This window comes from Bos indicus, chromosome 11 (assembly GCF_029378745.1).
Source record: "Bos indicus isolate NIAB-ARS_2022 breed Sahiwal x Tharparkar chromosome 11, NIAB-ARS_B.indTharparkar_mat_pri_1.0, whole genome shotgun sequence".
Taxonomy (NCBI): Eukaryota; Metazoa; Chordata; class Mammalia; order Artiodactyla; family Bovidae; genus Bos; species Bos indicus.
Window position 1 is genome coordinate 48034403 of NC_091770.1, and position 121896 is coordinate 48156298.

The following is a 121896-nucleotide window of genomic DNA, read 5'->3' on the forward strand; positions in this document are numbered from 1 at the left end:
CTTAAAATATTGGGTATGTGTAGTATAACTAACTTTCTCCCCTACATCAGCTTGCCAGATAAGGTGATGACTTGAAAGTCAGGTGTGACCAGTGCACGGCGCTACCTCACCAGCCTGAGTCCTTGCATGACCTCACAGAGCAGAGCTCCCTGACTATGGAGACTAGACCATTCCACAAACAAGTACACTTAATATTTAGATCATTGCATTTTCAGGTCTCTCTGTTATAGTAGACTAGCCTTTAACTATTACAACATCTCAGTCATCTCATGTCATATCAATTACAGCATCTCAATCATATCGTATCAAAAATTTACTAATCTTCCTTCCACCTAAATATTCTGTGTCTTCGGTTCCAATACAAGTAAAGGCTCTTGCAGTTACGTTATCATTTTCCTCTCTCCATCCCTTCATTGAGTTTTCCTAAGTGCAATTCATATTATTTCTTAATAATGACACAGGACTTCTAGCCATGATGGAGGAATTGGTAATAGACTGGTCTTGCTGTAACTGTAAAGCCAGACCAAACTATATGAGCAATTGCTTTCAGGCAGTGGACAAACAGGCAGCACAAGACTGAAGATCCCTAAGAGAAGGGCAACTAACGGTAAGCTCCACAATTACCTAGCTCACTGCACAGAACAATTTCCTGATTGTATACAGAGAGCTTGATCTCAGCAGAACACAGTTGTCGCACCAAGATTCAACCATGATGTTCCATGTGTCTGTAGTTCATTTTTTGTATTGCTGATTAGTATGCTATTGTATAAATATACCACAATTTACATATTTATTTGCTGATGGATATCTGTTCCGTTTTTGCTATTATGAATAAATCTGCTTTGAATATCGCTATACAGTCATTTGATGGACATAAACATGTATGTTGAGTATATAACAAGGGATGGAGTTGCTCTAACATAAAGTTTTTACATCTTTAGCTTTAGTTGATACTGCTAAAGAATTTTCCAAACTAGTTGTACCAATGTACACTCTAGTCAGCAGTAGATATGAATTCTCATTTCGGGACTTCCCTGGCGATCCAGTGGTTAAGACACCACACTTCCACTGTGGGGGCATGGGTTTGATCCCTGGTTAGGGGACTACGATCCCGCATGCTGTGCTGCGCAGCCAAAAATGAGAAAAATTCTTGATTACTCCATATTGTTTTCCTGCACTTGATACTGTCAGTGTTTTAATATTAATCATTCTTTTTCTCCCACTTTAATTGAGATATGTGATGTATGACACTGTTTTAAGGTATACAGCATAATGATTTGACATTTATACATCATTAAATGATTAACACAATAAATTTAGTGAACATCCCTCATTGCATAGATACAAAATTAAAGAAATAAAAATGTCTTCTCTTGTGATAAGAATTCTTAACATGTACTCTCAACTTTCATATATAACACGTAGCAGTGTCAGTTATATTTATCGTGTTGTATATTACATCCCTTTGGAGAAGGCAATGGCACCCCACTCATGGGTGGAGGAGCCTGGTAGGCTGCAGTCCATGGGGTCACTGAGTCGTACACGACTGAGCGACTTCACTTTCACTTTTCACTTTCACTTTTCACTTTCATGCATTGGAGAAGGAAATGGCAACCCACTCCAGTGTTCTTGCCTGGAGAATCCCAGGGACGGGGGAGCCTGGTGGGCTGCCATCTATGGGGTCGCACAGAGTCGGACACGACTGAAGTGACTTAGCAGCAGCAGTTAGCGGTATTATTTTTGACTGGAAGTTGGTACCTTTTGAGTACTTGCATACAGTTCCTCCTTCCTCCATATCCTACCTCTGGAAACCACAAATATGATTTCTTTTTCTATGAGTTTGTTTGTTTGTTTTTGAAGTATAATTGATCTATAACACTATGATAATTCAGGGTGTACAACATGGTGATTCGATTTCTTTTTGCCAATTTTAAAAAGTCAAGGTGTAGTAGATACACAATATCATACAAGTTCAGTTCAGTTCAGTCGCTCAGTCGTGTCCGACTATTTGTGACCCCATGAATCGCAGCACGCCAGGCCTCCCTGTCTATCACCAACTCCAGGAGTTCACTCAGACTCATGTCCATCGAGTCAGTGATGCCATCCAGCCATCTCATCCTCTGTCATCCCCTTCTCCTCCTGCCCCCAATCCCTCCCAGCATCAGAGTCTTTTCCAATGAATCAACTCTTCGCATTAGGTGGCCAAAGTACTGGAGTTTCAGCTTTAGCATCATTCCTTCCAAAGAAATCCCAGGGCTGATCTCCTTCAAAATGGACTGGTTGGATCTCCTTGAAGTCCAAGGGACTCTCAAGAGTCTTCTCCAACACCACAGTTCAAAAGCATCAATTCTTCAGTGCTCAGCTTTCTTCACAGTCCAACTCTCACATCCATACATGACCACAGGAAAAACCATAGCCTTGACTAGACGGCCCTTTGTTGGCAAAGTAATGTCTCTGCTTTTGAATATGCTATCTAGGTTGGTCATAACTTTTCTTCCAAGGAGTAAGAGTCTTTTAATTTAATGGCTGCAGTCATCATCTGCAGTGATTTTGGAGCCCCAAAAAGTAAAGTCTGACACTGTTTCCCCATCTATTTCCCATGAAGTGATGGGACCAGATGCCATGATCTTTGTTTTCTGATTGTTCATACAAGTTACCGGTGTATGATACAGTGATTCACAATTTTATACTACATTAATATTACTATAAGGAGAAGGCACTGGCAACCCACTCTGGAAAATCCCATGGATGGAGGAGCCTGGTGGGCTGCAGTCCATGGGGTCGCTAAGAGTCAGACACAACTGAGCGACTTCACTTTCATGTTTCACTTTCATGCATTGAAGGAAATGGCAACCCATTCCAGTGTTAGTCGGACACGACTGATGTGACTTACCTGCAATATTCCTATAAAACATTGACTATATTCCCTGTGTTGTGCAATATACCATTGTACCTTATTATATATATATAACAGTTTGTATTTCTTAATCCCTGTTCTTTTAATGCCCCTTTCCCCTCCCTCTCCACTGTAATAACCACTAGTTTGTTCTCTATATCTGTGAGTCTGCCTTCTTTTTTGTTATATTCTTTTTTGTTATATTCACTAATTTGTTTGTGTTTTAGATTCCACATATAAGTGAGATCATACAATATTTGTCTTTCTCTGTCTGGCTTATTTCACTTAGCATAATACCTTTCAAGTCCATCCATGTTTTCACAAATGGCAAAATTTTATTCTTTTTATGGTTGAGTGGTAGCCCATGTGTAATCTGCTGTTTAATTCATTCACTGAGGTTTATTCAGTGACTAAGGTTTTTATTTCTGTTGTTATATTTTCTTACATCTAGAAATTCTTTGGTTCTTTTTCATTTTTATGGTCTCTTGTTTCTTTAAGTCCCTCTTTCATTTCTTTGAACATTTTAAGTATAGTATTTTTATTTTACATTTGAGAATTCTAATATCTGATGTGCTTTGGACTATAATTATGATTTCTTTTAAATTTACTCTTGGCCTCACATATTTGCATTTGGAAAATTTTGTTTATCTTAATATGTATGAGACACAGGTTTGATCCCTGGGTCAGGAAGATCCCTTGGAGTAGGAAATGGCAACCCACTCCAGTATTCCTGCCTGGAAAATTACAGGGACAGAGGAGCATGGTGGGCAACAGTCCATGGGATCACAAAGAGTTGGACATAAGACTGAATGACTAAGCATACAATCTGTAGGAATACTGCAGTGCCTGAATTTGGGGTATATTCTTTCAAAATGAGCTCAGAATGTTCTGACAGGTACTGATGATGCCGTCCACTAAAGAACAGTTTAAATTAATATCTAGGCTTGGGATTTCCAACACTGTGAGAATATAGTATGGCTTTAAATCCATATAAGGGCATATTTATAATGATGCTTTCTTAAGGAAGCCTTCTATTTTTATTTTTCCTTCAGAGCTGTGGCCTAAAACATTTCCTTCTTGGCTGCCTTTGCAAGCAGATAAGACTTTTTTCCTAGCCTATTCCTTCACTGAGGATAAGGTCATCATGGCTCCTAGCTTCGGGGTGGGGGGGTGTCTCAATTTTGCTTCACCATTTTATCCTGCCAAAGGCCTTGCCTTCTGTTCCTCTATCCAGTCATTAAAATCAAGCGTACTATTTGATTCCATTTACACAAAGTTCAAGAAGAGCTGAAACTAAATCTATAGAGATAGAAATCAGACTAATGGCTCTCTTTTGCGGATGTTGACTAGAAACAGGGATGATGGAGCCTTCTAAGATTTGGAAATGTTTTAAATATTGATCTATGGGGTCCCGCGGCGCTCGCAGAGCAGGAAAGAAGTGGTGTAGCGCTCGGCGCTCAGGGGGCCCTGTTCCCGGGGTGCCTCCGCCGAGGGGGACAAGCCCGAGGCGCGGCCAGCAGAGAGCCAGCGCACAGCAGCCGGTGCGCGGCCGCGGCGAAGGCGGGGGAAGAAAAACACCCTGTTTTCTCTCGGGCCCCCACCGCGGATCATGTACCAGGATTATCCCGGGAACTTTGACACCTCGTCCCGGGGCAGAAAAAAAAAAAAAAAAAAATTGATCTATGTAGTGATTCTGTAGGTTTACACATATGTACAAATGCACAGGACATACACTTATTTGAACACTTACTGTCTGTGTCATACTCTTTTTGCAGTACACAAACAGGGTTCTTGGTTTCTGTTATTGGCAGATATTACTGATTTCCCTTATTTTTCTGAGAGACCAACCATGCACATAAAATAGTGCAGCTGTATGTTATTAAAACTATGTGGTTTGCAGTGAGTTTTTCAGAATTTCCAGTCCCCAAAACGTTGAATGTGTGAGCTGCATGCTCACACTTTCCGATTCTGATACTGTTTCTTGGAGACTTTAGTAAAGTATTGCTTAAAAATTCAGTTTGATTTTTCTTATGGTTTAAAATAGAACTTGTCCAGTTATATTTTTGATCTGCTTTGCTTTTATTTTTAGTTTTTTATTGGAGTATAGTTGATTTATAATGCCACTTTCTGCTATACATAAAAGTGAGTCAGTTATACATATACATATCAGTTCAGTCGTGTTCAACTCTTTGCGACCCTATGGACTGCAGTACACCAGGCTTCCCTGTCCATCACCAACTCCTGGAACTTGCTCAAACTCATGTCCGTAGAGTCAGTAATGCTATCCAACCATCTCATCCTTTGTTGTCCCCTTCTTCTCCAGTCTTTAATCTTTCCCAGCATCAGGGTCTTTTCCAATGAGTCAGTTGTTTGCATCAGGTGGCCAAAGTATACATATATCTACTCTTTTAAAGATTCTTTTCCCATACAGGTTATTACAGAGTATAAGTACAGTTTCCTGTCGTTCGATTTTTTTTTAAGTTCAGGCTTTGTCCCTGCTGTGCTGTGGAGAAATAAGAAAAGGCATGTAGTCTCCCATGAGAGGAGCTTTGGTGATAGAAATGGTGCTCTAGAGGGCAATACAGGGTGGCTGCAGTGATTACTGTGATTTCCCAGGGATGGTACTCGCTTCAAGCCAGAGCCAGTCATCAGATATGTACTTACCCTTCCCAAATGGGAACTACCCCTACTTTGGGGCACGATGGAGGATAGAGGTTTGTTGTTGTTGTTTAAAGAATTCAGCTAACTGGTTTGCCTCCACCCTCTATCACTTTATTTCTTCTTTCAAGTGTAGGACCCACGTGTATATGTGAAGATTGTTGGAAGTTGAATTGTGCCCCTTCAAAAGATGACATTCTAAACCCCTAGTACCTCAGAATGTGACCTTATTTGGAAATAGGGTCATTGCAGATATAGTTAAGATGAGGTCATGCTGGATTAGGGTGAACCCTTCATACAGTAGGACTGCTGTGCTTACAAAGAGGAGAGTATCCCTGTGGACTGGATTGTGTCCTCCCCAAATCCATGATACATTGGAGCCCTAACCCGCTGTGTGATGGTATTTGGAGAAGGGTCCTTTGGGAGATGATTAGATTTAGATGAGGCCTTGAGGTGGGGACCTCATGACAGATTAGTACTCTTATAAGAGAAGGCTATGTCTCTACCATGTGAGATCCTAGCAAGAAGGCCAAGCCAGGAAGAGCGCTCTCCCCAGGCTGGCACTTATCTTGGACTTTCAGCCTCTAGAATTACTAGAAAATAAATTTCTGTTGTTTGAGCCACCCAGTCTTTGGTATTTAGTTTTGGCACCCCAAGCTGACTAACACAAACACTACATAGTAACGGAGGCAGAGATTGGAGTGATGCAGTGGCAAGCTGAGGAAAGCCAGTGCTTGATGGCCATCACCAGAACCTGGAAAAGGGCAAGGAATGATCCTCCCCAGAGTCTCAGATGGAGCATGGCCCTATTGAATGGCCCTACTGATACCTTGCTTTTGGATTTCTGGCCCCAGAACTGTGAAAGAATAAATTTATCTGGTTTAAACCACCTGATTTGTCATACTTTGTTAAAGTAGCCTCGTAGAATCTAATGAAAGTTGCTCAGTCATGTCCAGCTGTATGTGACCTTATGGACTGTAGCCTGCCAGGCTCCTCTGTCCATGGGATTCTCCAGGCGATACTAGAATGGGTTGCCATTTCCTACTTCAGGGGATCTTCTGAACCCAGGGATCGAACCCAGGTCCCCTGCATTGCAGGCAGATTCTTTACTGTCTGAGCTTGAAGGAAGCCCTAAAATAGGAGTCTTAATACTAGAGTCATTGTAAGGTTGGTGGAGGAAGGTTGGAAATGGGCAGGAGATGATTCAAAGTTTCTCTTTGCCTTATCTCAAGTCATAAACTGTGGTCAGGAGTCCCTCACACTGGAGGTTAGTCAGAAATTAAGAAATCCACTCCAAAATTATTATATAAGGTATGGGAGGGAATTCAGTTTCCCAAAGGTCAGTTTATAGCTAAAATTTTGAGAGTCCATCTGTTGTATAAAACAAGGTATATCTTGTTTTTATTAGGTCAACATTCCTCCTAGGAATTGGATTGTGACTTTCTTGCCCAAAGCATTTCATCAAACTGTCTACCTGGTGTATGAGGAACAGTTGTAAGCCAGGAAGCTCTCTAAGGTAGGAAATCTTACCGAAATAAGCAAGGACAAACTGGGGGAAGGAAGGCAACAGTACTTTCTATTTGTCATTTCAAATTTAGGGAAATTTTAAAGCACTGGGCATTGAGACACCTTTCAGAACATCTGTTTATAATATTTTTCAGGGATCAGGAGGAGAGTGCATATAAAACCTTAAAAATGTGTGTGAATAAATGTCTGTGTGAACATATGGAAGGGAGTGCAATCCTGTTAAACACTTGCGGTGCTTGGCAGGAGTAAAGAGCCAGAATGCCTGCTCACTTAGTTCTTCCCACCCCCTCAGATGTGAGTCTCAGCAGGTGGGAGGATCTGGTGCAAGCTTCCTGAGGCCTGTGTAGGAAGGATAAATTACAGCCACAGCCACAGCACTGTTTGAAGTGTTAGTCACTCAATCATGTCCAACTCTTTGCAACTCCATGGTCTGTCCATAGAATTCTCCAGGCAAGAATACTGGAGGGGATAGCCATTCCCTTCTCCTGGAAATCTTCCCGACCTAGGGATCGAACCCAGGTTTTCTGCATTGCGGGCAGATTCTTTACCATCTGAGCTAACAGGGTTGTCCAATGCCAAGGCAGTATCAGAAGACGAATAGAGAGTATATGTTGCTGTAAGAGTGGAGTCCTGAAAATGTGTGGAGGGTGCACAGTGCCCTTCCAGTCACTGAGTAGCAACTGTATTGATGTATTTTTAAGGCTCTGTCAGTAGCTATGGGTGGCGTATTTCCATAGGCTGCCACATGCCAAATCAAATGTCCTATACACTCTGACCTCTCTGTCCTTGAGGACCAACTTTATTTTTATTTACTTTTATTTCTTTGGCTCTGTTGGGTCTTGGTTGTGGCACATGGGGTCTTTAGTTGCAGCACATGAACTCCTAGATGCAGCATATAGGATCTAGTTTACTGAGCAGGGATTGAAACCAGGGCCCTTGCATTGGGAGTGAAGAGGCGATGACCAGCTTTAGACAAGTGCATTTAGTAAATGAAATGCTTGTGATCCCAAACCCCCATCCAGTAACTGGGAAGGCTCTAGGCACATGCTGTTTCTTTTGCACTGGAAACTCTTCATCTCTCCGCTTGCTCATCCGTCAGGGCTCAGCTTATACAGGCATACCTTGGAGTTACTGCGAGTTGATTCCAGACCACCTCGATAAAGCGAATAATGCAAGAAAGCTTGTCACATGAATTTTTTGGTTTCCCAGTGTATATAAAAGTTATGTTTACACTACACTGTAGTCCATTAAATATGCAATGGCATTATGTCTAAAAAATGTACATATAAAAAATACTTTATTGCTAAAAAAGGCTAACCATTATCTGAGGCTTCAATAAGTTGTATTACTTTTGCAATAGTAACATCAAAGGTCACTGATCACAGATCATAACAAATATATAGTAATAGTGAAGAAGTTTGAAATGTTGCTAGAATTACCAAAATGTGACACAGAAACAATGTGAGCAAATGTCATTGAAAAAATGGTGCCAAGAGACTTGGTGATGCAAGGTTGCCACAAACTAACTGTTAAAAAAAAAAGCAGTATCTGTGAGGCACAATAAAGCAAAATAGGCTCAGAGAAGGGTCACTATTCATCATGTGCTTCCTATAGTCAGAATTTTACACATTTGTGGTAATTCACTTGATTTTACTTATCACCATTATTTAGTACTTGTCCTTCTCATCAGATTGTATGGGGTTCTTTTTGTTCATTGTTGTTTTCTTAGAGCCTATAGAGTGCTTAATATATAGTAAGTATTTGATAAATATCATTGACTAACTGGGGTCCAGTGTCCCCCCGCCTGAAAAATTGCCGCTTTATAGTTCATGCTCAAAAAAAAAAAAAAAAAAAAAGAAGAAGAGGGGTATGGTGAAGGAGACTTCAAAACATTTCCACAGATCTCTTATCTTCAGAGAGCTCCATCATACTAAAAAAAACCAGAAACAAAAAAAAAAAAAAAAGGAAGGGAGACAATTCAATGGAAAACGGGCAAAGGATACAAAGAGGCAATTCACAAAAAAGATTCAAATAGCCAAAAAATATACAAAAAGATGCTCATCTAGACTAGTAATCAGATAAATGAAAATTTAAAACAATATGCCCTTGAATTGGCAAACATATAAGTGATTAATAATATTCATTGTCAGCAAGCATTTAGGGAAAAGAGAACTCTAGTACACTGTTGGTAGCTCAAACTGTGCAACCTATACAGAGTATATAGTTAGTACTTTAAAACTTGTGCTTTAAACTGTGTCTATTGTTAAAGGGGAAAATTGGAAACCACATTGCGTTATACGATAGGGAAATGGTTAAATAAATAATAGTACATTCCTGCTTTGGAATCCCTTAGCTCTAGATATTAACATCAAAGAAAATCTATGCAAAATTTTTTAAAAACAAGATTGCAAAACAGTATGTAGGATATGATCCCAAAGAAGTAAAACTATATTAAAAACATATTCTCCAAAGTAAAAGCCACAAAGAATTCACACCAATTATTTAAATAACCATAAATAATTTGAGAACTTTTTCCCTGAGAGAGTGTGGAAGTTTTACTTTTTACAATGAACATGTACTGCTATTTTTTAGAACATTATTGAAGTATATTGATGTAAAGTGTACAAATTCAAGTGTCTGTTTTTATTGAAGTACAGTTGATTCACAGTGTGTGAGTTTCAGGTGTACAGAAAGTGATTCAGTTATATATCTTTTTCAGATTCTTTTCCATTTTTGGTTATTACAACATATTGAATATAGTCCCGTGTGCTATACAGTAGGTCCTGTTGTTTTATATACAGCAGTGTGTATCTCTTGCCCATCCTCCTTTCCTTGTGGGAACCATGAGTTTGTTTTCTATGTCTGTGAGACTGTTTATTTTACAAACAAGTTCATTTGATTGTTTTTTAGATTCAGCACGTAAGTGATATTGTATGGTATTTGGCCTCTTCTGTCTGACTTACTTCACTTAGTACAATAATCTCTAGGTCCATCCATGTTGCTACAAATGGCATCATTTCATTCTTTTTTATGGCTCAGTAATACTCCATTGTATTATCCATATCTACAATATCTTCTTTATCCATTCATCTGTTAATGGACATTTAGGCTGGTTCCATGGTGAAGTGTCCAATTTTTAACAAAAGCATATATCTGTGATACTGTTGCCACAAGCAAGATAATGTCCATCACCTCCCCAAATATCCTTTACGTCCCTTTGCAATCTCTCCTTCTTGCCTCTTTTAAAAACAACCCCTGTCCCCTAGCAACCACTGATCTACTAGCACTAGAGTTTGCATTTTCTAGAATGTCATAGAAATGAAATCATACAGAATGTACTTTATTTCCTGGCTTCTTTCACTCAGCATAACTATTTTGAGATTCATCTATGTTGACGCAGATATTAAGTTTGTTCTATTTTTATTATCTACCACAACTGGTTTATCCATTTACTTGTTGATGGACCATTGGATTATTTCCATTTCTCAGCAAATACAAATAAGGATGCCAGTACAAGTCTTTGTAATCACATGTGCTTTTCCTCCTCTTGGATAAATAACTAGCAGTGGAAATGGCATGAGGCAGATATATGTTTATCATTTAAAGAACCTGCCAAAGTATTTTCAGAATGGTTGTACCATTTTACAGTCCCACCAGAGATGGGAGTATGGGGTTGAGGTCGTAAATAAGTGGATTCTTCACCATCATGAGACAAGGTAATGAGAAGAACCAGCAGCTCACCAGTGTAGATTCAGAGATTGCCCAGCTAAAATGCAACTACTTCTTTCTAGTCACAGAGTCCTTTGAGAATTTTATTAAGGTTATATGGTTTATGTGGGCTTCCCAGGTAGTGCTAGTGTTAAAGAATCTGCCTACCAATGCAGGAGACATAAGAGACCCGAATTTGATCCCTTAGTCAGGAAGATCCCCTGGAGGAGGGCATGGCAACCAACTCCAGTATTCTTGCCTGGAGAATCCCACGGACAGAGGAGCCTGGCAGGTTATGGTCCATGGGGTCGCAAAGGGTCAGACATTACTGAAGTGACTTAGCACCCCCACGGTCTATGCAGACTGTTGCTGCTGCTAAGTCACTTCAGTCGTGTCCGACTCTGTGCATAGACGGCAGCCCACCAGGCTCCACCGTCCCTGGGATTCTCCAGGCAAGAACACTGGAGTGGGTTGCCATTTCCTTCTCCAGTGCATGAAAGTGAAAATTGAGAGTGAAGTCGCTTAGTCATGTCCGATTCTTCGCGACCCCATGGACTGCAGCCTACCAGGCTCCGCCGTCCCTGGGATTTTCCAGGCAAGAGTACTGGAGTGGGGTGCCATTGCCTTTTCCGATGCAGACTGCAGGACCACACAAACACACGCATACACACAGGCACAAGGCATGTAGGAATTATCCCCGTTGGAAATTGCCATGGCCTGAACAAAAGCTGTGACACTGGAGATGAAAGGGGAGGGCTGGAGTTCCTTAAAAATTGAAAAGTTACAACTGTTGGGACTTGAAAGGAGAAGGGAGAAAGAATGATGCCCCGGTTTTAGTGACTAGGCCATGGTGGAGACAACAGAGGGGAGGAGCAGCTCTAGCGGGAGGAAGCGGTCGTTTCTGGCTCGCTGCATGTGAGGTGCTTACGATCTTAGGAAAGTGGTTATAAAAGTATCTTGCTTGGGCGGAGATACAGACTTCCGGACAGTAAGGAGATCAAACCAGTCAATCCTAAAGGAAATCAACCCTGAATATTCACCGGAAAGACTGAAGGTGAAGCTCCAATCCTTTCGCCACCTGATGTAAAGATCCGACTCTTTGGAAAAGACCCTGCTGCTGGGAAAGACTGCGGGCAGGAGAAACGGATGACAGTGGATGAGATGGTTGGATGGCATCACCCGACTCAACAGACGTGAGTCTGAGCAAAGTCCGGGAGATGGTGAAGGACAGGGAAACCTGGCGTGCTGCAGTCCCTGGGGTCACAAAGTCAGACACGACTGAGGGACTGAAAAAACAGACTTCCGGGACAACAAAATACAGATTTAGGTGAGCAGGTGCAGCTGTTATCACCGGGTTCAGTCAGTAAGTTCGCATCCTTCGGAGGAATCACCTCTACGCCTCAGAAAAACACACCTAGCTCCTCACCTGGGTCCACAAGTCCCCTCCCCGAAAGTGCGCGATTGCGTCAACCTTTCTGACAAAACCTCCGCCCCGAGTCTGCGCATGAGTTCGGCGCATGCGCACCAGGCTCCCCGCGGCCGCTCCCTGCTCCTGGCGCCCAGACTCCTTGCCTCTCAGCGGCCCCGCCCAGGCGGCTGCCCGTGACCTGCCACGGCGCGGGGAACGGAAAGCCGGGAGGGGCGAGACGAGGTCAGTTCGCCATGGGGCTGTTTGGAAAAACCCAGGAGAAGCCGCCCAAAGAGCTGGTAAGGGCAGCGGCGGCGGCACCGGAGTGGGTGCGTTTGCGTGGGGGTGCGGTGGAGTTGGTAAACGACTGGACACTTCCACCGCGGCTGGCTAGGTGCCGCTCGGCCCCCATTTCCGGGGCCTCCCACTCGACCGAGGGGCCGGAGGAAGTCTTTAAGGAAGCGGCTGTGGGGAAAGAGAACCCCGGAGTCCCATTTCCACAAGGGGGCCGAGGGCCGGGTGAAGGGGTTCCGTGGTATCGGCTAGGGGCGCGGAGGCAGCAGCGCCGGCCCGGCCTCTGGAACCCCTTCCCCGGCGCGCGGTGGTACGTCCCGCGCGGAACCTTTAGCTGGCGCAGGCCCCGCCCCCTCCCGGCGATCTGCGGACGGCGGGCGGACCTGCAGGGTCCCTAGCATCTTCCCTAGGAGCCCATCCCGAAGTCGAGAAGGTTCAGGCACCTGTCGTCCCTTCCCCGCAGCCGCGCCTTATTGAGAGGGAGACTCGGGGTCTCTTTCCTCTGCCCTTCAACGTTGACAACCAGACGCACAATGATAGCAGGGACCCTACTTTTGGAAGAGTGGTACCTTAGTAACTACATCTGGTGTAGAATTCTGAATCTCCCTGTCAACTTCCATCACTTCCCGATACTGTGGAGCGCTTTAAGAGTGCCCTGCCGAGTCCGGAGCCTAAGTTCGTATCCAGGTTCCGCACATAATCAGCTTTGTGATCTAGGGAAAGTTCATTTCTGCGTGCCTTAGTCTTGTGTGTTGAGTAGGAATGACAGTGTATCACTTTAGAGTCATAGAAGACGGAAGGACGTTAAGTTTTATTAGCTAGTAGTGTGCTGCTGCTGCTAAGTCGCTTCAGTCGTGTCCGAGTCTGTGCGACCCCATAGACGGCAGCCCACCAGGCATCCCACCTGGGATTTTCCAGGCAAGAATACTGGAGTGGGTTGTCATTTCCTTCTCCAATGCATGCATGCATGCTAAGTCGCTTCAGTCGTGGCCGACTCTGTGCGACCCCATTGACAGCGGCCCACCAGGCTCCTCTGTCCACGGAATTCTCTAGGCAAGAACAGTGGAGTGGGTTGCCATTTCTTTCTCCCAGCTAGTAGTGCTAGTTTCGGTAAATATGTTTGTTTTAGGCCGCCCCATGCGGCTTGCGGGATCTCAGTTCCCTGACCAGGGATCAAACCAAGTCCGTGGCAGTGAAATCCGGAACCCTAATCACCGGACCACCAGGGAACTCCCAGAGTAAATTATACATCAAGGGTCCCCAACCTCTGGAATCTAATTCTTGATCTGAGGTGGAGCTGACCCACAGTACTCGTATTGCTCTTCAGTGGTTCTGAAACCATCCTCATCCTCCTTCAGTGGAAAATTTGTCTCCCACGAAAACAGTCCCTGGTGCCAGAAAGACTGGGGACCGTTTTTGTACCTTACTTTCAAAGTGCAGACCAACAGCATCACCTGGCACCTTGTTAGAAATCTCAAGCCCCATCTGTTGAACCATAATTTGAATTCTGACAACATCCCCGGTGATAAGTATGCATATTAAAGTTTGAGAAGCATTACAACACCCAGTACATACTTATTCATAATGGGAAAAAAAAAAAAAATCTTTCATTTAATAGGTGATCTCACCTGTTCAGCTGTGTGTGTGTGTGTGTGTAAGTCGCTCAGTCGTGTCTGACTCTTTGTAACACCATGGACTGTAGCCGGCCAGACTCCTCTGTCCATGGGATTTTCCGGGCAACAATACTGGAGTGGGTTGTTTTTTCCTTCTCCAGGAGGTCTTCCCTTCCCAGAGATTGAATGTCTCCTGCGTTGCAGGCAGATTCTTTACAGTTTGTGCCACCAGGGAAGCCTGTTCAGCCCTAGCAGGCGTATTTCAAACCATTGTCATGCATCAGGAGGTTGCTGGCACATCCTGTGTGTGTTGATGTTGATTGTATTCAATAATCATAGGTACTAAAACAGTGTTGTTGTTCAGTTGCCATGTCGTGTCCCACTCTTTGCAACCCCAAGGACTACAACGCCAGGCCTCCCTGTCCCTCACCATCTCCCAAAGTTTGCCTGAGTTAATGTCCATTGCATCGGTGATGCCATCCAGCCATCTCATCCTCTGATGCCCTCTTCTTCTGCCCTCAATCTTTCCCAGCATCAGGGACTTTTCCAATGACTCGGCTGTTCACATCAGGTGAAAGACCCTGATGCTGGGAAAGATTGGAAGGACTGATGCTGAAGCTGAAACTCCAATACTTTGGCCACCTCATGTGAAGAGTTGACTCATTTGAAAAGACCCTGATGCTGGGAAGGATTGGGGGCAGGAGGAGAAGGGGACGACAGAGGATGAGATGGCTGAGGGCATCACTGACTCGATGGACGTGAGTCTGAGTGAACTCTGGGAGTTGGTGATGGACAGGGAGGCCTGGTGTGCTGGAATTCATGGGGTCACAAAGAGTCGGACACGACTGAGCGACTGAACTGAACATCAAAAATTCAGTTCTACGACAAGCATCTTAGAATACATACAAGCCACAAAATGTTCATTATATTATGCTATTCAGTTTGCAAAGTAATGTCATACTCTTACTTCATTTAAGCACCCTAGTTTCTGTTTTACCAGCGAGTAAAGCTGAGTAAGTTGCCCTAGGGAACTAATATTTACTGTTCTAGTGTCTACTCCAGTCTAGTATCTGCTCTAGTATTTTGGTCAGTTCAGTTCAGTCACTCAGTCGTTTCCGACTCTTTGCGACCCCATGGATTACAGCACGCCAGGCCTCCCTGTCCATCACCAGCTCCCAGAGTTCACCCAAACTCAAGTCCATTGAGTCGGTGATGCCATCCAGCCATCTCATCCTCCGTTGTCCCCTTCTCCTCCTGCCCCCAATCCCTCCCAGCATCAGGGTCTTTTCCAATGAGTCAACTCTTCGCATGAGGTGGCCAAAGTACTGGAGTTTCAGCTTCAGCATCAGTCCTTCCAACGAACACCCAGGACTGATCTTCTTTAGGATGGACTGGTTGGATCTCCTTGCAGTCCAAGGGACTCTCAAGAGTCTTCTCCAACACCACGGTTCAAAAGCATCAATTCTTTGGTGCTCAGTTTCTTCACAGTCCAACTCTCACATCCATACATGACCACAGGAAAAGCCATAGCCTTGACTAGACCGACCTTTGTTGACAAAGTAATGTCTCTGCTTTTCAATATGCTATCTAGGTTGGTCATAACTTTCCTTCCAAGGAGTAAGCGTCTTTTAATTTCATGGTTGCAATCACCATCTGCAGTGATTTTGTTATCTTCAATGTTTGGCCTTAGTTTTGCTGTTCATAAAATGAGAAGATTCTGAGGAAATAGTCTCATTACCATTTAAACTAGTGCAAACTGTGCAGTAAGATTGATAACTACTGATCTGAGCTGTGGCTGGATGATCTTGATTATTCCCATTTCTCTTACATAACTTTTTCTTTCACAAAATCCCTTTCCATTTTGTAAGTTAATGAAAAAATTTTGATGGGTTTAATGGACCTTTTTCTCTGACATTTAAAGACACATGTATAAAGTTTCTGTAGTTTTTTGATAAGTGTTTCTGATGACTGAATTTTTATGGCTCTTCTTCACAACACATGTTTTATGCAGTTAAATTCAACAGATATTTATCGAGCATTTCCTTTGTGTAAGACATTGCACAAGGATTTAGTGAATAAGAAAAGGTCTTTGACCTTCTGGAGTGTACAGTCTATAATGTGTATGCACATTAATATCACTGTGTTAGTTGTATATAATTATATTAGTTTAATATAATTAACATAGTGATTACAAAAGAGACTCAATGGACATGAGTTTGAGTAAACTCCAGGAGTTGGTGATGGATAGGGAGGCCTGGCGTGCTGCAGTCCATGGGGTTGCAAGAATCGGACACGACTGAGCGACTGGACTGAACTGAACTGATAGGGTTCTGTCTAGTTATACTACAGACGGGTGTAACTTACCCTAGGGGTCACAGAAGGCCTCCCAAAGTAACAATTAAGCTGAGACTTGAAGACCAAATTCAGAAAATATATTCTTTAACTACTTTTCTGACTATTGTTAACATTTGGGGAAAGCAAGATTTTCTGGTACTTGTGTGAAATTGTTGTTCCGTTAGTTGCCACCTTTTACATAGTTATTGAATTGTTCCAATTCATACTTCAATGCTTCTAATTATAGATATACTTTAAGTATAAACAAAGTAGGATTTATCATTTTTGGGTGTTAATAAAATGGACATTGTGCTTAATCAGCATTATTGGGAAGATTTGAATGTAGGGCATCCCAAAACTAGTTACTGTCCATTGTGATAAATATCTATTTGTTACATGATCAGTTGAGTATATTTGTGTGGGTCTAATTCTAGGCACTCTATTCTGTTCCATTGATCTGTGTGTCTATTCTTTAGACAACTACTCTGTCCCAAATATTGTGCCAAGTTGCTCAGTCATGTCTGACTCTTTGCACCCTAATGTACTGTAGCCCACCAGATTCCTCTGTCCATGGGATTTTTCAGGCAAGAATACTAGAGTGGGTTGCCATTTCCTTCTCCAGGGCATCTTCCTAACCCAGGGGTTGAACCTCCATCTCCTGTGTCTCCTGGATTGCAGGTAGATTCTTGACCTATTGAGCCATCAGGGAAGCTCGAATACTGTAGCTTTATATTAAGTCTTGAAATTGGGTAATAGGGCATCTTCCAGCTTTGTTTCTCTTCACTTTTATCAGGGCATTTGCCTTTCCATATAAACTTTTAAATCAGTTTGTTGATATCTACAAAATAGACTTTGGTGATTTGATTGAGATTGCATTGTATCTACAAATGAAGTTGGAAAGAACTGATATCTTAATGTTCAGTCTTCTAATACATGAACATGGAATATCTCTCCATTTATTTATATGTTTTTTTTTTCCTTTCATTAGTGTTTTGTGGTTTTCTACTGGTAGATCCTATACATATTGTTAATTTATACCCAAGTGTTTTATTGTTTTCTTTGGTGCTCTGCTAAATGTTTTTAAATTTTCTGATCACTTATTACTGTGTATTTGAAAGTGGTTAACTTTTGTGTATTAACCTTATGCCCTACGACCCTGCTGTATTTGCTTGTTAGTTCTTGGAGTCCCTGGTGATTTTTTTGGATATATGTATGTGTATGTATATATATATATATCCAACCCAAAGAATCAACAGAAAATATCACTTTAATTGTTTTGTCCCAAATTTGTATACCTTTTATTTCCTTTTCTTATTGTGCTAGCTAGGACTTCATTACACATTGAATAGGATTAGACAGAAATTATATCCTTGCCTTGTTCCTGATATTAGCAGGGAAGGCTTCTAATTTCTTGCCCTTGGTTATATTGTTACCTATAGTTTGGGGTGGAGGAAGCTGCAGTTTTTAAAAGTTAAATTGAGGGATTTTCATTTTATTCACGTTTATAATTCAGTTTAGTCACTCAGTTGTGTCAGACTCTTTGCAATCCCATGGACTGCAGTATGCCAGGCTTCCCTGTCAATCACCAACTCCTGGAGTTTACTCAAACTCCTGTCCATCGAGTTGGTGATGCCATCCAACGATCTCATCCTCTGTCATCCCCTTCTCCTCTGGCCTTCAGTCTTTTCCAGCATCAGGGTCTTTTCAAATGAGTCAGTTCTTCGCATCAGGTGGCCAAAGTATTGGAGTTTCAGCTTCAGCATCAGTCCTTCCAATGAGTATTCTGGACTGATTTCCTTTAGGATGGACTGGTTGAATCTCCTTGCTGTCCAAGGGACTCTCAAGAGTCTTCTCCAACACCACAATTCAAAAGCATCAATTCTTCGGTGCTTAGGTTTCTTTATAGCCCAACTCTTACATCCATACATGACTACTGGAAAAACCAAAACTTTGACTAGATGGACCATTGTCAGCAAAGTAATGTTTCTGCTTTTTAAGGTGCTGTCTAGGTTGGTCATAACTTTTCTTTCAAGGAGCAAGCATCTTTTAATTTCATGGCTGCAGTCACTATTGGCAGTGATTTTGGAGCCCCCCAAAATAGTCTGTCACTGTTCCCCTTGTTTCCCCATCTATTTGCCATGAAGTGATGGGACCAGATGCCATCATCTTCGTTTTCTGAATGTTGAACTTTAAGCCAGCTTTTCACTCTCTCCTTTCACTTTCATCAAGACACTCTTTAGTTCTTCTTCACTTCGTGCCATAAGGGTGGTGTCATCTGCATATCTGAGGTTATTGATATTTCTCCCAGCAGTCTTAATTCCAGCTTGTGCTTCATCCAGCCCAGCGTTTCTCATGATGTACTCTGTATATATGTTAAATAAGCAGGATGACAATATACAGCCTTGATGTACTCCTTTCCCGATTTGGAACCAGTCTATTGTTCATGTTCAGTTCTAACTGTTGCTTCTTGACCTGCATACAGATTTCTCAGGAGGCAGGTAAGGTGGTCTGGTATTCCCATCTCTTGAAGAATTTTCCAGTTTGTTGTGATCCACACAGTCAAAGGCTTTGGCATAGTCAATAAAGCAGAAATAGATGTTTTTCTGGAACTCTGTCATTTTTTCAATGATCCAGCAGATGTTGGCAATTTGATATCTGGTTCCTCTGCCTTTTCTAAATCCAGCTTGAACATCTGGAAGTTCACGGTTCACGTACTATTGAAGCCTGGGTTGGAGAATTTTGAGCAGTACTTTGCTAGCATGTGAGATGAGTGCAGTTGTGTGGTAGTTTGAGCATTCTTTGGCATTGCCTTTCTTTGGGATTGGAATGAAAACTGACCTTTTCCAGTCCTGTGGCCACTGCTGAGTTTTCCAAATTTGCTGGCATATTGAGTGCAGCACTTTCACAGCATCATCTTTTAGGATTTGAAATAGCTTAACTGGAATTCCATCACCTCCACTAGCTTTGTTTGTAGTGATTCTTCCTAAGGCCCACTTGACTTCACATTCCAGGATGTCTGGCCTTAGGTGAGTGATCACACCATCATGATTATCTGGGTCATGAAGATCTTTTTTGTACAGTTTTTCTGTGTATTCTTGCCACGTCTTCTTAATATCTTCTGCTTTGCATGAAATGTTCCCTTGGTATCACTAATTTTCTTGAAGAAATCTCTAATCTTTCCCCTTCTATTGTTTTCCTCTATTTCTTTGCATTGATCAACGAGGAAGGCTTTCTTATCTCTCCTTGCTATTCTTTGGAACTGTGCATTCAAATGGGTATATCTTTCCTTTTCTCCTTTGCCTTTCACTTCTCTTCTATTCACAGCTATTTGTAAAGCCTCCTCAGACAACCATTTTGCCTTTTTGCATTTCTTTTTATTGGGGATGGTCCTGCCTCCTGTACAGTGTCACAAACATCCGTCCATAATTCTTCAGGGACTCTATCAGATCTGATCCCTTGAATCTGTTTTTCATTTCCAATGTATAATCGTAAGGGATTTGATTTAGGTCATACCTGAATGGTCTAGTGGATTTCCCTACTTTCTTCAGTTTAAGTCTGAATTTGGCAATAAGGAGTTCATGATCTGAGCCACAGTCAATTCCCAGTCTCTTTATAGTTTTTGCTGACTGTATAGAACTTCTCCATTTTTGGCTGCAAAGAATGTAGTCAGTCTGATTTTGGTATTGACCATCTGGTGATGTCCATGTGTAGAGTCTTCTCCTGTGTTATTGGAAGAGGGTGTTTGCTATGAGTGGTGCGTTCTCTTGGCAAAACTCTATTAGTCCTTGCCCTGCTTCATTCTGTACTCCAAGGCCAAATTTGCCTGTTATTCCAGGTAGCTCTTGACTTCTTACTTTTGCATTCCAGTCCCCTATAATGAAAAGGACATCTTTTTTGGGTGTTAGTTCTAGAAGTTCTTGTAGGTCCTCATAGAACCATTGAACTTCAACTTCTTCAGCATTACTCGTCGGGGCATAGACTTGGGTTGCTGTGGTATTGAATGGTTTGCCTTGGAAACAAACAGAGATCATTCACGGAGAGTTTTTATTGTGTATATAGAATATTGTCAAATGGTTTTTTCATGTCAATGCATATGATTTTTCTTATCTATTGATGTGTAGTGGATTATGGTGGCCAATTTTTGAATGTTGAACCAGCCTTGCCTACCTAGAATAAATCACACTTGGTTATGGTTTATAATTCTTTTTATATAATTTTGCATTCAATTTGCTAACATTTTGTTGAGTATTTTTGCATTCATGATATATACTGGTCTGTAGTTTTCCCTTCTTGTAATGTCTTTATCTCGTTCTGATACTAGGATTATGCTAGCCTCGTAGAATGAGTTAAGAAGTATTCCCTCATATTTTCTTGAAGATTTTGTAGAGAACTGGTATTTCTTCCATAAGTCTGGTAGAATTCAGCAGTGAAACTGTCTGGGCCTGTTACTTTCTTTGTTGGCAAGTTATTAACTACTGATTCAATTGTTTTAATAATGATAGGCCTATTCAGATAATCTACTTCTCATGGATTTTAGTAGGCTTTCAAGTAGTTGGTCCCTTTCATCTAATTTACTAAACTTGTGAGCATAGAATTGTTCATAATATTCTTTCATTTTTTATTCTCCATGGACTTATTAGCTGATGACCCCTTTTGTACTTCTGATATTGGTAAACTTGTCTTCTCTTTTTTTTTCTTTGTTAGTTTGGCTAAAGGCTTATTTATTTTACTGATCTGTTTAAAGAGCCCAAATTTTTGGCTTCATTGATTTTGTGTTACTCTCCTCTCTTCAATTTCATTGCTTCTCTTAATTTTTTAATTTCTTTTTTTCTGCTTGCTTGATGCTTAAATTTCTATTCTTTCTTTCGTTTCCTAAGGTGGAATCTTAGGTTATTGATGGTTAGATCTCTTGTTTTCTAATACATGCATTTAATGCCATAAATTAATTTCCTAATGCTTTTGCTGCATCCTGTACATTTTCATAAGTAGTATTTATTTTCACTTTCATTTAATTCAAAATAATTTTAGATTTCTATTGAGACTTTTTCTTTGACCCATCTGTTATTTATATTTATGGTGTTTAATCTCCAAATATTTGGGGATTTTTCTGGTACTGATTTCTAGCTTCATTCCATCATGGTCTCATAACACAGTTTGTATGATTTCTGTTTTTTTAAATTGTTGGAGTATGTGCATTATGGCCCAGAAAGAGGTCTGTCTTGAGAAGTGTTTGCCTGAAAGCTTGAGAAGTGTATGCATTCTGTTGTTAGAATATTCTGTAAATGTTAACTAGATCAAGTTGATTGATAGTTCTGATTAGGTCAGCTATATCCTTACTTATTTGCTCTCTGTTCCATCTGTCAAATTATATCAAGAGAGGTTTTGGTATATTGTAAATGTTGTGTTTATATGGAAATGTTGAATTACTCTTTTAAAAGTGTATCACAGTGATTTGATACCTGTCAATGTTCATTTATTTGGAGAAGGAAATGGCAACCCACTCCAGTGTTCTTGCCTGGAGAATCCCAGGGACGGGAGTAACCCCAGTGGGCTGCCGTCCCTGGGGTCACACAGTTGGACACGACTGAAGTGACTTAGCAGGAATGTTCATTTATAATCAGACATTTTTATTTCAGACATTTTTATTTTCTTTCTCCTTGAAAGGGGAATTTCTTTTTTTTTTTTTTTACATTGTACTTTCTCCCATAGATTTCTCCTAAAGTAATACTTCTATGCTTAAAATAATTTATTATACTTAGAACAAAAGTATGTACATACTTTTTATGATAAAAATACTCAGAAAACTAGGAATAGAAGGAAACTTTCCTAACATGATAAAGGTCATTTATAAAAATTTGCAGCTAACATGATACTTAGTTATACGTTATAAATTGTGAAAGATTGAAAACTTTTCCCATAAGATCAGGAGCAAGACAGAGATACCAGCTTTGCTACTACTAATCAACATTGCATTAGAAGCCCTAGCCAGTGCAGTTGGGCAAGAGAAAAAAATAAAAGGCATCCACACTTATAAGAAGTAAACCTGTTAATTTGTTGATAACATGATTCCACAAATAGAGCACTCTAAAGATTCCTGATGCACCAGAAAATTAGTTGTAGGTGATTCAACAGAGTTGCAGGTTTCAAGGTATTTTAAAAAATCAGTTGTGTTTTTTACACTCACAGTGAAAAATCTAAAAAAGGAAATTTTGAAATTTCATTTACAGTAGTATCCAAAAGGATAAAATACGAGGAATAAATGTAACCAAAGAAGCAAAACATTTATACACTGAAAATTGCAAAAAAGTTGCAAGAAGAAATCCCAAGTTTATAGATTGCAAGACTTAATGTTGTGAAAGTGTCAGTACTTCCAAAAGTGATCTGCAGATTCAGTGCAGTGCCTATCAAAATTCCAAATGTCTTTCTTGGAGAAATGGAGAAGTTGAGCTTCAAATTCATATGGAATACAACAAATTCCAAATAGCCAAAGCCATACTGCAAAAGAAAAACAAATTTGAAGGACTCATAGTTCATAACTACAAAACTTACTATAAAGCTACTGTAATTAAAATAGTGTGCAATTAGCATAAGGTTAGATATATAGATCAATCAGTAGAATAGGATTGAGACTCCAGAAGTAAAACCATACACCTGTGGCCAGTTGATTTTCTGTAAGAGTGCCAGGATCATTCAGTGAAAGATTGTCTCTTCAATAAAAGGTCTGTGACAAGTGGGTATCCACATGTAAAGAAATGAAGCTGAGCTCTTATCTCACTCCATACACAGAGATTAACTCAAAATGGATCAAAGACCTAAATTAAAGTCTTTGACCTAAAACTATAAAACTCTTAGAAAAAAATGTAAGGGTGAGTCTTCATGACCTCATATCTGACAGTGGATTCTTTTGTTATAACACCAGAAGCACAAGCAACAGAAGAAAGACAAATTGGAATTTCTCAGAATTAGTGCCTTTGTGCACCAAAGGACATTATCAAGAAAGTGGAAAAGATGACCTGTGGAATGGGAGAAAATATTTGCAAATTATATGTCCAGTGAGGATCTACTATCAGAATATATAAAAAATTCATACACTCAACAATAAAAAGGCAACTGAACTTAAAAATGGATAGAAGACATTAACAGACATTTCTCCATGGGAGATACATTGAAACAAATGGCCAACAAGCACATGAAAAGGTATTCAGCTTCATTGGTTATTAAGGAAATGCAAGTCAAATTCACATTGAGATACTCTTTCAATAGTTTCAGCAGATTTGCTGTAATTAAACAGTTGAAAAATAACAAGTGTTGACAAGGACATGGAGAAGTAGGAACCTTTGTACATTGCTTGTGGGAATGTAAAATGGTGAAGCCCCTTTGAAAAAGAGTTTTGGAGTTTCTCAAAAATATAAAATAGAATTAACGTTTTTTGTTCAGTCACCCAGTCATGTCCGACTCTTTTGCGACCCCATGGACTGCAGCATGCCAGGCCTCCCTGTTCCTCACCATCTCCAGAAGTTTGTCCAAGTTCATGTCCATTGCATGGGTGATGCCATCCAACCATCTCGTTCTTGGATGCCCTCTTCTCCTTCTGTCCTTGGTCTTCCCCAACATCAGGGACTTTTCCAGTGAGTCGGCTGTTTGCCTCAGGTGACCAAAATTATCACGTGACCCAGCAATTCCACTCCTATGTGTATACCCAAAAGAATTGAAAATAGTTACTCAAACAAATACTTGTGTTTGTTCATAGCAGCACTATTCACCAGAAAATGAAACCAACCCAAATGTTCATCAGTAGATGAATGGCTAAATAAGTGGTGTTGTATGTACATACCATGCAATATTATTCAGCCATAAAAAGGACTGACGTATTGATACGTGCTACAACATGGAGGAACCTCAAAACCACTATACTAAATGAAAGAAGCCAGACATGAAAGACTGCATATTCTATGATTTATTTTATATTAAATATCCCAAATAAGCATATCAAAAGATTAGAATAGCAAATTAGTAGTCACCAGAGAATGGGAAGGAGGGTGGTCATAGGGGAAGATTATTTATAGGGTATAGTGTGTTCTTCTGACACACTGAAAAAGTTCTGAGACTAGAGGGAGTTGGTTTTCAAATAAAGTGAAGGCACTAAATGCCACTGAATTATACATTTTAAAATGGCTAAGTGTGTGCTATGTGATTTTCACTTTAAAAAACATATAAACCTAACATTAACTTTTTAAATTGTATAACTATGCAGTTTTAAGTTCTTTAATATTTCATTTGGGAATTAGAGTTGTTGTATAATAAATATTTTATAGATTTTGTTAAATAGTGGTTTTAAAGTCATTATAAATAAAATTTATTGACAATTCATCCTAAGGGTATGAATTTTTTAGTGCCGTTTAGTTCATGTATCCATGGATAAGTGCTAAAGGGTTCAGCATCAATTCCATTCCTGTTTTATTTTTATTTTTGACCTTAAATCCCACAACCATTGTTTATTATAAAGGTTAACCCTGATCGTCATGATTGGTAGAATTTCTGGTAGTAATCGTGGGCACCAGGGTCTCCAGACTTTTGAATTTGCAGCTATTAGCAGTGTTCAATGTCCTCATCTTGGTTGAGGATGTCTTTGATCTTTTTTTTTTGGAAACCTATCTACATATTTCTGACAGTAAGATCACCAGGGGTTTGAAGGTGAACTGGTGGATTGCAAAAATCTGGGGTATGTGACCACCACCCTTCACATGGACACTGAGGTCCATGCCAGCTAATTGCTCCTCCCCAAGAAGTAGAACCGTTGCTGGGAGCTTGTATTATAGCTGTGCATGGGTGGATCAACTCTGGGGGTAACCCATTCACCTACAGAGACTGTTGCCCTCTTTGCAGTGTGCCGTGACTATGGCCATCTTCTTGTGTCTGAAGATCTGTGCCAGGTGCCAGGGGCCCTTGGATGACATGACACTGGTGTAGACAAGAGATCTTCATTGTGAGGTGCCTCAACTAGAAGAAAGTCCTATTTTATGTTTTATTAGACTTGAATGTTGGGAAACATTGTTAATATTAATAAGTAGATGGTAGTGGAAAGGATTTTGTACATCAGCATCACATAGTTCTTTGAACTTCTGGATCATATGCCAGAAAGCACATATTGATTTAATGTAAAGTTTAGTTTTAATGATTTATCAACTGATAAATGATTTTCCTTCATTTTTGAAATTGAAGGACTAGGGAAAAATGCGTAAAAATGTGGCAATCATGAGTCATTCACTACTTTCTCAACACCTACACCAGTATTTCTAGTTGGCTCTATGTTAAGTGCTTCAGAGGTTTTTGCCTCTCAGGGAAATCTATCATAGTAAAAGACATGGAGGCTGGAGAAATATTTCTTCTGTAAAATGAAGTGGTGTAATTGTTAAAGGGAAGAAAGAAAAGGTGAACTTTTATGACACAGGTACAGCAGTTTTTAAAATAATTATGTATAGAAATAAAAAAATCTGTTGCCCATAAAACCTTTCTATCCCCATGTACCTCTTGAAAAATTGTATATACCTGCAGGGTGTTGAACTCTCTCAGAGATTTTGTACAAAGTGCTTCATACTGCCTTCAGAATAGGAATCTTTGAATAGTTTGAGAATTCTATGTACTATGAATAAAAAGACTAAAAAAAAATAGAATTTGGCCCCAAGGCAGTTTCTTTCAAAATAAGCTTATTTTGTTTCTAGATTGTGTCAGGATTAAATGTAAAATTGGCTTCTCTTATAATTCCTTTTCTAAAATTTTTCCCAGGTCAATGAATGGTCATTGAAGATAAGAAAGGAAATGAGAGTTGTTGACAGGCAAATAAGAGGTAAATTACTATTTTATGTCTCTTATCCTGTTGCTGTATTTTGCATTAGTTCATAAAAATAAGCTGAATCTACATGCAGAAAACATAGTTTATATTATTTATAGCTCTAATTATTTGCTTTCTAATTATAAGAAAAATAAGATATAATCAACTCAAAGAAACTTTACATTTTAAAAGAAGTAAATCTTTCCTGGAGCCTGAAATTCAGCTATTCAAGGGGAAGGGACCATGTTCATTCAGCTCTGATATCCTAGAGTCTAGGTTCGTGTTGGAAACAAAGCAGGTGCTCACGTTCTATGATAGAATAATGGCCTCCCAAAGATGTCCATGTCCTAATACCCAGAACCTGTGAATATGTTACCTTACATGGCAAAAAGGAACTTGCACATTTGATTAGAGATCTTGAGATGGGGAGATTATCCTGGGTTCTCTGGGTGGGCCCATTGTAATCACAAGAGTCCTTATAAAAGGGAAGCAGTATGTTGAGGAAAGGAGTTGTGACCACAGAACCAGATGGTGGAATGGTTTGCTTTGAAGATGAAGGAAGAAGACATAAGCTAAGGAATGCATTTGACCTCTAGAAACTAGAAAAGGCAAGGAAATGGATTCTTTCTTGAAGCTTCCAGAAGAAATGCAGCTTTTCCAACACCTTGATTTTATTATATATTTATTTGTGGTTGCTCTGGGTCTTTGTTGCTGGGCGTGGGCTTTCTCTAGTTGTCGTGAGCAGGCTTCTCTGCAGTGGTTTCTCTTGTGCAGCACAGGCTCTGGGCGCATGGACTTCAGTAATTGTGGCAGGCGGGCTCAGCAGTTGCCGAGTGTGGGCTCTAGATCATGCAGGCTTCATTAGCTGTGGCACACTGACTCAGTAGTTATGGCTCATGGGCCCTAGGGTGAGCTCAGTAGTTGTTGTGAACAGGCTTTAGTTGCTCTGTGGCATGTGAAATCTTCCTAGACCATGGGTCAAACCCATGTCCCCTGCACTGGCGGGTGGGTTCTTATTCACTATACCATCAGGGAAGTCCAACAATACTTTGATTTTAGACTTCTGTTCACCAGAATTAAAGAATAAATTTTTGTTGTTTTAAGCATTTAAAAAAAAACACCTAAATAAACTTCTTCCTATTATAAAGAAATGGTTTTATGGAAGTCAGATTAAATAAATTGTACACTCATGTTCATAACAGCATAATTATCAATAGCAGAAGGTATAAATAACCCAAATTTCTACTGACAGATGAATACATAAACAAAATGAAGTATATACATACAATGGGATATTTATTCAGTCTTTAAAAAGAAGGAAATTCTGATACATGCTAGCACATAAATGAGTCATGAAAGCATTATGAAGTAAAATAAGCCAGACACAATGGGACAAATACTCTGATTACACTGAGTCTAATTTATAGAGAAGAAAGCAGAATAGTGATTACCAGGGAATGTGAAGAAGGAAAAATGGAGAGTCACTGTTAATGTGAACAGAGTTTCAACATGAGATGGAGGGAAAGTTCAGGACATAGTGGTGATGGCTGTACAACAGTGTAAGTGTACTTGATATCAATGAACTGTATATTTTTAAATGGTTTGCATTCATCAGTTTATGTACATAGGATATCAGTTATATGTGGAATGTAAGCTATGATACAAATGAACATAACTATGAGACAGAAACAGACTCAGAGATAGAGAACAGACTTGTGGTTGCTGGGTGGTGAGGAAGGTTTAGGAGAGGGAAGGATTGGTCACATGGTAATTAATTCTGTATCTAAATAAATTTTGGGGGGGGTGGTGGGCATTAGGAGAGGGAAAGATTGGTCAAGTGGTAATTAATTCTGTATTTAATTTTAGATACTAATTTTAGCCATGATAGCATTTTCCACAGCACTGTACCATTTTACATCCCTGACATCAAGGACTAAGACAATCAGAAACAACCACAGGGACTTCCCTGGTGGTCCAGTGGCTTAGACACTGTACTTCCACTGCAGAGGGCCTGGGTTTGATCTCTGGTCATGGAAGTAGATCCCACATGCCACCACTAAGACTTGGTATGGCCAAATAAATAAAATATTTTAAAAATAACAAAGAGAAGCAACCACATGTACTGAGGAATATAGGTGGTCACTGTGCATGCCCAGGGAAATACACAGGTTCTGAAAAGACCTGAAAAGGCTAAGTTTACATCTCAGGATGAACTCAGTACAGAGATACCCTACAGCAATAAAACCAAACAAAAAAGCCTGTCAAACCCTGGGGAAGTAGGGAAATCTAATTTCCAGAGTTATCATCTTAAAAAGCTTAAATGTCCAGTTTTCAAAATAGCAACAAGATCACAAGGTATCAAAAAAAAAAAACAGGGAAGTATGGACCATTGAAAGGAATGAACAGAAAACTTCCCTGAAAAAGACCAGATTGACAGATTTACTAAACAAGACTTTAAAACAACCATCTTAAAGACATGCAAAGAACTAAAGTAAGGTGGAACAAAGTCAAGAAAATGATAATAAGCAAAATGGAAGTATCAGTAAAGAGACAGAAAACATGAACAAGAAGCAAAAGGAAATTATGCACTTGGAAAATATAATATTCAATGAAAAAATTTCTATAGTTATTCAGAAGCAGAGTTGAGCAGGCAGAAGAATTAATGAACTTGAAAATAGTACAATTGAAAGGGTCAAGCCTGAGGAACAGAAGGAAAAAAAAAATGAAGCAAACAGAGCCTAAGGGACCTGTTGGAAACCATCAGTTGGGGCAGCATACACATTGTGGATGTCCCAGAAGGAAAGGAAAGAGAGAAGGTGCAAAGAGATTATTTGAGGAAATAAAGATAAAAACTTAACATATTTCATGAAAAATGTGAATATAACCACCCAAGAAGCTCCACACACTCTAAGGTGGAATAAACTCAAGAGGCCCATGCCAAGGCATATTATAATCAAACTATAGAAAGACAAGGGGTGAATGTTTAAAGCAGCAAGAATGGCTTGTCACATACAAGGGATCCTGAATAAGACTTTCAACAGATTTCTCATCAGAAATATTGAGCGCCAGAAGGAAGTGAGTTTATATATTTAAAGTGCTGGAAGAAGATACCTGTATATCAAGAATCCTATATCCAGCAAAACAAAGGAGTGACCGTCCTACTTAAACGAAAGCTCATTGGGTGTGTTATCACTAGACCTGCCTGGCAAGAAATGCTAAAGCATGTCCTTCAGGTTGATAGATAGTAACAAACTGTTACTGTAGATAGTTACAATAGATAGTAACTTGAAGCTATAATGAAAAAATAAATATCTCCATTAAAGATAAATACATGGGCAATTTTGAAAGCTAATATTTTTGTAACTTTGGTTTGTAACTTCATTTTTTGTTTTCACATGATTTAGGAAACTTGTGCATTTAAAAATATGTTAGGCTTTATTTTGTAACATATAGTGCAGAAAGATGTACTTTTGTGACATTAGTAACTGAATGGGGGTGCAGACAAAACTGTAAAGAAGTAAAGATTTTGTATAATATTAAAGTTAAGCTCATATAAATTCAAATTAGTGTTATCACGTTAGTATATTAAGTGCATTTACCATGATAATCACAAAGAAAGTAGCTGTAAATTATACTCAAAAGCAAATGAAAAGGAACTTGAAATAAGACACATAAGCACAGAAGAAGATAATGTAGGAAATCAAAGTTAAAAAACTGTAAGACCTACAGACAAAAGAGGCAAAATGGAAGAATTAAGCTCCTGCTCATCAGTAATTACTTTTTTTAAATTAATTTTTGTTGGCATATAGTTGCTTTACAATGTTGTGTTAGTTTCTGCTGTACAGAAACTAACACAACATTGTATACATATATGTATACAATGTATACACATTGTATATTATGTATATTATATGTATACATATCTCCTCTTTTTTAAAGATTTCCTTCCCATATTAATTACTTTAAATGTAAATAAATTAAATTCTCCAATCAAAAATAGATCTTGGCAGAATGGGAGAAAATGACCCTAGTGTGTCCTGTATATAAGAGATTCACTTTAGATCCAAAGATACAAATAGGTTTTGAAAGTGAAAGAAAGGAAAAAAGATATGCCATGGAAATAGTAACTTAAAGGATGGAGGTTGCTGTACTAATATAAGATAAACTTTAAATCAGAAAAGATTATAAGAGTCAAAGAAGGACATTATATTTTAACACAATAAGATGTAACAGTTACGTACATCTATGCACCTAATGACACATGGTTAAAATATATGAAGCAAAGTAGATTCTACAACAGTAGTTGAAGACTTTAATATAACTCATTTTCAAAAGTGAATATATAACAATCAGACAGATTAGTAAGGATCAAAGATGACTTGAACAACACAACAATCAACTAGATCCAAGAGACATATATAGAATATTCAATGCAACAACAACAGAATATACATTCTTAAGTGCACAAGGTACATTATCCAGGATAGATTTTCAAATTGTGGATGAAGAAGTTAAATTATCTGTTTGCCAGTAATGTGATCTTACATGTATAAAACCCTAAAGATTTCACAACCCAACTATTAGAACTAGTAAATGAATTTAGCAAAGTAGCAAGATACAAAACAAAAATCAGTTGTATTATTCTGTATGCTAGTAGCTGGAAAAGAAAATTAAGAAAACAGTGCCATTTATAATAGTACCAAAAATAAAATACTTAGGAATTACCTTAACCTAGGAGGTGAAAGGCTTATGATGAAAGCTATAAGATATTGCTGAAAGAAATTAAAGGCATAAATACATGGGAAGACATCCTATATTCATGGATTAGAATAATTAACTGTTAAGATGTCGTAGCAGTCAGTGTGATCTATAGAGTCAATGCAATCCTTATCAAAATCCCAATAAAGTTTTTTGAAGAAATGGAAAAAGATCTGTCCTAAACTTCATATGGGATCTCAAGGGATTCCAGAGAGCAAAAAAAATAAACATTGAAAAAGAACAAAATTGGAAATTCACACCTCTTTATTTCAAACCCTATTGGATATTTACAGAACATTTTAAAAATGGGCAGAGAACCTGAATAGGCATTTTTCCAAAGAAGACATACAGATGGCCAACAAACAAATGAAAAGATGCTCAGCATCACTAATCATCAGGAAAATGCAAATCAAAACCAGAGTGAGACACTATCTCACACCTGTGAAAAATGGCTATTATTAAAACGACAACAAATAAAAATTGTTGGATTGGGATGGGGAGAATGGGGAACCCTTGTGCAATATTGATGGAAACGTAAATTGGTGTAGCAACTGGAAAACAGCACGGAGGTTCTTCAAAAAACTAGAACTACCATATAATGCAGCAGTTACATGTCTGGGTATTTTCCCAAAGGAAACAAAGACACTAATTTGGAATGATATATTCATCCCTATGTTTACTGCAGCATTACTCACAGTAGCCAAGATATGAAAGCAACCTCAGTACCCATGATAGATGAATAGCTAATGATGTTGTATGTGTATACATATATATGCTAGAATATTACTCAGCCATAAAAAGGAATGAAATCTTGTTGTTTGTGACAGCATGATGGACCTCAAGGGAATTATGCTAAGTGAAATGAGACAAAGAAAACACTATATGATTTCACATATATGTGGAATCTAAAAAACAACAAATGAACAAACATAGCAAAACAGAAACAGTTATTGAAGCAGAGAGCAAACGGTGGTCAGAGGGAGGGGTGCAGGGGAATGAGTGAAACAGATAAGGGAGATCACGAGGTACAAACTTCCAGTTACAAAATAAATGAATCACAGGGATGAAATGTACAGAGTGGGAAATATAATCAATAATAATAATATATCTTTTATGATGATGGGTGGTAACTAGACTTGTGGTGATCATTTTGTAATGTACAGAAACACCAAATCACTCTGCTGTGCACCAGGACCTATCATAGTGCTATAGGTCACTTATAGTTCAAAAAACCACAAACAAGCAAATTCATAGAAAAAGAGATAAGATCTGTGGTCACCAGAGGTCGAGTTTGCAGGGAGTGAGAATTGGATGAAGGTGGTCAAAAGGTACCAACTTCCAGTATAAGATAAATAAGCACTAGGGATGTCATGTATGACAGGATAAATATAATTAATACTGCTGTATGTTATATATGAAAGCTGTTAAGAGAGTAAATCCTGAGTTCTTATCACAAGGAAGAAATGTTTTTCTGTGTTTTGTATCTGTATGAGATGATGGATGTTAACTAAACTTACCATGATCATTTCATGATGTATGTCAGTAAGTCATCACGCTGTTTTGTAATACTTTTAGCATGTTCAGGCTTTCCTTAAGTTGCAGGTTCCTTAATACCAGTACCAACAGATGTTAGAATGGGCTTGCAAAAGCAGTCTTGAAATTTTGTCTGGTGTAATAGGATTTATTTTTCTGTTTAACTTATATTGCTTTAATGTGATATTGGAAATAATATTAGAAATAATTTATTATTTTTATTTGGTTTATATCCTCCTGTTTCCTACTTGACACATTTAGATCACAATGAGAACAGATTTCAGTGCTAGTAAATCTCCTTGTTCTTCAGTCACTAAGTCATGTCCAACTCCTTGCAACCCCATGGAATGCTGCACGCCAGGCTTCGCTGTCCTTCAGTATCTCCCCAAGTTTGCTCAAACTCATCCATTGAGTCAGTGATGCCATCTCCTGGTTTACCCTTAATCTTTTGGTGTTTTGTGTTCTGTTCTAAATTTAGATATCCAAAGAGAAGAAGAAAAAGTGAAACGATCTGTGAAAGATGCTGCCAAGAAGGGTCAGAAGGATGTCTGTGTGGTTCTGGCCAAGGAGATGATCAGGTCAAGGAAGGCCGTGAGCAAGCTCTATGCATCCAAAGCGCACATGAACTCCGTGCTCATGGGGATGAAGAACCAGCTGGGTAAGACAGCAGTTCTTACAACCACCTCATTAACTGAGGCTCTTGCCATATCCTAACACTAGTTTCCTTGAATAGGAAGAACAGTCTCAGTTCTGGCATTTACTCTTTATATTGTCTTAGGTGGGGAGTTACACGAATGCAAAATAATACTTACTATTTTCATTTTTTATTTTACTGTTATTGATTTTCTTTTGCCAGTGTTGTTGAAGTAATGGGAACGTCTACAGCTTAACCTGCTTCATTTAGAATTTAGACTATTTCCTCATGTGAACAGTGTTGAAAAATGACCTGAAGGTTGAGTCCTAGGAATAAGAAGTGGGCCCAGGACTTAGAGAGAGGACAAAGAAAGAGCTTCCTCTGTCCTGGACCCAGAGCTGCCTCAAGTAGGATTTTAAATAGTCTAAGCTTGGCTTTGGCTTTTACTCCCCTCCTTCTCTTCCTCATCTCTGGCTCTCAGCCTGAGGCTTTCTTACATCTTAGGAACCTGCTGGCCTTGTGTTAGGTATTCAGCGTACATATGGACTTAATTTTTTTTTTTTAACTCATAATATTTAAGAAGAAACCTACTAATCTACTTAGCTTTCAGGATCCAGTATAATATGGTTTGCCATCTTTCACAGGCATCTGTCTCCAGGTCACTGACAGCTTGAGGCATAGGTTACATTTTACATCCAGTTGGTTTCTTTTCTTACTTAATTTTGGCTAAATGAAGAAATCCTAACCCAGAACTAGAGTTCTTTGAGAATGAATGGCAGCAAATGACTGTCAGATAATTTGACAGAGTACAGACTCTGAAATTACAGGGAAATTTTTCCACTAAAGAATATCTTCAGGGAATTCCCTGGTGGTCCAATGGTTAGGACCTCATGCTTTCACTGCCAGGGCCAAGTTCAAGCCTTGGTCTCGGAAACTAAGATCTCACAAGCTGTATGGCGTGGCCAGAAAAAAAAACAAACAGCATCTTCAACTCTGTCAGTTACTATTCTGATGAGTACATCACATTCAAGAATTAGAAGACTTGAATGTTTCAGTGTAGAGGCTGGTGCCACATGAGTGCCTGATTCATTATTTGGTTGTATTTGGCTCTGAAAGTATTTCTTTATGTTCAATTTTAACATTTGGATGTGGGTTTTTATTTTTACTATGCCTAATAGTGAATATATCAGTTTCTTTCTCCAGATACTGAAGAAATAATCTATGAATTGAGAAAGAGTTTAAAAAAAATGAGCTATTTATACTGTAGCTTCTTAAGTTTTAAAAACTGTGTTATTTCAGCCCTAAAGTGATGTATTTAGGCTGTTTAAATATTGGATAAATAACCTACATATATGCCTTTTGGACAAGCCAGGTATTCAGTACCAGAGAGAAACAGTGTAATCTTACTGTTATTTTGAAAACTAAATACACTTTATAGCCATCAGTGAAATCTTCATATTCACTTCTGTTTTTTTCTGCAGCCAGCTGAAAAGGTACGTGTTCAATTGACTGTAATAAGATTATTTAAAATTTTTTCAGCATTTGCTTTAGTGGATCAACATCAGAAAATGTTTAGCTTATTTTGCGTTTTCTCTTCCTATGAATAAGGCCCTAGAAGGCAATGGCACCCCACTCCAGTACTCTTGCCTGGAAAATCCCATAGATGGAGGAGCCTGGTAGGCTGCAGTCCATGGGGTCGCTAAGAGTCAGACACAACTGAGCAGCTTCACTTTCACTTTTCACTTTCATGCGTTGGAGAAGGAAATGGCAACCCACTCCAGTGTTCTTGCCTGGAGAATCCCAGGGATGGGGGAGCCTGGTAGGCTACCGTCTATGGGGTCACACAGAGTCGGACACGACTGAAGTGACTTAGCATAGCATAGCATAGCATACATAGACTCTTCTCCTCAGTTGCAAAGATAATATATTGGATGCTTATGTACCTAACAAGGGCTTCCCTTGTAGCTCAGCTGGTGAAGAATCCACTTGCAATGCAGGAGACCCTGCTTCGATTCCTGGGTCAGGCAGATCCACTGGAGAAGGGATAGGCCACGCACTCCAGTATTCTTGGGCTTCCCTGGTGGCTCAGCTGGTAAAGAATCCACTTGCAATGTGGGAGACCTGGGTTCGATCCCTGGGTTGGGAAGATCCTGTGGAGAAGGGAACAGCTATTCACTCCAGTATTCTGGCCTGGAGAATTCCATGGACTGTATATCCATGGGGCCGCAAAGGTCGGATAGACTGAGTGACTTTCACATGTACCTAACACCCAGAACCAATAAAATTTGACATTTTATTATATTTGCTTCAGTTTTTATATTAGAAAGCAGTATTACTAAACTTGAAGCTTCTCTGATATATCTTTCCAACCCCATTCCTTTCTCTTTCAGTCTCCCCAGAGGTAACCATTATCATAACTATTAAATATATAAAAATGGTATTATATTTTGTGTTTCATTCTGCATTGTTTGCCATTTATCATTGTAAGGTTGAAATATACCCATATAATAATATATTTTGGTATGATATTTACCATACCAACTTAATGATGAGTATGTTTTGAGATGATAAATACATATTTTTAAGTCCTAGGTCGTATTGCATCCTTTGAATGTATCACATTTTATTTTTCTTTTCCCTATTGATGGACACTTAAGCTTTTCTCAGTTTTTACTATTACTAACAGTGCTGCTATGAATGTCTTCACTTTTGCACATGTGTTTCTTTAGGACAGTTATATCCTCAGAAGTGGAATTGCTGCATTAAAAATAGCTGGGTTTAAATTTTACTAGAACTGCAAAATTGCTCTCCAAAGAGGCTAATTTGTGTTCCCACCAGCAGCGGATGAGGGTTCTTTTTTTGAACCTTTTCATCAGTCCTTGTCAGACTTTTTAATTTTTTTTTTTTTTTAGACTTTTTAATTTTTGAGAAATGTTATAACATGTCTCTGGGAACTAGTGGGCTTGATCATGCTCTTCTGTTCACCTTTTCTTCCTATATACTGAATCCAAAATATCTTTTCAAGGAATTACAGCTCACAAATATTCACTAATCTATATGAAAAAAATCTCTTGTAGCATGTACTTCCAATAGTGAACATAACACACAAACAGCGTAGTTAAGAGCCTATTATTCTTTTTTTTTTTTTTTTAACTTTACAATATTGTATTGGTTTTGCCATATATCAACATGAATCCGCCACAGGTATACACGTGTTCCCCATCCTGAACCCTCCTCCCTCCTCCCTCCCCTTACCATCCCTCTGGGTCATCCCAGTGCACCAGCCCCAAGCATCCAGTATCGTGCATCAAACCTGGACTGGCAACTCGTTTCATATATGATATTATATATGTTTCAATGCCATTCTCCCAAATCATCCCACCCTCTCCCTCTTCCACAGAGTCCAAAAGACTGTTCTATACATCAGTGTCTCTTTTGCTGTCTCGTATACAGGGTTATTGTTATTCTTTAAATATACACCCATAACAACATATATTGTTGTTTCAAATATATAGTCTTTGTGGCTTTATCACACCTGCAAAGTAAAATATTTGCTATTTGATACTTATGTTAAAATACTCTTTTCTAGCTCCTCTCCTCTTTTCCATCTTTCCTTTCTCCCTGTAGGTGAGCTCATCTAACCTCGTGCCTTTAAACGCCATTGATTTCCAGATTTTTATCTTCAGGCCTGACTTGTAGGGTATAGCTGGCATCTCCACTCATTCTTAATGGGTATGTCAAAACTAATATGCCCATCCAAGCATCTTGGCTAGCCTTACTTCATCCATATCCCCGACTTCGCCCTATGTTCCCCCCTGAGAATCCAAGACTTCATGTAGTTTCTTCTGCACATGTTTCCACACGGGTTTCTAAAAGACAAAGAGTTCCATCCTTTGTGTTCCTTGGTCTTTCAAGTCTTGGGTATGTTAATGTGATCATTTCATTTCCACTGTATTTTCTGTTTCTTTCTGATAGGAAAAGATTTTAGTCAAATGCTAGATTTCCTGGGCTGATCCTTTATAATTTTTTTTTTTAATCTTTCCTGTTTTCACTTTGGAAATAATAATAGTACCTTCCTTATAGGGTAATTGTGAGGCTTAATTCAGTGCCTGGCCCTTGGTAATTGCTATATGTGTGGGCTCTAAATATAATTTTTGTTACCATCATCAATTTTGTCTTTGTGTTCTGCCTTCTGAACACACTTCCTAAATTTTCTCTATTTTTTATTTCTTTTCTTGAATTTATCTATCTTAATTTTAATTTTTGGAAAAGAGTTCTCTGATCTTTATTTGAAAAATATCATTTTATTCTTATTTCCTGAATATAATATTTCTTATTGATAGTCTTAAAATATGCATTCTTTTTTATTATGGTTTACCCAGGACATTGAATATCGCTCCCTGTGCCATAAGGTAGTAGGACCTTGTTTTCCATCTATTCTGTATGTAATAGTTTGCATCTACTAACCCTAACTCCTAGTCCATTCCTTCTCTACCTCCTTAATAGCTTAAAAAAATTTTTTTTATGTTCCTTGCATTGTTTCTCAGAGTGCCTTCTTCCCACCACCCTTTTCTTCCTTATCTCTTTCCTCTTTTTACGAGAGAGGGAGGGAAGAGAGTGGAGAGGTTGGATTAAGTATGAGTTTCATAAGAAGCTTCTGCAGTCTTCTCAGGTAGGTAGCTTAAGCTACAAAGAGAAAAATTATAATTCATGTAATAAATCCATTTCTTTTAGCCACTATTATATGCCAGATGTATTTGGGGGCACCAGACATAAAATAATGAACTGTAAAGACAGTCATTGGCCTCTAGTTTTGGAGTAAAAAGCAAAAATACATAAATTTAATAAAAAGAAGCATACCTAATAAAATAATAAACTTAATAAGTAAATGGGTATTTATAAATGCACATTGTAATGAGCACTAGGAGACTATAAAAGGGAAATGCACTCAAGGGTGGCTCCTTTCAGTCTCTGATGATATCTGAAGGATGAGTAATTAAGGGGGGACTTATTCCAACCAGAGTGTCAGTGACCTGTGTGAAGGCCTTAGGGCCAAAAGAACTATGTATTTGAACCCTGAAGGAAGTAGTTCTGGGAGATTGGGGTACCTGGGCGCAAGGGAGAAGGATGGCTGAAAAGGATGAGCAGGGAGGTGAAGAAGACAGTTGGGACAGCTGTAAGAAGAGCAGGGCTTTTCAGATTCCAGTGTGGAGGCCCTGCAGATCAGCTGCAGTGGGGGTGCAGAAGCAGAGCTCTGAGGGAGAACTAGAGGCGTCCGGGTAGATGAGTGGGGGCCCGGAGGCACAGGGGAAGTAGTTCAGACTGTGCTCAGCAAAGCCCTTGATTCAGTGTGACACGAGTGCTTGACAGGGGAGTGGGAGGTGAGGCTGGAAAGGTAATCTGCAGTCAGAGTTTGGAGCTCTCAGCTGAGGGTGGTGACTTCATCTCCTAAACAGGAGAGAGCCTCATCGAGTACTGTGAGCACAACTGCAGGTGCAGCCAGGCAGGAGGCCGGGGGACCTGAGAGGGGATGGTCAGGGCCCAGCTGGGTTAGTCTGGTAGGATGAGTGGGAGAGAGGACATTGGAGAACTGCTCTGGATGCCAAGTAAGTGAACGTGGTGAAGGTAGAAATAAGCCTAAGGTGCTCCAAACCCTGAACCCAGAAAGAGCACAGGGCATTTAAAGACTCTGGAAACCCAGAAGGAGGGAGAAGCAGGCCTAAGAGAGACAGAAGACTCTACTTGGGGATGTCAGACTGGCTCCGTGCAGGTCGCCCTGCTTCCCCAGCACCTCAGCACAGTGCCTGGCCGGAGGAATCCCCAGGGAGGGTTGTTGAGGGGGTTTATAGTTGGATGTTGTCTGTTGGCAAATTAAATACAACAGAGAAGGTAACTGATAATAGAACCCAGAATAGAGAGGGAGAGGGACGTCTACATTTTGGGAGTGAGAAAAGAGAAAACTAGAAATACTGTGACATGAGTTCCCATGTCCCCATCCCACCCTGAGCCTGTTATTGTTTGAAAAGTCACCATTTGATGAAGTCATTTCTTCTCCTTAAGATGTTTCTCTTTTCAAATGTAGATGTCCCTGGGAGGGGTGGTGTATTAAGTCCTGTCAGCTATTAATACATTGTCATGATTAGATGTTTTCCAAGTGTTACTTTCTGACAGCAGCTTCTTGCAGAACAAGACAGATGATGAGTATGTTTTGGTTGGGAGAGAAAGTTAAGAGAAGCTAAGAAGGTGGGGCGGGAAACAAAATTATCATATGGTCCAGAAATTCCACTTCTGGATAAGTAAGAATTGAAAGCAGGGACTCCAAACAGATGTTTTTACATCCATGTTTATAGCAGCATTATTCATAACAGGCAAAAGGTAAAGACAATTCAGTTGTCCACTGAAGGATGAGTGGATAAACAAAACATGGTATATATAGTTCAGTGGACTACTGTTCAGCCTTAAAAAGGAAGGAGGTTTTGGGGACTTCCCTGGGTTCGATCTCTGGGTTGGGAAGACCCCCTGGAGAAGGGAAAGGCTATCCACTCCAGTATTCTGGCCTGGAGAATTCCATGGACTATATATATGTATAGCCCATGGGGTCACAAAGAGTCAGACACAACGGAGGAACTTTCACTTTCACTGGTGGTCCAGTAGTTAATACTCTGCCTTCCGATGCAGGGGGCGATGGTTCAATTCCTGTTCAGGAAACTAATATCTCACATGCTGCAGGGTGCAGCCAAATATTTAAAATATAAAAAAGAAGGAGGAAGTTCTGACACATTACAACTTTGGGTACCTTGAAGGCTAAGGTTATGCTAAGTGCAGTATGCTTGTCACCAAAGGCCAGATGCTATGAGATTCCACTTCTGTGAGGTATGGAGAATAGTCAGAATCATAGAGAAAGTGGGATGGTGGTTGCCAAGAGGTGGAGGGAGAGGGGAATGGGGAGTTAAGAGTTTAATGGGGACGAAACTTTATAAATTCAAATTCTGTAGTGCTTCATCATTTTCATATGAAATATTTTTCCTTTGCACAAACAAAATACAATATAAACAGAAAAATTTTTAAGGGTAAAAAACATCTCCTTCGTGAATTGATTGTCTCCATTTGTTTTATAGTTGATTTTTGTCATTATTCATATGAATACTTACTTTACTCAGCTGTAGGTGTAGTGTGAGCGCCCATGGTTGGCATTAGGTGAGAGTGGCTGGAGGTAATCAGCCCTCTGGAATCTTAAGCCTTATCTATCCCTGTAGTGGGCTTCCCTGGTGACTCAGCTGGTAAAGAATCCTGCAATGTGGGAGACCTGGGTTCGATCCCTGGGTTGCAAAGATCCCCTGGAGAAGGGAAAGGCTACCTACTCTAGTATTCTGGCCTGGAGAATTCCATGGATTGTATGGTCCATGGGGTCAGAAAGAGTTGGACACTTTGTGACTTTAACTTAATTTTATGAAACTTTATTGTAAGACTCCATATTTTCTTATAACTATTCATTCTGCTTATAATGGCCATGTTTAAGATGGCTTTTGTGAATGTGTTGCTCCCCTGGGCCCTTGCTCTCAGGGAATTGCATTTCGCTATTGATGCCATTTTTAATATTTTTTTCTGATTTATTTAAATTTAGCTATAATTGCCACAAGAACCTATGATAAGTGGAAACAACTTTGTAATTTTGTTGCTTTAATTATTGAAATCAGACTCAGAATATTCCCATTGGTCTTTGTATCTATGATTATGAAGCTAAATCTGTATTTAGCTGCTTTGTTTCCATATTTGGTTATTGTTATAATTTATAGCAGAACTTGTATTTGTGTGTGTGTTTCATTTGTATCTCTAGCAGGCATGGTAACATAATGTTGCTTTGTTTTTATATACTCTTTTCTGAGGGTTTTTTAAAATTAAGCTTTTTGAGAGAATTGTAGATTCACATACATGGAGTTGTAAGAAATAATACAGAGAGATTCTGTGTATACCCCTTACCCATTTTCCCCCAGTGGTAACATTTTGCAGAGTTAAAGTAAGTATTATACCCAGGAGGTCGGCATTGATACAGTCAAGCTTTAGAATTCTTCCAGTTTCCATCTTTACAGGGATATCTCATGCTGCACATCTGTAACCACACCCACTTCCCTCCCATCCCCACCCCCTCTTTATATCTGGCAATCATTAGTCTGTTTTTTTTTTCTAACTTTTTATTTTGTATTGGCGTATAGCAGGTTAACAAAAAATAGTTTCAGGTGAACAGCTAAGGGGCTTAGCCATACATATACATATATCCATTCTCCCCCAAACTCCCCTCCCCTCCTGGCTGCCACATTAATTTTATAATTTTACTATTTCAAAAATGTTATATAAATGGAATCAGCCCATATGTAAGTAACCTCTTAGGATTGGCTTTTTTTCTTTTTTATTGAAGTGTAATCAACATACACTATTATACTAGTTTCAGATGTACAGAATAGTGATTTGACATTTATATACTTTATAACTTGATCACCTCAGTAAATCTAATAACTTATCCTACAAAGTTATTGCATTATTACTGACTATAATTCCCTGTGCTGTACATTACATTCCCATGACTTATTTTATATTAAATACTATACTTATTTTATATTAAATTACTAGAAGCTGCCTGGAAAATCCCATGGACAGAGGAGCCTGGTGGGCAGCAGTCCATGGGGTCGCTAAGAGTCAGACATGACTGAGCGACTTCACTTCACTTCATGGGCACCTTGTCTTTGACAAAGGAGGCAAGAATATACAGCAGAGAAAAGACAGCCTCTTTAGTATGTTGGTGCTGGGAAAACTGGACAGCTGCATGTAAAGGAATGAAACTAGAACATCTCCTAACACCATACACAAAAATAAACTCAAAATGCACTAAAGACTTAAATGTAAGGCCAAAAACTATAAAGCTCTTAGAGGAAATCATAGGCAGTACACTTCTTGACATAAATCACAGCAAGATCCTCTGTGACTGACCTCCTAGAGTAATAGAAATAAAAACAAAAATAAACAGGTAGGACCTAATTAAACTTAAAAGCTTTTGCACAGCAAAGGAAACTATAAACAAGGTGAAAAGACAGCCCTCAGAATAGGAGAAAGTAATAGCAAGTGAAAAGTATTAATCTCCAAAATATACAAGCAGCTCATGCAGCTCAATACCAGAAAAACAACCCAATCAAAAAGTGGGCAAAAGATCTAAACAGACATTTCTCCAAAGAAGACATACAGATGGCTGATAAACACAGGGAAAGACGCTCAGCATGGCTCATTATTAGAGAAATACAAATCAAAACTACATTGAGGTATCACCTCGCACCAGTCAGAATAGCCATCATCCAAAGCACAGAGCGCTCTAAGCATGAAGTGCTCATGTGCTTCACAAGCCCCTCTGTGTGACTGTGACCTTTCTCAGTTTAAATGTCAGCTAGCTTTTATCATGCTAGCTCTATGTTTTCTGTAGAATACTAACCTTTTTATTTTTGGAGATTCTTATTTTACTGTGAAATGTATACAGCTGAAAATTTTCTGTGCTCTGCCTTTCATCCCTCCCACCTTTAACTCCTGGCAATCACTGATCTTTTTACTGTCTCCATAATTTTCCCTTTTTTGAGAATGTCATATATATACTTGGAATCATACTGTATGTAGCCTTTTAGATTTTCTTTTTTAAAAAAATATTTATTTAATCTTCGGCTGTGCTAGGTCTCCATTGCTGCGCATGGGCTTTCTCTCATTGCCGCTAGTGGGGGTACTCTCTCACTGTAGTGCACAGACTTCTCGTTGCAGTGGCTTCTCTGGTTGTGGAGTACAGGCTCTAGGCCACATGGGTTCAGTAGTTGTAGTGCATGGGCTTATTAGTTGCTCCATGGCATATGAAATCTTCCCAGACTAGAGATTGAACCCATGTCCCCTGCATTGGCAGGTGAATTTTTAACCACTGGACCACCAGGGAATTCCTAGATTGACTTCCTTCACTTAGTAATATACATAAAAGGTTTCCTCCATGTTTTTTCAAGAAAGCTCATTTGTTTTTAATGTTGATTAATAGTCACTGTGTTGATGTCCCACACTCTGTTATCCATTATTGTTCACTTGCAAGGCACATCTTGGTTGATTCTGAGTTTTGGCAATTATGAATAAAGTTCTTGTAAACATTCACATGCAAGTTTTTGTGTGGACATAAGTTTTTAACTTCTTTGAGTAAATACCAAGGAGGGCTATTGTCGGATCATATGTTAAGAGTGTATTTAGTTTTGTAAGGAGCTGACAAACTGTCTTCTGAAGTGGCTGTACCATTTTGCATTCCCACCAGCAATGATTGAGAGTTCCTATTGCTCCACATCCTCACCAGCATTTGATATCAGTGTTTTGGGTTTTGTCCAGTCTAATAGGTGTGTACTGGTACCTCGTTGTTGTTTCAATTTGCATTTCCCTAATGACGTAGGATGTTGAACGTCTTTTTATGTGCACTTTTTTTGCCATCTGTATGTCTTCTCTGAGTTGCTTGTTTAGGTATCCTGCCTATTTTTAATTGGGTTGTTCATTTCCTTATTGATGATAAATATAGATACTTAGATAATAAATATGACATAGATGATATTTATCATTGATGGTAAATATGACACTTTAAAAGCTTTAAGAGTTCTTTCTATATGTTAGACCACAATCTTTTTCATCATAAATGGCTGATGAAAATCTTTTCTTCCAGCTTTTGGCTTGTTTTCTCATTCTGTTGTGGGGATAACTGTGTTTACTTATAAAATAATTTTTTTCTGACACGTGCTTTTCTTCCTTGTGTAACATAATTTGTTACTACCATGATTTCTTTTAAAGAATATAGGGATTTCCCTGAAGGTCCAGGGGTTAAGAATCCACCTTCCGGTGCAGGGGATGTAGTTTTGATCCCTGGTTGGGGAACTGAGATCCCACACGCCTCAGGGCAACTAAGCCTGCATGCTGCACAAAAGATCTTGTGTGCCTCAACTAAGACTCCACACAGTCAAATAAATAAATATTGAAAAGAAGAATATATAGTATGTGTATGGTCTTGGACTACAGAGAATGTTTTCTAACTGTCACCACCTTACACTGACACACATTTTCTCTTATTTTCCTGTTGACCAGTGGCAGGTCCCTCCCAGAGCAGCTGCGATCCATCAACTGGTGTGTGGGAAGCGTTGCTTGCGTTGCCTAAAGCCTCTTTTCCAGTCTGGCCCTGGCAAGGCCTAGAGACATTCTTCTGTGTGTGACTTGTCCTGATGTCACAGTTGTTCCTAGCTAGCTTCGTTCCCTCAGGGTCAGACTCTGGCCTTCAGGTGTGAGTCTTGGTGTGCCTGAAGAATTTGTACCTATTGGAGCCAGAGTAGCACCCAGTTTAGCAAAGTCTGCTTCGGTCAGCCAGCACAGTCATGCAGTCCACAAGCACATGAATAGCCCTGGGAGCCCGCCCACTCCCGCTGACCTTTATTAGAGCAGCCTGTGATTTGCCTGTCTGTCTTTATTCCATCCTGTGCTGCATTGTGTTGAGCGATCCTGTCATCTTTGCCTTTCAGCGGTTTTGCGAGTGGCTGGTTCCCTGCAGAAGAGCACAGAAGTGATGAAGGCCATGCAGAGTCTTGTGAAGATCCCGGAAATCCAGGCCACCATGCGGGAGCTGTCCAAAGAGATGATGAAGGTGACCTGGGGCTGACCCTGTGTCCTCTTCCAGAGCACTAGGAGTCAGCCAGCGGCAGAGCCTGGGCCAGTGTGCACGGGAGCAGACAGGTCATTGTGTTGTGGCCCGGCAGAAATGATTTTGAGGATAGAAGCTGTGGGTTTTGTTTTTTTTTTTAACACCAGGACAAAATACAAAACAAAACAAAAATTGTATTGGTATATATATGTATTGGCCAATTAACAATGTTGTGATAGTTTCTGGTGAAGTGAAGGGACTCAGCCATTCTTATACATATATCCATTCTATGCCACACCCGCTTCCCATCCATGCTGGCACATAACATTGAGCAGAGTTCCATGTGCTATACAATAGGTTTTTGTTTGTTATCCATTTTAAATATAGCAGTGTGTACATGACATTCCCCCCAACAACCGTGAGTTCCTTTTCTCAGTCTGTTAGTCTCTCTCTGTTTTGTGAGTAAGTTCGTTTGGGTCATTTCTTTTTAGATTCCACACATAAGGGATGTCATATGATATTTCTCCTTCTCTCTCTGACTGACTTCACTCAATATGACACTCTCTAGGTCCATCCATGTTACTGCAAATGGCCTTATTTCATTCTTTTTAATGGCTGAGTAATATTCCATTGTATTTATGTACCACATCGTCTTTATCCAGTCCTCTGGAGGACAGAGGCTGTGAACACTGAAATTGTCTGAGCCGAGCATGGCAGAGGCTGGGTCAGATTGCCATTTTGCCTTAGAAGGAGCAATGGTATGTCTAGATCTCCAGGGGAGGTGGGTGACCCAGGAAGCAACTGTCTGTAGAGTTTGGGGAGCTCAGGATTATGGGCTCTGAGGTGAACAAGGAAACAGAAGAAAACCCAGGTTCCTCTGTTTGTACCAGAGGAGTGTTAGTGAAACAGGTGGTTCAAGACCAGGGGTTGGCAAAGTTTTTTTGTAAAGGGCTGGATAGTAAATGTATTTTTTATTCCCTGGGCCATAGGTCTCTGTTGTAACTACTCAACTCTACTTTGTAGTTTAAAAGTAGCTGTAGATAATATGTAAACAAATGAGCATGACTGTGTTCTCATAAAACATTATTTCTAAAAGTCAGCAGTGGATTGGGTTTGGCCTGTAGCTGGCTGACCCCTGTCTTAGACCAGAAAGTGAAAATTTCTCAGTTGTGTTAGACTCTTTGTGACCCCATGGACTTAGCCCACCAGGCTCCCCTGTCCATGGGATTCTCCAGGCAAGAATACTGAAGTGGGTTGCCATTCCTTCTCCAGGGGATCTTCCCAACCCAGGGATCAAACCTAGGTCTCCTGCATTACAGGTGGATTCTTTACCATCTGAGCCACCAGGGAAGCCCAGATAAAGGAACTGAGAACCAAATAGAAAGCAGTAAACTGCTGCTGCCCCAGGACCAGGGCCTGGCAGGGACCTGCACCAGTGGCCTTTGGGTGGGGGACAGGGCTTAGGAGGGTGCTGTTACTGAGCCCCCAGCTGCCTGTGGTGCAGCACACACGCTCTCCTGGAGAGTTCTCCCGGTCACCTTGAGATGTTGGTATTTTTTTCCCCTATTTTACACAGGAGTAGGAAACTGAGTCTTCAAGTTGCCAGGTGACTTGCCTGAGTGGCCTTGGTAGGAGAGGACAGGTCTGGGGTTGGAGCACAAAGGCCTGAGCTGCACCAGAGGACTTGGTGCTAGGCGGGCCCCACCAGTGCTGCCTCACAGCTGTGAGCATGTGGCCTGAGAATCCTCGTGTGTGGCTGTGCAGAGAAGCTGCCTCCCTTCCTCCCAGGGGATTTGATGTATGAACTTGGGTTGTAAACAGGGCTCCTGGGCCCAGGAGAGGGGAACAGGAGAAGAAAGTTGATAGAAAAGAAAGGCAGCATCAAAAGCCCAGAACCCAGGTCTTTGGAAGGAGAAATCCCTGAGCAGTGATCAGGATGGAACCAGGTTAGTGGGATGTATCCTCTGAGAGTGATACGTGGGTGTCTCACCTCACATTGTGATGTCTGTCTATCTAGAGCTGGGTAACACAGTCATTCTTCGAGTGACTTCATGCCTGCTCACTGACCCATAAGCCACTGAGATCTGAGGGTGGGGTCTTGATTATAGAATCTGGAATCTCTTCCACAAAAGTTTCTAAGCACTGAAAATAATATAGCTTTGGAGGAAGGCATATATGTAGTAGATAATATTTCCTGAATTCATACAAGGATGCCTCTCCAGGTGCAAACGGAAGCCTCTGCTGGGGTCCCAGCACATCAAGGGCAAAGACACAGTCTTACTCATTCCATGAGTCCCCAGACCCAGGGCTATCTGTGGCACAAAGCAGACATTTGGTGAATGAATGGTTGCTAGCTGGATGGATGAGTAAATGAATGGCCACTTACTCCTCCAGGATGTGGAAGGCTGTTAAGAGTCAGGTTCCCCTGGGCTCTTTTAACTGAGTTAGTATGTATTGATCCAGCAGTAAGATCCATTCTCCTAGGCCAGAGGGCTCCACTTGTAACCTTGAATGTGAAATTGTTGGTTCATTTTGGTTGGGAGGAAAAGGGTCTGAGCATGGGCAGAATACAGAACTAGCTAGATTCATACATTAAGAATCACCTGAGTGGTCTGACAGCAGGACAGAGGGCTTGCTTTAAATCTGATGCCGTCAGCATGGTCAGTGAGGGTCATGCCCTGCCTGAGTGTGGTGGAGCAAGGGCTGGAGCTGCCGCACGTGATCTCATGCTCGCGTGACATTGCTCAGCGAGGGGGACCGTTGTCCGGTGTTAGAGAGCAGTTTTCTTGTGTCTGTAGTGGGGCTGTGCTCTTGAGAATGAAGTAGGTTAATTGGCTGGCGTCAGGCTGCTGGGCATGGGGCTCACTGTAGGGAGTGTGGGCACTGCCTTGTTGGGTCCAGAAATGTTGACTTATCAGTTCTCTCAGGTTTTGGTGAATTGACTGATCCTTACCAGACCCGTCAGGCTGACTCCGGGCCAGCAGCTATCACTTGGACCTGCTGAAGTACAGGCCTTTTCTGGGTTCTATGGAGCCCCACCCTGCTCTTGGTATTTGTTATCATAGTGTCTTCTGTGACTCCAGCCTACTTTGATACTGTGTCTCAACTCCTGCACTCATAGATTTGCGACATCAGGGCAAATGCTTCCTGAGACAGCACCCTCTTGTCTCAGCAGGTTGTTCCCCACATGCTGCATTATCGTCCGAGTTACTCTGTGAAACTCTGCTGATAGAGGCCCCCTTCCAACCTTAGTACTAAATTTGGAGAGCAGTTTCCCTTTGGCTTTTTGCTTCCTCCAGAGAGGGCAGATGGCATGTGGTGTTTCCTGTGGCTTAGACCTGGGAAGGGTGGACTGGACTCACAGACACCAGATCTCAGTTGTTGCGCTGGGCCCTCAGGGACATCTGTGAGGAATGGATTTAACAGTTGTGGGAAGTGACATGGTTTATTCTATATTTAGGCTGGGATCATAGAAGAGATGTTAGAGGACACTTTTGAAAGCATGGACGATCAAGAAGAAATGGAAGAAGCAGCAGAAATGGAAATTGACAGAATTCTGTTTGAAATCACCGCAGGTATGACCCAAGATCCTCCCTCTTTCTCCTCTCCTTTTATGGCCATCCTTCCTGCATTCACAAGATTAACTAGTAGTTTTTTCTTCAGATTCTAACTCCCTTCCACATTTCTTACATTATTTTTAAAATTTTCATTTATTTTATATTTAGCTGTGCTTGGTTTTTGTTGATGCCCACAGGCTTTTCTCTAGCTGCGGCAAGCACGGGGCCTCTCTAGTTGTGGTGTGTGGGCTTCTCATTGTGGTGGCTTCTCTTGTGGAGCATGGGCTCTAGGGCACACAGGCTGTAGTAGTTGTGGCACAAGAGCTCGGTGGTTGTGGCTTCTGGGCCCTAGAGCACAGGCTCAGTAGTTGTGGTGCACAGGCTTAGTTGCTCTGCAGCATGTGGGATCCTCCTAGACCTGTGTCTCCTTGATTGGCAGTCAGATTCTTTACCAGATTTCTTTACTGAGCCACCTGGGAAGCCCCTACATTTCTTACTTTAGATTATGCAAGTTATTACTTGAAAAACAAGTATCATATCTATAACCATATTTTATAAAATACAAAGATAAAGAAGTTTTTGGTCCTGTATTCTGCTGTCAGGCGCTTAATCTAGTATAGACTTTCTTGAAAGCAGTTTGGCAGTAGCAAAGCTCTTTAACTCACAGATTGGCTTCTGGGAACTTATTCTACAGATTGGCTTCTGGGAACTTATTCTAGTAATTTAAGATTTAGCTCAAGGATGTCTGTAGTATTATTGATAATATTGAAAAGTTTGAAACAAGCTAAGTGCCTAATAATAGAATATTGGTTAAGCCCATTGTGTTACATCTACGGTAATGGAATATGTCATAGTTGTTACACAGAGATGTATTTATTGACATGGAAAGATGTTCATAATATGCGAAGAGAGCACTGTTACTGAAATACACTATTGTTTAAAAAAACACATCTATTGAAAAAGTCTAGCAGGGGGATAAATAAAAATAATAGTTATCTATGAGGGATGGTTCATAAGCTTTTAAACTGTATTTTCACTTCTAGACTTTCTGAGTTTTATGTTTAATAACAAAACTCACTAGATTTAATTTTTATTTGTTTTCAACTATTGGGGGAATGAAGGCTACAAGAAAATGTTTTGTAATGATTTAGAAACAATTTAGTTTTACTGAGAGAGAATATTTAACATCTTCATGAATCTTGAAAATTAAGTATGCACTAGTGTTTAGGGATTTAGATCAAGAGGTTCAGAATCAAAATTCTTAAAATCTTTAGTTACTGTGACTTTGATATTAGAAGTTGGTGTTTGTGCACATTTGTCATAGTAGCCCCACCAAAACAGCTGTTTTGTTGCTCCTATTCTGTTCTTGTCAAAATGAACCAGGTATGAAGGACAGAGAAAATGAGGGACCGCTGCTTAAGCTGATGTTGTGTTGACCTGTGTACTGTTTCTTTACAGGGGCCTTAGGCAAAGCACCTAGTAAGGTGACGGACGCCCTCCCGGAGCCTGAACCTTTAGGAGCGATGGCTGCATCAGAAGATGAGGAGGAGGAGGAAGAGGCCCTTGAGGCCATGCAGTCCCGTCTGGCCACACTCCGCAGCTAGGGCACCCTAGCCGGCCGCAGGCTTTCCTCCTGGCCCCGTCACCGGGCGCGCACTCCTTGAAGCCTCTGCCATTTCTGTGTCTCTTGCACTACACCTCTGGGTGAGACACTGCATTCTGGAGAAGGTTCTCTGCTACTCTCTCTTCTCTCTCTGCAGAGGCTTGGGATTCAGTGAGATAGTTCTTGAGAGGTGGTGTAATAAATGCATCATTTTCAGGAGTATAAATAGAAGTTATCTTTTTAGGGGATGAGGCCAAAGAAGTCTTGTCTTCTCACAATGCACTTCAGAGAATAGAATTGATTGCCTGAATGTTGAGGACTCTGTACTTTCTTTTTTTGGTCTGCAAAACACTATATAAATGGATTTTAATAAATTTCTGCTTTAACACTTGGTCTTATCATAGATTGTCAGGTGCAGTGAACTTGCAAGGTGTCTCTTAGCCCAAATTATGTCCTGTGTCGGCCATGAAAAGAGGTGTTACAGCAGGGCATGTGGGACTCAGAAGCTCAGTGGAAGGCACTTCTGCTCAGTGGACGCTGCTCCTCAGCCTCCACAAGGTGCTGTGCCAGCTACTCTTCCTGTGTTTGTCAGCTTTGTATAAGCAAAAGGATGCCTGGGAATTGTGACCCCTTGTTTTGGGAGCTGGGTGGCTATATTACATTGACCTGAGGCAGGTGTATGTGTCTGCAGCTTTTTCCTTCCCACTGCAGATTATGGACAGCAGTGGGGTTAGGCCTCTCTCACCCTCTGATTGCCTTCTCCTGTGTTAAGCTGGTTGTCTTGGATGTATGGGATATGAGCATACATATCAGTGCTTTCTCAAAGCCAGGAGCTGACCAATGAGAAGGGCATGGTGCAGTCATGCAGTGTAAACGATTCACACATTTCTAAGTGACGTTTTTAAATCATTCAGCAGTAGCGACTTATATTTGTGTGGGCCTGACAGTTTACAAAGCTGTTGAACATATGTGATCATTCAGTCTTCACAAATTAGGAAAACACCTCAGCTTGCTGAAGTGACATACTCTAAATCATAAAATGGCAGAACTGGGGTTCAACCCAAATCCCTCTGGCCCATGTCTGATGTGCCCTACACAGGTAAGGAAAAAAACCCAGCCACTGTCCCCCCAGGTCAGTTTCCGTAGGTTGTGTGGAGAAATGCGAATGTATTGGACGTGCTGCAGTGAGGACCTTTTCCTCTCATCCTGCGAAATGGGACTCTCCAATCCAAGGCACTGTCCTCTTACTCTTGATCTCATCTTCAGGATGCAGTTCAGTTTTTAAGTAAACTTCTTTTGAAAGAAGTTTTAGATTCAGAGCAAAATTGAGCAGAAAAGAGAGTTCCCATAAATACCTCTTGCCCTGACACATGTAGTCTCCCACTTATATGTGTATATATACACATCCCAGAAGTATGTGTATTCCTGGAATCCTACAGTATGTAGCCCTTTAAGATTGTCTTCTTACATTTAGTAATATGCATGTAAGTTTCCTCCATGTCTTTTTCATGGCTTGATAGGTCCTTTTTAGTGCTGAATTATATTTCATTGCTCACAGGTACTACACTGTACATTCACCTGTGGAAGGACATTTTGGTCGCTCCAAAGTTTTAGCAGCTGTGAATAAAGCCATACATGTCTGTGTGCGGTCTTTGTGTAGACATACATTTCACTCATTTAGGTGAATAACAAGGAGCACAATTGCTGGATCATATGGTAAGAGTATGTCTGATTCTGTAAAAAGCTGACAGTTCCAAAGTGGCGGTATTGTTTTGCATTCCCACCAGCAGTAATGAGAGTTCCTACTGCTCCACGTCCTCACCAGCATTTGATGTTGTGTTTTGCATTTTGACTGTCCTAGTAAGTGTGAAACAGAATCTTGTTTTAATTTGCATTTCCCTGAAGATATATGATGTTGAACATCTTTTTATACACTTTTTTGCCATATGTATATATTCTTTGGTGAGATATTTGTTTAGAACTTTTGTCCATTTTTAATTGGGTTGTTCATTTTCTTATTGCTGAGGTTTAAGAGTTCTTTGTATACTATGGATAATAGTCCTTTATCAGAAATATCCTTTGCAAATGTTTTCTCCCAGTCTGTGGCTTGTTTTCTAATTCTCTTCATGCTTTTCTCACAGAGCAGTTTTTAGTATTAATGAAGTCCATCTTACCGGTTATTTCATGATAGTGCCTTTGATGTTGGATCTTAAAAGTCACTGCCATACCCAAGGTCACTTAGATTTTCTGTGTTATTTTATTAGTAGTCTTATAGTTTTGTATTTTACATTTGGGGTTCCCAGGTGGCTCATTGGTGAAGAATCTGCCTGCCAATGCAGGAGACACAGGTTTGATCCCTGGGTTGGGCAGATCTCCCAAAGGAGGAAATGGCAACCCACTGCAGTATGCTTGCTGGGATAATCCCATGGACAAAGGAGCCTGGTGGGCTATAGTACATGGGGTCGCAAAGAGTTGGACATGACTGAATGACTGAGCATGCATGCACTATGATCTGTGATTAATTCTTGTAAAGCATGTAAGGTCTGTGTCTAGATTTATTTCTTTGCATGTCCAGTTATTCCAGCCCTGTTTATTGAAAAGATGGTCTTTGCTGCAGTGTACTACCCTCACTACTTCATCAGAGATCCATTGACTGCATTTATGGGGGCCTATTTCAGGGCTCTCTGTTCTGTTCCATTGATACATTTGCCTATTATTTTGCCAGTACCACATTGTCTTGATTACCGTAGCGTTATAAGTAAGTCATGAGGTCAGGTAGCATCAGTCCTCCAACTTTGTTCTTCAGCATTGTATTGTCTGTTCTGGGTCTCTTGCCTCTCTAAACAAACTTTAGAATTCATGTGTCAATATGCACAAAATAACTTGCTGGGATTTTGATTAGGATTGCTTTGAATCTACAAGTGAAGTTGAGAGGAACCAACACATTGGCAGGATAGTTTTATGACTGCATTTATCTGGCTGATTTATTCACAGAGTGATTTTGGAACTAAGGAATGCTCATAATCTCTTGAGCACTTTTGTTCTTATGTGGATAATCAGAGTTTATCCAGGTGCATGGATGGATAGAATAATGACAACCACTCTTTCAGCGATTCAAATAAAATGATCTAAATATAGGGTTGGTTTGTTTTAATTGTTTGAGGGTTTTACTCCATTCCTATTTTCAGGCTAAGGAGAAAGCACTGTTGGCTCATTATTAGGCCACACATCCCATTTTCCCCCAGTACTCTGTTGGGTATCAGATATTCTTCTGGCCCGTCAAAGTCAACACCTGCAATAAAAGTTTTCCTCTAAACCTCAAGCCCTTGACTTAGTTCCAGCACCAGCTCCTACTTGCCCCACCCTAAACACAGATGATTCTACTTGGTGCCCCCCCAAAAAAAATTTCAAGGGTACTCAGAATAGCATTCTACACCACCAATTCATTTGTTTTGTTTTCTTCTCAAACACAGCTTACTCTTTAAAAACCACTGTCCAGCTTGTGGTGATCACCCAGCAGTTCACTCGAGGCAGATTATAACTTGACTTTCTCTGTCCCTGCCCATTCTCCCTATATTGTCCGCCAGAGACGACTTCCTGAGCGCCCTTGCCAGTTGTACAGCTCACATGGCCTTAGGCCCTCTTTCTTGTCTGATATATTTACAGGTATGTCTTAGAACTCCTGGAGAGAAGGGGTCATGACTTCTGTTTGTTCCAAAAGAGTACTAGTCTTGTCTGCCTCTGCACCTCTCCCCAAAATCCAGCCCCATAACTGTATTTATGGAAGCAACTGTGAAAAATCAAAGCTTTAAAAAATTGGACCATTTTTCTTGTCCTACCCTGGTGACAAATGCCCTTCAAAAGCTATTCTGTATTACCAGTAAGAAAGATTCTTAAGTGAAAATAAACTTGGGAAATGCTTGGTTGAAATAAATATAAAGCAGGCTTTAACTTTTCTTAGCCTTTCATGTGCTTTTACCAAATTTATTTAACCAAGCACTTTTCTTTTGAGATGCCAGAATGAACACTGCTTGGCCACTGAGCCATTTCAGAAATTCAAGTCTAAACCACAGTAGGGAAATACCTTTTCTTAAGCTATGGGAGTTCTCATTTACAAATAATTATATTTATGTAATATATGTACAGAATTATGTCAGCAAAATGGAGGAGTAGACAGTTTCAAACCCATATCCTTCCAAAGAAACATTGAAAAAGTCCCAGAAACTGTCAGAACTCGAAAACGAAGGTTTACAACAACCAACAAAATATTAAGGAAAAAGAAAAAACAGACAGCTTTGTGGCATTTTTATTTGCCCTTGGCAAAACTCTGTCACAGTTTGGCAGCATCTTGAAGACAGCAGCCCACGTTTTCAAATGTGAGACCCTGGCCCCTAGTTCCAGGAAAGAGAAGAGGACCTTATTCACAAATTACTGTGTTTGGCCCAATCTAAGGGCCATCCTGAAGGAATAACAAGGTGCCGATCTCTGGTTTGCCTATCTTGGAATTTATCCAGGGTGGAAGAGCATCAAGTATTGTTTGAAAAAATGTTATGGGTTTTTTTTTGTTTGTTTTGATTTTAATGTGCAGTCACCTGGGGCAAAATTTTTCAGCTGAAACGTACAAGAGACTGCTCAAAACCTGGGAGGAAAAGCCAGGGAGACGTTTTTTGTTGTTGGTTGTTTTTTTTTTTAATATTAGTGCATTCAACAACAACTGGGTATACTGGGGAATTTAGAAAGCCAGGATAGGAATTATGCTCAGAAAAGACCTGAAAAGACCCCTAGGTCTAGGCTTGGTGCATTCAGAAAGTGAAGGTTGAGTTAGAACCATAAATGGTCTGGCTAAGTGGTAAAGAGTATCCAAGCACACAGCCAATCCATAGAAGACCCGAACAGGTATTTTTGTTTGTTTTTTAAGTTTCTGGCATTCAAGGAGATCTCTGTTAAAATACTGGCTGAACACAGCTAAGCCTTCAGAAACTCAGAACAGAAAATCCTGGGGAAGTGAAAGATTCTGATTTTCAGTATTATTCAGGAATATTTAAATGTCCAGGTTTGAACAATAAAATTATAATGCATACAAAGAAATTTGGAAGTATGGCTCATTCAAAGGAAAAAAAAAATTTACACAAACCATCCCCGAGGAAGCCCAGACATCACACTAGACAAAGACTTTAAACCAACTGTCTCAGGTATGCTCAAGCAGTAAAGAAAACCAGGAAAATAATATATGAACAAAATGAGAATATCAATAGAGAAATTATAAAAAGGAACCACATAGAAATTCTGGAGCTGAAAAGCACAATAACATGAAAAAATACACTAAAGGGGTTCAGCATATTTGAGGAAGCAGAAGAAAAGTAAACTTGAATATAAAAAAACTGAAATAATCCAGTCTGAGAAGCAGAAAGAAAAATGAAGTGCACACAGCTCAAGGGATTTGTGGGAGACCATCAACTCACCAACATGTGCATTATAGGAGAACCAGAAGGATAAGAGAGAGAGGAGCAAAAAGAATATTTGAAGAAATGATGACTTAAAACCTCCCATATCTGAATTAATCTGTACATGCAAATAGCTCAACAAATTCCAAGTAAGACAAAAATCAAAGGGATCCACACTAAAACATTATAGTCCAGTTGTTGAACAATACAGACAGAATCGTAAAAGCAGCAGAAGAGAAGCAACTCCTCACATACTAGAGATCTTCAATAAGATTAACAGCCACTTTCTCATTGGATACCAGGGAAGCCAGAAACAGTGGAGTGACATATTTAACAAACGGAAAGCAAATATTGTCAATGAAGAGTATCATAAAAAGCAAACTTTAAGAATGAAGGAGGAAATAAGATATGCCCTGCTTTAAAACATAAAAAGCTAAAGGGGTTCATTACTAGTAGAACTGCCCTACATGAAATGCTAAAGAAAGTCTTTCTGGCTGTAATGAAGACACTAGATAGTAACTTAAAGCCATAAGCAAAAAAATAACACCAGTAAAGGAAACTACATTGGTAAAAGCCAGTACTGTACTTTTGGGTTTGTAACTCCTCTTTTTTCTTATAAAGGTTAACAGCAGATGCATACAAATATACATTCATGTTAAGGGACACACAATGTATAGAATCTGTGTCAAAACAATATAAAGAGGGAGTGACTGAGATGTATAAGAGTAGAGATTTTGTATACTATTGAAACAAAATTGATATTATTCAAACTTGGTCGTTGTAACTTTAAGATGTTAATTATAATCACTAAGGTAACTACTGAGATTAAAAGAAAAGGAAAGAAAATTTCAACTAAATGTGAAAAAAGGCAATAATGGAAAAACTAAACAAAAAATATATACAAAAACAAACAGGTAAACAGCTAAGTCCTTCCTTATTAGTAATATAAATGGATTAAAAGGAGATCAGTCCTGGGTGTTCATTGGAAGGACTGATGCTGAAGCTGAAACTCCAATACTTTGGCCACCTGATGCGAAGAGTTGACTCATTGGAAAAGACCTTGATGCTGGGAGGGATTGGGGGCAGGAGGAGAAGGGGACGACAGAGGATAAGATGGCGGGATGGCATCATCGACTCTATGGACATGAGTCTGAGTGAACTCCGGGAGTTGGTGATGGACAGGGAGGCCTGGAGTGCTGCGATTCATGGGGTCGCAAAGAGTCGGACACGACTGAATGACTGAACTGAACTGAACTGAACTGAAACCCCAATTAAAAGGCAAGAGATTGGAAGAACAAATAACATAATCCATCTATATGCTGATTCATTTTAGGTACTGTACAAAGATACAAAATATTGAAAGTAAAAAGATGGGAAAAGATATCGCATAGGAATAGTAATTGAAAAAGAAGTAGGATGTCTATGTTTATCAGATGGGCTTCCCTTGTGGCTCAGCTGGTAAAGAATCTGCTTGCAATATGGGAGACCTGGGTTGGGAAGATCCTCGGGAGAAAGGAAAGGCTATCTACTCCAGTATTCTGGCCTGGAGAATTCCATGGACTGTATAGTCCATGGAGTTGCAAAGAGTTGGACATGACTGAGCAACTTTCACTTTCATGTTTATCAGATAAAATAGATTTTAAGTTTAAAAAGATTACAAGATACAAAGGAGAACCTTAAATATTGACAAAAGGGTCAATCTGTCAAGAGGATATAACAATTACATGTGCACCTAATAATAGAGCCCCAAGATACATGAAGCAAAGATTGCCAGAAATGAAGAGAGCAATAGACAATTCTGCAATAGTAGAACTTTCAATAATGAACAGAACATCCAAGCATAAAATCAATAAGGAAACAGAAGAACTGAAAACACTATGTACCAATTTGATATATACAGAATACTATACCCCAAAACAGCAGAATACACATTGTTCTCAAATGGAATATTCTCCAGGAAAAACCCATATGTAAGGCCACAAAACAAGTCTCAAGAAATTTTAAATTATACTAAATTTAAACTGAAATTATACTAAATATCTTTTCTGACAACAAAAGATGAAACTAGAAATCAGTAACAGAGGGAAACTAGAAAACTCACCAATAAGTGAAAATGAAAGTCAAAAAATTAAAAGAACTACTACTTGATCCAGCGCTTATATTTCTGGGTATTTATCTGAAGAAAAGGGAAACACTAATGCAACAATACATGCACGCCCAAGTTCACTGCAGCATTATTTACAATAATCAAGATATAGAAACAACCAAAAAAGAAAAAGGTCACAAAAAAGACAAGGACACTTCCTTTTGCTATTTTTATTCAACATGGAACTAGAAGTTCTAGCCAGAGCAATTAGGCAAGAAAAAGAATTTAAAGGCACCCAGATTGAAAAGGAAGATGTAAAATTGTCCCTATTCATAGATGACATGATCTTATATGTAGAAAACTCAAGATTACACACACACACACACACACACACACACACTGTTAGATACAAATCTGGCAAATCATAGTTTAGCCTTACCTACCTTGAATGTGCTCAGAACACATTAAACCAGAGTTAAGCAAAATCATCTAACCTAAGCCTATTTTATAATAAAGTATTGAAGGCTGAGCACTGAAGAATTGATGCTTTTGAACTGTGGTGCTGGAGAAGACTCTTGAGAGTCCACTGGACAGCAAGGAGATCAAACCAGTCAATCCTAAAGGAAATCAATCCTGAATATTTGTTGGAAGGACTGATGTTGAACCTGAAGCTCCAATAGTTTGTTCACTTAATGTGACAGCCAACTCACTGGAAAAAGACCCTGATGCTAGGAAAAATTGAGGGCAGGAGGAGAAGGGACGACAGAGGGTGAGATAGTTGGATGGCATCATTGACTCAATGGACATGAGTTTGAGCAAACTCTGCGAGAGAGTGAAGGACAGGGAAGCCCGGCATGCTGCAGTCCATGGGGTTGCAAAGAGTAGGACACAACTGAGCAACTGAACAACAATTGAATCTTATGTAACTAATTGAACACTGTACTGAAAGTGAAAAGCAGAATGGCTGTATGGGTAACACCGCTAGTGCTCACAGCTGAAAGCACACTGGGTCTGAAGAATGTTCAAAGCATCAAACTAAAATTAATTGCTGGATGATGATGCTACAGGGTCATCAGTCTTTCTATGAGGCTTGAGAATAGCTGGAAGGAGGAACTGGGGTACAGACCCTTGGTTTAGCAGATACAGTGTTCTTCAGGAAGATAACTAGCTTTGCAGTTTTTCTTCTCTATGGCAAGCAAGAGCTTCCTGAACCTACCTGCCAGGTCTTGCCAATCTCTTATAATTAACAACCATTTCTAACATCTGTACACCACTGGTGATAGTAGCAAACACCTCTGCTAAGTTTCTTTGCTGTGAACTTTTTTGGCGTCTCAGATAGAACTGTTCTTCCTCACCTCAACTTCTTTCTCCAGTTCAATCAGCTCTTCAGTGGAAGGCTCTTCAGCCTCAATGCCAATGGTACTGCAAGTTTTCTTATTATGGTGATAATGGGAAGTGTATTCTTACTCAGATTTCTGAATGCTCTAGGGTTTCTTAAATGGTACATTAGGAAAGACTTTAATTTGAACCCTGCAACATTTCCACCCAAAAACTTAAATGGTCTCTGAATGCCTTGAATACAGGCATTGTATTGAACTCTTGAATGTATGTATGTCCTGACATACAGTTCTCGAATAAGCTTGTTTCATCAGTATTAACTTTTTCTTCTGGCAATTAAAAAAAAACATTTATTTATTTGGCTGCAAGGGGTCAGTTGCAGCCATGGGATGTTCACTGCGTCACTCAGGATCTTTTGTTGCAGCACAAGGACTCTCTAGTTGTGTGTGGACTCAGTAGTTGTGGTCTGTGGACTTAGTTGCTCCGTGAGATGTGGGATAAGTTCCCCAACCAGGGATTGAACCTGCGTCCCTGGCATTGCAATGTGGATTCTGAACTGCTGGACCACCAGGGAAGTCTCTCTGGTGAGTACTTCTCACCCACAATTGTCCTATATAGCTCTTCCTTCAAATCATCAGCACCTTTTAGCATCAGTGCTGCGTCACTGCTGAATTTCACACTATGAAAATCATGATGCCCTTTGAAGCTCTGAAACCTAGCACACGTTGCTATAAACACTTAGGTATAAAGAGTGAATCGAAAAGCCTTCTTACCTTAGCCTAGGGCATCGTTGGCTAAGTGGTATAGCACGTGACAATTTTTCAGTATCATCATTAGACCAGCTCTTTTGTGATGACAGTGTGTTTAATTGATGCTATTCACTGCATCAGATTCACTTCTTAACCTTTAAAATAGTTGAGATCATCAATGGAAATTCCTAACTCATGTGCAGTGACCATTACTGACTGGCTTGCTGCCTTTGTGCTGGGCAATTATCCCGAGTTTTATCTCAAGAGTAATTGCCTTCTTCTTTTTCCCACTAGAAGCAGCAGATGCAGATGGGCATTTTGTAGACATCACAGGATGCAAAAACACAAACCAAGGTACATTTTAAAAAACGCCAGCAACACAGTACACTGAAGAGTATTGGTTGTTTACCCTTGAGGTCATATGGCTGACAGGGAGCTGTCAACATCCATTTCTAATGAAAGCTCTCAAAAGTGAATGTAGAGGGAATGTACCTGAATATATATCGTGTCATATATTACAAGGCCAGAGCTAACATAAAACATACAAAAAATATAAATCATAAAATCTGAAGTTTTAGATGTTGAAAAAATTGAAATCTATAGTTAAAATCTTTCAACTGCATGTTTTCACTGATGAAATGCTTCTACTACACATTTTAGAAATATTACTATAAATACATATAAATCTGTAAATTCCTATCAAAACACTGTTGTAAACTGAACTCATTTTTGAAAGTTGTATTTTTATTATTGTTTCAACTATCTAATTTCTTTCTGATTTCTTCTTGGTCATTCATTTACTTGGAAGTATGTTGCTTAATTTTTCAACATTTGAGGATTTTGTAGTTATTTCCATAGTCATCATAGAACATATTATTTTTTAATATTTAGTTGGCTGTGCCAGGTCTTAGTTGCAACATGTAGGATCTTCAGTTGCAGCTTGCAAACTCTTACTGTGGCCTGGGGGATCCAGGTACCTGACCAGGGATCAAACCCAGGCCCCCTGCCTTGGGAGTGCAGAGTCTTAACCACTAGACCACCAGGGAAGTCCCTATCCCCCACTTTTTGAAAGTCTGCTTTACACTATTTCACATTTATGAAATACCTATGTTAGTACCTGTTTTTGCTAATGGAAAGAAATCTGAAGAGGATTTTTTGTTTTTACAAAAAAAAAAAAAGGCAAAACGTGAAAACAGCATTCAGCGTTTTGTTTTGCAACAAGCTGGAACAGTGGCAGCATACACGCTGAGCCATGAAAGTGGCATTGCCATGCTCCTTTACACAAAACTACACTCGGCGTCAGGGTGCCACAGCTATGAACTGTGTCTGTGGCACCTGTGCCTGATGTCGACTTTGTGTGTCCGTTAGCAAGATGTGTCCTAAGGTACCTACTTCTACGCGTGTGAAAGGTTTCACAGGAAACAAACCTCTTTTCAAACAGTGGGGGAAACCTGTACTTAGAAAAGGCATACTTGTTCCTTCTACCTTTTTCATCAACTGAAAATAAGAATGTCATTTTCTCATTCGACTCCAAAGGTTTTTCCTACTTGGAGTTAATTTTTATTTTGGTTTAAAGATACATAAAAAAATTGATGATTTTAATCATTTTTAAGTGTACAATTCAGTGGTAGTAAGGACATTCACAATGTTGTACAACCATCACCACCATTCATCCCCAGAATTTTTTCATCATCCCAAACAGAAACTCTGTGTCCATTAAACAGTAACTTCCACTTCCGCTTCCTCTCAGCCCCAGGACCCATCACCGTACTTCCTGCTCTATTCTAGGAGTATGACTGTTCCTCATTATAAGAGGATCATATAGTATCTCATTCTGTGTGTCTGCCGTTATCTCACTTAGCATATTTTCAAGACTCGTCCATGTTGTAGCAGGTGTCAGAATTTCTTTCAAGACTGAAAAATATTCCACTGTATATAAATGCCTCTTTGCTTATCTGTTCATCTGTTGGGCTGTCTCCACTTTTGGCTCTTGTGAATAATGCTGCTGTGAACATGAGTGTACCAGTATCTGCTTGAATCCTTGCTTTTGATTCTTTTGAGTTTAAACATAGGAGTGGAGTTGCTGGATCATATGTTAATTCTATGTTTAAGAGGAACTTTATCCAGATTTACGAAAATACTGTTAAAATTGCTTAAGGTTATCCAGGAATTTACAACTTCCCTTGTACACCATTTTTTCTTGCATAATGATATGGGTTTTCTTTCCTGAGAAATTCTGGCTGTTATCTGAAAATGTCAGTAATGAACAAGGAAAATAATTTTTAGGGGTCTAGACTTAACCCATCCCTCACCAATCTCTTGATTCTCTGACTTATTGTCAAACCTGTACTTTTCTGTGTCTGCTAAGTAAATATTTCTCTATAGTTCCCTGTTACTCAACCCTGAACTGTATCTTTTTACCGATCTTTTGGTTTGTAAAAGATCTTTTTTCTGCTTCTTAACTCATGTGCTGAATTTCTAATTTTAATGTCTCATTTCTGTATTCAGCTTCTTTCCCAATCTGGTCATTTATGGCAACCTCATTCTTTTATCATATCCCCATACACCCATTTCTTCACGCATACTAAATGTTTCAGAATATAAAGTACTGGATCATTCCAGAATTTACAAACATTGCAGGTTTAATATAGCAGTTTGCAGGTTTGCATTGACTCTTGCTCATGGGAGCTTTCAATTTTTTTATTTGTGGGCATCTGATTATAAGTAATAAGTCCTTGGAATTATCTTTGGGATTCCTTTGAGGTCTGGCTTGATGGTGATTTCTTCAGTAGAGAATTCAACTTTTCATCTTCTTTTGGCTATTGGGGATTTCTAACCAACAGTGCCAATTCTAGATCCAAAACTGTATAAAGGAGCTTCTGGTAAGACATTCCCAAGGAAGATGTTTCCCACTAATAGATATTTCCATTTATTCTTTTCAGAAAACTTTATGTTTTTGAAAGTTCATCCATTAAAGATTTTGGCTTGAGGTGGGTTGGCATTAGGTATGCATCTTTGACTTACCACTCTGAGCTCACAGGTAAAAACCCAGGCTCCAGGCCTTGTCTATGTTACTTGATTTCAATTTAATCATTTTAGTACAGCTAGAGCTGTTTATGAAAATCAACAAGGTATAGAAAACTGGCTTCTTTATGAATTTCCTTTCTTCATAGAGATGATTATTTTTGATACTACAGTTTTAAAACTTCTAATAATTTCATTTTCTTTTGTAAACTCTTGAATTATAAAGGGTCAGAAGAGAGACAAAGTGTTTTGACCTCTTAACTTTTTAGAATCATTTAGCTAGTCACCATTTGGTTTTTCGGTTAATTTTCATTTCCAAAGGTAGTTAATCAGTGGTGTTTCTTTACAAAAATGTGACAGGAGTTTCCACTTGGCTGGGGAGGAACTTGTTTCCATGTGAGCACTGTAATACCCATTCAGAAATCACTATAACATCGAATTTCTGTGCTTTTAGGATGACTTCCTGGTGTAAACTCTTACACCCATTAATACTGATGAAATGTGTGTTGACTCTGCAACCAGAGAATAATGCCAATAAACTGAGTCAAAACATTATATGAATACTTTAATGCAAAATGCTTAACACTTAAAATTAGCAAAGCTTCAATTTAAATTAAAACTCCATTTAACTAAAGCTGGTTAACCCCAAGAATTGTACAGTAGTTGACTTCTGCTATATAATGCCAGTCCTAATGCAATACAGTATAAGAACTGCATTGTTGGTGGTCGCTTCCTCCACTGTTCTTCTGAACCCTAAGGGCTGGGAGAGAGGGTACTCAGACAGACACAACAAAACACAACCCAAATCAACTGTGTGGTGGTTCCTAAGAGTTATAATCCATTTGATTAAACTGTCCAACCACACAGCTGGGGAGTAACTGCAGATGTTGTTCCAAAACTGAGAAGGGGTTCTGTCTTTACAGGTGGGTAGAAGCTCTGCACTAGGTGAGAAGTCACAGTTTTAAAGGATGCATGTTCTGTAAATAGTTACTACATATACACATTTAGTGTCTGTAAACACTAGAAATATACATTAGACAGAGTACCCCCTTACCAGGTGGGTACAGTTTAAAAAAGAAGATGAGGTAACATGAGTCTCAAAGTCCACAGGAATCCTGCCTGAAGAGTTTGAACAGCTGCCAGTAATTCACTTCCAATGTGCAGGGGTAAGGTGCCTCTGGGACCCTCAGGGTTTGCCAAAACTGGATTCACTGGCTTTCAGCATAGCAACCGCATCTTTTACTGCATGGTAGATAACATTCTTCACCTGATCGAAATGAGAGAAAATATGGTCAAGTTTAGCATTAAATCTAAAATCTGTCCACTGAGAAGAAACTTTCCCCCTACCAATTTCATTACCATGCTCTTGGAACTTAAGACTAAAATTCAATATGAAATGTTAATAATACCTGAAAGGCCCCTGGGATCCTTGGAGGCTTTTATACACATTTTAAACCCATGCCTCCTTTGAAGAAATGAAAAGCTCATTCTCCCCCTTCCACAGGCTTTGATCCTATGTGGCCCTGCCCTCATTGAGTGCAGAGAGAAGCAACTCCCAGGGTACAGCTCTCTTTTTCAGGGTTTATATATGTCCCTAGTTTTCTAAACGAAATCACATATTTTAGATCATTCACTACTGCAAGCCTCTAAACCAAAGTGAGATTCCCTTCTGGTTTATTCCTCCTTTGCCTAAGTAGGTAGTAGAACCAGCCAGTTCATCAACTCACTGTTACCTAGTGTGATATGGCCAAGTTCATGGACTATTTTTTTTGTTGACAGGAAATAAGGATTTATTGGTGGGCATGAGTAAGGAAGGGACAGCACTAAGGCTCTCCTGAGTGCAGGGCCCGCCATTTGTCCAGGGGCCCAAGATTAAGGATGTATTTGACTCCACAGTGATCTGGGATGAGCTGCTTTTCTGCAACCATGTTTTTAAATTCATCCACATTAAACTTAGTAAATCCCCACTTCTTAGAGATGTGGATGGACCTTCTGGTGGCCAGGGAATTTGAACTTGGCCCTGTGGAGGGCTTCAATCATACGCTCCTTGTTCTACAGCTTGGTATGGATGGACATTCACTGACAAAGGGCCATGAAGTCAGAATCAGAGAATGCCCGGGATCACAGCTATTTTTACCTGTAATTTATCTTCGTGGTTTGTATGAGTCTGTGACAGATAGCGGAATTCCTGAGTAAGCCAGAAGCAGTGCTTAACATGTTCTGGAGAAACAAAATCTTCAGCCACCTTGATACAGCTATATAGGTTATGAACCTGGAAAACAAGAAGCCACATCAGTAACACAAGCCACATCAGTAGTGTATGGAGAATAAAGAATACAATAATGGTTCTTGCCTGATGTGGCGCTCCTGCTGGGATAAATACCACATCTCCAAGAAACTGCACAATAGCCCAGCCTTGAACCCCATACTCTTGATGCAAACGCTTCCTCAGTGATCGGTCTAAATACCAGCTCTGATCATGAATGGGATCGTGGTCGGCGGGGTTTTCCTGACCTTGCTCTTCTGACACCTAGAATACATTCCAAAGGTTATGAAACTGAGTTACGTGCTAGGGCTCCAGGAGGGCATTTGGCCCCTTGAACAATGTGGACGGTCAGTAAACGTCAGGCCTTCTTCAACATAAGCCCTGGCTGGCAGAAAGAGAAAATAGTACTCAAAGACAATAACTGAATGGACCAAGAGGAGACTGATAGAAAATGTGGGTTCCTTTGTCATTTCCTATAAACCAAGAAAATGTGGGTTCCTTTGTCATTTCCTATAAACCACAACTGGCAGTCTGCATTATTTTTGTAAATACTGTGTTTGGACAATGTTTTGGCCTAGACTTTTGAATGTAAATAGACTTAAGCTCCTTAAAAATAGATTTATTGCTCTGCAGTTGTTAAAAACCTCTAATTCACTTAACAATTTGAGTTATGAAACAGTCCCAAAGATGGCTACAGATGAAACTTGTTTATTCTAGACCAGTATTGGGCAGCACAGATTCAGGGTGACACTATCAAAGGAACAACATGGTGACCAGGAGGTCCTCTGGAGGAACCAAGTTATCCTTAGCAAAAGACATCCTGATTGAGGCCAACACTGGTTAAGGATCTAACTTGGCACAAGGCTAGGACCTTGCGTATCCATTCCTCATGAACAAATGAAGAGTACCAGCCATAAACATCTGTGTTAAAACTAGCAGCCTCAGTGGCAAACAGGTTAAAAATTGAACATGCCCATCTGTGTCTAGAACAAAGGATTCCACACAGAACCCTTGCTGAATAACCTAACTACTGGAATCTTGGGATCTTCAAAGTCCCTGTATACCTCTCCCATGACCCTTCATAAGTTGACAGCCACCAGCAGGGTGTGAGGTCTCCCTGACCTACTACCACATGAGGGTGGACAAAACCAGCAGAGACCTGATTAACTCACTTGGAACACAGCTCTCAAGGGCAAAGAAATGATACATGGATTTCTGAAGTGCTTAGGTTTTTAGGGCTGTAAAAATAGATATTATGTGATGATCAGAGGAACTACCATGAAGGTGAAGGCAGAGCACAAAACCCTCCAAATTCACTGGAACATAAAACACAGACATGAGAAACAAAACAAGTTCCCCCCCTTTCAAAGATGTGAGCCTAATCATCTAGAAACCGATGATCCTTAGAAACCAGCTTTAGCCTACCCAATCTGAGATGCACAGGTTTAACATTTGAGGTTGTGATTATTTGTCAGTGACCCAGTCAGGTCTTGACATGTAGTAATTAATAATACTGCCGTTCTGCGCGTTTCTCTCTTCACATGCCACAGGGTAAGGAGCACACCTTTTTAAGAAATTCTCGTATCTTCTCTGTGTCCTTAGCAGCATATATGTGCCAGAGAGCTCCTGGCTTCTCTTTTCCTTCAATAAATCGCTTTATTGTGAGTTCATCAGAATCTCCATCTTGGATAGTTTTAAGGACTTCTGGAGCAAGAGAAGGCAAATATCAGATCACACATGTTCCAGCTCAGAGAGTAAGCCCCACTTTTTTTATGCTTAGGATCCTACCTTCTTCTTGGTCACACTGTCCTTTGGGAATTCCCACATAGACCATGACATTAGCTGCATCAGATACATCTAGGTGAAGATTTGTTGTTCCATATTTCCGATCTTCTGGAGTAATTAATCCTGCAGGCAGAAAAGCCTGAAATTTACTGAACTAGCACAGGCTGCCACAGTCTTTCCCACTCCCTGGAATGCTACTGCTAAGTCACTTCAGTCATGTCCGACTCTGTGTGACCCCAGAGACGGCAGCCCACCAGGCTCCCCCGTCCCTAGAATTCTCCAGGGAAGAACACTGGAGTGGGTTGCCATTTCCTTCTCCAATGATGAAACTGAAAAGTGAAAGTGAAGTCGCTCAGTTGTGTCCGACCCTCAGCGACCCCATGGACTGCAGCCTACCAGGCTTCCCCGTCCATGGGATTTTCCAGGCAAGAGTACTGGAGTGGGGTGCCATTGCCTTCTCCAACTCCCTGGAATACTTGGCCACAAAATTTAAAATCTACCTTTCTAAGCATGGAAGAGTAACAGAACAATATTCAATATTAAGTTATTTTATCCTTTCAACTTTGAATAAATATTAAATGTTTACGTTTGTAAGAATAAAAAAACAAGTTCTAATACTAGTTTCTGGTGCTAGGCAAAATACCTGAAAATCTGGATGAAATTTAAATAAAATATGGATAAAAGAAAAAAAGACAAAAGGGCTTTTTAAAAATAAGCCAGTATGCTGACAAGAAAAGAAAGTCAACACTAGAAAGTAGGACTTGGGAAGGTAAGTGGACCACTGAGGCTGGGATTTGCCAAAAGGATGTCTGCTCAACCAGGCGAGCTCAAGCTTTCAAGCTTTGGTTGTCACAGCCGAGGACTCTGGGGTAAGACATAAGATGGGGATTCTAACACAACACTTCCCTACCCCTGCCCCAAACAAACACAGAAAGCTAGGACCTAAAATGACTATGTACTCAGTCACACTTGGATCCCTCAACGATGGAAGAGGTTGAGCCAGGCAGAGGCTTCCTAGGCGCTATTGGTAAAGAACCCGCCTGCTGATGCTGGAGACATAGAGTCACAGGTTCAATCCCTGGGTCAGGAAGATCCCCTAGAGGAGGACATGGCAACCCACTCCAGTATTCTTGCCTGGAGAATCCCATGGACAGAGGAGCCTGGCAGGCTATAGTCCATGGCATCACACAGAGTCAGACATGACTGAAGCACCTTAGCACACATACACGAGTCAGAGCATGAGGTCCATGCTGGTGCTCATAACCTGAGAATCTAATCTCCTCCCCCAGAAGAAAGCCTATTTGCTCAGCATTCACCTTGAGGCTCATCAAGCCTTGCGGTTACCTTGGATCCCCATCCTGACATGAGGACACTGCTTCTTGACTGGGCACAGAGCCAAGCATGGCTCAGGATGGGCAAGCCAAGGCTGTTTTCTAACCCGCCAGGCCCTGCAACTTAAGCCCTGTCTTGTTTGGAGGCCAAGGAATTTCTCTCTGGCTTGCAGGGGCCTCTGGTTTAGGAGCAGCCATATACACAGGAGCCAACACCTTATCATTTCAACCTGGGATCATGGCCCTAGGGCTTAGCTGCAGTTTCCCTTCTTTCCAGTGTGCTGCAACGCCAGCCCTAGGAGTGAGTAAAGCATTAGATATTGGACAAAATCATAGGATATATGAGATTTTCTTTAAAATAGTAAAGGAAAAAGTATGAAGAGAGGAAATAAGGAAACAACTATGGAAAAAAAGTCTGAGAGCTGTTGTAACTGGGAGACGAGTACATGGGAAGTCACTGTCCTAGACTCAGGTTTTCAGTGCATTTACTTTTCTATAGTAAAATGCAAACAAGTATAATTTGAGAAGAAAAAAGGCAGTGTGATAGGTGGCAACTGAATTAAATGAATAGGTATTAATGACAACATGGAGGAATATCCCTAAGTCTGATTCCATTCATATAAAGTTCAAAAGTAGGTTAAATACTGAAAAAACATTCTGCAGTAATACAAATATATGGTAAAATTATAAATGTAAGGAAATGATAAGCATAAATGTCAGGATGTGGGCTAACACTGGGAGCAGAAGGAAGCAGACGGAGCTGGGAGGAGTGAGGAAAGGTGAACACATCTCAGAGTGACATCAGAAGCTGCTTGCTGGTTTGGCCAGTGGAACCAAAAACAATGGTCCCAGGGAAAGGATTCCCATGAAAGAAAATCCTGAAACAAAACACGCCATGGACTTTCACGCAAAGAACATAAGCAGACACAGTAGGGGCTGCTAGGTGACAGATCACTGGGGCTGGAGATTGGTTCAAGCCTGGAAATCAGGAGACTTTAGACCTAGTCCCATACCTGTTACTAGACGCCCCTTGGGTCTCCTAGTCAGGTCAATGTCCCCTCTATCATCCTCAAGTCCTGGTCCCTATTTGTAAAACTACTGGTGGTGGTGGAGCTGAAAAGAGGTTGACTTGTGATCTTTCCAAAGAGCCTTTCACTCTACTTTGTCTCCTGGAGAAGTCACTGCTCAGTCACCCAACTTTTGAAAAATGACTGCTCATTAGTGAGGTTTATCATGAAGTGGAAGATGTTTGAAAATGAACATGTTTTCATTATTTCCACCCCTAACTGGTTACTCTAAATGGGAACAATTTTGATATGAAAAGCTATTATAGAGTGGCACTGCCATCTATCAATTGGATCTAGGAGGAAAAGACCTCTATCGAGCTATTTACCACATATATAGACTATTTATATTAAAAACATCTCAGGTAACCACTTCTACCTTATACAGCTTTCTAATTTCTATTAGACCTGGATAATCATGATGAAACATTACACCATTTGCTTTAGTAGAAAAGTGCTTCCATTCATGTAAATCTGTTGTAAATCCTCACTGTGAACAGAACACACCCTGCAATCCCAGCCATCCAGCTGCTTTGAAGGGCTCAGAGGAAGGCAGCACAGCTGCAGAACAGGCTGCTGCCCCATAACACAGGCAGAGCTCTCTAAACTGAGACCTGAAGAGCAAGGGGAAATGGGCACGGGCAAGGGGACTACTGCCAGCTGTGTCCTCTCCCCTAGACCACCTCCCAGCCCACCCTGGCAGAACTATCTTGGGCACCTGGACTGTGGGAACTCCCCAAAATAAAGGCCTCTCTGGGAATGTTCCCTGACCTCACTCCAGGTGGTTCCTGGCCTGACTCCACTGTAAGAACTGGGGGCTAAGGTCCAAACCCTCGCTCCCGCTCCCCCAACGGTGTCTGGAGAACATGGCAAAGATGCCAAAGAGGGTTTGCCACCCTCGAGTCTGAGACACTGGAATTGGGACTAGGTGAGGAAGGAATAACAATGAAATACAAATTCAAAGAGTATGTTTAATACTAACTCAAATAACTGAACACTACCCACCAGCACAGAACACTGCATTTAAGTGCATCTGATGTTAAAACAGCTGAAATTCCAGCAGACTGACCTAAATGTCCAGCAACATTAAAACAATGAATAAACTGACCTTCATTAAATGAGGTACCATGCAACCATCAAAAATGATGATGCAATCATCATAAAAACCACTGAGCAACATGTAAAACTTTTCTTGTATAATATTAAGTATAAGAGAAAATTTTTATTAAAAAATGGCATATGCCCTACAACTGCAATTAAGAAAGGGAAATATACATACACGTGGCCAAGGGATGAAAGGAAATATGCAATAATGAAGACCACTGCTACGTTAAAGGGTAGGATTACAGACATCTTCTCTCCCTCCCCCAAAACCAATGTTACAAATATTTTAATGTGTTTTACTTCTGTAATAATCTTTTCAAGTTAACCATTTCTTTCTTACCATAAGCATTATACATCTTGGGACCCAGATCTGGCCTAACAAAGTAGTTTGGCAGCCGTGAGGCCAAGTTTAGTTTGCCGTCTCTCCTTGTGTACTCAGGCAGTGGAATGTTGGCCATCAGATCATCAAACCTAGAAGAAGAAGACAATGAATTTGCAAAATAAGCTTGCATTTCTAATCACTTATATGTGGGATCTCTATATGACACAAATGAACCTGTCTGTGGAAACAGAATCAGAGACACAGAGAGACTGGTGGTTGCCAAGGCAGAGATGGGTGGGAGACAGCTGAACTGGGAGTCTGGGATTAGCAGATACAAACTGGTAAATACAGAACTGATAAATACCAAGGTCCTTCTGTGTAGCACAGGGAACTATATTTAATATCCTATGATAAACCACAATGAAAAAGAATATGAAAAAGAATGGGTGTATATATATAAACTGAATCACTTTTCTGTATAGTAGAATAACGCAACATTGTAGTTCAACTATACTTCAATATAAATGAAAAAAACATTTAAGGTTAGAATTGCAGTGCTTATGAACAAAGTATTCTTTCTCTCCTACAGCACACATATATCAAAATAATCTAGAAAAAAAAAATCTAGAACACTGCAGACAAAAGATCTGAGCAAAAACTTCCTGATATGAAGTAACACTAAGGGATATATAATTCCTTAGTTCTGAGCATTCAAGGTTCAAGCGCAAATCAGGAAAATGGATCAAGCAATTCCACTGTCTTGTCTAAAGCAATGTCACTACATTCTACCCAACCCTAACATGCCTGATCTCACTCCTGCCTACAAATGAGTGCACGCATGCCTGAGTCAGCCTTTTCTCTGGCAGAGCACCACAGTGGAAACAAAGAGGGTTTTCATTAGTGAGCCACATTTAAAAGTCAGTAACTTCTTCATCTCACCAGGATCATTATTTCTCAAGAAAAGGACCATCTCTCCCCCTCCCATAATCGTACCTGGAGGGCATCATATCTCTAAAATCTTCTCCTGGTGGCCAGTCCTTAAGTTTCAACACCATTGGCTCTTTTTCATTTTTCAAGCGGTCTGAAAGGTAACCAGAATTATTGAATTGTTACTATTTATAACTCGGAAACAGATCAAAATCAATGGCAATTAGCACTTAATGCCTTAACAATGCAAATAAAATGTATTTGTCTTTGCAAAATCTTTATAACCTAACACATCTGGTTCAGTTCAGTTGCTCAGTCATATCCAACTCTTTGCGACCTCACAGACTGCAGCACGCCAGGCTTCCCTGTCCATCACCAACTCCCAGAGCTTGCCCAAACTCATGTCTATTGAGTTGGTGATGCCATCCACCATCTCATCCTCTGTCGTCCTCTTCTCCTGCCTTCAAGCTTTCCCAGCATCAGGGTCTTTTCTAATGAGTCGGCTCTTCACATCAGGTGGCTGAAGTACTGGAGCTTCAGCATCAGTCTTTCAATGAAAATTCAGGACTGATTTCTTTTAAGATTGACTGGTTTGATCTCTTGTAGTCCAAGGGACTCTCAAGAATCTTCTCCAACGCCATCTGAACAGTTCAAAACCATCAATTCTGTGGTGCTTAGCCTTCTTTATGGTTCAATTCTCACATCCATACATGACTACTGGAAAAACCATAGCTTTGATTCTATGGACCTTTGTCAGCAAAGTATTATCTCTGCTTTTTAAGATGATGTCTAGGTTGGACATAGCTTTTCTTCCAAGGAGCAAGTGTGATAATTTCAAGGCTGCAGTCACCATCTACAGTGATTTTGAAGCCCAAGAAAATAAAGTCTGTCACTCTTTCCCTTGTTTCATCTATTTGCCATGAAGTAATGGGACCAGATGCCATGATCTTAGTTTTTTGAATGTTGAGATTTAAGCCAGCTTTTTCACTCTCCTCTCTCACCAAGAGGTCTTTTCCTTTTCTTTTTTTTTTCCCTCCCCTTTCATCAAGAGGTTCTTTAGTTCCTCTTTACCATAAGGGTGGTGTCATCTGCATATCTGAGGTTATTGATTTTTCTCCCAGCAACCTTGATTCCAGCTTGTGCTTCATCCAGTCCAGTGTTTCTCATGATGTACTCTGTATGTAAGTTAAATAAGCAGGATGACAATATATAGCCTTGACGTATTCCTTTGCCAATTTGGAACCAGTCTGTTGTTCCATGTCTGGTTTTAACTGTTGGTCTTGACCTGTATACAGATTTCTCACGAGGCAGAAAAGATGTTCTGATACTCCCATCTCTTTAAGAATTTTCCACAGTTTGTTGTGATCCACACAAAGGCTTTAGCGTAGTCAATGAAGTAGATGTTTTTCTGAATTTCTCTTGCTTTTTCTATGATCCAACAGATGTTGGCAATTTGATCTCTGGTTCCTCTGCCTTTTATAAATACATTTTGAACATCTGGAAGTTCTTGGTTCATATACTGTTGAAGCCTGGCTTGGAGAATTTTGAGCATTACTTTGTTTGCGTGTGAGAGAAGTGCAATTGTGTGGTAGTTTGAGCATTCTTTGGTATTGCCTTTCTTTGGGTATGGAATGAAAACTGACCTGTTTTCCAGCCCTGTGGCCACTGCTGAGTTTTCCAAATTTGCTGGCATATTGCAGCACTTTCACAGAATCATCTTTTAGGATTTGAAATAGCTCAGCTGGAATCCCATCACCTCCACTAGCTTTGTTCATAGTGATACTTCCAAGGTGCACTTGACTTCGCACTCCAGGATGTCTGGCTCTTGGTGAGTGATCACTCCATCGTAGTTATCCAGGTCATTAAGATCTTTTTTGTAGAGTACTTCTGTGTATTCTTGCCACCTCTTAATATTTTCTGCTTCTGTTCCATTCTGTCCTTTATTGTGCCCATCTCTGCATGAAATGTTTCTTACGTATCTCTCATTTTCTTGAAGAGATCTCCAGTCTTTCCCATTCTATTATTTTCCTCTATTTCTTTGCACTGAAGGCTTTATTCTCTCTCCTTGCTAGTCTTTGGAACTCTGCATTCAGATGGATGTATTTTTCCTTTTTCTCCTTTGCCTTTTGCCTCTCTTCTTTTGATACACAAATATTAACTTTAACATTCACATCCTGCAAATTACCAACCATTTTATTTATTCAGTGTCAAGAAATCCATTATACCCAGCAAGGGGTAGTAAAATAAAGATCACTGAGTAATTTGTATTCAAGCCCTGTCTTCTCTGGATTCTCTTTGAGAGCCCTGTTTCAAACTGCTTCTTTGAGATCTTAGCTGCTCCCTTTTGTCCATGTTACATAGGTAGTGTTTTGATAGATCCAGTTTCCTCCTATACAGTATTCCAGAAGAAGTAAGCAGCTTCCCAAATAACAAACAGCATAACACTTTAACAATCAAAGGTCACAGATGTCTAGAAACCCCAGTTTTCTGAGGCCAGCATGAAACAGAAATGACTTATTTTGCTCAGAGAGACTGAAACAACCTGATGTTCTGTCCAGAGACAGTGGGCCCACTCCTCCCACCCTCCAACCACCCTCCCCCACCACCCCATCTTCTGGATGATACATAGAGGGTTTAGTCAGACTATTTTCCTGTAATAGACAATTAACCATTCCAGGTCATGTCAAGGAACTAAGAACCTCTAATTGAAAAAGATATGCTGAAATTACAATTTATAGCCATGACTCATTATGATTAACAGCAACGATAACTATTATTTCACACCTCTTACTGTGTTCTAGCCTCTGCTGAGTGTTTTAAATCCATTTAGTTCTTACAACTCAATCCAATATCCCAGTGACTTCTGGCACTACATAATAGTCCTACTTTTGGATGAGGAAATTGACTGAGGTCAATTGACTGAAAGATGACTGAGGTCATCCAGCTATTAAGCAGTAAGAACTGAAACTGGAACCCAGGTTTGACTTCAAACCCTATGTTCTTGAGGACTAATGTTTATATACAAGTGTTTCATGGTCAAACAAGTACTGTCCCATAATCTAACTTAAATAGGTGCACAACAAACACAGGAAAATACAGGATACAGTGTTTGCTCAGAACATCAATGACATTTCAGTGTGGGTGGTGTGCTGGGGTCTGGCCAGAAGAATGATCAATATGGAAAAGGCAGGCTGCCATGGACTTTGGGCTGCCTTAACCATCTGCAGGCATGAGTAAGTGTGAGCCCTAGAAAAATGAAATAAGCGAGTTCACATACACAGCAAGTACATATCAAGAGTCAGGATCTGAACCCAGGCCTAAATGGAATGCACACTGTGGTATGTGTGCCTCTATATCCTCTTTTGCCAACAAAGATCCCTCCAGTCAAAGCTATGGTTTCTCAAGTAGTTCATATAGGAATGTGAGAGTTGGACCATAAAGAAAGTTGAGCATCAAAGAATTGATGCTTTTGAATTGTGGTGTTGGGAGAAGACTCTTGAGAGTCCCTTGGACTGCAAGATCAAACCAGTCAATCTTAAAGGAAACCAACCTTGAATATTCACTGGAAAGACTGATACTGAAGTTCCAATACTTTGGCCACCTGATGTGAAGAGACATCAGGTGGAAAACTCACTGGAAAAGACCGTGATACTGGGAAAGACTGAGGGCAGGAGGAGAAGGGGTCAACAGAGGATGAGACAGTTGGACAGCATCATTGACTCAATGGACATGAGTTTGAGAAAACTCAGGGAAGACAGCAGAGGACAGAGGGGCCTGGCATGCTGCAGTCCATGGGGTCACAAAAGTCAGACAGGACTGAGCAACTGAATGACAACAAGATCCCCTTTCAAAGGACCTGCTGCCCTCACAGCTTTGAGGTCAGCCTCAGGTGCAGAGAGCTGCCCTGCCAGGTCTTGCCCTTCCCATGGCCTGAGGGAGGTGAGGGGATACAGGCCCTGACTCTTCCTCACTTCAGCCCAGTCTGAGACCACGAGGGGCGACGCTTGCTCCAGAGCTCCCTGTCAGGTGTGCCACGGCTTCACTAACTACACTGCACCTGCCTCCTCTTTCATTTCATAGACTTTGATTCCCAGGTAAACATCTGACATCTGAAACTCCACCTTAACCTTCATGTGTAGAAACCTCCGTTACACTCCACTTAAAGTCAGCTATACCTGGTTATAAAGTTTGTTCAAAGTGTGGGCCATAACCTGTAAATGTGAATAACAGACAAAAAGGAAGCAAGAAATTACAAGGTAAAGGTATACCTTAAAAGAATGAGAAATGAGCAAACCTGAATTGAGAGTCTACAGATGAACTGGCCAAACCCTCTCGAGGGGGCAGGAGCCTGACGACAGGTGCTGGGGCTCACAGGGCGCTTGTAAACACGTTACTGACTGGCCAGTCACATAAAGCACCCAGCCTCAGCACCAGACACACAGCCCCCTGACCAAGTAAGGAGGCAGTAACCAGGCTCAGCTGTGTGGAAAAGGACTCAATTCTCTGGCACTTTCAGCTCGGCTTGTCCTGTTAAACATACTGACAATCTTCTTGTTAAATAGCAAAGCTACATAAAACCACCACCCTGGAGGCACAAGCCCCGGCTCTGTGTTCCCCGTCCCCCGCCATTGGGCACATGTCTGTCACAGGACAGACACAGAGTCACCTGAAGAAGAGGTGACTAAAATCTCACTCTCAAAGAACTACCAAGAGAATCTGCCTCTGTTCAAATGCACAGAATTTGTAAAAAGAAAGGGAGGAGGAGGTAAGATAGGAATTTTAAACTCCAGACTCACAGAAAATACTGCTGCTCCCACTGAAGGACAGTCGGCTCCTGCTGCTCCTGTGCCCACCCCCAACCCCACTTCACACCCTCAGCCCCTTAAAGGGTCTGTAATACGTACTCGGAACATCTTCAAAGCCATCCCAGAAGTCTCCTACTGTTGCTCCTGTGATGATTTCATTGGTTCTGCAGTTAACGAGGTCAACTTCCTGGTTTCCAAACTCCCTCCTGAAGGACTCGGGTTTCCAGAGTTCAGTGTTCAGCTTGTGGTGCACCCCTGACACCATCACTGGCTAGGAGAGGAGAATGAAGACTTCGGTTTGAACTCCCCCAGCCCTGTCCCCTCTCCCAAGGCTGCCCCTCCTCAAACAGCTGCTGATTTTTTTCTCTGAGGCTGGTCCTTAGGTTCAGCTCCCAAAATGACATCATAGTCCTCTGTGTTCATACAGCATTTCGTGTCTTTGCTTACCTGCTACACACACCCCTTGCTCTCAAATTAACTAGCAAGCTTTGAAAAGGAAGGATCATACCTTCTGACTCAGATCCCACGACTCACAGAACAGCAACGCCATGGCTCAGGGCCAGGGACGTGCAGGAGAGACAAAGGCAGCGAGAATGCCCTGTCCGAGGCGGGTGTTGCCACTGGCCTGCAGCTTCTTGTTAATCAGCCAGGAACATGACCCTGAGATCGCCCAGTCTTTTGGTTACCCAAGATAGGCCAGAAGTCCTCATTTTCATGTGAAATAGCCTGACTAAAACATTAGCAACAAATTCAACTTTTAAAAACCATTATATGGAGATTCCTTAAAAAACTGGGAATAGAACTGCCTTATGATTCAGTAATCCCACTGCTGGGCATACACACCAAGGAAACCAGAATTGAAAGAGACACAGGTACCCCAATGTTCATCACAGCACTGTTTATAATAGCCAGGACATGGAAGCAACCTAGATGTCCATCATCAGATGAATGGATATGAAAGCTGTGGTACATATACACAATGGAGTATTACTCAGCCATTAAAAAGAATGCATTTGAGTCAGTTCTAATGAGGTGGATGAAACTGGAGCCTATTATACAAAGTGAAGTGAGCCAGAAAGAAAAACACCAATATAGTATACTAACGCATATATATGGAATTTAGAAAGATGGTAACAATAACCCTGTATACGAGACAGCAAAAGAGACACTGATGTATAGAACAGTCTTTTGGACTCTGTGGGAGAGGGAGAGGGTGGGATGATTTGGGAAAATGGCATTGAAACATGTATAATAATCATATATGAAACGAGTCACCAGTATAGGTTCGATGCACGATACTGGATGCTTGGGGCTGGTGCACTGGGACGACCCAGAGGGATGGTATGGGGAGGGAGGAGGGAGGAGGGTTCAGGATGGGGAACACATGTATACCTGTGGCAGATTCATTTTGATATATGGCAAAACCAATACAATATTGTAAAGTTAAAAAAAAAAAAAAAAACCCATTATGTAATCCTCAAAAAACCAAACAAGACCTACTGTACAGCTCAAGGGAACCCTGTTCAGTGCTCTGTGGTGACCTAAGTGGGAAGGAAATCTAAAAAAGTGGGGATATATTTATATGGCTATCCCAATGGGTCAGTGGCAAAGGATCTGTCTGCAATGCAGGAGATCTGGGTTTGATCCCTGGGTAGGGAAGATCCCCTGGAAAAGGAAACAGCAACCCACTCCAGTATCCTTGCCTGACAAATCCTATGGACAGAGGAGCCTGGCGGGCTACAGTCCATGGGGTCACCAAGAGTTGTACATGACTAAGAGACTAAAACAGGAGCATTATAGCCGATTCACTCTGTGTTAGTACAGTAGAAACTAACACAACAATGGAAAGCAACTAAACTCCAATAAAAGTTACCTACAATAAAAAAATCAAGCAAGTCATTATATAATCCAAACAAAACATGTCAGTGGACTGTATTCAGTGTGTCATTGTCATCATGAGAAAATCGTGTTAGTAAACAGGACTGAAAAAAAATTTTTTGTTGTTAAATACATACATTTTTCTATTTGGCAATTCCCAAGTCCTGGCCTTGCCCAAGAGCAAACTATTCCTTTAGCGAGGATTCTATTTGGTCCAGAAGAGAAGACAGAGATCCAGAAAACATAAACCAAAACAAGAATGCAAAGAAGCAGGTCCACAAAGCCAAGCATCATCACCTAAACTATCAACCAAAACTTCAGATGGAGCATCACTGCCCTTTAAAGCAGGCTCCCGCCTGGGAGACTACACACCAGTTCCAGGCTGACACTACATGGCTCAGGGCCACCTAAAATTGTCTTCAGCATAAGGTTATAATTCATGGAAGAGGGACACCTGATTTTTATCCTATTTTGTCTAATCCTCCAAACTTCATTAGCCTCAGTCATATACCCAATTCTCCAATTGACATTTATCACACAAGAATCACTGAGCCCAGAGAGCACTCATCAAAAATCCAAAGATGGGGCTTCCCTGGTGGTCCAGTGGTTAAGAATCTGCCAGGCAATGCAGAGGACATGGGTTCGATCTCTGGTCTGGGAAGATCCCACATGCTGTGGAGCAGCAAAGCCTGTGTGCCACGAATACCGAGTCCGAGCACTACAATACTGCAAGCCTGTGCTCTGCAACAAGAGAAGCCACCACAATGAGAAGCCTGCACACAACACCACAGAGCAGCCTCCACCTCTGCAATGGGAGAAAACCTGTGTGCAGCAATGAAGACCCATCACAGTCAAAAACAATAAAATAAAAAAATAAAAGATCCAAAGATGACTGGTTGGAAGCAATCAAAACCAAAACCTCATCAGAGAATACAGCTCAGGAATGTTTGTGGTAAGAAATAAGACTCACAGCCACACTCTGATTGCATTCACCCTAAACAATAAAGTACAAAAAAAAGAGATAAAGTGTATAGCACTTAAAATCCAGCAAGTGGGGAGGGGAGGGGCTGTGGGGTGAGGTTGTCAGAAGTCTACCAAAGGCACTGGGAAGGGGATGTGGTGGGGCTGGGCAAGAGGCCCCTTACCTGCCCTTGTTTCCAGCACTCCCTGAACACATTCCAGTTGCTCTTGTTGTTGGGATCTTGCAGGCAAAGCAGACGGTTATCACACAGCCAGTAGTGGGGAGTGTCAAAGCCCAGAATGCTGGGCTTGATGGTCAGTCCTTGGGGCCTCTTTGATAAATCAGAGCAGGTCTTATTTTGTACCAAAGAGGCAAAGATGTCATCAAGGATTTTTGGTGTATTCTTGAGTCCATTTTCTGTCTGAATTTGAAAAAGAACATAAGTCTTAAACATGTCATTCCCTACCATCAATAAACCCTATATTCCTATAACAGTAGGATGAGTACATATTACATACCCAGGGAAGAACCCAAGTCAGAACTCTCACAGAGGTAAGTCTTCTTCCTCTACCTGATATCACAACTCTCAGAAGTGGTACATAAAAAAGTGTACCCATCAGCCAAGAATTAGAATCAGCCCATCAGTGTACCCCAAAGCCCATAAGCCAAGAATTAGAAGCTGTGAAGCCCATCTGCCAATGATACAGCCTTTGTATCCATGAAGGAAGAAAGCAATGGACTCACATCCTTCTTTCTACTTTCTGTTTTAGTTTCTCTACTCTCTTCTACTCTGACTCTGTTCATCTTTATTGAGGGGGGCAGGGAGTGGAGGAGAGTATAAACAGTAAGACAAATACATACCTTTCCTGTAGAGGAATTCAAGAGATTTCGGAGGAAACCCGAACTGTTGTTGCTTACAGGTGTCAAAATTGTGCTGTTAAAGGTGTGGAGGACTGTGCTGGATTTGCACAAGGGGGGGAGGGGTGGAAGGCATTTGATTTCATTCTTTAAAATTGGCATCGCTGGTTGCTTTTCTAAAAAGGAAACCAAAAACATCCAGATGGAAAAGCATTCTGAAAGGCAGAGCCCTTACTAGTCTTCTATTAACAGAATTACTATGGAACCAGGAAACTTAAGAGGATAAATACTAATGATATTATTGATTTTGGTAAGGATTTCCAACTGCTATTTACATATATTATACATAGTATATATATATAAACATTCAATACCCAAAGTGATACTATGGTAAACTGTACTTTTTATTTGTTCCTGGTATGGAAAATACAACTGATTTTTGTAAATAACATTGTAACTATCAACCTTGATAGTATTTATAAATACAGATTCTCTTAGAATTTCACATGCGTAATTAGATTGTCCACAAATATCAACAGTTTTCTCTCTTTATTTCCAATCCTAACATCTTTTTGTTCACTTCACTGCAATAGCCAGGACTTCCAGTACAATGTTTAATGAAAGTCTGAAGACAGGAATCCTCGTCTCATGCCTGAACACAGAGGGAACAGCTTAAAAATTATTCAACTGATTAAAAAATTCAGTAATAATTTGACATGTTTGCTGTCAATTTATCGTAGAAACTCATTACATTAAGGATATTCCCTTCTGTTCCTAAGTTTTTTTGTTTTAAATATAAGCAGATTTTGAATTTTACTCTTTTTCTGTTATCTCCTCACATGACTTTTCCCCACTTTTTAAATGTTAAAACTGCAGCTGCACTTCTCAAGCCCTATTGGGTCACCCCGTGTTAAGTCCTTTATTTACTGTACTGAATTCTATTCAGTGAGATGTTTAATATCTCTGCGTGAAAGAAACTGATCTGCAATTTTTCTTTCTTGTAAAACAGCCAGAAAGCAGAATCACCTAAATTCTAAATACCTGATTTCCAAACCCATGCGCTTTATACTACAATCAAGCATCCTGAGACAACAGCATGGATGAGAAAAATAAAGTTGAAGACAGAGTGTTCCCATTTAGACAGAACAGGAAATATATACAAGGTAGAGATAGAAAGGCAAAAATTACTATTGAAACTAATAATTCTCAGCCCACCCTATTCTTGCCAAACAGAAGCTCAACAATGACTTCTATCACCAGCAAAAGTTCTCTCTGGGCTTGCAACTGTGTCAGGTCTCAGGTGACTACAGGGAACCCCTAACCCTCCACACTGCTTCTCCAAGTAACTGAGGTTTGCCAAGTCCCTCTGGGAACAGATCAAAGTTCTGGAAGGCAGGAAACACTCACCCTTGTTCTCCTTGTTGACATTGCCACTGGTTAGGTCTGCCAGCCAGTTCAAAGGAGACGTGCTGGCCGGACAGGCGGGTTTCACACTGCTGGCTGGTTTGGAGGCGGCCTCCCCACCCACAGTCACTGGCTCCAACCCCGAGGGATTCTGCGGGAGCATGGCACCGAGAGCTGCTTTTTCTCCAGTTAAGGAAGTCTGTGTTGAGTATAAAAGGAGAACTTGACACAGGCTGGAAAACTGCATTTTCTTATCTTTTCCCCTAACTGCTCACCAGTAGGAGAGAAATATCTGCAACAAAACCACCCAATAGCCCTGGAAATCATCACAGTTGCAGTAATCTTCCAATAATAGAACAGAACTGTGTAGTTTTGTGTAGAAGAGATTTTAATTTTTTAACTTTTAAGTATTACTAGAGAAAGTATAAGACGTGAAGGATGTAAATACAGCAAGATACAACCCCACTATTGTAGCAGCATCTCATATCATTCATAGTCCTATCACTCCATCCACCACGTTTCTTTACAATGCCCAGTTTGTTCCCATCACCCAAGTGTCATGAGTAAGCGCTCAAAAACCAGTGACTGAACAAGTAAATGAGGCAGTGTAGGAAATACAGCTGTGAATTCAGGAGGAGGTGGGAAAACGCAGAAAAAGGAAATGCTCTTTTGATTTAGTGTAGCGTAGGAAGCTTTAAAAAGTGATGAAGAGCCCTAACAAGAACTCAAAACATGAACCGAACATGAACAACAACAAAAACGACAAACAGAGCACACCACTTATTTTACTGGCATTATTATTCCTCTATTACTGATGAGGAAGCTAAAGCACATATACGTCAGTTCATCTGAGCCAGAGTTATGCAACTAGAAAGTAGCAGAAAAAGAATTCAAATTCAGTTCTGACTCCAACGATCAAAACTCTTCTACCAATGCTGCCTTCCACACCACAGCTTCATAAAAATGTAAAATAATTTCTGATTACTAAAAACAAGGAGTGAGGAAGAGTAAGGGGGGTAGATGTGATGACAGACATGAAGGAAATGTCACCATAAAGAGGCCTGTGAGCACCAAGGAAATGTACACATTTTTTAAATTGAGAGATACAGAAAGGATTGTTTCAGTATTATTTCCTTCAATTCTTTATATATTTATTACAGGTAAAATATATTTAGTAATTAAAAAATGTTAGGCTTTTCTGAAAAATTTTAACTGTGTAAAACTATAGTAAGTTTAAAAACCTATACAAATTTGATAGCAATTTATTAAGTAGACTGTAACAGAAAAGGTTTTGCTTTTTCAAGGAATGAAAATTAAAATCCTACTTAAAAGAGACTACAAATAAAGTCCACAAAAATAAATGTAAAACTTGAGAATGGGTCTATAAAGTGCCACATGAAACAGATGAAGCATTTCTTTCCACTGACAGTTCTACCCATGTTCCTTTCTAATATACTATAGAAATCCTCGGGTTATTGAAAACAGACAGACAACAATTAACAAGGATGGTGAATCCAGCATAAACAGTAATACCTGTTTTATGTCTTCCTTTGAGGCTGGTTTTGAAAAGAGTTTGAACTGCCTGTTTGAACAGGGACAATTTGCTTTTATTCCCCATTTTGCTCTTACAGAATGAACAATGTCTCCAACATCATAGAGGGCTAAAAAAAGGGCACAGGCAAACATCTGAACAAGAATATTAGGTACTTTCAACCTCAACATTACAAAGCAGAAGCTGGTATTTCTAACAAGATAACTTGTTTTAGCAGCACTTATTTTAGAGTGGGCTTCCCAGGTGGCGCTAGTGCTAAAGAACCCGCGTGCCAATGAAGGAGACAGAAGAGACGCGGGTTCAATCCCTGGGTCAGGAAGATCCCCTGGAGGAGGGCATGGTAACCCACTCCAGTATTCTTGCATTCTTGCCTAGAGAATCCCATGGACAGAGGAGCCTTGCAGGCTATAATCCATGGGGTTGCAAAGAGTAGGATAGGACTGAAGTGACTTGGCATGCGTTTTAGGGTGCTTACACTCCCTCCTTTCCATTCTAAGTATGCTTTCCCCTAAATGCGCCATTTTCTTTCCCTTTAAAGAACTATTCAGAAAGCCTTAATCAAAAACTTTGGGGGCATTATTTAACACACTTCTGGACAATTTATGGTACACACTAAAATAAAGATAGCAAGTAATTATATTACACAAAATAAAACCAAACTACCAGCCCCTATGAGCTAATCAAAACACAGGCAAAAGAAAATCATTGCACCCCATGAAATACCTTTTCCAGGAATGATCTGTGTAGGCATGAGGTTCTCTGGCTCATGTATTTGACTCTTCACACATCTCAGCCAATTGAAAGTCTTATAGGCAGCACCTGGAAAGAACTGATTTGTAGTTACTGCTCTTTATGGACTCTGGCCCCACAAGTTTCAGAAATCCATCACCCGCCCATCAGTGAGAGGCTTAACTTAAGAGTAGAAGGGGCTGGGAGAAGAATGAAGTCAGCTCTCACCTTGTTGGCAGTTTTTCCTCTTCATCCGATAGCAGTCCACACACACTCCAAACCCACACCTGGGACACACCCAGTGCAGGTTGAAGATGGTGGTGTCACACACGTCACACATTTCCCGCACACCTTTGACGGCTCGCTTCCAAGCAACCTGTCCTACGAAAATCAATAAGCCACTTAGTCTTGGGAAGGAGAGGGCCCCCAAAATAAAACATGAAGGGGGAAGGAGTTCGTGCCATTACCCCCTCTCACTGGAGCTCCTGGTAACTGTTTAGCCTCCAGAGCCCACCCCAAGCCCCCGCCCCAGGCATGACGCTCTCCTGGACTCCTCCAGCATTCCCATCAGCTCATATCTGCACTCCAGACTCGGGCCTCTCTGTACATGGCACACAGTCAAGGGCAATTTTGCTTCCCTTGAGGAGCAACAAAATTAAAAGACGCTGTTCCTTAGAAGAAAAGCTATGACAAACCTAGATAGTGTATTTAAAAAAGAGACATCACTTTGCCAAAAAAGGCCCATCTAGTCAAAGCTATGTTTTTTTCCAGTAGTCAGGCATGGATGTGACAGCTGGACATAAAGAAGGCTGAGGGCCGAAGAACTGATACTTTTGAACTATGGTGATGAAGAAGACTCTTGCAATCTCTTGGACAGCTAGGAGATCAAACTAATCAATCCTAAAGGAAATTAACTCTGAATATTCATTGGAAGTACTGATGCTGAAGCTGAAGCTCTACTACTTTGGCCACCTAATACGAAGAGCCAACTCATTGGAAAAGACTCTGAGGCTGGGAAAGAGTGAAGGGAAAATGAGAAAGGATGGCAGAAGATGAGACGGTTAGATAGCATTGCTGACTTAACGGACATGAATCTGAGCAAACTCCAGGAGACAGTAAAGGACAGGGAAGGCGGTGTGCTGCAGTCCGTGGGGTTACAAAGAGTCAGACACGACTCAGCAACAGAACAACGAGGAGATTAAACTTCATGCAAGCAGAATTCCTGCTCAGATCTCTACTTCCACCCCACCCTCCAAGGAGTTCTGCACACTACTGGTGCGTAGGAAGTCCTGCTGAGTAAGTCAATGAAGAAAGCAGCACTGGTTATGCAAGTTGGGGTTTAGACACAGGTATCAGAGAGCAGTGGTTCCTCACCTTTTGGGTCATGAGACCCTCTGAGACTATAAAGGCAGCACAGACCTCGCTTTCTTCAAAGAAACAACATTTCATTCAAATCCACAAACCCAACCTTCAGTGCAGAGTGTCTGGTTATTCACAGATGCCCCAAAACCTCTCAGACTGCTCATTAAAAACCCTCCGGGTGCTTAGGGAACCTGGAGGGAGCAGCCCATTAACTAGCAAAGGTACAACGGTCCAAAGTTGGTTCCTTCACAGACCAGAGACAGAAACTCAATTTTGCTAGAGCCAGGAGTGATGTGGGACCCCCAGGACCGACTCACACTAACCAAATAGTCAACAGATGGAGGCATAACCTAGACTTCTACAAAGTAGCATCTTCTGTTCCAGTGGTCAAGCTCTTGAGAACTGGAGGGAGGGGCCTTCCCCGCGATGGAGGAGTGCCAAATACAGCATCAGAAAGCTTCAAGAAGTAGGAACAAAGGGAGGACATTTCCCTGGGACACAGAAAAGCCCAATGTCTCGATCAGAAGATCATTGTCTCTCTCTCTCTCCTGAACAAGACAGGATCAATACTGTCACATTTGTGTTCTAAAGAGAACATACATCTTTTTCTAATCCCGTCAGTGGTGACTTTTTTTCTTCAGACTGACCATAAAACACGTGACTAACTTCAGTTTGCTTCAAAGTAATCCAACACTGAGTGAACCTCCGTCATTTTATTACAATGTGAAAGTTCAGTGCATAATACATAGACCTTCAGGCATTTTACAGACAAGATTTTATGAACTTCACCTTGGTCACTGGATTAGACTATTTTATTACAGAGTAGTCTTAGACCTCTTAGCCATCTATTCAATGATTGTCATTGAAAAGACAGAATAAATGTTTGAAGGCTGGGACCTGCTTCCTAACCTCAGGAGCAGAGGGTACCATCTCACCCCCCTCTCTAGGAACACCTTGTGGTAGCATCCTTCAGGATCACTCACAGAGAGTTCCTCTCTCCAACTGACCAGCTTGTCACAGAGGAAATGAAGAGGAACAGGACAATCAAGAAGGAAAGGCTAATCACATATACATCTTTAAGGACCAAGTTTCTTAATTATGCTCTTAAAAAGACAACTGTAGTTTTTTTGGATTGGAAAAATAAAAATCCACATTTTTCAGACAACTTAACAGTAGCCCTGCTGATTCAGGAAGCTACTAATATATTTCAAAGAAGTGTTTTTACTTTCCAATCACTCATATACCACCTATAGATCAGTTACTTAAGAATTCTTTAAATATTCTTTTACTTAAAGTATGTAAGAAGAAAACTTTCGTATCTTTACTGAAAATGAAACACCAGAGTCACTTGTCCTAAATGTAAGATCACAGGAGATTCTTGACTTATCAGGGTCTCTATTGCCCAAGAGAACAGAGTGATTCTAAAGCTGCTTTTCAATTCAGTAGGACTTCAGCTGCCTGTAGAGTTTACAATGCCACTCCCCACCTAGCGCTGAACTTCCACTCCTGGGAATGCCCCAGTTTCCATTCCCTGAACTCTGAGATACAAGAATAATCAAACTTATCTAATATATTATTTTGGTGCTTAAACTAGCTTCAGTTAGTTCCTGGAACCAATGATAAAAATTCTTAACACTGGTATGTACAGATGCTTATATTGAAACATATATGGTTATACAAAGTCTGAAAAGATACCTACTAGAGGAATGAAAAGGCTTCACTTTTTACTTTGAACCATTTGTAGAAGACACAATGATGGAACAAAGTGTGAGACTGTCTCACCCCTTAAGGTGAGCCCATACTGTTGGTAACGCTGTGCAAATTCCACCACCATCTCTCTTTAGCTTTCTTAACAAAAAAGGAGTTCCACTCCTTTAGTAAACAACCTAAACAACCTCCAAAGAGAGGTAACTGACTCTAATTAAATCAACAGGCAGAATCTGTCACAAGGAAAAAAAGGCAACCTCAGTATACCAAAGTCGTCTAAACTTCTAGGTGAAAATGAAACCCACACATTATTTGGACTTAGGTATCATTTAGGGATGAAAGTCAAGTTGGACTCAAAAATCCTATCCCCTAAGAGGTGCTCTTACTGTGTGGCTCAATAGTTGACATAGCTTCCTTTTCAGAAATCACCATTTGACAGAAGTGGTCTCCAATGTTGGCCAGGATATACTTTGCTGTGTCCAAATCAGTCCCCACAACATTTCTGGTTAAAGGCAACCACAAGCCAATTGCTTCACTGTCATACTTGTTTGGTGTTAAGAAGCCTTCTACCCGCAATACACCATGTTTGTTGAACTGTAACCTAGAAGAAGTGAAAGGAAGAAAGAAAAAAAAAAAAAAGCATGTTACATATATAAAATATTGATTTACACCTTGTTGTTACTATTTAAATATTTAAATCAACCCCATTTCCTTCCCAGCTTTCTATAATCTCCATGGCTAGTAACAGCCAATTTGCTATGTAGCAGCATCAGTATAAAGATTTTCCCTCAAAAAGACATGAAGGACTGGAGGGGAGAGGAGGTGTGCTTTACATTCCAACCAGTTATCTAATCCTGTCACCTCCAGGCACAGCTACTGAACCTGCTTGATGTGGATGGAAGTTAATAGCAAGAACAATCACAAGATGTCACAGAAGTAAACTGACAACAAACAGAAGGTGATATAAAAACCTGATCAGATCTGAATATAACAACTGCTAAAAGATTAATGCTCAGCAGAGGAAGGCTAACCCTAGATATCACTGAAGCCAAAACCACATGAATTCATGAGGTATTCAGAATCCTTAGAATTCTAGCTGTAAATTACCATGCAAGATTCTGGAATAAGAGGCAGTGTTATGATGGGGCTTGGTACCTAGGAAGGTGGAGCCAAAAGCTGAGTATTTTCTCAACATTCTCTTTCTAATACATCTTTGACATCTATCATGTTTTTTCCTAGGTTGTGTAGTAGTCTGGGATTTATTAGAAGACTTCATGTTAAGAGACAGTAATTAAGCTTGGCCTTGCAAGAACAGGTAGATATTACGTAACAGATGGCATGTCAAAGAAACGCTATTTCATATAAAGGCAAGAAAAATGCAGGGACCGCAATTTCTTTGCTAGTCATTGGGCAGTTGCCAAAATTTTTTGAGCCCATGAGATGCACGAAATTGTGCCTTAGGAAAATCATTTGTCCAGAACTGGAAGCCCATGGGGAATTGCATTAACAGATGCAAACGTATTTCTAGGAGCCCACAGTTTTTAACTGACATTCCAAATGAGAGCTAGTCATAATTCTAAAAAATAAATTTGGAAGACATTTCAAATGGGGAGGAGACGGTAAACAGGATATGGCAACTGAACTTCACCATGACCCTCCCCTCCCCTATTTCATCTGCAGAACATAATGGAAAACAAACCTGATGGTACTTATGACAGTATCGATCATCACTGTAAACGTCAGGGGGAAAACGCTCTATTTTTAAAATTTTAACATTCTTTTTACCAAAGAAGTGAGTTTGTTCCACACTGGCTTCTCTTAACACTTATCACAGTTCTAATGCTACACACACTTTACTGTGGTGCTTTTGCAATTTACTCAGGAATGAATAGGACAAACTACCTACCATCTAAAATAACTCTTGTTCATTAAATAACCTTCAATCTGAAAGTTACCAGCACAGACAAAATGATCTAAAATGCTTGTGCATTTAATTCAGTTCATCAGCAATCTTGAATCTTGATAAAACTAAATGGGGAGAGATAGGAAGAAATTAAAAGCAACACTTCTGTTTATGATTAGAGTTAGTTGAGCCTGAAATTCTACCTAGATTTCTGAGAAAATGTATCATATCTAAAAGCTCATCTATACCCAGAACAACACTGCTCATTTATATATCAAAAAGACCAGAAGGCTACCTTTCTCTTCACTCAGGATGGAAGAATTTGAAGAAAATTAAATTTGACTTTAAAATAAAAAAAGCAATGCAAAAATGAAAGCTTTTGCCTATAAAAGTAGAAAGAATTTTTTTAAAGATACACCTCCTTCCTGCTGGCATAGAGACAGAATGCTCAAAAGCTGCCAGGGGGCATGGATGCAGGCGCAATATTCCTCCAGGGCAATGTAGCAGAATTCACGTATCAAAGCCTTAAAACACACACCTTCTGACCCAGTAAGGACACTTCCAGTCTCATCCAAAGTAAATAATCAGAGAGATGGACAACAGATGATCATCTCTGTATTTAGTGGCAAAAAATACACAATAATCTGAATACCAACAAGGGAATAGGTTAAGTCCATTTTCAAACATCATTATTCTGGGTTCTTTCATAGTTATTCAAAAGTATTTGCTGAAAAAAGTATGATCGGATTTCCCTAGTGGCACAGCAGATAGGAACCTGCCTGCCAATGCAAGGGATGCAGGTGTGATCTCTCATCTGGGAAGATTCCAGGTGCCTCGGAACAACTAAAGTCCATGAGTCACAACTGCTGAGCCCACTTGCTGCAACTACTGAGTCTTAAGCCTTAGAGCCTGTGCTCTGCAACAAGAGGCCAGCGCAAGGAGAAGCCCGTGCACCACAACAAAGAGTAGCTCCTGCTCGCTGTGACTAGAGAAAGCCCGCATGCAGCAATGAAGACCTAGTAGAACCAAAAATAAAAATAAATAATTTTTTTAACAAGTCAACACGATCAAGTGGTTCCTATTACGTACTGGGAAAGTACATATTGGGGAAAGTAAGATTCAAAGTATTTACACAACAAGTAGGTATGCTTGAATATATTCTATAACCACATAAACACTAAGATGGCTGAAAAGTTAACAGTAGTCATTTGTGTGGTGGTTTTTTAGAACCTTCAGAATTTTTCTGTATTTGTTATTTCTAAAATCAGAAGTTTGTATTTTCAAGCTTCTTGCTTTAAAAAAAAAACTGAAAAGGAGTATGAGTAGGAAATACCATGTAATAAGATCGAGACTCCTAAATCTACAGATCGGAAGTATCATCTCTAGCTTTTCCCAGTTTTAGACTTACTGTTGATAGAAGAGGAAGGAGAAAAGCACATTAAAGGGCTCAGAGTACCTCAGGTTTCCCCCACAGGCCTCACCTCCTGAAGTGAAAGAAGCGGCAGAACACAGGCGAGTCTTTCTGCTGCTCCTTGTCCTTGCGCAGGCTGTCCAGGCGGCACTCACGGCACTTGGGCAGCTGTGCCACGATGTTCACACAGGAGTCGTCCTGGACAAAGGCCTCGCCACTCTGCTGCAGCTTCTTGAGTTTGGCTGGGTCTGTCAAGACTGACTTCCGAGATGGGGCTAGAAAAAAAAAATGAAGGAAATGGCATGTCAGATTTTTTAAAAAATCACATCAATCTTTGACTGAATACTCAAAAGGTCAGATTTCCCAAAGGGAGAACTCATCATCTCAATTACTGGTTCAACTGTAATTTCCGAAAATGGCTGAAGACAACTATCGGAACAATTGGAAGTTTTATTCTCTTTAAAATGCTTCTCATTTGGTGAATCCATTTGGCAACATAAAACCCCAGACTCACAATTCCAAGGTAATGCATACTTGTATTCACAACCCTAGATAAGATAAACGTTTTGGGGCTTTATCTGGTAGTTCAGTGGTTAGGAATCCACCTTCCAATGCAAGGGATGCAGGTTCGATCCCTGCTTGGGGAACTAAAATCCCACATGCCCCAGGGCAACGATGCGGTGCGCTGCAAACTGCAGAGTCTACACGCTCTGGAGCCCATGTGTGACAACTAAGATCCGAGGAAGCCAAAAATAAATAAAAATATGTAAATAATTTTTTAAAAAGCCCAAAACAGATAAACATTGCAGGCAGACTTCTCCAAAGCAGACACTTAACTCAAACTCACTGCAAACTTAACAATACACAGGGATAGGTTTATCTCAATAGAGGACCACGTGGAAACCAATTCTGTCAGTTTTTACACTCAAAAAAGACTGGCTTAAGAGGTGCTTTCTAAAGCATTCTGCAAAGCTAACCATTCCAAACATAACAAAACACCCCCCCCCCCCCCCCCCCAGTCTATAAGTTATTTCCTAAGTGCTTCCAAGAGCACTGACCCCTGCCCCTCAAACAATCTTAAATTTCCTTCACACATACTTTCCATTCAAGATTAAGAGCCTTGGCTAAAGACAGAATTTCGATTCTAAGTAAATGCATGTTTAAGTTTCAACTTAAAAGCTGGGGAACTTGAATGGAAATGCAACATAGTTTCTAAAGGGAGAAAAAAGTAGAGACCTAATTTTAAAGAGCAACCACTCTGTTAGGGGAAATAACACAGAAGGGAATCTATTTCTAAGTCAAGAGCGTTTGGGCACGCAGTGAGCCCTCTGCATCTGTGGGTTCAACCAACAATGGATTGAAAATACTATACAGGGACTTCCCTGGTGGTCCAGTGGTTAAAACTCTGCATTTTCAATGCAGGGAGTATGGGTCCAATCTACAACCAAAAATTTTTTTAAAAAATGAAAAGAAAACACTACACAATCTGTGGCTGGTTGCATCTGCAAATACAGAACCCCAGTGTCAGATGGGGAAGGCTGACAGTAGGGGACTTGTGTATTTGCAGATTTTTGGTATCTGCAGGAATCCTGGAACCGATCCCTCTTGGATACTGAAGAATAACTGTATTTCATATAAAACCAACAGAAAAGACCTTACCTTGGGGTCCAAGGGAACTGAGAAAAGGAAAGTAGATTCTTAAGCAAACAAAAAACAAAAACACAACTTTGGGAGAACCACCCGAGAGATGGGTGGGAGACGCTGCTAAGAGGTCTTGAAGGAAACTAGAAGTAAGACCTCAAACCAAAGGTGGTTTTAAATAAAATAAGCATCTTTAATAAATCACCTTTGATGTGTCCTGATGTTCTCTCTCTTTTAAAGCAGGACTAGAGCACACCTTAAAACGCTAAATGGATGCCGTCAGGCCCCAACTCCTTAAACATTGTTATTCAGTAAAAGAGAAGGTAAAGTAAGGTAAAGTCAGAAAGGAGAGAAAATAAAGTAATCAGTAGTTTAAAATTCCATCCTGATACTGAAAACACATCACCCTTTGAATGGGACCAGATTTTCCCAAGCTGAGTCCAGAGATTATCTTAACAACTGTCTTGCCTGGGCTTAAAAGAGGAAATATCTAGAAATAAGCAAGTTGAATTATCTAAAGTTAGCTCTGTATTGAGGAGTGCAGCAGTTGATCTCTCATCAATGATTCTCTTAACTCAGAACCAAAAGCAATACTGACTTCTGAGAAGCCATGCATCTACCAAATAGAAAAAAGGGTGGCTGTTCAACTCCAGCTTGTTTTTGTTTTCGAACCCCTAAGTAAGGTCACACAGTGGAGCAGCAGTGTCCAGTGGAGTCTTTCCAAATCCACAAGCAATACTGGTGGAAACAGTAGAGATCTCGGTAGGTTTCTAATCACACTGCCTTACTCCTCAGCCAGAAGTCCCAGTAGACAGCACACAGCAGGATGTGACAAGGCCTCTCATTTCCCTCAAAATCATTTTAGTTGGAACAGAGTTGCACAACATATTAAGCAAGACAAAGGTGGACTCTGAAACTCACTTCTATATCTATAATGTGTTTACTGGTCTAGAACTTTTACTGCTTCTTCACATAATATGAAAATACTTTGCCTTAAAAACTAGCTGAATGTGAAGGCTGGTGACTCAAAAAGAGTAAAGAAATAGAACAGGGACATGGTCATGAATATTCACTTTCTTGGGGAGTTACATAACTTCTGAGGAACAGTATAATCTTATGCAATTAATTTTATGCAAATTACCAGCTATATCAACTTAAACCTCAAGAATGAAGAAGCTGGGTTAGAAGATTTACTCAGCAAAGAAAGTTCTTTTCCAACTCCTCCAACTCTACTTCAGGAAGACCCCCAGTCAAATCCACCCATCCTGCCCTCTAGTTTCAGAGCCCTGCAGGAAGAGCTAGAGTGTGGGATTATCCATTTGTTACTTATCCAAATGAACAGCATTTTTATTAACTGTTTTTCAAGTTTTTTTATACCCAGTTGACATCTATCAAATCTATTTTTAAACTGAACCTTTTGACATACTGGAGCCATTTAGCTCTGTTAATTCTAATAAGAGAGCTTCTAATAACTCCCATCACTGAAATGCATCCTCAACTTATAAGTATCATGAAATACAATGTACCATTATCTCTATATGAAGAGCACTGAGTTCTAAATTGTGCATGCAAAGGGACTTCCCTGGCACTCCAGTGGTTGGGACTCTGCTTCCACTGCAAGGGGTATGGGTTCAATCCCTTGTTGGGGAACTAAGATCCCACATGCTGTGTGGTGTGGCCAAAAAACTTAAAAACAAACAAACAAAAATCACGGGTGAAGCAGGACCTTCCCTTAAGCAAAGAGGGGAGTCCTAAGTTAGCACTGTCCGCTACATTCTTTAACTAAAAATCTCTTTGCTAGATAGAGGTGGTGATGCAATTCCCTTTTTTAAAAAACTTCAAGTCTGAACTATCCCTGTGTGAGCATAAAACTTTAATCACTTCCTTCTCTCCAACATAGATGTTACAGAAAAATCAGTTACAGGATGACGATAAAGCAAGCAGATCACTTTAGATTTTTTTTCAAAATTTTCTTACAACCAAAAACTGGGACCCACCTAAGTCATATGGTAAATGCATATACGGGTATCCCTGCAGCCTTTAAAACGCTGACAGACATCTACAACTAATGCGCTGGGTAAAACTGGTGGTTCGAACCCATGTGTCTCACAGCTCATCTGTGTTTCCATATACATAGAACCAATTTCACCAAAATATGAACAGTATCACTTCTCAGATTTAGGGGTTTTACTTTCTTCTTTGAGTTTTTTCTACCATCATTTTCCTATTATTTTCTCATAAGGTAAGAAGAAGATAATGTATGTACTGACAACCATCTTACCTTTTACCAATAAACATATGCAGAAACACTCACCATTCTGGAATTTATTGTTGCTTCTTGTACAGCAGCTTTCAGGATCTACTTTTGCTGAAGATGACTTTATATTCTGTGACTGGCAGCCTAAAGTTGAAGGTTCTCCCCTTTTTTCTATGCAACTATCAGGACTGTTACTATTGACAGCTGCTTTCTCTTCTGGCTTCTTTGAAAGGACATCAGATGTGGAAGGTGCATGTTCGAAATGCTTCTGCAGTTCAGGAGTGTTGGTGATTTCCAATTCTGCCACAGAAGCCACCTTTATTGGTATGCACTCCTTAGGAGGATCAGTCGATGTTGGAGGAAGAGATTCCACACTGCTTTCCTCTTCAGTGCTGGTCTTCAGCTGGGAACAGCTTTCCTTTGGTTCATTCAGGGTTTTTAAGTCTCCAGTTCCAATCTGAGAGGACTTTGAAGAGAGCAAATCTACTTTGCAGGCAACATCTGGTTTTGTTCTCAGTATTTCAGGCTTTGTATTTAGACAGGAAGAAAGTTCTGGTAAAATCTGTTTATGACATCTGAAAAAGATTAATATGGAAAACTAGCATCTAGGCCTCTTTCATCTCTTCCCTACCTTCCAAAAATAATTGCTTGCTTTCCTAAAGTAGACAGTATGAAAGAGAAAAGAAAACTGCTTATATCAGAGAATTCAGGATAGATTTCTGTGGGCTGGAGTTAAAAGTAATCAGTCAATGGCTAGGAAAAAATATCTTAAGACATTAAGAAAAACACAACCCTAAATTCTATCTGCGTGTTCTCATAGTTAACTACTTCATGTTAGTTCTATTTCTCATAGCAAAATGAACCTTAGCTTTCCCTCAAAACAGAATATCACATGAAACCAAAATCACCAGTAGCATAAAACTCCGTCTATGAACATGTTACCAGCCTAGCACTGGACAATCTCATGCTTGTTTGGTCAGTGATCAGGACCCGAAGCAAAGAGAAGAGCCAGCTGATGACGTGCTTGTTCACAGAACCATCTGGTACCCTCTCCACCCCTAATAGGGGTTTATCCTTCAAGAAGTTTTGTTTCTCTGAAATTCGTCATAAAGTTCTTTCTTCAGCAGAACGCAAAGTCCTTTTTCCCTCTTACACTAGTCTTCCTGCCTCTACCAAAGGATCTCATCCTGGAGAAGTTCTCATTGACGCACTCATGTTGAGTTGCTCAGTTGTGTCTGATTCTTTGTGACCCCAAAAAACTGTAGCCCACCAGACTCCTCTGTCCATGGGATTCTCCAGGCAGGAATACTGGAGTGGTTTGCCATTCCCTTCTCCAGGGATTCTTCCCAACCCAGAGATCAAACCCAAGTCTCCTGTATCAGCAGGCAGATTCTTTACCATTGAGCCACCTGGGAAGCACTCATACTAGATATCTTTGTTTGGGTACCACAAACTTCTTACTGTTACCTCTTTCAACTCTGAATAAACAACCTCCCCCGACCCTGCCCTTTCTCTGACTGTTCCATGGTCATCCTCTAAGCTCCCTCCCTGGCAGCCTGCTGTCCTCCCCCGTGAACTGGTGTGCTCATGCACTCTCCCATTTACTACAGTGGTCTTCCAAGCCTACCTTTCTACACCAGTTTCTGAGCCCTATCTTAGGTCTTTACAACTGCTTACACAGGCCACTATCCCTCCTAAAAAAGATCCTTCTCTTAAAACTCATCTCTCCATTAATCTTGTGGCCACTTTAAATTTCTGATTAGATTTTACATTTCTTATTCCACTATCTTCTGTAAATAAGTAACTGTAAGTCATAACTACTGCTTCCTTGATTTGTCTTACTATTTTCTCTACTGCTACATCTCTCAGCTATAGTTGAGGTCCAGGCTGATGAAGCTCATTCACTGGAACCCTGTCTCCCTCTACCCCACACTCCCATGGATCTCAGTCTTCCACATACAACCAACTGGCTCCCCTTTCCTTGAAAAGTGGACATCTATTCTCCAGCTGTTTGTAGTATTTCAGTAGACCATTCTCTCTACTATACAAAGTCAAGAAGGCTCCTCTTTCCTCACACCCCCTTTTCTTTTCTGTGACCTGTTTTATGTAGGTCTGTATGCCAACTACACGTATCACCTCTGAAGGCATATGACCAATTTGAAACTAACCTCCCCTGACAACCTGAGATACACTGAATGGCAGGTCATTACATCAAATTTTCACTGCACTAACACTCTCTAAACACTGAATGTAGGGTCAATCTTGCCACGCGAGCAATGTCAGCTCAGACAGAAAGAACCATAGCTAAAATAACCCTTCTATATTATGATTAAACATCAGTATGGGCTTCCCTGGTGGTACTAGTGGTAAAAGAATCTGCCCGCCAACGCAGGAGATGTAAGAGATGCAGGTTCGATCCCTGGGTTGAGAAGATTCCCTGGAGGAGGAAATGGCAACCTGTTCCAGTGGGTTGCAAGATTAAACATCTTTAACTTCTGACTCACCCCTGAGGGATTTTTGCTCCGAGGTTCGGTGGAGAGTTGGCGGCTTGGGGAGTGCTCTGCTGTCTCGGGTCCTTACTTGGCGGAGTAGCTGCAGTACAGCCAAGCAGTATCTCCTTAAAAACTGTTGTGGGAACAGACTGTACAGGACACACACTGGGAGAGGCCTAAAAGATATCAAAGCAAGCAGATGTTAACAGGGAAGCCCCTAGTGCAGAATTACAAAATGCTTGCAAGATTCAAATTTATTTGCTTGGTTTAGTAGTCAACAAACACAATACCACCACCAAATAAAAAGAAAAGAACAGGAGAACAATGAATAAACCACAAATTAAGGACTTATACCTGAGGGCTATCAAATAAGTCACTCCAGCTTTTCACAAAACTTGAGTCTTCCTAGAAAAGACCACAGTTGATCTTTTACAGACCTTTGAATACCAGGAAAACACAGCCATGTGGCAATTACTTGACTAGTGCAAGGCACAGAAGTGAGCTTTTTATCGACTGTCTTCAAATGGTGGCAGCTTCACATGCATTCAGTTCAGCGTTACTGAGTGCCCACCGCGCACTTACTGCGAGGACTGGCAGGAGACCAGACCACATAGGGCTCTTGCAGGCAGTGGAGCCTACTTGGTACCACATAAGCCTTTACAATGCAATAAAGGTTGAGGACATGGTTCTTGCTTGTAAGTGGCTCATCAAGGCACAAACGTCATCCCAAGCTGCAAAAAATACCAAGTCATGACAGGCCTGTGGGACAAAGTTAAGACACTTGTCCCCTTCCCTTTTTGTGTACTTTTACCTTTACAAAAATATGAGTGACAGACCAACTTCTTCCCAGTTTATACTATCCAAAAAAATAAAACTTCCCATCATGGAAAGAGAAGGAAGAGATTAAACTCAACTTCAGACAACTGAACATTCTATGGCTAAACCAGGTGAAATCCACAGACCAGTTTCACCAGCCTCTTTACATGTGTGTAAATTTAAAGTCACTTGTCCTTTTCATTCATTATCTCTTTTAATGACCTTTACATTCACTTTACCACCAGATCTAAACTTGTAGAATCTTTTAAGTGTCTTCATCTTCTAGTTACTAACTCCTAAAATATGATGTAGAACTTCTCTTAAGTAAGTTTTTAAAACCAGTTTTTAAACCTCACAATTCTGAATGTAAACCATGTAGCCTACATGTGAATCTTCTTTGCAGACATTTACTTTGATGGCCTTGAAAATACTGTCTATGTTAAATAAAAACATCTGAAAAATAAGAATTTACTTAATCAACATTAAAGTTCTGGCACAGCTTTCCACTATTTCACGGTGCCAAGTTATCTGATCATGTATTACACTATGTGAGCTCAGTTTTGGTTAAATATTAGCTTAATGTTTCCCAGAAGGATCTTTGTGGGGAAGCTTTGGCTAGTCTAAGGACATCCCTGGGATAGCCAAACTTTCCCTCTGTGGGCCTCAGTTTCCTCATTTTTAAAATGAATTAAGGAAATAAGATATTTTTATTTTGTTACAATATGCACTGAACTGCTCGAGCCAGAAAACCCTCCATCTCATTTCCCGTATCAATCAGCCAGAAAATGCTGCTTCTATTTCCAAAATGTTTGTGGAATCTATCAACTTCTTTCCAGGCCACCCCTACCACCATCTTTCCCCTGGACTATCACATGTATACTAACTGGCCTGACCTCCTTCCATTTTTGCCTGAACTTTTTGCCTCTTCTCTGAAGTTAAAATTCTACCACAGAGCAATCTTTATAAATCAGTCACTCCAGTGCCGACTAGAATTCTACACGGTCTGGTCTCCGCCAACCCCCTAGCCTCATATCAGTCCATTTGTTAAAAGTGCTCCAACTAAACTGGTTTCCTTTCTGGTCTCCAAATGTTCTAAGCTCTTTCTTGCCTGCACCTCTGTACTTGCTATTCTCCTCTGGGTCTGGACATTTTCATGTGGCTGGTCCCATCCTTCAGCCTCAAATCTGCTCAACTGTCACCTCAGAATCTCTAATCACTCTTTCCAAAGCAGTGTCCCAAAGCATAACTGCCTTACACTTTATATTACCATGTTTCTATCTTCCATTGTACCAACACACTGTGCAAATACCTTAAGCTACTATTTTATTGTCAGTCTCTTCACAATGAAACATAAGCTTCTATGGACAGAGACCCTGCTCTTACATCACTGTTAAATCTTTTAAAGCCAGGCACAGAGCAGATGCTCAATAAGTAAGACTGGTGGAGTGCATGAATGGATAAATGCTCTTAGCACTTCTTATTTGAAAATGGTAATAGCTACAACTGTATTCTGAGTTAACTAAAGAGCCAAGCAGTAATGCTCACAAATGTCTAGCACATATTAAATGCTCAGTTAAGTATTAACTGGAAATAGGGTTGGACAACCAGATGGAAGGAAGGAGGACTCTCTTGGTGCCTCACCATACCAGGCAAAAGTTCTGGAGAGGAATGGCAACAACAGAACAGTGGCCAAGAGTGCTGGGTTTTGGTGTTAGACCCTGGTTGGAATCCAGTCTCTGACACAGTCTCAGCACATTATTTAAGCTCTCTGAGCTTCGGCTTCCTCAGTCGTAATGATGAGTAATAAAGGAGAGCAATGAGAAAAAAGGCAAGTAATGAAGCATACTGTATACGGCAGTGCTTCACCACAGTACCTGGCACATTGATTAGCTATCTCAAAGCAGAAACACATCATGCAAAACTCCTCGGTTCAGCCACCATGTGTTAGAATGATCATGACCTGGATCATTTCCTTTAAGAGACTAAAGTAAGTAGATCACTATAACTCTCCTAAGGTTTAACTTAACAGGCATAGCACTCTGATTCCAAACCCGTCTCCATGTGCACACCGCTGCACTGGCCTGACTTGGCAAGGGTCAAAGTTTCTTCTTACCTGAAGAGTTTTCCCTGAAGGTCTTCTATACCAGTCATGGCAATAGTTCCTCCCTGCCAGCAGACGGAGATAATATAATTGAGTGTATAATGATATTCCAAAAAGGATACTGCTGGCTCATACTACTCAGCAGACTGTCTCAATTAACCAGGCAACATCCTAACTCTGAGGAATAGTCTGCTAGGCAGAGAAGACCTTCAAGGAGCCAGATGCTACTGGCAAACAGGTTCACCTTATCCAGAAGTATTCATCAAGGCAATAAAGAGTCTCATCTACCTAATCCTAAACTCTTGTCACCCAAAGACTACCAACTCTGCACACATCCAACATATGTGCAAAGTGGAAACACAGTGAGACATGCACCAAGTGTGTTACTGTACTCACCTTTCACTCACATATTTAAATGAACTCTTTCTCTCCCCACGTCTTTCTTTACCTCTCCATCTCCCTGAAACTTAGGCTAGGCCAGTGTTTCCAAAAAACTTGTCTGATTACAAGGATGACCCATGACAAAGAAGAATATTTACTGATATGGAAAAACATTCATAATATACTGTGAAATCATGAAAGCTACACAAGAGTATGGCTTTTAGTTTTTTAGTTTTTTTTTTTAAGCCTCTATAACTATACAGGAAAAAGAAAAACAAACAAAAATAGGAGGAGGATAGGTATTCCAAAATGTGAATAGTGAGTCTCTGAAAAGTGTTATTATGAGTGATCTTTTCTTTACTATGCTTTTCCAGGTTACCAAAATATTTTTAAATGAGAGTAACTTTTTCAAAAAAAGTAAGAACCTTTATTTTGAAAATAAGTGCAATAGAAAGGAGAATAACTTTTTATAATTAAAAATATAGTAATAATTTCTAAAACATCAATACCCAGGTAAAAATTTACCATCGCCAACTTCCTTTAGAATGAGAAGATAACTAGGATAGGTCTTTCATTTGCTTGTTGAGGCAAGGAATATGGCTTTATTTGGAAAGCCAGCTGACTGAAAAGATGGCAGACTAATGTCTCAAAATAACCATCTTCTAGGATAGGTCTTACGAGCTGAAACAGACATGCTTTTCTACATCAAATTTATTTTCACATTTTAGATGTCAAAGTTAAGGCTCAAATAGGTTGAGAGACTTATCTCCTAGCCAAAGTTCAGGACTTTCTGAACATAGATTCTACTGTTCCCAGTAATTAGTTCACACAAACCTACTGAGCTGGATAGGATGCTGACAGAGAGCAGAGAGACATGCTCCCTGCCCTTCAAGAGTGGGAGTCAGTAAAGATTGTCATACTGAGTGAAATAAGTCAGAGAAAGAAGAAAAAATACTGTATGACACCCCTTATACATGAAATATAAAAGGAAATGATACCAATGAACTTACAAAACAGAGACTCACAGACAGAGAATGAATTTATGGTTGCCTATACACACTGCTATATTTAAAATGGATAACCAACAAAGACCTACTCTATAGCACATGGAACTCTGCTCAGGGTAATGTGGCAGCCTGGATGGGAGGAGAGTTTGGGGGAGAATGGAGACATGTATATGTATGGCTGAGTCACTGTGCTGTTCACCTGAAACTATTACAACATTGTTAACTGGGTATACCCCAATACAAAGCAAAAAGTTTTTTTTTTTAAGATGCATTTTTAATACATAATATTAAAGCATAAAAGACTAATATTTTATTGATCCATATATCAGCTTTTAATCTATGAATATGATATGTATTTTCATTAATTTGTGGCTTCGTTCAATACTTTCATGATTGTCTCCATTAAAAAAAAAAGTGTGAGTCAGGAAGAGAGGATCACTTACATATGTATGTTACTATATTTTACAGGCGCTACCTTTGCCTTCAAGGTCATATATTTACTTGCTCAGTTGCCTATCACTTCACTGATAAACTTGACACTTTGAAGAACTGGCACCTTTCCCAACAGGACGTCCCCAATGACCCCAGTCCCACTTGTACCCCAGGTTGATTTCTCCATGATCCATTAGGATGCCATTTCCTGAGTCATGGTCCCCACCTCAACAGAACATCATGTTGCTCTCCTTTTCATCTCACTGTTTACACTGATGCCTTCTCTATGACAGACAACACTCAAATAACCTCTCCAAATCACCCTTTATTATCTCTATCCAAGACTGCTAACAATTTATCCAGTGCCAAAACCTGACAGGTTACTATTCTACTGTTTCTCTTTCAGCTTCTAATACCCTGGATCACTTGACAATATCCCATGAGCTTACCTCTAAGAGGCAGTAATCACTTGCCTGACATCCTCAATTTGCAATCCTTACTACACTACTTCAATCTGGTGAACGTTAAGGCAAAATGAAAAGGGAGTAATATTAATTTCCAAAATGACCTCTCCATTCTTTCCTGAATTACCTGAAGTCAAGCCTTCACATACGGAAGAAAGAAAGAGGTACTAGATACCTTGGTTTACACAGTTTCTGCTCAAGCATTAAAGTTCCTGTGGCCTGTACATAGGCTTAAGCTTCAGGAAAGTCCATCATCCTAGCCACCCAGATTTTAGTATTTGTGTGGTATGTGCTTGCTTTGGTTCTAGTTGATGTTGTAGTCCAGTCTGCCCTGATTCAGAATCTCAGATTCATTCAATGACTCTGACCACTCTCATGCCATCTCTCCTTGCCCTCTTTCTCCAGACGCCTAAATTTCCCTCCAAAATGCTGCCAACAATCTCAACTTGGTCAATTTTAAAATTCGAAACTCCAGCCTGGAGCAGAGCATCATAAAGGCATTTTTGACAATTATAACACAGTAACATATTCATGTAACTTAAGTACATCTGGATACCTAAGTTGTGAGAAAGTTATCTGTACTAAGACCTAAGGATTCAACTCACTTAAAGAGCCTATAGTTTTTTACCCAGATTTCAAATTTTGACCCTGGTATTTATACTCCCTTAAGAAGTTTATCCCAGTCCTCCATCCCCTTATTAGGCTAGTCTGTCTAGCCCAATCTTTTGGGAATTCTGACTAAAACTTTCCCCAGTGTGTACACTGTGATGTTCTAAAGACATGTACTAGTAATTACAAAGCATAATAAAACACAGAATTTGACCTACTCTGGGATATAGGTTAAAACAATGGTAGAGATGTTAGGTGAGGCTTCCCCAAGGAAGCAATATCACATTAGAAAGATACACGGGAGTTACTTAGAATGAAGACAGCATTAGAAGAGAAAGGGGGACTGCAAGTCCTGAGGTTGGAGAGAACATGAGGTACCTAAAGAGCTAAAGAAGACCAGCTTCTCCATAGCATGGAAGAGAGGGAAAAGCTGACAGCCTTAAGTTTCTTGACCCAAATCCTAACTACTTCAGGAGGATAGAAGTAAATCCAGTACTTGAACTCAACAGTGCCACTCATAGAAGCCTGTACTTTTCTCGGCAGAAATTAGTAATAGCAAACCAACTGCTTCCTTCAAAAAGCAAGTATGTTGGTTCACCCAATCATTAATGACCAATCCAGACCTATTATCCAGGTGGGAGTCCTATTTCAACACCAATCTACTCAGAATTCTAAGGTTCCTCCCCTCTTCTCATGGATGCCATTCTTTTGATTTGATACACACAATTCAATTTATCTTTAAAAATATCTCCATGTGGTGGAATTGTCAAACCTACTGAGGATTTTCAGCAAATATCAAAAATAGTGAACCAGAAATGTATATTATCTCCATCTGCTTGAGCATAGAAATTATGGCCAAGATCTGGGACCAGGAGAGAGCAGACACAACAGCACAGATGAGCAGAGAAGACAGCCTTATTACCACTAAACATACTTGCCATGCACTGCAAGAATTAAAGAGAGCTTCACATAAGTGACAGAAAAAAAGCAAGGCTACCTCGGAGCATGATTTTGCCTGTTTGGAAACCAGGTTTCCATTATTCTCTGAAGACTTGCGTTTCACAGCTCCCATTCTTATAGAATTACCTAAAATGATTAAAAACAGGTAAGTCAGCCTCCCTGTTTCTCTTAAGATGAGAAGGATGAAGGGGAAAGGAGAATAAAAGTTTTAATCAAACAGTATCTTACCACATGTCACGAAGTTATCATGTACAACTTCAACATGAATCAGTGATGGATCCACAATTTTCAGTGCTGGAATCTTAAGAACAAACAAAACAAAGATACCAGGAAATTTAAAAAATGCTCAGGAATATACCAGAAATTACCTCTACCACTCAGTCGTGTCCCGACTCTTTGCGACCCCATGGACCACAGTCCTCCAGGCTCCTCTGTCCATGGGATTCTCCAAGCAAGAATACTGGAGTAGGTTGCCAACCCCTTCTCCAGACGATCTTCCTGACCCAGGTATCATCAAACTTTGGTCTCCTGTATCGCAGGCAGGTTCTTAACCGTCTGAGCCACTAGAGAAACTAGTTAACAATAGGAGTTTCTTACATATAATTTCCTTTTAAAAAATTACTGATTTTTTTTCCAGTCCGATATTTTAATATAAAATAACAAAGGTATTTATTTAGCTCCTATGTGAAAGTAAAAGTGTTAGTTCCTCATTCGTGTCTGACTCTTTAACAATCCCACGGACCGTAGCCCACCAGGCTCTTCTGTCCATGGAATTTCTCTAGGCAAGAATACTGGAGTGGGTTGCCAATCCTTTCTCCAGGGGATCTTTCTGATCCAGGGATCGAACCCAGATCCTCCTACATTGCAAGCAGGAGATTCTTTACTGTCTGAGCCACCAGAGAAGCCCCATTTAGCTCTTATAAGATACTATAATTCCTTTTTATAATTATCTTCCTCTGTCAACTTATCTTACATGCAATTATCATGATTTTTACCTCCTCACAGTTGACTTGAAGAGTTTTTGACATTGGGTTTCCATTTACAATGGTTGCAGAAAACCACTGAGTTGATGGGTCCAAGCTGTAAATTTTTACTTCTGAACCAACTAAATTTTTGTCACCTTAAAAAAAAAAAAAAAATCCTTAGAGCAATTTGCATTATCTCTGAACAGCACCATTTATCCAGCAAAATTTTTTCCCAAGTCTTTAAAAAAAACATGCAATATACAAAAAGGAAAAATTAAAAGATATTGCTATAAACTTAAGACAGACATTTCAGCAAAGGCAGGAGAAAATGCAAACTTTCCATTTTAAAGCTTCAATTTCCTATTGCTTTATCTTAGACTTGGCAGTATATTTATCCCAGCATCTGTATCAGACCAGGTAGTATCAGATAACTCATTGAGACCTAACTCACTCTCCTATGCAGTTTTAGAGGATCCAAATTCAGGAACCTCATCAGAACTTCTAAGTCTCCTAAAACATTCACAATTATGAAACTGACCAAGAAAATCAATAACAGTAATTGGTAAGATCAAGATCACCAAATTACTGTTTTACTCATTTTATAAGACTGAAATTCCAAACATATCAAATTTCATGTCAAAATATAGCTGAGCTTGTTCAGTATCTACTTCACTTTTATATCGTTCACATGATCCTCGGGCTTTCCAAATTTCAGAGACTTTAGAATACATTCTAGAATATAGTCCTCCACTCATCAAGCTGCATGGGAAATGCATCTAAACAATTACTAAAAAAATGAGACATTTTAATGAGCAAATGAGTGAGAAGGGCTAAAACACAGCTTCTTACAAACTAATCACTGGTTAACTCATGAGCTATCACCAACAGACAATCCACATACCTTGTAAAAGATGGCTTTCATCTAAATGTTTCACAATCAAAGCTTGAAATTCTTTACTGACACTCTGATTATCCATCAGTGAAAGACGGAGATTGTTTACATCCTGAAAAATTGAAAATCATTACATTTTAAGGTAACAAATAAGAACAGTTGTTTAAATTCCAGTGGTTATTTCAATTCATTTAATCACAGGGATTAATAGTGTCAATTAGCCATTTGATGGCAGCAAACCATTGCAACTCCAATGATCTAGACAGGTCAAACAGTAAGAAACCATCAAATGATCACAAATATAAGGCAGACAGAAGTGAAGCCACTTGAAGCTAAGAGTGAGACAGATACTAAGAGTGGCTCAAAGCATAATTTTAAATATGACAAAACTTAGACTATGGGACATATAATAAGCAAAGTAGCTAGTCATGCCAAAAATACTCTGTATCCCAAACTCTAGGGATTAGGGAAGTCACAGATCCAAATGCAAGGGGCAGAAGACACATACATAAGAAAATACTTAGATCTGTAGTGTCTGAAATTGCTGTTTTTAATAAACATCATTTCACATAGATTCATTTGAAATGAATCGAATTTGAAACCAGAATTCCAAATGCATTCTTCTTTACAAATGGTAAAGGTGGGGGTGAGGAGGGACAAAAGCTGAAGCCTAGGTCTTCAGCTAGACAGTTTTGAAACATTCAATTCTTGGCAGCTCTATTTCTGGCACTATTCCACAGTGTTCTGGCTTTGTGTGTATACTCAGTTATGATAAATGTATACAGATTGTCAATAAGAATAACCTGTCAGACCCGAGAAACCATATAGCACAGAAGCCCTTCCAATACTAGGCTTTCATGCTTTTCTGCATGTGAAATGGGTACACAATGGCCAAAAATAGTTCATCCATTTTTCCCACTGGGAAGAATACCCTTTTACAGAGGCCATGCTGAAAAAATTTCTTAAGTAACGTTAAACTAGGGGCTTTGTAAGAGTGCAACATTAAATTACCAGAATGAGCCATGTTTTTGTTTTTTTCTCCCTCATGCTATTGCAATTTCAAAAAATTTAAATGTGTTCACCAATTCATACTACAAGGTAAAAGAGCATTAATGGGGAGAGTCATTAACATTAAACGGCTCTTAAATAAGGTAGAATAACTGGATTCTGCCTAGAAGAGTTTCAAGGGCTCATCAAAAGTGCCAGGTAACTGAGCTGGACACTTAGTCATTTTTCTTATCCACCTATAACTGAGATGAATTCAATCCAACATTAGGTTTCAATTCCAACTTCTGCGTACCCCAAATAATTTTCAGATTCTCTATTCATTATTTAGGACAACCCTCCTACTGTGGTACCCATATCAGCCAACATAGAGTCTCATACAGTAGAAGCCTTACACTATCACCTGCCTCTAGAAGAGAATGCCCTGAAGCACTTAACTTTGGAAATCATCATCAGTAAAAGTCAAGAATACATGCAGAGTCTCCCTCAATCAGTATCATATTAATAACACTCACACTGACAGCACAGAGTGCACCTCCTTGAGAATAAAAACTTACTGATCTTTTCAATCTCAGGAAACAAAACTGAGTTCTACTTTAACTGAAAAGATGAGACACATTAAAGATGAAAAACAGAACTGTCCCGAAAACAATGTTAAGAAGTAAAAACTGCTCTCTGCTCAGTAGTAGTCTTCCACAGCCCCTCCTGTATGTTCCTTGGTCCTTAAAAGCAAGTATTCCGCATTTCAATGTAGGAAAAATATCAAGATAACCTTCCTAGCGTGCATGCACATGTGCCCAGTCTCTTAGGTCATCGTCTGACTCTTTGCAATCCCATGAACTGTAGCCTGCCAGGCTCCTCCATCCATGGAATTCTCCAGGCAAGAATACTGGAATGGGCTGCCATGCCCTCCTCCAGGGGATCTTCCCGACCCAGGGATCAAAACTGGGTCTTCTGTGGCTCCTGCACTGCAGGCAGATTCCTTACCTCTGAGGCACCAGGGAAGCCCCATTTACCTGATATATGAAGATTAACTTGTGCCCACAACTAAGAAAAAACATCTTCCTCTATTCCATTCACCTAAACATTATAAAATAAGGTTCAGAGTATGAATCTTGTTTTCACTCACTTCCAGGATATGGAAATAAAAGTGAGACTTGAGCACAGAAAAGCCAATGCTTTGGGTTTTCCAATACAGACCCAGCAATGGCAATGACCCTTGGTCCTAAACTGTCTTGTAGCTCATAAACTGGTTTAATGGTTCTATAGGCCACAGAAACAAGTCAGGTCACAAAACCAAAGAGGGTGAAGAGGATAACTGAACTTCACAAATGACATCTAAAACAACAAATGTTCATTTTAAGACCAACATTACTCCCAAGGTAGTGATCTGTGGAAGTAATGTGCATGTTCTTCCCCTCCCTCCCAACATTTTTATAATAAAGGAAAAAAATAAACAAATGAGCAAGACCCAAGAGCCTAAATGTTGTGAAGAAAAAGGTAGTTCTGCAAGCCAAACTGGAAAGAATAGGAACACACACACACACTTGACTCATACTGTTTGCAATAGTTAGGTCACCACACACACTGAATTTGTTAATACTGAACCATTCTTAGGGGAAAGATGGGGTTAGGTTTCTTGAAGCCTCTGGTCACAAGAGACATCAACCAATCACAATACATAACCTTGTTTTTATGTGTTTCTGTTGGAAAAAACCCCACTTCACAGTTTTTAATATATATAACTGCATTTATTTGCATGCAAAGTCGCTTTAGTCATGTCCAACTTTGTGCAACCCTATAGACTGCAGCCCATCAGGCTCCTCTGCCTCCCATTCTCCAGGCAAGAATACTGGAGTGAGTTGCCATGCCCTCCTCCAGGGGATCTTCCTGACCCAGGGATCGAACCCAAGACTCCTGAGGCTCTTGCACTGCAGATGGAATCTTTACCCCTGAGCCAGCGGGGAAACTGTATTACTGCATTACTAACTTTGAACTCACAGCTACCATACCTCATAGCTGAATGAAGCTTACATAACACATGTTCTAAGACTCACGTAGAAACAGAACAGACCACTTCAGCACTACCCCAGGGGGCCATTTTAAACATTGAATTAACCAACAACGTAGTACTAAACAGACTTTGAAAAGGACACTTGTTTACAGTAGAAGAGATGAAACAAGAAGGCAGAATGGCACCTTAATCAAACCTCAGCTGGGAACAGGTGTCAGACAACTCAAAATTTTCACCACTCTGCACATGTCTGTGAATGATCATAAAAGCACCAAAATACTAATTGGGGGGTTACAAATATATTTCAGCAAGTAAGCAAGTCCCCAAACATAGAATCCTTAAATAATGAGGACTGATATATATGCATACAGATACATGTATATATGAGTAACAGTTAATCTTTTAAAAATCATTTTCGTATCACCTATTTTAAAAATTATTTCGTATTACACACAAAAGCCGTCAACAGTAGTACCTTTGTCCTTCCAACCCCAATAAACAGTACCGACCCAATGGCTAACATTGAGCATTAATGTCTACTATCTGCTCATAAGATGGGTCCTTTTTTCTGCTAGATATCTGATCTGGAACAATCAACGTCAATACGTTAGTTCTCACATTAAAGGAGTTTATACTTCTATTTTTAGGGCTTAATATTGGTTCTAAAGTTTTACCTGTATAGGCTTTAAAAGGTCTTTAGAAAGAAATACTCTTTGTTGATCTCCTAAAAAGCGAATAGATGTTATGGACCCCAAACCAGCTTTGTCCAGTAGAGATTTGTACATCTGAAACAAAAGAAAATGTTTTGGCATCATAACTGCTATTAGTATCATTGTGAAAATGGGGACTGGCAATGTTCCATACAAAGATTAAACCATTCATTTGTTTTACTTACTACTAGTATCTCAATAATAACTATTTATGCGACCAAAACAAGAGCACACAATTTTTATCCAGAATCAATCATATAAACCCGATACACATTTGAGAGTCATGTTAACATATAGGTCTGGGTTTACAGATGTATGGCTTGGCCCAAATTTATGCAGAATTCTGTTTTAAGTTTATTTTTCTGGGGAAATGGGCCATGTTTTTAGCAAATTCTTAATAGATGGAGGAAAAAATACGAAAAGCAAAATACAACTTTAAACAAAACCCTACATCACTCAAAACCCTTCCGGGGCTCGTCTCATCCATGGGCAAAATCTCAATTTGGTTCACACACCATGCAGGTCCTTCACAAGCTGGCCAGCCTTTTAATCATCCTCTTGGCCTTTCAACTACCCAAATCTGTCCCAGTTCACCTCTCAAACAGCATTAACTGTCCTCACCAGATACAGAGCTCACTCTTTGCCTTTAACTGCACCAGACTTCTGGTGCGGAAATGGCACTATCACATACTGACTGCTGGTGTCTTTAAAGTCAAAGAAATATGAGCTGGGGGAACCTTGAGACCAAAAGTGGAATCATGAGACCAAAAGTGGAAACCCTGACAGGAGCCAGGCAACACCTACTATTCAGCTTCAGCCTACTGTTGCTAAAAGCCTGTTGCTACAGGCTTTAGTGTGGCCATATCTTACTGTTCTTTCAGTAAGCACTGGGAATCTAGATTTTTAAGAATATTCTCTACATTTTTTTAGGTAGACAGCTAATTTAGATTTTTTTAAAACACTGTAAGGGGCAAACTAAAAAGATCTGTATGTCGGTATTTATCGGCTGGTTTCCAATCCTTGACCTAGAAGTTCCCCATATTACCCTCACTCCCTACTCTTCAAGTGAGGAAACTGAAAACCCATGAAAGTCAAGGGTCCAGAATTGCAGGCCTCCTAACAGGGCTGACAGGAGATCCTGGGGCTTTTTCTGAATCTTCTGCAACATCATATCTCTGTACTATTATTTTCCAGAAGGCCAACTATAGATATTACATATAGATTTTCCCTGTTTTGTTCATAATGGATGAAAGAACTTCTCAGGGGTTCAATAAGCCCAAGTTTTACTTACTATTGCAGGCCACTGAACAATTCGCTCAGAAATTTCAGGAGACTTTCGTTCAGCCAAAACCAAGTTATGTTCCACTAAGAAAGCTCTCCTTAGGAGGCTGTAGACGTCTATCCATCTTCTCTTCCTCCAAGATTCTCCATCAAACTCCACACATACCTAGACAAACAGAATTGAAGGAAAGCAGACTTGATTAACAAGAACATGAAAAACGCCTAAGGTGAAATTAGACCCTGATCAGTCTATTCAAATCTGTATCTGTGAAATATGCTGCTCCCACTCCTGCTCTCTTACTTCCCTTCTCAACCCACAATAAAATAACCAGATATGAGGCTTCCCTGGTAGTCCAGGGATTAAGAATCCGCCTGGTGATGCACGTGACAGGAGTTCGACCCCAGCCTAGGAAGATTCCACATGCCACAGAGCAATGAAGCCCATGTGCCACAACTACCAAACCTACGCTCTGGAGCCTGCAAGCCACAACTACTGAAACCACGTGCTGCAACTGCTAAGGCCACATGCCTAGAGCATGTGCTCCACAACAAGAGAAGTCAGCACAATGAGAAACCTGTGCACCGCAACTAGAGAGCAGCCTCCGCTCTCCACAACTAGAGAAAGCTGCGCGTAGCCATGAAGACCCAGCACAGTCAAAAATAAATATTAAAAAAAAAAAACCAACAGATATGTTAGTCTACTCTAAATATCAAGCTTTGGCTCCCAGGCCACTTTGGGAAGCAGAAGTCAAAGGATATGGGGGCCAATCTGTCCTCAAGTAATCTCTGGGAAGACCTAACAGAAAAGAAACCCCATGTAGAAGGTTTTTACATGTTAATTAGACATCAGAGCTTGGAGAATTCAAAGACAGAAATCTGAAACCCTAAGATGTACTTGTCACAGGGCATTGTAATTCTGTGTTGACATGGTCACTAAGTAGTTGATGACCCCCAACAACACAATCCACCACTGGCTTTTACATTCCTCTGATAGCAGCAGATTCAGCAAGAGGCACTTTCAATGCTTTGAGTTGAATAAACTGGGAAATTTACCTCAGAATTTGAACTCCAAGAAAACTGTGCTAAATACAGAAGTAATTGATAAATGACACCAGAATTTTCCTAAACTACCCGTGTAACTTCTTATATGAAAATTAAACTACTTTTAAAATACTATTTTCCAAGTAACTATGAAATTTACTGCTTCTGATTTGTAAAATACCTTTTAGCCTTAAAGTTATAACCCCTGACCTAGAAGTTCCCCACATTATCCCCTTAAAACCTGTATAGGTATTTTAAGATATAAAGGTAGAATTCAGTCTAAAAGTGGGTCTCTGACAGTAATGCAGTAGTAATCAGTCACAAAATTCTTAAAATTCATGTGAATGTACCAAAACACCTTAGCTTCCTTAACCCATTAACAATATGCTACCCTTTTACATTGTCGTTCACTCGCTAAGTCATGTCTGACTCTTTGTAACCCCAAAGCACGTCAGGCTTCTCTGTCTTTCCCTATCTCCCGGAGTTTGCTCAAATTCATGTCCATTGAGCCAGTGATGCTAACTAACCATCTCATCCTCTGTCACCCTCTTCTCCTTTTGTCTTCAATCTTTCCCAGCATCAGAGTCTTTTCCAATGAGTCAGCTCTTGGCATCAGGTGGCCAAAGTACTGGAGCTTCAGCATCAGTCCTTCCAAGAAATACTCATTGGGTGATTTCCTTTAATTTATTCTAAGTCTTTTAAAATGTTTTTTATATTTTAACTGATACGATATATTCCCTTGGTATTCAATGTAAAAATCACTATTTTTGATTTAAAAGCCCTCATTTTTGCCTTCAAAGAATTAGTAAATCCATCAACACTTCATAATTTCATAGACAATTCTATCTCCCTTTTCAGCCTTTAGGAAAAAAGTTTACTTATTTTCCATTCACTCATCAGAATCCAATTCAAAAATCCTTTCCTCAAAGACATTGTCCCTTACCCAAGAGCCCCTCTCTACCCCAAGAGAAGTCCCTTGCTAACTGTACTCAAAACTCTGTCCTTTTCCTTCCCAACACTTATCCACATTTTGAATTATTTATTTGTGGTTAATTGACTGACATATTAAAAACTCGAATAGGTCAAAGTCTGTGTTGGCTTTTACTTACCATTGTATTTCATGGGTCTCCATGCTTGTTGAGTGAATAAATTTCTCTCTGAACTGGGCTCTTACCTTCTGTTTCTCTCATCCACTTGGAAGGCAGGAAGATCCCAAGGGATATACCACTAGCCTCAATCCCAAACTTTTTCAGGTTTATGGCTATATAATATCAATCTTTAAAATCAATTAAATTTAAGACCAATCCTATCCTCCTCTCCCAATCACAAAATGTACATCCCTAATTTCTCAGACAACTTCCCCTGAGAAGCGCATATCTTCTTGGTATGGCAGGCTTTTATCCTTGCAGTTATTACAAAGTGCAAATGGGTAAGCACCTATTATGTGACAAGGCTCCATGTTCTATGATTCCACTGGTTCTATGTATTCCATCCATCACCATAACCAACCAATGGTCCTTCAAGACAGAGGTGTTCAGAGACTGAGTATATTCCTTTCTGTTTCTAGCCACAGAATCCGTGTCTTCCGATATCTTCCCCAGTCCTTCTGCCCCACCTCACATCAACTTCAAACCCAACCTAGCTCTGGACGACAGAGCTTTCCCATCAATGTAGTGTACCAGGAGTGTACATCTACAAATTTCAGAGCCACAGAGATCTGGGTTTGAATGCCAGCTTTGCTGAAGCTTTCTTAGAATGGTTTTATATGCATAAAATACAATGCAACCAATTAACTGTACCCAAGTCAAGAATGCTTGCCAAAATCTAAGCTCTCTGAATTTAGTGTTCTAGCGGCTTCAGAATGCAAGTACTAACACCTACCCTTCACGGAATTGTTAGGTAGATTTTAAAGGCAATGTACATTAAGTATTTGGCAAGCAGACTAGGCAGCTTTAAGACCTTCATGAAAACTCAAATCTTAATTTATCAGAGTATCACTTCAGTTAGGAATGGGGGAGATAAAGACTTAAATATGATCACCTAACATCAATTCAGAAAAAAAAGAAGTAATCTAAGATCTTAAGTGGTTTCTCAAAACTTAAGCAATATCACAATTCTTATCATATCACTATCTACAAAGCTTATAGTCAACCCTAAACCAAAATTTAGACAATGTTCCTCTTTATATCTCAGTTTTTCAATAATTTGAAAACTAAATTTAGCTCTTTAAAAATAAGTTTATGACTTTGAAGTATTAGATCACATTAATCAAAAATTCATATTTAAAAAGATGGCTTTTAAAATACATATAATGAAACACAACAAGTTGTGAGCTTTCTTAAACATGCTTTCAAAAGTTTCCTATCTATCACAACCACACATCTTTCTTTTGTGTGCTGAGGTTTGATGTGCTATATATAAGGACATCCCCCTGTCACCGTCCCCAAAAAAGTCTCTTCTGCAGAAATTTCTATAAAAATGTACCAGTAAGAATTCAAATTCAGGGGGAACTAACTCGATGAATGTGAGTCTGAGTGAACTCCGGTAGTTGGTGATAGACAGGGAGGCCTGGCGTACTGCGATTCATGGGGTCACAAAGAGTCAGACACGACTGAGCGACTGAAGTGAACTAAACATGATTTTACCAAGCTCCTGCAAGCTGACAGATGCAGCTAGTTCTCATTGTAAAGAGTCTTCCCGCCACAATCCCTTGGTCCAGAAAGGAGATGTTATTTATGCTATATGACTCCAAAGGCCAGAAAGAGGCCTATTTAATTATGATTCACTACCTGTAATTTCCAAAGTTCCAGATTTTTAACAGGGCATCTTGTAAATGTATGTCTATTAGCCTATCAAATTCATTGACCAGATGTTGGATATTTCAAGTTAATTATTTCAAGCTGCTGCTAAGTTGCTTCAGTCGTGTCCGACTCTGTGCGACCCCACAGACGGCAGCCCACCAGGCTCCCCCGTCCCTGGGATTCTCCAGGCAAGAGCACTGGAGTGGGTTGCCATTTCCTTCTCCAATGCATGAAAGTGAAAAGTGAAAGTGAAGTCGCTCAGTCATGCCCTACTCTTAGCGACCCCATGGACTGCAGCCTACCAGGCTCCTCCATCCATGGGATTTTCCAGGCAAGAGTACTGGAGTGGGGTGCCACTGCCTTCTCCGATTTCAAGCTAGTTTTCCCCAAAAGAAAACCTCTTTAAGACACATGAATTAATATTATCTAATCAAGCTAATTTCAAGACCTCCCACTTAGTATACACTAATCTTACCTGAGTATATGATTATGAAAACTATCAGAATGGCCAAGTAAAATGTTTCCAGGTTTAAAAATAGGCACTTACACAAAGGCATGTTTTTTAATCCCAAAGTTTTTGATGACATTATCTACTCTATGTCCAGCACGACGATGCAGAAGGCCACTTATTTCACTACTTCACAAATCAGAAATTATCTCATTATGCTTCTATTTATGTCTTCTTCCACCCAGACTTTTATCTAAAATCCTAGAGTCAAGCATTCAATTGTAGGGGTAAACAGTTATTATACTGTGCTAAAAGTTTCTCATTTTACATGGCTTGACAGGCAACAGAATCCACCTACATTCATTCAAGTTTCAACTGTATGCAAGAATGAAAAGACCAGGCAGACAGTAGTCATGGCATTCAGCTGCTAATGAGTGGGAAAAGCTATGACAAATCTAGACAGTGTATTAAAAAAGAGACACTACTTTGCCAACAAAGGTCCATATAGTCAAAGCTATGGTTTTTCCAATAGCTGTGTATGGATGTGAGCACTGGACCATAAAGAAGGCTGAGCACTGAAGAGTTGATATTTTTGAACTATGGTGTTGGAGAATATTCTTGAGAGTCCCTTGGACTGCAAGATCAAACCTGTCAATCCTAAAGGAAATCAATCCTGAATATTCATTAGAAGGACTGATGCTGAAGCTCCAATACTTGGACCACCTGATGTGAAGAGACAACTCACTGGAAAAGACCCTGATGCTGGCAAAGATTGAGAGCAAGAGGAGAAGGGAGGGACAGAGGATGAGATGGTTGGATGGTATAACCAACTCAATGGACTTGAGTTTGAGCAAACTCAGGGAGATAGCAAAGCACAGGGAAGCCCAGCATTCTGCAGTCCATGGGGTCACAAAGAGTCAGACATGTCTTAGTGAGTGAACCACAAAAGCAAGGAAGGGAAAGACCTAGACAAACAAGGTAGAGAAGGAGGACACTGTGAACATGCATAATGAACAAAGCCAGTTAGAAAGCAACCTGCCTCACACTCAAATAAGAATGGGATAAAAATAAGGTTAAATAAATTGTTCTAATCACACCTAATTAAGATCTGTTGTTATTCCAGGTAAAGAGAATACCACTGTTCCATTGCAAGACTATTTCTAAACTGCTTTTCTATATATAAGTAATAACTATTTGCTTCCTTCACGTATCTGTTCAAATATTTTAGCAAAAACTACATGCCAAGCAATGTTCTTAGTTCTGGGGATATTGAAACTAGCAAAGTAAGAGTCCTGCTAATTTCATTCTATCTGAATATTAAAGCTTAGTATTTAAGGTTTGCAGACAAAAATGGGCAAGTTATTTAACTTGTTCAAGCCTCAGTTTGTAAAACTAAAAAGTGTGGTTTACCATCTAGGATTTTTGTGAGAATTAAATAAAACCATTTACTGTTTCAGTTGTTCAGTCATGTCTCTTTGTGACCCCATGGACTGTAGCCCACAAGCTCCTCTGTCCATGGGGTTCTCCAGGCAAGAATCCATGTGGGTTGCCATTTCCTATTCCAGGGGCTGACCCAAGGATCAAACCCCTGTCTCTTGAGTTTCCTGCATTACAAGTGGATTCTTTACTGCTTGAGGACCTGGGAAAAGGTATTTGTTAATTCTGTCTTCACCACTAAACAATGTAACTGAGTAAGTGGCTTTGCTACAAAGTCTTTCTTAAATGAACCAAAGTTAACAAGCCCTGGCCTTATTAACTCCTCAACCAAGGAAGCAAATCAGTCTAGACAGACTTGGACTACTACCAGTGCTAAAACAGGTGCACACTACTTGAAGTTTATTCCTTCTTATTCATTATTGCCCCCAGTCCCAACCCATTCCCCAAATCCCCCTAAATCTTACAGCAGGGTCCTACTCAGTTTCTGCCTGTATCTTGCCAAACACAATTGGTTTCAAAGTTTCCAAAACTGCTTTTCGTAATACATGTCCCTATACTTATGCCAATTACTTCATCTGCTACTCCATTAAGGAATGCAGCAATAAATCATGATTAGAAAAGACAAGTTGAGTAGATTTCTTACATGAGGGCTGAGTTGTGAAGAATGTAGGTAAAGCAAAAAATCCACTATAAGTGAAATTGTTCTTGAATTAAATCCCCCTTGCCTCCAGGTTAGGCACCTTAGCCCACTGGAAGACAAACAGCCAAACCTAGATTCAAGTGCTCTCTCTGTCCCTTAGTAGCTAACTATGCAAGTCTGGACAAGACTTCCTTTTTAAAATCTATTTCTTCTTTCTGAAAATGAAGCTATCACCACCACTTCAAAGGCTGGGGGTGAGGAAGATGCAGGGAAGACGACACATAAAGGACCTCTTAGACTGCCTTCCTAACCCAACAGGTCCTTGATCTCTGATGGGGAAGGGAACACCTAGTGTCTCATCAGTTGCTAAAGAACTAAAAACCGTGAAGCTTAATCTCGTTTCCACTCAAATCAAATAAAAACCAAGGCAATAGAGAAAATTCTACTTGTGAAATAAACCATAACAACTATGATTAACATCTACTCCCCAAAGCCCATTTTTAATGGAGAAAGTTTATTAGCCTAAAGCAAACAGGTTGGCCATCCCTGCACCACACTAATTCTTTCTGTAAACCTCAAAACCCAGTTTTCAATGAGTGAAACCAACTTCACACTGTATGACAGGAATCCTTCAGTGGCACAGCCTTTGATTAGGGAGCACGATGATTAAGAAAGCAGGCTCAACGGTCAAAACTTTCTGGTGAGAACAATTTCAATTGTGACTTAGACAAGACAATCTACCCCAGGCCCAGTATTTTTGTCTGTAAAGTGGGGAATATTAGTACCTACCCTCAAAGAACTGCTGTTAAGGATTAAATATGAACACAGCCATCAACTGTTCAGCATGATGCCTAACACATGGTTAAGTACACAATGGTCACTCCTTTTTCCACATGAACATAAAGTAGACTACGGAAGCTTTGAAAATACATGACCACATATCCTTTCCTATAACCTTTTGCAAACTAATTACTAGTTGGGGCATGCACTGTCACCTTGAAAGTGTCCCCCTTGAACAGTGTTTCAGAAATCAACATGTATTCAACTGCTAGCGCGAAAGCTTGCTTCCCTTATCTGAGCAGTTTGCAAGAAAAAGCCAAGATAATGACCAAGTGAATCTATTACCCAGGATGGAAAGCTCTTCTGTTCTGACAAGCTTCCTTCAAGTTATCACCACTTCAGAGTATTTGTTGGGGACCTCTCTTCAGTTATTTTTTTGCACAAAGGAGACTATTGGTACAATGGCTTTCTCACTGGTTGTTTCCAGCACCCTTTCACACCCATACTTCTATCAGGGAGTAAGAGCAGAATTCATCTCTTTTTGAAAAGATCTAACTGAAAAAGATTCTGCGTGTCATTTCGATTCAAAATCACCTGCCGCAATTGTTCCCATTTCTCCCTCCCTTCCAACACTCCAATGGAGTGTTTGAAGTCATTCCTCCGGCACACCGTGTAAGGGGCAGCTCCACCCCAGCCCTCCATATATGGTCATATCCCACACCCACTTACAGACTCTTCAAAGACAACCAGGAACTCACTCCTGCCCTGACCCACCATATACGGGCAAACACCCACCCTAACACGCTAAAAAGAGGACTACGCTCCTCCCTCTACACACACTTTTTTCCTCACAAGTCTGAAAGTTTAAGAAGTTGGGGGGAAGAAATTCGGAGGAACGAACCAAAAAACCCAACTAAAAGCACTTGCATCCGCTATTCTCAACGCTCGATTCTCAAATATTCCAAATGTCACCCACCTGCCCAAGACAGTATTAACACCACTTCCCCCCTTTCCTAGAAGGAACCGTACTGTCCTGAGTAAACACTGGAGAAGGAAATGGCAACCCACTCCAATATTCCTGCCTGGAGAATTCCCACGAACAGAGGAGCCTGGCAGGCTACAGTCCATGGGATTGAAAGAGTCAGATAAGACAGAGCAACTAAGCAAGGAGGCACAGGGCGGGCAACAACTAAGCATGTCTGAGCAACCCCTAAGCCCATTATTAAAAACAGGCAACTCCAGGCCAAACACACCTCGCTCTACACACCATTTCAAAGACTTTGAAGGTCTAGTTTTCTGCACCTTCAGATCAGATGCCAACTTTCTGGTCGCCTTTTCAGAAAAGGGGAGGGGGGGAATGGGGGTGTGCTGGCTGTCTCTTTACCAAGGTAACTAGGAAACGTCCGACTGTCGAGGCTCGGGAGCCGGTTATACCTTCAGATCCTTCTTGGTAACGTCGGTGTGGGAGACGGCTCGAATGGTCCCGGAGAGCCAGGGCCACTCGGCGACGCGCTCCACGTCCCAGCTGTCGTGGCCGCCGTCGCCGCCGTCGACTGCAGACAGACTGAGGAATCGCTTCCCCACCAGTACTGGCCAACTTTCTCCGAGCGTGAGCACCATGGTTTCCACGCTGCAGGAAGGGCTCCTCCCTGCAAAAACACAAAAACAAAATGCAACGGTGGCGACCGGCAGGAGCGGGCCGGGAAGAGAGGGCAGTGGGGGCGAGGGGGCGGGAAGAGGAGACCAGGGAGGAGGGAGGGTCCTAACCTCGCTCTGAGGACCGGACCCCGGGCGGCGGGGGCGAGAACGTAAGACTCAGCACCCGATCTCTCCACCCGCGCCTTCCCCGCCCCCCCCCCTCTCTCCCCCACCCCAAACACGGGCCCCAAGCGCCGCGTGACCCTCGCTCTCCCAAGTTTCGCTTTTCCAAAACCTTAAACCTCACCACAGACTAAGTGAGGAGAGAATTATTTGCTTAAGTGGATCTGAAAGTGTTCGCCCCTCACCCCGGAAAAGAAAAGGCCCCGAAGCAGAGGGCCCGTCCCAGGCGGCCGGGTCCCCGCCCCGGGCGGCCCCGCGGGAGGGGCGAGCCCGCGGTTCCGCACTTGCCCCGCCGCCCCGCCCCGACACCCTTCTCCCCGGCCGCGGAACCCCCGGCCGGAGCCCCGGCGCGGGGATGGCGGGGCCGCGGGCTTGGCGCCTTCACCTTTCTTCCTCCGCTCCCCTCAGCCGAGGCCGCGGCGCTTTTACCCCGCCTCCCGCCTCCCTGAGTCACCGGCGGCAGCCGCCGTTTCCAGCCGCCCAGCCGACTCTAGCTCTGACTTGGTTCAAGAGCTCTCACAAGACACGCACAGCCTCCTGGGTCCGCCCCCTCGGAGCCGCTTCCACCGGTCATTGGCTGAGTCCGAGGAGCTGGGCGAGACTAGTAGGGAAAGAGCCCATCACCATTGGCCGTCCAAGCGAGGGCGGGGCGAGAGAAAAAAACAATTCCTTGGCTGCCTCCTCCCTCTCCCCTCCCCCTTCCGACTCCCGGACGACCCCCATTAGGTTAAAGTACACCGAGCGTAAGCGAGGGATTCCTCCGCCAGGGCCATTCTTTCCATTTGTTGCCTCACGGATGCAAAAAAGTCCCGAGAAATCGGTTATCAACTTTAGGACCCAGAGGAAAATTACTGTGGTGCACAGATAAGACTAGATGGCGAACCCTAGGGCTGTAAGTGCCTATTGGATTGCTTGTCAACTGCGTAGGGTGTCGACCGAAGATAGGTTTTCCACTTGGCGGAAGAATCTCACAGGAAAGGGGTGAGGGCGGTGCAGAGTCAGCGGGGGAGGGAAGGGACTGGAACGTGCGGTTTGAAGCGTACTCAGCTAGAGGGAGGAGCGACAGTGTTCGAGAGGCTCGTGCGCAGGCGCTTCGCGGAGCAGAGGCTGGAGCTTGGGCTGCTGGGCGAAATGGCCGCGGGAGGCGCAGGCGCACGTGGTGATGATCATGGAACGTCTGAAGTCCGCCATTTTGAAGGAAAAATGAAGAAAGGCATGGAGTCACTGGGAAATGATATTAATTATATCTAAAGCAAAAGAGGCCATTCGTACAATACAAGAAGGGCTATTTTCTTTATTTTTTTTTTAATGTAAAGGGAGAATGAGAAGATATTCTGAGTCTTACAAAGAAAATGAAAGACTAGATCAAGGTCATAATGATACAAGATATGAAGAGGAAGTGACTTTGAAGGACAAAGGAGTTGAAAGGTGATTGTGTCTGTTCCACCTGAAGATTTTTGGTTGAATGAAGAAAAAAATGCAATGAAGGAATTGAAGATCTGTTATTTTATAAAGGCTGGTGCTTGATGTGGTATCACATTTAATCTTTAAGATTAAATAAGATTAAGTGGAGATCTCAAGCTCACATTTTACAAGTGTGAAAACTGAGAATCGGAAAAAGTTCAGAAACATATTCAAGGAATTATAGATGCAAGTTAACTCCGGGTGTTGATTTTAAACATGTATGTTCTAAATACATGACATTAAATAAAAAAATTTAAGAATAAACACAAGAATTAGTTTGATTGATTTACAATTTGCAGACCATTAAAGAGGGGGGAAATGGAACAAAGAAAACATATCCAGTCCAGCATAAGTCAGAATGGGAACAAGGGAGGGAAAAAAAAAACAAACAACTAGACAGAAATATGCTAAATTGATTTTAAAAATTAAAGAAGTATAAAGATCAGTATTTACAATAAATATAAGTGGGTTAATTTTAATCAGACTTTAAAAAGACTCACTGGATTAAAAACAACCTATAAATTGACCTTGAGCAAATGCCAACAGCAGCACAAAGCATGAGAATATGGCCCGTAAAGAGTTTCTAATCTAATGGTAATCAGTGCACAGCAATAGAGTGATGTTAATAAAGTTGAAAGTAAAGGTATCAAAAATGGTTTTATAATAATGAGGATGAAGTCCACAAAGACAGCATAACATACACTAGAACTATTGTGACTGTGGGAACATATTCTAACCTTCGCTAAGGTTAAACATGAAAATTTTTTTGATAATTTGTAGTAGAATGTACTGAAGATATAAATACATCTATCCCAGGAATAGGCATCTCAGATTTTTAAAATTAGGTATAGAGGATTTAGAGTACATAATTATTAATTTGAAAAGCAATAGCTACGAATAATTATATAAAATTCAAATAACATATAATTCCTAGGTTACATTATGGTTCCAGAACTTGGGAAAGATGGAAAGATATTCAATGTTTTATCCAATTTTATAAAACTCGTGAACCCCTATTATCAAATCTGAATCAGTAGAGTATAAGAAAGGAAAGCTATATAGTTCAACCACACTTGTAAACATAGACCAAAAATTCTTAATAAAATATTAGCAAGTCCAGCAGTATATTTTTTAAATAATCACCATAGTTAGTTAGGATTATTATTTGAATATGAGGTATTTCAGGTTTATATATTTTCTATAATTCACCACAACAGGTGAAAAGAGAAAAATCAGGTTTAGTTTAGTAGAGACTGAAAAGAATACTCACTCATAATGAACTCCAAACTACCTAGAAAACTGGGACTATTAAGAGCACACACATACTTAATGCTTATTCATGATTAAAATTTTTTAAACATCCTACAAACCTAGAAATATGACACCCACCCT

The 121896-nt window shown here is 40.4% G+C and overlaps 2 protein-coding genes across 6 annotated transcripts; one reads left to right on the forward strand and one right to left on the reverse strand.

The window, feature by feature from the left end:
• Nucleotides 1-12318: 12318 nt before the first annotated feature.
• CHMP3 (charged multivesicular body protein 3) lies at nt 12319-50423 on the forward strand. Of its 2 annotated transcripts, XM_019970295.2 has the most exons (6): nt 12319-12496; nt 26225-26285; nt 33040-33219; nt 44757-44878; nt 48336-48450; nt 49891-50423. In XM_019970295.2, exons 1-6 carry the CDS (start codon nt 12452-12454, stop codon nt 50034-50036), a joined length of 669 nt encoding a protein of 222 aa, XP_019825854.1. In that variant the 5' UTR covers nt 12319-12451; the 3' UTR covers nt 50037-50423. The 2 variants fall into 2 exon arrangements, with proteins under 2 accessions (XP_019825854.1, XP_070654899.1); XM_070798798.1 differs by lacking the exon at nt 26225-26285 and having other exon boundaries at nt 12363-12496.
• A 12797-nt stretch (nt 50424-63220) lies between these two features.
• KDM3A (lysine demethylase 3A) lies at nt 63221-119590 on the reverse strand. Of its 4 annotated transcripts, none has more exons than XM_070798796.1 (27): nt 119572-119590; nt 118654-118868; nt 110083-110238; nt 108756-108866; nt 105072-105174; nt 104201-104325; nt 103434-103506; nt 103243-103331; nt 96790-96840; nt 96448-96611; nt 94001-94518; nt 90116-90320; nt 87118-87332; nt 83891-84043; nt 83657-83752; nt 82915-83042; nt 81385-81580; nt 79981-80153; nt 79304-79540; nt 76380-76551; nt 71542-71629; nt 70567-70697; nt 66731-66850; nt 66507-66646; nt 65030-65206; nt 64814-64948; nt 63221-63943 (listed from the first exon to the last, which is right to left on the reverse strand). In XM_070798796.1, the coding sequence occupies exons 2-27, from the start codon at nt 118837-118839 to the stop codon at nt 63863-63865; spliced, it is 4023 nt and encodes a 1340-aa protein (XP_070654897.1). In that variant the 5' UTR covers nt 118840-118868; nt 119572-119590; the 3' UTR covers nt 63221-63862. The 4 variants fall into 4 exon arrangements, with proteins under 4 accessions (XP_070654897.1, XP_019825856.2, XP_070654898.1 ...); XM_019970297.2 differs by lacking the exon at nt 119572-119590 and adding an exon at nt 119426-119565; XM_070798797.1 differs by lacking the exon at nt 96790-96840.
• Nucleotides 119591-121896: the final 2306 nt, after the last annotated feature.

Bases quoted from the DNA above. Each gene is read 5' to 3' on its own strand.
- CHMP3 (XM_019970295.2), top strand. From the start codon at position 12,452: ATGGGGCTGTTTGGAAAAACCCAGGAGAAGCCGCCCAAAGAGCTG. The intron at 12,497-26,224 runs GTAAGGGCAGCG...AATTTTTCCCAG, and splicing joins AGAAGCCGCCCAAAGAGCTG to GTCAATGAATGGTCATTGAA. The intron at 48,451-49,890 runs GTATGACCCAAG...GTTTCTTTACAG, and splicing joins TCTGTTTGAAATCACCGCAG to GGGCCTTAGGCAAAGCACCT.
- KDM3A (XM_070798796.1), bottom strand. From the start codon at position 118,839: ATGGTGCTCACGCTCGGAGAAAGTTGGCCAGTACTGGTGGGGAAGCGA. The intron at 96,612-96,789 runs GTATAAGTCCTT...GATATCTTTTAG, and splicing joins ACTTATTTGATAGCCCTCAG to GCCTCTCCCAGTGTGTGTCC. The intron at 80,154-81,384 runs GTGAGTGTTTCC...TTTCCTTTTTAG, and splicing joins TGTCAACAAGGAGAACAAGG to AAAAGCAACCAGCGATGCCA.